The sequence below is a fragment of the Podarcis pityusensis genome, assembly GCF_964106645.2.
Source record: "Podarcis pityusensis genome assembly, chromosome: 7".
NCBI lineage: Eukaryota > Metazoa > Chordata > Lepidosauria > Squamata > Lacertidae > Podarcis > Podarcis pityusensis.
Genome location: NC_138031.1, coordinates 64,359,848 through 64,502,882, shown reverse-complemented (window position 1 = coordinate 64,502,882; position 143,035 = coordinate 64,359,848). Strand labels below are relative to the sequence as shown.

The following is a 143,035-nucleotide window of genomic DNA, read 5'->3' as shown; positions in this document are numbered from 1 at the left end:
TACACCAACCATTATGCATAACCAGCAATGGCAACTCTAACCTTAACAGGTGAGAGTGAACCTCTTTGTAGAAGTACTTCTTCTCTCACTTTCTGTTTAGTGCTACCAGTGCTAGGGGAGGCGACTCTCTGGAAGCACTCAGAGGAGTTACATAGATCCACATAACCCGATGGAAAAGCACTTCCTATTTTCCACTGGTTCCTACGTGAGACCGAAGAATGTAGCCACATGTGAACCAGGGTGTATAATTCCTTGGAAGGAATCAGATTCATTGACTGCTGAGGCATGGGTGGTCTACCATGTAAGGAACACTATAGAGAAATCTATCTCCAACAGAACTCAAGAGTTGTTACTCAGTTTGCTTCGAGCTGTGATTCCATTCTTTTCAGAGCTGGAAAAAATTCTTACTCAGCAGGTTTAGAACAGGGATTTGATGTTTTCTGAAGTTTTTAAAAAAAAAAAATGGCAAAATGTCAGGATACACCCTGCCATTTGAATATGTCAGCAAAGACGCTAATAAGCAACTGATGCTCTGCATTAACAAATACTTCCCCTTGTTTAGTCCTGTGGGAAATGTGAATTGTGAAGACTTTCCCATACACTTGACTTCGATGCTCATGGAAATTTAATGTAATTTTAACGCAAGCTATTGCTTTGTGTACTACCGTATTTTTCGCTCTATAAGACGCACCAGACCACAAGACGCACCTAGTTTTGGGGGGAGGAAAACAAGGAGAAAAAAAAATCTGAATCCCAGAAGCCAGAACAGCAAGAGGGATCGCTGCGGCAGCTTCTGGGATAGCTGCGCAGCCTGCATTCGCTCCATAAGACACACACACATTTCCCCTTACTTTTTAGGAGGGAAAACGTGAGTCTTATAGAGCAAAATATACGGTATATAACTTTGCCTGTACTGCTGCAGGCAAAATAATATACAAGCGCACCCATGCCCAGTCCACACCAGAGATTATGCTACACATTTGAAGAACGTACCATACACTGCACTAACAAAGATACCTTGTCATGATTGCCTCTGCCTGCAAAGGTATTTTTTTCATAATAATGAGGGATGGAACCTTGGCATTTATGAAGCACAAAAAGTGGGTAGTACAATCATACCTTGGGTTCAATATGCTTCAGGTTGAGTGTTTTCAGGTTATGCTCTGCATTACTTCTGGGTTTCGCCGCTCGCACATGCACAGACGCTCAAAATGACATCATGCGCATGCGTGGAAGCGGCGAATCGCGACCTGCGCACGCGCAGACGCGGGTTGTGTTCACTTCAGGATGCGAACAGGGCTCTGGAACGGATCCCGTTCACATCCAGAGGTACCACTGTATAGAAAAAGGATGGGGAAACTCGCAAGTACACATGCAGACATTTAATTAAAACCTAAGTGTATACCTTGCTAGTTATTTGTTCAAAGTGCACCACTGGCCACGGAGAGAGCAGGAGGAGATAACTGGGTGTTTCCTATGTGATCCATAGGTGTCCAACTTTTTAAAATTGGGAGGCACATTTAAACGTACCACAATCACTGCGTAGGCACTATCCAAGGACTCAAGGAAGAGCACACAATAAAACACAAATGTGGTCAGTACTGTTTCTGTCTGATGTACTTGTGTGAACAAAATCATGGTTGATTTGGGCAGGCTACCCCTGCAGGCCACTGTTCAAGGCATTTTCCCTTCTGCCATTCTGTTTCCCACCCTCTCTGAACCCCTGCAACAAAACAAAACAACAAAAACAACAACCCAGACAGAGAATGCTGCACTTGCGTCATGTCTGATAGTTAATGATTTAGGAGCCAGAGAAGTGCTACTTCCTAAATAGTAGCATCCATGTGATCTGCCTACATAATGGTGATGGAAGAAAAGCTGGAGGGAAGGGAAACATAATAAAGACTGATTTGTTTTACTGGCAGAGTTGAAAGATCCTTTATTTCAATCTTGTTGGAAATATACAGTACAGTGTATACTGGGTGACGGGTTGTTCTGGATGGACCATAGAATTCATGTTTTAGGTGCTATCAAGGTGGCTATTGAAAAGGGCTGTGGTATTTTGCATTACCTGGCACGTAAGTAATCCTTCTGCAAGAGCCAGAAGACTGCAGATTTTTGACAAGAGGTGAGATGCTTTCTGGACATAAGGAGAATTGAAATGGTCTTCTTCACTGTGGAGATCTCTGATGGACAAAGCTGAATGCATTGACTTCATGTTCTGTTTTGACAGAGGATACAGTGAGGTACATTAGATTATAATAAAAGAAATGAGAAAACAGGTTGAACATAGAATATCGGCATTGTAAACCTATTAAAAAGCATTATGGAAGCAAAATATATTATGGGGTTTTGATTGCCTACAGCAGGCTTCCTCAACCTCAGCCCTCCAGATGTTTTGAGACTACAATTCCCATCATCCCTGACCACTGGTCCTGCTAGCTAGGGATCATGGGAGTTGTAGGCCAAAAACATCTGGAGGGCCAAAGTTGAGGAAGCCTGGCCTACAGCTATGGATGGGGAGCTTAAAACTTGTGTTTCCTCCTACCCTAAGTTCAATATTTTATTTAAAATAAACACAAGAACAAGAAAAAAATATATAAAGATCTCTGCAATAAGTATTTTTAATATAACAAGCTACTCCAAAATCATTGCCATCTTTTGTCCAACTGCCGCTTACTGTTCATAATTGTATGAACATTTCCAAAAGTACGTTTTGCTTAAAAGTAAATATTCCATGAGCTTAAAAAGACATTCCAGTTTAAATGCATGTTTGTGATTTTTTTTAAAGAGAAAATAGGCTAATATCTCATCCTTCCTTTTTTTTGGCTTTCTTTTAAAATGGAATGTACTTCTTACTACTTCCATTTGGAAAAGGGTGCAGTTTTGACAGAAACTGAAGGCTAAAAGCGCCCAACGTGCACTCAGACAAAAATTCAAAATAGCAATGATAAAGCTCAGGGGTGTTGCCCTTAATGGTATAAAACTGAGCATACCAAAAGAAACCTTCCCAGAATGTGCATGCTCCACTCGATTATTTCTTCTTTCTTTCTCAACTCTTCCCTCTTTAATCCAAGTTCATATCTGAGAATCTGGATCATTTGGGAATGCAGCTGCTCCTAATATGAAGAGAGTGCAAGAACATCAGCTTAGGTTATTTGAATATGCCTGAAAACAAACACTCATAATTTGTCAATCTTCACATTCAGAGTTACTGTTAGGAACCAAACTAGATGTGACCTGGGGGGGGGGGGGGGACCTCTTCCCTCCAGAGGAGAATAAAAGCAGGTTTGTGTTGTACCTGAATTTTCCCTATAGCCAACATCCTTCTATAATGTTTACTCACAACTAAGTCCCATTCTGTAAAGGTTCCTTTCCAATGTTATTTAAACATTTCCTGTTTTCTAGTCCCATTCATTTCATTGCCTTTTGTTGGTGACACTCAGGGAATTAAGTTATAAATAGTCTCTTGACTACTCTAAATTTAGTTTCTGATCCTGGAGTGGGGAAGGCTTTAATTTCCCTGCACTGGAATAATGAGAGGAAATCAGTAATTAACCTTTCTCTTGTGACACTGTGGCCATTCAGACATGTTAAAGGGGGCGATTCATGACTGACCTAGGCAATTAACAGGAAGCAATTAAGTACAACAAACAGATACAAAACTGTTAAGTTAAGGTACAAGAACTCTGAAGAATTTTTTTAATATGCTTTGACCAACTACCCGCATTAACGCTGCAATTGCATTTGATTAAAAAACCCAAAAAGATCAGATCTGGGAAGGAAAACCAAGGACGGTGCAGAAAACACTGGACTGCAATCATAGCTGGATAATAATGGCAACATTAATTGGATCTCTGTGAGTGAACAAAGGATGGTAATTCCATAGGAAAGGGCTGGCGTGGAAGCATCTGTAATTTTGAGCTAAGAGCAAATCAAGACCATCAACATTTTGGAATACCTACTTCTCATATTTGCAGTGTACTTCCACTAGCCCTGACCCTGTAACAGGAACAAGATGGAGCAGGGAATCTTGCCACAGGGAATGGAGTGAGAAAGAGAAAGCATACTTTAAAAGTATGTGCAAACCTTTACAAACACACACACAAAAACTACGTGCTACTCAATGATTTCAAGATAGCCTTGTATACCTTCAGCGTTTGTGGCTCTGTAATTTGTCTGCATTGCTCTTTCCACCTGGCAGACTCCAGCTGCAAGAAGCGGTTCTCCTCTCTGTTCTTTGCCATCTCCTCCTGCAGCCCGCTCGTCTCTGTTCTGAATGCACAGACCTGCTGTTGCATTTGCTCCATCTCGGCCCGCTCCTTCTCAAATTCCGCCTGCAGGAGTTTAATCTGAGCAAGCAGCATATTGTACCTGCAGCCCAGTCCCTCTCTTTCTGCCAGCCTCTCGTCCTTCTGCCTCTGCAGTTCTGCCTCCAAGGACAAGGAACGCTTCTGAGCGTCCTCGCTTTCTCCCCTCAGTTTGTGCAGAGCCGACATGGTGCTGCTGGCTTCACGCTCCAATTTTTGTACGGCGCGATTCAGTTCTTGTATCTCTTGCTCTTTCTTGCGAAGAGTGCAGTCCAGCTCCTTACACTGAGCCATATATTTGACCTTCTCTTCTACCTCTGCCTGGTGCTTTTCTTGAAGAACTCTGTAGTCTGCACTGAGCTTTTCCAACTGCAGCGCCAGAGCTTTCTTCTCAGGCCCAAAGTCCTGGAGATCATCCTTAGTGTTTCCTGAAGCTCCCATCATGCACTTTGGGCACCCCTCTGCCTCTTCCTTCTTCCCTGTGACTTTGCCCATTGCTTCTATGAGATCAGCAGTGTTCTCCTTCATCTTCCTGATGGTGTCAATGAAGTTGTGGTTCATGAAAAAGTCCACCTCCTGCTCTTTAAACCTTTTCTCCAAAGAAACATCACAATGATAAAGGTCCATTACTTGGATCTGTTGCCTCTTTTGGCCTTGCTCTAGTGCCTGGATGATTTTGTTCAAATCCGTATCTCCTTCCTCAAGAAGGAGTTTCTCAATTTCTTTGGTCTTCTCAGAAAATAGACTGCCATACTGAAGACCCAAGATATGGGGCAGGTGCTTCTGCTGGTCCAGTTCTAAGTCCTTAATGACCTTGCTGAAGTCCATATCGCCTTCTTGAAGCAGCAACTGCTTTGGACTAAATTCCAGGGTGTTCCAGAGATTATCTGAAGCTCCATAAGGACTCAAGCAGCAGCTCTTTGTTGAATGGGTTGAGGAAAGAGCTTTGTCGCCTCTGTCCCCTTGTGTAACTTCTTCTGCCACGAAGGAGGACTTCTCTGAATGGAGAGGTGAAGGCTCAGCGTTATGCTCTCCTTCAGACACATTTTCAACCTGTATTAACACAGATCACGTGATAAGCAAATATTTAAATCAAAACGTCACAGGTGAAAAGTAATTTCTATGAGATCTGCTTTCTGTAACAAGCGGACTGATGTACTGTAAACTGTTGTAGAAGCTACTTGCCCTCACACACTCCTTAGTTTCGTCTACCAAGGTATGCAAGCTGGGCAATTGTACAGATTGTTTGTGGTGGACATGATCTAAAGTCCAACAGATTCATACTTAATTTCTTGGCAGTGCCTTAGTACTAAAAGTTGCTTCACACATGTTTTACATATCATAATTTAACCTGGGATGGGGAATGTTTCTTCTCTGGGTGCTTGCTGCCTTGACTTACAACACAGGAAGGTGTTTTGCAGAGTCAGTCTATGAATCCATTTAGCACAGTTTTGTCTACTCCGACTGTCAATGGCTCATCAAGGTTTCAAAGGTACTTCTTTCTGAGCCCTGCTTCCTGACATCCTTTTGCAGGGGGGATTTTAAGTGGGATTGAAACTGAGAATTTCTGAATGCAAATCATCCCTTCTGCTATTAAACTACAGCCACAACCCAATCATGTGTACATGACTCCACCGAAAGCCATAACATTTGATGTGATCATCTGTGGGGTCACATCAGCTATTGCTCACTCGTACTTCCAAGTCATCAAGTGATGAACGTCAATATAGAACCAATTCTCATTTAAATTAGATCAAACTATGATTCTTTATTTTTTATACTGATGAAGCTGATTGATGCATTATGATAGTACGGCCACTTCTCATGGTTGCTTTTTCTATGATCAATTCTACAATATTTATTATGCTATAAATTTTAAAATCTTACATTTTCTGGTATAAGTATGCTATCGTCCACTTTCTCTTCGCTGATACAACACGCTATATTGCTCTTGAGACGTTCTTTTAAATGTCTGTTTGACTGCACCAGAGTGCGAATGTAATCTAGGTTTTCATCCACAGCATTTGGCAAAACCGTGAGCTCAGAGTCCTGGAAATCTTTTGTTGATTCGTTGTGGTGCCCAGTTTCCATCTGTCAACAAGAGGGATTCAAAGCTGGTTCATTGTATCGGAATGAAAATATACTACTACAGTGGTACCTCGGGTTAAGTACTTAATTCGTTCCAGAGGTCCGTTCTTAACCTGAAACTGTTCTTAACCTGAAGCACCACTTTAGCTAATGGGGCCTCCTGCTGCCGCGATTTCTGTTCTCATTCTGAAGCAAAGTTCGTAACCCGAGGTACTACTTCTGGGTTAGCGGAACCTGAAACGTCTGTAACATGAAACGTCTGTAACCTGAAGCGTATGTAACACGAGGTACCACTGTACAACCATATCTTTGCCAGACACAAAGCTCTAAGTCAAAAAATTTAGTCAAACCTCGGTTTTCAAACGTCTCGGCTGCCAAACAATTTGGAAGCTGAACGCTGAAAACCCAGAAGTGAATGCTTCTCTTTTCAAATGCGCTTCAGAAGTCAAACGGCTTCCGCAGCAGCACATTTTTCATTTTCACCATTCACTTTGCCGGCAGCCCTTTGATTTTTGAACGTTCCGGAACAGATTTCGTTTGAAAACCGAGGTTCCACTGTATGTACATCCCGTATTTCTCATTATAAAAGATCATAGAAAGAGTACAGGGCTTGGACCTCCTGGAAATCTGACAGCATTCTTCGAAAAGGGTAGTTAGGCTATCTACTTTTTTGGACTTAAGAATTGACACCACCATCCTTCCCATCTACAGCCCAGCTAAAGGAAGGCGCACCGTATTTCCTTCATCTGATGCTTTTTCAATCGCATTTGAGCCATTCCATTGGACAATTAAGTCTTCATTAGCCGCACACACATCTGTCTTCAGTAAAGAACCTGTGGGCTGTGTGAGAAAACTTGACACAATGGGCGATTCCTTAACAATGCAGTCCAATAAGGACTCTTCCATGATAGGCACATCTGATGTTTCCACCAGTAACTCCTCTGCTTGCATGGCATTTTCGGTTGTGACTTCCTGTGAATCTTCTGGATCAGATTCTTCCCCCGTTCTGTACCATTCCTCCGGCCAACTCTGCATCCTGCACTGTTGCTCTGATTCTCCTTGGTCCAATAATCCCTCGTTGCATTCCTTCCACTCAGTGATAAAAGAGGAATCTTTCATTATAGGGCAAGTTCTTAGCGTGCTCAATGGCGACATTTGTTTCTCTGAAGCATCTTCAAAATCTGCCCGATTAAAACAAAAAACACCGTCAAATTCACTGAGAGAACTGGTGGTACGTTTCAGGTGTGCAGGATTAAAGGTGGTTCTCCTGCTCTCTGTAAGGCAGGTTCTAAAGTGAGACAGCAGTTTGAAATCCTCAATACAGTGATTTAATCCGATTTTGCCTCTCATCTTTTTGGGGGACCCCATTTGTGACATTTTTTATTTAAAAAAAAAATAGTGCTAGGTTGAGCAATGTGGACTAGTAACAAACTACTGAGGCTTTGCAGTGCTAGTGCCTCTTTAATTAGAAGCTTTTTCACAGCTTGTACAATTGTAATTATTTCCTTTCAGGAAAGGATGCAGCATAACTGAATTGTCCTTAAAAGCTAAAGGTACCCCTGCCCGTATGGGCCAGTCTTGACAGACTCTAGGGTTGTGCGCTCATCTCACTCTATAGGCCGGGAGCCAGCGCTGTCCGCAGACACTTCCGGGTCACATGGCCAGCGTTACAAGCTGCATCTGGCGAGCCAGCGCAGCACACGGAACGCCATTTACCTTCCCGCTGGTAAGCGGTCCCTATTTATCTACTTGCACCCGGGGGTGCTTTCGAACTGCTAGGTTGGCAGGCGCTGGGACCGAACGACGGGAGCGCACCCCGCCGCAGGGATTTGAACCGCCGACCATGCGATCGGCAAGTCCTAGGCGCTGAGGTTTTACCCACAGCGCCACCCGCGTCCCGAATTGTCCTTAATTGGCCTTTAACTGCTCTATTTGCTTTCCCTGCCAAAGAAGGATAATTATTGGTTTTCTCTTTGGAGCCAAAACAATTGCTTTTTTTAATTCAACTTTTTATGAGCTAAACTGATGGGCACTTAAGGGGCAATTAAGAGACTACTCTGGAAGACTTCTAAAATATAGGACACTATAGCAGGATCTTGGTTGTGAGGAGATATATTGCCAAGTAAGACGGTGGTATTATTTGGGTTGCCAACAGCAATCTTACATTAAATGCTCAAGCTACTCTTGCCAATAGGAGGACTATCTTAACAGAGCAATGCTTTGCAATCATTTTTGAGACAGTATAGTTCAGCACTGTGGTACATATCAGGAATTTTTACATGACCAAGCCTCACCTCTTGTATTAGCCATGCTAATAATCACTGTCATGTATAAAAGAATATTTCCATAACCAAAAGTGCTCATGTACCTGCTGTGTCGTGTGAAAGAAGGGATCAGGCTAGACATTCAAGAGTTCAAGCACCTATTGCTTCATTTGATATAGCTAAAAAAAGGCACATACCATATGTGAAATCTTCAAACATCAGCTCAGAATGATGGTCTTCTTTGTAGAGTGTGCAGTCAAGTCCACTTTTCCTCACTGAATCCTGCACTTCATTCTGGAATAATTATTTTTTAAAGAGTCATCAATAACCTTTGCAACTGACACGAGGTTTAGGACATCAGGACCTCAACAGCAATAAAATGAGCTGCCCTTGAAAACTGTTCAGAATCTTCCAACTAGTTCATAATGCACTGACCAAATTTTTAAAAAAAAACTTTATTAAATCATACACACGCATATACACTTACATAAAATAGCATAATGCATACATAATAAATATATATAATAAAAAAACAATGGCAGAAGTTGAGAGTAAAGCGGATGTGAAGAGTCACTGAGAGGAAAAATAGCGGCAGTTTTAAACAATGGCAGAGGTTTGGGTAGAGGGAGCAGGGTGTGACACTGAGGGGAGTGTGGAAGCTTGAAACAGAGTTTGAGTACAGCAAGAAAGAAGATGCTGTTCTGCATTATCCTTTCGCTGTCAGCTTCTGAGTTGTACTCGTCTCTGCTATTTCTACTGGTTAAAAGTTATTTGTTTTTCAAACCAAACCAAACCCAGCGTTCCATCCCTGCTTTACTCAAACCTCTGTTGTTGTTTAAAACCACCATTTTCATCTCAGTGAACCTTCACCAGGGGCGAATGAAGGCGTCGTGACACCCAGGGTGGGGCGTCGCTATGTACGACGCATGCGCCGTACGTAGCGACGCCGCAGATGCGCTGTACATAGCAGTTTGCCGACGGCAGCACTCCAGCGCCGTACGGACGGTGCCAGGATCCTCTGTAGTGGCGACAGAGGGTTCCCACCGCCGTCCGTACGGCACTCAAGCGGTGCCAGTGGCAAACCGCTATGTACAGCACATGTGTGGCGTCACTATGTACAGCGCATGCGTGCAATGCCGCACATGCGCTGTACGTAACGGTTTGCCGCCGGTGCTGGGATCCTCTGCTCGCAGCTGCAGTCGCGAATGGAGGGTCCTCCACATGTGACGGCACGATGGCTGCTCGTGCCCCCGCGGGGTGCCTTCTTGTCACCCCCGCAGACATGGCACCCAGGGTGCACCACCCCCTGTTGCAACGCCACTGGCCTTCACCCCGCTTTACTCAAACTTGAGACCTGCTCAGTTGGTTTTCGTACATGTGCCCCCCCCCGTCTCCTCTCCTCATAGACTTCTAGCATATCAAGGGCAATAATGGTGGCTACAGCCCAAACAACTACATTCCTAAGCTGCCAAGAGAGAGTACAAGTGATGATTCAAAGAGCATATACTTGGGAGATCTCTGAAGCTGTGCTGCAGCTTTCTAGGTCCAAATAAATGTTGCTGGTGGAAACAGGGTTTACTGCTTCACTCATGATAGTTAAAGACTCCCAGGTGCAAAAAGAAATCCTCCTCTGATGTGCCAATTCCTAAAGAAACATAAGATTATTTTCAGTACCTTAGACACGGTTAAAGCATCACACGCAGCCTAAAACCTATGCATGTCTACTAAGGCATAAAACAAAGCAGAGGCGATTTTACGATTGCACAACGGTTCATTCGCACTGGGCTGCGCCACCACAACAATGCAGGACAGGCAGAAGTAATTAGAAATCAACCAAAGCAAAGGTCTAAATGCCAAGTTGCTCACAGTTTTCCGGATCCATGGAGATCGCCCCAGGTTTCCCCCAGAGGAGGCTGCAACTTGCTTCCTCGATGCCCCGATCTCCTCTGAAGGGGCTGTTGACAGTTTCTTGTTCGTAAAAGCGCACGTGGCCAAAGGCGCGCCTACGTCACAAAGAATCTTAAGCCCCCGCAGCCGCTCCATTTGCAAAGAGGAGCGCGCAGTTTTAAGAATAAACACCGCATTTCTCTCGCCGGGCATAATGTATGCAAGCGCAACCCGATCCTCCTTATGCTTCCTTGGAAGTCCTTAAGTTAGGCTCCCACCCCCCATGTGTAAAGTGTGCAAACGGACCTACTGAATTCCGAGAAAACGTGGAAAGGATCAAGTTGTCAGTTCCGGAAAAATAACGAAGCATGGGATCCCTTGCCAGTCCCTGCGCTCAGACGAGCCGCCTAGGATCGACACAGGGCTTTGGGTGCCGAGAAAGGGTAGAGACCGACCATAGCGGAATAATAAGAACATAAAGCGAGCCTGTTGGATCAATGGCGCATCTAAGTCCAACACTCTGGTCTCATAGTGGCCAAGTGGATGCCTGCGGCAAACCTGCAAGCAGTCGGCCAGCAGTCTAAGGTTGTTGTTGTTCCGCCTTTCATCAAAAGATTTCAGGGCGGTTGCAATCCCAACCCCATTTACCCGGGAGTAAGCCCCACTAAATTCGCCCTGGCTGACGGATTCCGAGCAGACACGGGCAGAAAAATTCTTGAGTTCAGAAAACAAATTAAAAGATTCAACCCGGAGCCGGACTGGGTCTTATCAGAGCGCGCATCTTCCTAACTCCGGGTGCGTTTGCTGCATCGAAGCGCATCTTGCGCAAATGGTTCAGGGGCTATGCGATGCGCGCGTCCGCCCGGCTCTCCATCCACCCCTCTCCGCGCCGAAGCGAAACTCCTTCCCTCCCTCCGTTGCTCCGGCGCCGGCTCCGATCCTCTTCGCGATCCTCCCCTTCCCCTCAATTGGGCAGGCGCCGGCAGCGACGGGCGCCCGGATTGGCGCGAGGGAGAAGGGGAGGAGGAGAAAGAGGGCTGGGCTGAGCCCTGCGGAGCCGGGCAGCGTGTCGGCGGAAGGAAAGGTAGGCCTGGGCAGCAGGAAACGGGCGGCGGGGTGGGAAGAAACAGCCGCTAGGGCGCCGGGGGAAAGGGAGAGGAGGCCTGGCCAAACGGGAGACGCAAAACCGGAGCGGGGCTTGGCGTGGACCTTTGTCCGAAAGCAGCGCTCCCCGCAAGAGGCCTGGGCAGCGAGTGCGCTTTTGCGCTTCTTCCCTTGCTGGTTGCTGCGGGCGCCGCGTTGGGGACCCCGGAGCAGAGCCTACAGGGGTTAGGCGCGTACAGTTTCGGACCTGGTTAAAAGGCAGGCTGCCTCCTATAGTTTGTGCTACCTCCTGAGTAGCCGGAGGTGAAGTCTAGCCTGGCGCGATCTTCTGTAGGATGTACACGCAGGATGTTGCTCTGTTGAGACGTATAATTTCCACGCTTCGTGCGAGTCCCAGGCGGGGTTGTAGTCAAGTGTGCCGTGTAAAATCATCTGGAATAGTTGTTGCACTCCTGATTCTGTGCTCTATAGACTTAGTTGAACAGCGTTTCTCAAACTTGGGTTCCTAGCTGTTGTTGGACTACAATTCCAATCATCCCTAACCAGCGGTCAGGGATGGTGGGTAAGGGTTCTAATCTTCAGCCTACCAAACCCTGGAGATGGGTATTTGACTGGTTTAAAAGGGTTATGGTCAAATAATGGTCAAGTTCCTTAATGGCACCAACTCCAGATGACCTGTTTATACTGATTTGCTTGCGCAAATATTATTCCGAGTTATGGAGTTTTTGTTCTGGCTTCTTAACAGTTCTGCAACGATGAGCGTTCATTCTAATTTTCTTGTGGAGTATTTACACGTCTTCCCATTGATAATTGGTTCATCTCAGACTTCCAAGTGTGATTTCACCATCCTTTTCCTAATCTCAGAAAATATTGTTTTTGTTTTTAAGGGATTGGACGGAGCCCTTCAATCCGCTTTAATTGTTCAAGCCTAAATTCCCAGTATGTGCTTGAATCCTTCCTTCCAGAACAAGAACAATTGTTTTTATTTCATTTATTTACTATTTCATCATTCTTATAACCAACCCTTCCTCCCATAGGGAGATGTCTTACAACAATAATAAAAAAGCTAACAATTCTAAAATCGTAATAAAACAGCCTTAACACAACCATCGGGCAACAATCAGTTATGGAATATTGTAACAGGGTGAGCCTACTACATGGATGAGTACAGCATGCACACACCCCACACACTCGCAATATATAATGTGCGAAACGTCTTATTGTACCATATATATTTTACAGGAAGTGGATCAGGGTTGTGTGCATTGGAGATCTTCTACTAGCCGCAATGAATTACAGGGTGAAAATTATGAGCAAAATAGTTCCAGGGCAATTTGACGATGCGGAATCTTCAGACAGGTAATGGAACAATAGAATTGTCGAAAGTGATTTTCAGATGGTGTGAAAGAACAGAGCTCCACAGAGTCATCTTTCCGGAGAGGCTGTTTGAAGTATGGGGAGAAAAAGAGAGTAGCAATGTGATGTTGACACAGAAGAGCAGCAGAATATTTGGGGATATTTTTTCCTTCCTTTTCCTAACCTGTCATAGGTTGGGCCCAGTTTCCATAATGTACCACATTATGAAATGTGATTTTGTCAAGAGTATGTTTCTGGTATGGACTTGCTGGGCTGGCTTCAGTTATAGGCAGTTTTTACAAAAGCTGCCATATCTTGTTTACAGTATCCAAGGCCTAATAATCAGTCGTGCTTGTACTTTTGTTCCCAGTTCCTCTTGCTGGATTTCTCATGCATCTCCATTCATACAGAGAGGGGTATCTATGATCCGATAATGTTATTTATAAGACTTTCAGCTAATTTACTTATCAATAAGGAAGATGCACAGAAAGTTAGACCGGTGTGGATAATTAGCTGAAATATGTAACTGCCACCAATTCTGTCCTTCCCAGTAGTCAAGTGCCAAGCTAGATAACTTCACAGTAACACTTTCTTTTAAAATGCAGATCAAATGAAAGGAAGGGAGGGGATGGAATCCAACAACCAAAGAAACACTGAATCTTATTACAGTAAAAATAAAAAGTTTCAAAGCTGTATTTCTCTCTTTTTTTGTCTACGATATCTGTAATAATAATATACAGGATAAATCTATTTTGTTTCTGCCTACTTGCAAACTAAATTGAGTTACAGTAAAAGTTCAGAACTAATACACCCTACTTCAAAATTTCATCGGTTTCAACACCACCAATAGCCTTCTTCAGAAATGGCTCGTGCACATACAGCATGCAGAAGAGGCTGTTGGGTCATGCTGCCTGCCCCTGACACCCATGTGCTCAGTGTGGGTGTCTGCAAAAGAAAAGCATGGACACATTGCTGCAAGACTGAGAACCCTCTTCATGTAGGGTTCCCAATCATGTGAAAGCATATTCACATAGTAGATGTGCCTAAGCTCACCTTTTACAGATGTGGGCGTTGGAGGCATGGACATAAGAAGCTGCCACATACTGAACAGGATCATTCGTTCCTCTAGCGCAGTATTTCCTGCACTGAACAGCAACAGCTCTACAGGGTTTTAAACTGGGACGTTTTCTGTAGATGCCTGGGATTGAACCGCAAAGTGGATGCTGTACCACTGAGCCTTACAGTCCTTGCAGAGGCATTCCCCCACAGTCTTCCAGGGGCAGGGTTTGCTGAGCATGAACCTTGGAAAGGCTTGCAAGTCACCTTGATACTTGATTCTTGTACACAAGAGGGGCAAGGGGGAATCTCCCAGGTGTGACACTCAGCCTCAAGGAAGCTTGGAAGGTAGTCAGTGAACTTACCTGGGACGGCTAACAGCAAAGCAGCAATTAATCTGTGCTCCAAGGTACTATTTCAGTATAATCATAATAATATTGATGATGATGATGATGACAACAACAACAGGGAGCTAGTTGTACTGTGTTGCTGGCTTTGCGCAACTTGATGAGTTTATCATTATTTCACTAAATACATTCTTTTAAAATATATACGTTAGTGAACGCACACAGGCTTCAAAAGCAGCTGAAGAGGAGAAGGCAATCTTTATAACGCAGCAGCCACGTTTGTGTGAGGAAGCAGACGAGGGTGAATTGGATGAGAGTGGCGAGGAGGAGGACGACAGCGATTGGGACTGGGACGATGCCATGGGGAAGCTCACGAAGCGAAATCCGTTGTCTGCAGGAAGAAACCCTCAGGTATGTTGTTCAAGGAATGTGTGGCTTGAGGGTTCCAGCTTGTTGTTGCTCTTAAGTGAGTTTTTAGACGGCCTCAGGTTTAGATCCTAGCTACACCTGGAGGGATGATAGGAATTGTAGTCCAACAACCTTTGGAGGGAAGCAGGTTTCCTGCCCCTGGACTGGACAACCTCCAAGGTCCTTTTTAACCCCATTTTCTGTAACTCTGTAATGAGGGATCTGGAGTGAGTTGCAGCATTGCACGCTCCCTCTTCCTCTGGTGCAAATATACCCCTCACTCCTAGGCATAACCATGGTTAAAGTGTTTATCAGAGCTTGACTTCACATGTTGATTGGGCTTTTGTACCCAGGTGGATGGTCTGCAAAATTTGCATGAGAAAGGATGGGTTGTGCAAGCATGATGTCCGGATTGTATAGCTCTGGTTATGAGATCGGGAGTACGATTGTGTGACAGGGTTTCTTTTTTTGTGTTTTTGTTTCAGGCCAATAAGCAAATTCCTAGCTGCAATGCGGCCAAAATGTCCACTCCTACAGATAAGGCCCTAAGAAAGTTTGAGAATAAAATCAATCTAGGTAAGAGCAGTCATTCTCGTTTTCTAGAAATAGGTATTTGTTAAGGACCGTGCCGAATAGCCTTATTTGCTGGGTTGAAGTTGGTGAATCCACGTGTGTCACACTCCCTAATGTAACTCATCAGTATGAGTTTAAGAACTGCAGACAGGCACACACAGCCTGAAAATGTGTTTCTCAGGCTCTGTGCTCCTGCCTACCTACACCTTTGAGGTCACCCCCCCCCCAGCTCATGCAAGGGGGCACAGGACTTGATCAGCTGTAGGGCTGGCCGATGTATCTCGGTGGGGAGGAAGAAACAGTCGAGATGCATTCCAGAAAGTCAGAAATATATCAGCATATCATGGTATTTAGCTGCTGATATATCATGATGCTGAAAACCAGCCCTGCTTGAAAAGACTATACAGTGGTACCTCGGGTTACATACGCTTCAGGTTATATACGCATCAGGTTACAGACTCCGCTAACCCAGAAATAGTACCTCGGGTTAAGAACTTTGCTTCAGGATGAGAACAGAAATCATGCTTCAGGATGAGAACAGAAATCATGAGGGAGGCCCCATTAGCTAAAGTGGTGCTTCAGGTTAAGAACAGTTTCAGGTTAAGAATGGACCTCCGGAATGAATTAAGTTCTTAACCCGAGGTACCACTGTACCGTAATGGTAGCCATTGGGTGGCCGCGGTGGGGGGGATTAACTTGATATTTTTCTTTTTAAGCTATTCTTTTTTAATCATATTATCTGTGTAGCATGTTGCACACTATGGCTGTCACAGGACAAGGATTCTGTGGCCCTCCAGATGTTGCTTGACTACAACTGCCGTCATCCCTGATGATTGGTTACGCTGGATAGGGTAGATCAGTGTTGTGAGTCCAACAACATTGGGAGAGCTACAAGTTCTCTCATTCTGATACAGCCCATTCTCCTCTGTCTGCACGACAGCAGGTATCACTGAACCCTCCTCCATTTGCAGGTCCTGCATCCCACAGCACACCCTTAGTTACTTCTGGAGCAAACCTTAAGTTCCTTTGGCCACAGGGAGAGAGAAGGAAGTTATTCGTACCAGATTTCATCTTCCACACCCCAGTATATTCATGCCTATGTGAGAGCAGTGTGTCAGGGAACTGCCATCGGAAGGAAGGGAAGTGAAAGGGCTCACACAGGTTGGGAGAGACTCAGCAGCTGAAGAGGGAACCAGTAGGGGGAGAGGAGCTGAGCTGAGGGAAAGGGAGCTGGAGGGATGGCTCAGAGACACTTCCAGCGAAAACAGTGGGGAGGTTTCAGGACCTCCTGTAGGGACACCCACTCCTCGCCGGAAACTGTCACGCAGAGAGTCCAGAAGACGTGTTTCCGTTAAGGAGCTTTTATGTTGGAAGCGATTCCGAAAGCAACCACTGTCGGAATCTGCCAGCGACTGACGGAGCCATGTTTAAGGGGCTCCGTTATAGACAGAGGTTTGCAAACTTGATCAAACTCTGAGGGACTTGGATTTTACACACAAGCAGCTCATCGTCCCATCACAGCATTCCGACAGTCTCCGTGAGCAGCTTGTGCAGGAGAAGGCATCATGAGCAACCCAGCCGGAACCGGAGAAGCAGGAGCTGGAGCGGGTCCAAGCCTGGAAGAAAGGTACCGGGTGTTGGAGGTCCAGCTAGCGCTGCAGACGGCGAGGCTTGAGGAGAGGAGGGCTCAGGATGCAGACAAAAAGGGGAAAGACACCCAGCTCGCCAGAAAGGTACCAGGATTGGTGCAGAAGTTTGGGGGGGAGCCCAAAGACTATCATGGCTTTCGGACAGAGATGCAATATGCCCTCAATCTGCAGTTTGATGAATTCCCTGACGAGGAATCACGAGTGGCTTTCGTGATTGGGCATCTTGAAAAGGGGGCGAGAGACTGGGTTAGACCCCTGATGGCAGCGAATAGTGACGTCCTAAAGGACACGATGAAGTTCTTTCGCGCCATGGATCTGATGTTTTCCAGCGATATTGAACAGGGAGTGGTGCGCAGACAGTTAATGGCTTGCAAACAGGGGAGCCGATCTGTCCGTGAGTACTGGACTGAGTTCACCATGTTGATCCATAAATTGGGGTGGGATCTATCGGCGGAACCCATTCAAATGCTCTTTGAAGAAGGGCTTTCTTCGGCTGTGAAAGACGAACTTTCCCGGGCGCCCAGGGCGGAGTCTATGGACCAGCTGACCAAATCAGCGCTGACCATAGGAGCGCGCCAGGAGGCGAGAGCATTGGAGAGGCGGGAAGGGAAGGGGGAACGTTGGAAGGAGTTCCGCATTCCAGACATTCCAGAGCCAACTTTCCCGCCGGCAGAGCCGATGGAAATCGGAACAGCGTGCGCGCGCGCAGTTTCAAAGCCCAGTGAGGGGGGAAAGAAGGAGGGAAAAGGCGCCCGGAAATGCTATCTCTGCCAACAGCCAGGTCACTTTGCCAGAGTCTGCCCCCAGAGGAAGGAATGGCAAGGGATGGTAGGAGCTGTGGAGGGAAGAGAGGAAGAAATACCGGAGCAAGTAAAAGCCAACGCCTGGCTGCCACCGTCGGGGCACAGCAGCCAGGCCAAAGAGCAGTGAAAGTGCCCACGCCAGAACCTCCTAAACCCGCCCTAGTGATAGAAGTGGCGCTAGAGTTGCCAAACGGACACCCTCTAAAGATAAAGGCGCTGTTGGACTCAGGCAGCTCCTGCAATTTCATGAGCAAAGAGTTTGCAGCTGAACACCAGATACAGACGATCCCTTTAAGCAACCCCCTGCAGGTGACCACGATCGATGGCAGGGAGCTGTTGGGAGGAGAAGTCAGCTTGCAGACCGTCCCAATGATAATGAAGGTGGCAAGGCACACCGAACTGATAGCGTTTAATGTGGCCACCTTGGGAGGAGCTCCCATTATATTGGGGATGAGCTGGCTAGCGTTACATGATCCGCTGGTGGGCTGGCATCAGAGAGTGGTTTCTTTTGGTTCAGCACATTGCTTAGAACACTGCAAAGAGGGAAAGGGTTTGGCAGGGGACCAAGCCACCCTAGCAGGGACTGAAGTAACGGAGAACGTGAAGGTACCACGACAATACGCAGATCTCCGCGACGTCTTCAGCGAAAGGGAAGCTGACCAACTACCTCCGCATAGACCCTTTGACTGTCAAATCAATTTACTCCCTGGGGCTCAGCTCCCTGTAGGCAAGCTGTACGCCATGTCAGACAGAGAGATGCAGGAGCTAAGAGAGTTCATTGACAAGAACCTGAAGAGAGGGTTCATCAGAGAGTCCAGGGCGGTGGGGGGCAGCCCAGTGTTTTTTGTGGATAAAAAAAACACGAACAAGCCGAGGCTGGTGTGTGACTTCAGGGCCTTAAATGCAGTGTCAGAACCAGTGGCTTTCCCTATGCCCAGGATTGACGACATTTTGACAAGGGTGCGGAAGGGAAAGATTTTCACAAAGCTGGACCTAAGGGGGGCGTACAACCTGATACGAATAAGGAAGGGGGATGAATGGAAAACCACCATGTTCACCCCTTTAGGGGCATTTGAATATTTAGTTATGCCCTTCGGCCTACAAGCAGGCTCCGCATGCTTTCAATCGTTTATGAACCACGTCCTGGGGCCTTTGCTTTACAAGAATTGTGTGGCCTTCTTAGACGACGTGTTGGTGTATTCTGAGAATGAGGAGCAGCATGTGAGAGACGTCAGAGAAGTGTTGAGCAGGCTGCAAGCCAACCAGCTGTGGGTGAAACTGGAGAAGTGTCAGTTTCATACCAAGGAGGTGGAATTCCTGGGGTATCGCCTGTCAGACAAGGGATTGGCCATGGATCCCGGCAAGGTCCAGGCGGTGCTGGAATGGAAAACACCCAAAACAAGGAAGGATGTGCAGAGGTTCCTAGGATTTGGGAACTTCTATCGTAAGTTCATCCGAAACTTTGCCCACCTGACGGCGCCCATTACGGACTGTCTCAGCAGTAAGAAGAAGTTCGTTTGGACTGAGGAGGCGGAGCGAGCATTTGAGGAACTAAAAAGGGCCTTCGCCTCGGAACAACAACTCCTGCATGTGGATTTACAAAAACCGATGAGAGTGGAAACTGACGCATCAGACAGAGCGATTGGGGCGGTGCTTCTGCAGCCAGGGAAGGAGGAGTCAGAGTGGAGACCGTGTGCCTTTTTTTCGCGAAAGCTGAACAAATCCGAGAGGAACTACACGGTGTATGACCGAGAACTACTAGCCATTCATGAGGCGTTCCGGAGATGGAGGCACCTGCTAATTGGCGCACAACATAAGGTGCAAGTGTGCACTGACCACAAGAACCTAGAGTATTGGAGGACGGCACGAGTGCTCAACCAACGGCAAGTGAGATGGGCCCAGGAGTTCTCCAAATTTAACTTTGAGATTTGTTACGTGCCAGGCCCAGAGAACATTAGGGCGGACGCTCTCTCACGCAAACCTGAATATTTGGAGGGGGAGGGAGCACCCGAAGAGAGACATGTCATTCCAGAGGACCGCTGGGTGTGTGGGGCCGCATTGGTGGGACAAAGAGAACTGGTAGAGGAAACAGAGAATGATGAATACGCCCAGAATAAGCTCAGAGGCCTTAGGGGTGAGGGAGAGGAACCAGGGGGTTTCGAGGAAAGAAATGGAGCTTTGTATTACAAAGGGGCACTGTATATCCCTGAAGGAGACTTAAGGGGGAGGGTACTCAAGCAGTTGCACGACAGCCCCACGGCGGGGCATTTTGGACAACACAAAACCATGTGGTTGGTCACCAGGGAATTTTGGTGGCCTAAGGTGAGGGAAGATGTACGGGAGTATGTAAGAGGGTGTGAGCAATGCCAGCGAGCCAAAGGGGAGAGGCGGGCACCGGCGGGGCTATTAGAACCCTTACCAACCCCAGAACGACCTTGGGAGGCAGTGTCGATAGATTTTATGACTGATCTGCCGAAGTCCAAGGGGAAAACAGCCATCATGGTGGTGGTAGACCTACTAACAAAGATGTGCCACTTTGTAGCCTGCTCGCATGCAGTCACGGCGGAAGAGACAGCGAAGTTATTTGTAGAACACATTTTTAGGTTGCACGGGGTGCCATTGAGGGTGGTCTCAGACCGAGGAAAACAATTTACTTCCAGGTTCTGGAGGAAGCTCATGAGCTTACTGCAGGTGGAGGTCAACTTTTCGACTGCCCGGCACCCTGAAACCAACGGGCAGGCGGAAAGAGCAAACGGTGTCCTCCAGCAATACCTGAGGTGTTATGTCAATGACAGAGAGAATGACTGGGTAGAAAAGTTGGCGCTGGCGGAATTTGCCTACAACAATGCCGAGAATGTGTCCACAGGGATGAGCCCCTTCTTGGCTAATTATGGGTGTCATCCCAGGGCTTTCCCAGGGGGAGAAGGGGAGAGATGGAACGTCCCGGCAGCCGAGCATTTTGTAGAAGAAATGGAAGCAATCCATCGTCAGCTCCAACTCAACTTAGAAAGGGCGAAGGAAGAATACAAGAGGCAGGCAGACAAGAACCGAAGGGAAGGTGAAACCATAAGGGTGGGAGATAGGGTGTGGCTGTCAACCCAAGGGTTGCCGTTCAAAGGAGGTTGTAAGAAATTAAGACCCAGGAGATTGGGTCCCTTCGAGGTCATTCAACAGGTCAACCCAGTGGCTTTCAGGCTCCGGTTACCCAACCACATGAAACTGCACCCAGTATTTCACAGGTCGTTACTGTCACCGTATGAGGGGGGACGAGAAGGGATGGCCACTCGGGGACCGGTCATAGAAGAAAGGGAATGCAGCAGCCATGTGGCAGAAATCCTCGACGCCAGGTGGAAGGGGGATCAGGTGGAGTATTTGGTAGCGTGGGAAGGAGAACCGGAGTCAGAAAACACTTGGGTAATGGCAGAAGATATCAATGACGAGGTATTGATAGAAACGTTCCATCAAAGGTTCCCAAGGAAACCTCAGCCTGTGGAGAGGTTCCGGAGGGAATACTTTGGGACCACCGATGAGGAGGAGGAGTTGGAAGGATTCTCGGACTCGGAAGGGGAAGGGGAGATGGACTCTGAGGAGGAGGAGTACTTCGAGACCAGGAACCGCAACAGGTGGAGAGAAGTGTTCGAGACATCGGAAGATGAAGGAAGTTCATTCCGGGGTTTTGCCTCCTCACCGCCCGTAGAGGAGGGGGCGAGAGGGGATGAAGGGGGCCCTGGAGGGGAGGTGGATGTCAGGGAACTGCCATCGGAAGGAAGGGAAGTGAAAGGGCTCACACAGGTTGGGAGAGACTCAGCAGCTGAAGAGGGAACCAGTAGGGGGAGAGGAGCTGAGCTGAGGGAAAGGGAGCTGGAGGGATGGCTCAGAGACACTTCCAGCGAAAACAGTGGGGAGGTTTCAGGACCTCCTGTAGGGACACCCACTCCTCGCCGGAAACTGTCACGCAGAGAGTCCAGAAGACGTGTTTCCGTTAAGGAGCTTTTATGTTGGAAGCGATTCCGAAAGCAACCACTGTCGGAATCTGCCAGCGACTGACGGAGCCATGTTTAAGGGGCTCCGTTACAGACAGAGGTTTGCAAACTTGATCAAACTCTGAGGGACTTGGATTTTACACACAAGCAGCTCATCGTCCCATCACACAGTGTAATAGACTTCTCTTTTCTGTGCCATTGTCTGAAACCTTAGGAAGGTGTTGGAGGAGTCTCTGAGAGTCTGGCCTAGTTCTCTGTATTGTTCACTTCCTGCTGAAATAGCAGGCCTGAAACTACAGTGGTACCTCTGGTTACGTACTTAATTTGTTCTGGAGATCCGTTCTTAACCTGAAACTGTTCTTAACCTGAGGTACCACTTTCGCTAATGGGGCCTTCTGCTGCCACCACACTGCTGGCACACAATTTCTGTTCTCATCTTGAGGTAAAGTTCTTAACCCGAGGTACTACTTCTGGGTTAGTGGAGTCTGTAACCTGAAGCGTTTGTAACCCGAGGTACCACTGTACTTGTGTTTAAATGATTTTTGGACTACAAAGAAGCCAAACGTAGTACCTTTGTTGTGTGTAATGGCTTTATTTTAGAGACATTTCAAAAAGGACATTTTTCTTGATGTGTCATGGATAAGGAGCGTGACGCATTTTCAGGCTGCAGAGTCAGAAACTAGTTTTAAATTGAGACGTGCGGGTAGGCGAAAGAGGAATGTATTGGTGTTAATTTCCTTATATGTGTGTGTTTTCCCCTCTTCAAGACAGGCTACACTTTGCTGACTCTGTTATAAATAAAGTTACTGAGAAGTCCAGGCAGAGAGACGCAGAAATGTAAGTAGTGAGGATGACACATTTGTATTTCAGTATTATCCAAATGAGGTGTAGTGGATCATGAAATTCCTTTGTTTCCACTAGGTACCGGGTGAAAGACAAGTCAGACCGAGCAACAGTGGAACAAGTAAGTCACGCAGAGTATCAGACAGTTGCAAAAAAAATCCCCATTTAAATAAAAATCAAGAGTCCTCACCTTTTTAAAAAAGCAAACTGACGTAATAAAATGATTAAACCACATTTACTCAGAAGTAAGTCCTGAAGAATTCTGTAGTGGGTGTCCATATCTAAATAGATTTTAGTGTGCTAAAATCCACTTTTGCTTAATCTTGGTATTTATCCATTTTAATCAACCATTTTTACTGTGATTTATTGTTCTAATTCTTGGCTTGGACCAACCTAACACTTAGCTCCTAAAAAACCCCAATGCTCTTAGCTCTCTTTGTGTTTTTATTATTTTATATAATCTCTTATATGCAAGAATTTAGACGGGACCAATAAATGCAAGAGAAAAGTTTCTGGGCAGCAGTTCCAAGTAATGCCATTTCATAAGGCTGTTTTGTTGCTTTCCTGAGGTTCTGGATCCAAGGACTAGAATGATTCTGTTCAAGATGCTAACCAGAGGTGTCATATCGGAGATCAATGGCTGCATCAGCACAGGAAAAGAGGTTGGTTTCACTGCAAAAAGAGCCAGCTATAATAATCTGTTTAAAACCATTAGACTAAAAAGAGGGTCCCAATTAAACACACAACACATTTTCAAAATATAAATAAAAACCAAATTAGTTCAAATTCAAGCGGCAGACAATTATACAGTATAAGCATGCAAAGACAATGGAGAGGTTGTACACGACACTAAACAATGTTTTAGTGTTACGATGGTGAGCTGCAGTTGTGTGATTACTTCCTTCTACCCTCAATCAATGCTGTGAGAAGATTAGAAGCTGAATCCTGGTCATTGTAACACAGAACATAATGTAATCCAGCCTGTGAATTCTGAGCTTTAACAATAATTACCTTTTGGGAGTCAGGTCCAACTTGCAAGCTGCCAGTTAGAAGTCCCTGCGCTAGATGATTGATCTTATTTACCGTATTTTTCCGTGTATAAGACTAGGTTTCCCCCCCTAAAAAATAATGTCAAAAATTAGGGGGTGTCTTATACACGGGACCATCTCCCCCCATTTTCTTAAATCTGAGTCTTATAGACGGAAAAATACGGTAATAAGTGGGCTTGGTATGTGCACCAGTGTAGTAGAACAGGATTCATTTTGTGAGAACTTTACATCCATCTTTATTATTTTCATGAAAGGAATCTTGTTCTGCGTGCTTCATGCAAATTGTGTGCATCATTGGCGCCATGGTTTGCACACACATGCAGAAGTATGCAGGTATACCGCCACCTGCCTCTTCTGTTCATGATCCAAGTGTTTGGGGACTGAAAATGTAAACAGAAATGTGGTTCTACGCAGGTGCCTTCTGGAATAGGGCTGCACAGGTACGGTGGAACCTCGTGTTATGCACCGTCCTCCTCCCTTCGGGTTACGAGCTCCGCTAACCTGGAAGTAGATGCTCCAGGTTGCGAACTTTGCCCCGTGATGCGAGCGCAAGTTGTGTGGCGGCGGCAGCAGGAGGCGCCATTAGCGAAAGCGTGCCTCATGTTAAGAACGGTTTCGGCTTAAGAACAGACCTCTGGAACGAATTAAGTTCGTAACTGGAGGTACCACTGTATTGGCCTATTAGTTTCTTGGGCTGCCTTTAGCTTGGTGGATTAAGCAGACTTTTGTAGTATAGGATCTCCTTGGATTGTAATCTTAAAACTATGGGGGTTTTTTTAGCAACAGGGTCCTTATCTTTGAATAAAGATCAGATGATACATTTTTGTTTTGCCTATTTGCAATTTGCTAGGCTAATGTATATCATGCCAACACAGCAAACGGAGAGAACAGAGCCATAAAGATTTATAAAACGTCTATACTGATGTTTAAAGATCGGGATAAGTATGTGAGTGGAGAGTTCAGGTGAGTCTGAGATTTTAATTTTTACCCCCAGCACACTTACGTGTGCCGGGTTACTTAACGTTTTCCATAACAATAATTTCCATGCTGGGTTTTTTTAGAATTACATTTGCCTGTTGTTTTTTCCTCAAGGTTTCGCCATGGCTACTGTAAAGGAAACCCAAGAAAAATGGTCAAGACGTGGGCAGAAAAAGAAATGAGGAATTTAACAAGGTGACCTTTTTCAAACATTTTGGCCAAGACTTTGTTCCCACACGCCAGCTCTCATCAGCCTGGTGCCCTCCAACTGTTCCAGCCTACAACAGCCATCAGGCACAGAGAGTTGTAGTCCAGAACACCTTTGCAAAGGCTGCTATGCTCCATTTTGTAGTGGATCAAATGAACATTTTAATGGGCTCCCTTGGGAAATTAAAATAGAATCCTAGGGTTTGAAGAGACGAGAATTTTGCTAACCCTAGTCCCTTTTCCCATAGATGAACATTCCCGTTTCCCTGCAAGTCATGCTTACCTTTCTGACAGATAAATGGAGTATTTTTTGTGCTATAACTATTAATGGGCCTTTTTTAAAAAAAACTTAGAACATTTTAGTAAGTGTTACAAGTGTTTTTTAAAAAACCCTTCATGCCAGATAATATCATGGGGGGGGGGCTTTTTTTTTGTAGGTTACATACAGCCCAAATTCCATGCCCAGAACCTATTATGCTCAGAAGTCACGTTCTCGTTATGAGTTTTATTGGAAAAAATGACATGTAAGTATACTCAGAAACTTTGTTCGTGTTTGTGTATTTTTTTATATAAAGAAATCACTTTATTAGCAATTCAGTCCTGTATCTAGTCAGAAGCAAATCCATAGCTCTGTTAGTGAGTTTTCTCATCTATCTATCTATCTATCTATCTATCTATCTCAAAAAAATGCTCTTGTATTGTCCTGTAGTTCAGACAGGGTCATCTCATCATTGCTTGGGAGGGGGGGGAGCCTAAATAATGAAAATCTGAAAGCAAACGGGGAGAAAAATAATATAATTTGTTAGATGCGAATAACTGATACAATTCGTTAGATGTGAATATAGTGGTACCTTGGTTTTCTAATGTAATCCGTTCTGGAAGACCATTCAAGTTCTGAAATGTTCAAAAACCGAGGCGCAAAGGGTGGTCTGCAAATTTAATAAATATGAGAAAAAGAACATATGCACTCAGCAACTTCTGAGGCGTGTTAGAAAACTGAAGCGTTTACTTCCGGGTTTACGGCATTCGAAAACCAAAACGTTTGTCAAAAGAGACGTTTGAAAACCGAGGTACATACTTGATTAGCTTAGCCCACCCATTAGAAATTACATTAGTATAAGCAAATACAAATGACACATGCGCAAAGGAAATGAGAGAGATGTCTACTGAAATAAAACAAATAGTGATAATAATAGTAACTGTAATAGATAGAAGACGCCCATAGAAGGAAAAAAAGGAAAGAAGAAAAAAATAAGGTAAGGGAGGGGAATAGGTGTGTGTGTGTGTGCATATGTGTATAATGCAGTGGAGAGTTATTCAGAGGTCAGGTACAGTGGTAAAAAGGTAAAGGTAAAGGTACCCCTGCCCATACGGGCCAGTTGTGTCCGACTCTAGGGTTGTGCGCCCATCTCACTTAAGAGGCCGGGGGCCAGCGCTGTCCGGAGACACTTCCGGGTCACGTGGCCAGCGTGACGAAGCTGCTCTGGCGAGCCAGCACCAGCGCAGCACACGGAAACGCCGTTTACATTCCCGCTATACAGCGGTACCTATTTATCTACTTGCACTTAGGGGTGCTTTCGAACTGCTAGGTGGGCAGGAGCTGGGACTGAAGGACGGGAGCTCACTCCGCTGCGGGGATTCGAACCGCCGATCATATGATCAGCAAGTCCTAGGCACTGAGGTTTTACCCACAGCGCCACCTGCGTCCTATTCAGGTACAGTGGTACCTCGGGTTAAGTACTTAATTCGTTCCGGAGGTCTGTTCTTAACCTGAAACTGTTCTTAACCTGAAGCACCACTTTAGCTAATGGGGCCTCCCACTGCTGGCACCATGCTGCTGGAGCCCGATTTCTGTTCTTATCCTGAAGCAAAATTCTTAACCTGAAGCACTATTTCTGGGTTAGCGGAGTGTGTAACCTGAAGTGTATGTAACCTGAAGTGTATGTAACCTGAAGTGTATGTAACCTGAGGTACCACTGTATTTGAAAATAGGTTACAAGGGGAGGTGTTGTCTTTGACCCTTTCTTCCAATAGCTTATGCCTCCGAATATCAGTCTCTGAGAATTGCAATTGGGGAGAGTGCTGTAACACTCTGGTCCTGCTTATGAGCTTCCCATGGACATCTGGTTGACCATTGTGGGAAATGGGACGTTGCACTCGATGGGCCTTTGGCCTGACTCAGCAGAACTCACATTCTGTTAGCCAAAATGGGTATGGTATTGGAGAAGAAGGAGGACAACTGTTGATTATATTCTGTTTTTTTCCCCTCTCCCTCTCTCCTTTTCCTTTTGATCCAAGGCCTGCTCCATTGTTGAAAAACGCCCAGTTGTCGGAATCCAAAGCTCGGGAGTTGTATCTGCAAGTCATACAATACATGAGAAGAATGTACCAAGATGCCAAGCTCGTTCATGCAGATCTCAGTGAATTTAACATGCTGTATGTCTTAAAGAAGCTGAACGTTGATACCTCTTTCATCCGTATATGTTACCTTGCACAACTCTGCCCTGGAGCTAGGGTGTTGTCCTCCTGGCTCCACAGCCTGTGAATGTGACAGATGATTTGTGTCATTGTTACACCAGAGCTCTTTAAAAATTGCTGCAGTTTCCAAGAAACAAAATGAAAAATGAAAAGCTGAATTTATCCTACAAAATGAGGTCAATTGTAAATGAGCTTCTATTCTCCTTTTTTCCTAAAACCATTTTGGGGGTTCAGTGAAGGTTGGCTATCTTTCTGCAGTATAAAAATAAATATGTAGAGTAAGAGATGCAATTGGACTTAGATCAAGCATCTTTTGCCATCCTAAGATTCAGGTGTTTGACATGCTCCTTCGGCTCTGTTTCCAAGGTTTCCCTAAAGTTAAAACCTTGGTCAAGTATCTTTTATAAGTCTATACCCAGCTTTTCATGGATCTTAAAGACACCTCTGGCATCTGCGCTTAGATTCTCCTGCTTTGGCTTATGGCGAGAAATAAGAAATGAGATTAGGAAAATAGCTAAAATGCATTGATCAGCCTTGTATCTTCTGATCTGCCCTCTGCTTTCAAGTAGAAAAAAATAATAAAATAATAATAATTAAATTCATTTTTATTTCAGTAAACAAAACAACCGTAGGGCATACAGTGGACTTATTTCACAGAAATGACTTGTGCTTTACATTAGCTGAAATTCTAATGACCTCCCTCTTTCACCCTAAGTGGTAGAATGTTCCATAAAAAGTCCCTAGTAAACTTTCAGAAACAGCAGTACTAACAATAGCATCATGTTGCTTATTCCCACTTCTCCAGGTATCACAGTGGTGAGGTATACATCATAGATGTGTCCCAGTCGGTGGAACACGACCACCCACATGCTTTAGAATTCCTGAGGAAAGACTGCTCTAACATCAATGGTGAGTTCCAGCCAAGAAACATCAAATTCCTGGATATCTTGAATATTTTTGTGTGCATGATTTAATCCCCTGTCACGTGACAGATTTGCATGCATGGATCTGATCCCGATTGCTCATACATACAGTTTTGAATGGGCACTGGTATAGATTTTCCTGCAAATTAAAATTATTATTGAGTTATCTCGAATGATATTTCGCTCGGATATGCTTTGAAGATTGGTTGCTTCAACATCAACTGTCCAGGATAACTCTTGAGGACTCCACCAAATAACAGAGTTATTCTAGTAATTTTTTTATTTTACAAGAGTTCAGATATTCCACACTGCATTTGGTTTGCATAGGTGCGAATATCTTATGTCGCCTTTGGTCCTTTCTGGCAGATTTTTTCCGGAAGTACAATGTTGCGGTGATGACGGTGAGAGAACTCTTTGAATTCGTTACAGATCCATCTATTACAAACGAGAACATGGATGCTTACCTTGAAAAGGTAAAGCTTTAGAGATTTTGCCTCTATGGGAAAGCATTAAGAGGGAAGATATTGGTTCAACTCTCTTACAATTCTCTTTTTATAAATGAAAGCTGATTTAGCTATTGTGTATAGCAACGATGTTGTTTTTGCAAAGGTTTCTGCATCCTGCTATAGATACGAAAGTATGATACACATACACTGCTGATGAAATATAAAGGGAGAAAAGAAAGTGTGTCTGTTTCGGTCCTTTCCCACAAACTTACAACGTCTGCATTATTGGTCTAGTACTCTACACTAATTCTCAAAGTTAACCTTCCCCAAACTGGTGCCCTCCTGTTGTTTTGGATTACAGATCAAATTATCCCTGACCTGGCTGGGGACGGTTGGAGCTATATAAGGTTGAAGACTTAACCACTCAATTCAGTTAGTTGCTTATTTGTGCTGTATTCCTCTACTCATATGGCATATGGAGTGGCTTTACAACATAAAATGCACAACAGAAGTACAACATGTACATTAAAAATGCTAATAATAAGTAAAGTTAAAAAAACACAAATGTAATATGAAGACAGCAATAGTCAAACCTTTAAAGGATTATAAGTCTCTAAAAAAAAAGAATAGAGCAACGAAAAGAAGGCACAGAGAATAATGTGTTTCCACAGGACATGTATTAAGACGTCCAAAGCTGATTTTAAAGCATGAGAAGTTCTGTATCGGATGTGAGAGTTGTTAAGGTAACCAGAACCTGGACAATTTAGAGCTTTGAAGGGCAAAATTAGCAGTTTTAATTGAGCCCAGACAAAACAAGCATCCAGTGAATTTGAGAAAGAATAAAGAGTTTACATGCTCTGGACAAAGGTCTGGCCTGCATATTTTGGACCAATTCAAATTTCCCATCTGTTTTTAAAGGCAGTCCCTTGTAGAAAGCCTATTCTGGGACAGGGACAGCCCCTCTGGGAGTGGTAGCGGTGACTGAAATAGGAAGAGCTATTTCTTAGGGCTACATAGAGAGCATTTAGGTCTTGGTGGGCTTTAAGTCACTGTTAAAAGTCTTGCATTATATCCTATAGGCAATGGAAATATCGTGTGAGAGGACAGAGGAGGAAAGGTCCAATCAGGATAATGTGGACGAAGAGGTAAGCCAGAGCCTGGATTTCCCCACGTCTTCTGTATCTGTTGTGTCTCTTCTGTGAAATGTTCATCAGTACTTTGACAATGTTCTGCAGTATCTTTATTATAAATGTTTTTACAGTATCTAAATGTCCGTGAGATTATTGGCCTTGCAGTCTTTCTCTTTCGACACTTGAGTGTTTCCACCTGTTCCCAAGTGGCCCCTCATGTGGACTACACGATGGCAGTGTTCCCGCATCATGCCAAACCATGGTTTCTCATGTTGTTGTCTGTATGGCAAAGTGGTTAACACTAACCATGGTTGGTTTCACAAAAGCCAGCATTAACCACAGGTTGGGTCGTCAAAACGAACCATACTTTGTGTTACTCACAGTTCTGGATCCAGATAACACTACAAGCTGTCATTAACTGGAGGTGAAAGCTTCTGAACTCCTCCAGGAGAAGGAGAAGGAATAGGGCACACGAGACCAGGGTTTGCTGCAGCTTGTGGTAAACCATGGCTTAGCATGATGTGGGAATATGGCCAGTGTAGGAACACAGTGATCACAGATAAGGTTTCTAATCCTGCCAGCTGTTAAATATGTTGACATAATTACAACAATTGCTACTGGCCAAATCTAGGCCATCTGATTTCCATGTTGTTTGTCCACGTAAACATATACCTGAGAACCAAACTAGACATCATGTCAGAGGTCCACGATCTTTCGTGTCCTAGTCATATACCCTTTATTAAAACATTGACATTGCAGAACTGCATGAATGTTTGTGGTTATTTCGCCTTGTTAGGTGTTCAAGAAAGCATATATCCCAAGAACTCTGACTGAAGTTAAGAACTACGAAAGGGATGTTGACATAATGATGAAGCTGAAGGAGGAAGAGACAGCCTTAAATGTGCAGCAAGATAATGTAAGTATCCTTGGACTATGTGGAATTTGAGGTTGCACATACTGACCAGAATACCACGGTACACTGTAACGATGGTAGCAAGTGTGTAATAAAACTGTTGCTAAAGGAAACCTCTCATTCTTTTCTTCCTCTATTTATAGTACTACAATTATAGCCTCAGTTGGTCTCAGAAATGGTAGATTATTACTATAAAAGGGATGGTCATGATGTAAATACTGGGACAGGATACCTAAGGGACAGCCTCATACTATAGATCCCTGCCTTGTAATTGCTGCTCAGATAAGGCATTGCTGAGAGTAGTGTGTGCCCCAGAGTTATGTTTAGTTTGTACTAGAAACGGGGGCTTTTAGCATTCCCGCTGCAGCCCTCTGGAATAAGTTACCAATTGAAATCGGACAAGCGCCTTGCATTTTTACCTTCAGACATCTACTGCAAACGTGTGTTTTTTTGTCTATGAAAGCATTCCCTGAAGGGGTGACACAATCATTCTATCAAACATTATTTGTTTCTCTTGTAAAAAGGTTTTTCGTTGTTTGTAGAAATTGCTTTAGTTTTCGTAAAGACTTGGTGATTTTTGTGTCTGTTTTATCTCATTTGGACACTGCTTCAATGGCTTGAGGCTATGAATCAGTTTATAAATCTGTATGCCTGCATGCATGAATAAATGCCTGTATTCACAGAACAGCAGGGTGTTAATGGGCACACTGAGTACTTGATGCAGTGATCAGTGCTTTGTGTCAACTGAGCCAATGTAATGTAATGGGTAGGCTGAGGGACATAGACTGGAGACACCCAGCTTCATATTGCTGCTTCCCCAAAAGGCTCATTGAGAAGGATTACCAGGATAATATATATGAAGCCTTTGGACATTTGAAACGTGCTATATAAATGCAAACGTTTATTCTAAGTTTCTTATATTTATTTCCGATGCAGATTCTCTACCAGACTGTGACAGGGTTAAAGAAGGATTTATCAGGTGTCCAGAAGGTAAGTCTGAGATTGTATTCTTCCGTGTGTAAAAATCACTTTGTCTGAAGCTTCTCACAAGATTGAATTTGCATTGTATGTATGTATTGGGTAAATATGGAAATATGGAATGTTTTGTTTCTATTAGCTGAAATATCCTAGTCTATGGAATCATAAGCTCGTGTCAAACATCATACCAAACAATACACAATCAGCAGATGATGGCTTAGATCTGTTTGTCTGCCTTCATTTTCCCAACCCTTGGCTTCATAAATCCATACTTTCCTCTCCATGGTGCAGCAACCTCTGGAGGTAGGGCTGTGGTTTGTGATTTGTCACAAATGAGTGACACTGACTAGCAGTGGTTTACAAACCCATTTCAAGCCGTAGTTTGTAAATTCAGACATCTTTCCAAACCATAGCAAACCTCCCTTTCCCCATGAATTGGCATGCCATTATAGAACTGGAAGAAGCCTTGTGGGTTATCTAGCCTCTTCCTCTGTAAAAAGCAGGATTCCCTAGTTTGATATTGGAATTGTTCTTCCAAATCTCCAGCTTTTCCTGAGCAGGTTGTACCCTATAGGACGCACTTTTTCCCCTCCAAAAATGAAGGGGAAATCTGTGTGCGTCCTATGGGGCGAATACAGGCTTTCGCTGAAGCTTGGAGAGCGAGAGGGGTCGGTGCGCACCAACCCCTCTCGCTCTCCAGGCTTCAGGAAGCTATCAGCAAGCCTGGGGAGCCCGCGGGAGTTCCCGCAGAGCTTCCTAGGCTGCGGATAGCAGCCTGCCGCCCGGCGCGCCCTGAAGCAGAGCGTCCCGCGCGCCGGGCAGACATCGGCCAGCCCCACAAGCTCGGGGGACAGCGGGGAGGCGGAGCACCACCATACCGCTGTTCCCCGACCTGGTTTGGTTTCCCCGACCTGGTTTGGGGGGGGAATAAAGGGATTTCCCCCCCCTTTATTCCCCCCCCCAAAAAAATAGGTGCGTCCTATGGGACGGAGCGTCCTATGGGACGAGAAATACAGTAATCTCCGAGTTTAGAAATGGTTGCCTAGTTTCCATCCTAAGGCTGCTTTGCTGTCACTAGAATCAAATTGCATATTGTCTTTACAGTGGTCTTTTAGCTGCTAGAACAGTTCTTCTTGTGATGATATACAATACCTAGTTTGCTTGTTCATGTTCATTACTTGATTACTTTATGCTTGATGACTTCACAGGGAAAAAAATCATTGTGTTTCAGGCAATGTGAGCGGATACAAAAACTTGGCTGTGAGGGTAGATTTGTGATGGTTCATTGTTGCTCCATGTGTTCAACCAGCTGTTGAGGCAAGAATAAGCAACCTGAGGCTCTCCAGATGTTGTTGGACTCCCAGTTCCCATCAGCCCTGACCATTGGCCATGATGGCTGGGGCTTATGGGAATCGTAGCCCAACAAGCCCTGGAGGGACACAGATTCTTCATTCCTGGCTTAAGAGTTAGTTTAGAGCAGGGTTTCCCAATATTGGGTCTCCAGCTAGTTTTGAAATACAACTCCCATCAATCCTAGCTTGCAGCTGGAGACCCAAACTTGGGAAACCCTGGCTTAGAGTACCCTTCCCCAATGTAATACTCTCCAGATATTTTAGATTACAATTCCCATCAGCCCCTGATAGCATGGCTAGGGATAATGAGCGTTTCGGTCCAAAATATCTGGAGGGCTCCAGGTCATTATTGCTGTGTGTGTGTGTGTGTGTGTGTGTGTGTGTGTGCATATATATATATATATATATTCTCTGAGGGAAAAGTACAGCAATTGTATAAATAGGTACAATACGTGAAGAAAGAGAGAGTTCAGCAACATACATCGACTCCTTTGTGAACTTACAAAAACAATTAGATTTAAGTGAGAACGAAGAAGAATTCTCTAGAATTGTAGTGCGTCCAGCGTTATTTCCTATGGAGCTTTTCTTGACACTTTGAAGTCCAGAACTAGAACGACACAATTATGTTGTCTGCCGTTTAGGTGCCTGCTCTCCTTGAAAACAGAGAGGAGGCAGAATCTGATTCAGAGGACAATGATAGTTCTGACCATTCAGAGTTGGGCTGCAAAGAGCAGGAAGAAGAATCTGTCCATCCTAAAGATCGACCTGCTGAAACCAGCGTGGATAAAAAGGTTAGTTGTTCAGATGCATCCTCCGTGGTGGAGTGTGTGCTTTGTGTGTGCTAAAGATTTCAGGTTCAGTCTTTAGGATCTGTACCTAGGGCGAGGGAGAAACCTTGTCTAAATGCCTGGAGAGCCATTGCTGAGACAATACTGGGCTGGATGGGGCCAGTGGCATTAAAAACCCAATTACGCAGCATTAAAACATAAACATTCATAAATAAAACCTGTACTATTCTATGAGTCCACTTGGTCACTTAGGCCTATTATTCACAATACTCTCTTTTTCCAGGAACGGAAGAAGATAGCCAAAGAGGCTCAGAGAGAGAAGAGGAAAAACAAGACTCCAAAGCACGTGAAGAAACGGAAAGAGAAGACTGCAAAGATGAAAAAGGGGAAATAAATCATGGCTGCCATTTCTAATGGGCAGCTTTAGCCATTCGTGATTTAATGGGTTGCTGTTTCAATATTAAAATACACCCCCTGGGCCATTTATTGTGGTGGCCACCAAAGGAACAATGTGAAAGGGACATACTGTTACCAGTCACCAAGATTTGCTTGTGTACCCATGCATATAGTCTATAGCTCACACCAGGAATGTCTTCTTGGTGGATAAATAAAAACAAATGGAATCCTTTTAAGGCAGTTGGCCAGTCCAGAGAAATTTACGCAAGTTGTATTTTGCAGTTTAGTAGTGTGAACAGCCAGAGCGATGCCAGATTCTTTTTTCATGCTCCAAAGCAGATGCACATGCATATGTAAATAATAATAATGTGTATAGGGAGAAATATGCATACTCACGAATTAAAACTATCCGTTACATTGGAACAGCTGCAGTTTGTCTCGTGCACAGCGATGAAAATTGTCTACCCTTTCATCATAATCCACAGTATTGATGGTATGCTGGAAGAGGGTAGGGAAGGAAAACAGCCAGGCTTGGAAAGGTGGTTGATCATCCTCATTCTTGGCTGTGTCTGGATTTGTGTTGGTCTAGAATGGGATGGACTCTGGGAAGGAACAGCAGTGCTTATTGCAGTACCTTGTTCCTGTCGTTCATCAGCAAGTGAAGGGTTAGAGATCCTCCTCCTGCCTGATGGGAGAAAACCAGCAGAGCTCTACTAACTGGACAGCTAAATTAAATCCTCGCCTTCTCTTTTGGAAATGTGTCATTTAATTCTCGATTGGCTTGCGACACTTCAGTGACCTTATTCGGACATAACAGTAAGCCAAATTATAGCTTACAGTAGCATAAGCAAATAAGGTGTGCTGATGCAATGAGAAAATCATGACATCTTCCATGCTCCTGCTGCACTACCAGGAAGTAAGCCATGGTTTGGCTTAGTGTTACATAGGAACTTTTGGTTTGTTTGAGAAAAAAACATGAGTTCAGGCTTGAATATAATGTTATGGCAAACCATGGCTTCGCTTCTGATAGCATGGCAGCTGTACAGGAGGCCAAATGGCCAGCATTTTCTGACTTGATCATTCATGGTGAAGCATTTGTGCTAATCTGGTTTAGCATTATGTACAAACTGGACCAGTGATACTTGCTTTTGTGATTAATTCTTCTGTGATAAATTTTTGTTCCTTCGGCTTCCTGGTTGTTAGAAGTACAGCCGTGCCTTGGTTTTCAAACACCTTGGGAGTCAAACATATTGACTCCCGAATGATCGAAAGCCGGAAGTGGTTGTTCTGGCTTTTGAAAGTTCTTTGGAACCCGAATGTCCAACACGACTTCCGCGGCTTCCAATCGGAAGCTGTGCCTTGGTTCCCGAACGTTTTGGAAGTTGAACAGACTTCTGGAATGGATTCCATTCGACTTCCAAGGTACCACTGTACTTGTTCAAATGGTAAAACTTGGAAGAGGAGCATTTTCCATCTTCAATGAGAGTGGATACTTGCAGACTGAAGATCTGTGATACGTAAGAGCAATAATCTATTTGGATCCCGTTGTGCAAGTGTTACCATTTGTTTTCAAAATATTTGAAATCAGAGTTCAGGGAACAAGCACTGCTATGTTGTTTGGGGCACAATTCTGCAGATGTGCCTACAGTGTTTAGGCTAAACAAATGCAATGCAAACTATAACTTCAGTGGTATATTTATCTGGTTTGGCCTTTTAAGGAGCCAGAGTGCTCAAACAGCTGCACACAGTAATGTTTTATATACTGTACCTTACCGATGGTGCCCTTCTGTTTTAAAATAAACCTGAAAATATTCTCTGTATGGATACTGAGTCTATAATTAGAGGGCTAAATAAATTCATGGGCTAACAGTTGCACTGTGGATTCCAATAACAAATTCAATCCCAATAAATGTTCATTTTTATAAAAAAAACAACCCTCTTTCTTTTGCTGTAAAATATGGATAACACTGCAGTTGTGAAGTCAAACAAAATAATTGCTTCTGAGATGAGGGCTGAGCCCAATAACATTAGTTTACGCCACTTTTAAAATAAAAAATTGCAGAACAGATAGCCTAAAAACCTTTGAATAATGCAAGTACCATCATGGACTAGATTGTTCACATATTCCAGAACAGTTGCAGTGTTTTCAATGAGACTGTCCTGAAGTAAAATGGATTGTGTCACAGTCTACACTTTCGTGCATATTTGGTGTGATATTCCAATTCATAGGTGCCAGAAGCAAACTTTCAGTCATTTCCCAACAGTAAAAGAAGCTTATCCTTTTTAATGTAGCATTCATTCATCAAAATACTGCATCATCACCAGCTTCTGCACACAAAACTAGCTTTGCTGGCTTTTGAATAAAAATCTAGCGTTTGCTTTAATGCTTAATTGGAAGCAAGGTGTTCACACATGTGTCAGTGGTCTTAAATCAGTATTTCTCAAACCTGGAGATATACACACACATACTATTTTAGTCTTGGGTGTACTGAGCCTTTTCAGAGAAATGTGCCTCTGTATGATGTACAGCTGACAACTGGTATGCAATTCACCTGCAATCAGCAGAGACTTGCCTTCTGGGCCAGTAATAAATGGTGACAGGACTGTTTATTGCCCTTCTAAATCAGGTTTTTGGAGGAAAAGCACTATTAATTGCAGAGAGCGGAGATAAAAATGTCAGGAGCATCTCTCACTCGGTTCTTTTGAATACTTGCAGAACTGTGTGTAGATAAACAAAGCTCAGGTCATGTTCCTGGTATCCACCGGTTCCATCTTCTAACGTGTGTTTTGCGGAGTGCCATTGATCCTATATACAGTGGTACCTCTGGTTACAGATGCTTCAGGTTACAGAATCCGCTAACCCAGAAATAGCACCTCGGGTTAAGAACTTTGCTTCAGGATGAGAACAGAAATTGTGCGGCGGCGGCAGGAGGCCCCATTAGCTAAAGTGGTACCTCAGGTTAAGAACAGTTTCAGGTTAAGAATGGTCCTCCAGAACGAATTAAGTTCTTAACCCGAGGTACCACTGTACTTCCACGTTGCTAAGCCTCACTTCATTCGATGGGATGTGCACACTTAATTGTACACAGCGTTGCAACCAGTTTGCATCATTTGAATGTTCAGCCCACTCTTAGAATTAAACTCTTATGTTTTTATTCACTCTTCCTCTCCCTCTTCACCTCAGCAACCACAACATTTTAACAATGTACCTGATTGCCATAGGCTACAGGGAATGCATTGCAGAGGAGTACAGTGGTACCTCAGGTTAAGAACTTAATTCGTTCTGGAGGTCCGTTCTTAACCTGAAACTCTTCTTAACCTGAGGTACCACTTTAGCTAATGGGGCCTCGCGCTGCCGCTGCTCAATTTCTGTTCCCATCCTGAGGTAAAGTTCTTAACCTGAGGTACTATTTCTGGGTTAGCAGAGTCTGTAACTTAGGTACCACTATATATGGAATGTCCTCTAGATAAGTAGGGCTGGTGGAAGAGGAATAGTTCTCTCTATCCTTCTTCAGGAAAACTGCCTGATTTGTATGTTGGCCTTGGAGGGAGACTGGCATGGAAATACTGTGGGCAAAGAAAAGGGGGGTATCTGAAGAAGTGTGCTTGCACACGAAAGCTCATACCAAGAACTAACTTAGTTGGTCTTTAAGGTGCTACTGGAAGGAATTTTTTTGTTTTGAAAAGGGGGGTGGTTTGCTGCTTTTTCTCTGCCAGCCTGCTTTGCGTTTCCGCACTGGCAGAGGAGAAACATAAAGTTTCCTCAGCTCCCGGCACAGAAACCAAGCCTGCTGCTGCTGCAAGAGGAGGGGCAGAGCGATCTGTTCCTTTGCTGCAGCCAAGCACAAAAACTGGGCTAGCGAATGAGGGGGAAAATGACCCACCCCTCCAAGCCATGCTTGGGAGAAGACATTTTAATTCTCAGCTATACTTTTCACAGCCTCTAGAGGGAGCCTCAACTTCAACCTCATAGGACAAAAAGGACTAGAAATAGATACGTACTGAGATTCGTAAGTTTTTTGAAAATATATATATAAAAAGGTACCAAATGAGGGCATAAAAGATGGTTACTTTTAATGTAAATAACATTTGACGTGGCACGTCCTTTGTAGAAAGAAAGGAAAAGAATATGTAACCATTTGCCCCACCGTAATTAATAGGGCTTACTCCATAGTGTGTTTTAAGATTTCAGGCTTAGTATTTTATTTTATTTTTTAAAATTGGCCTTCTATCCTGTACTTGGAGTCTCCACAACACCCTCCCAAGGGACCCAAGCTGCAACATCTGCTGTGAAACTTTGGTTCCTACTTGGAAGAGTCTACATGGCAATATTTAATGGGAAAGACTACAATTGTCTTGATTACAGTTTCCTTATTAATTAGTACAGTATCCGCTACTACTAATCGAACGGCAGGATTCAATAGCTATTTTATTCGGCCTTCGCCCCGAATTGTTGCCTCTACTTGTGAGAGCCCTGAGGTACCATAACAAGATGGCGGCTGTGTTGCTTCATGCTCTGCATCTTCGCTAATCCCCTTGCCTGCATTTCTTTGCTCTCTTGATGTGGCTGACATGATTCTCTATTGTTTACTGGGTAGGCCGGACTTTAAATCAGACAAAAGTTTCAACACCTTCCTTCTGGCATTAGAGTCTGGGGTCCTGCGACAGCTATCCTCTTGTGTCACGTGGCCCAGCTCCAAAACGGTTGAAGGCAACTTTAAAAACTTAGGCCAGTTCACGTATTTCTCCATGTTGCCAGTGCAGCACCATGCAAGCAACAGTGTGCCCACCAGTGCCTACAAAAAGGTCTCACTAAATAGCCCCTTGGTCACTCACAACATATGAGAGACTGTTTGCTTTTTCTGCTCGGTTCCTGTTTGTGTGGTTCAACATTGAACATGGCCCCGTAAACAGGCCCACATTTCAATGGATGCCAGAATTCAGCACCCACCACCCTGTCTTGTTTGGAATGAGGAGAGGTTCTCTGCGACTCTGGCTGGCTGGCTGGGGATGCTTGCACAGTTTTGTGGCCCTCTCTTTCCGCTCTTATGTGGCAGCCGCTTGGTGTTATTCCATATCCCCACAGCAGCCATTTTATGTTATAGCATATCCTTGCACCAGTCCATTTGGGACTGGTGTCCTCAAAATCCCTAATGCGCCCATTGCCCAGAAAGGTTGGTGACCCCCTGGATATTGTAAACCAATTACTTTATACTTTCCAAATGAATGTATTAGGATGTGCCACTTGAAACTGGTTACCTGGTTTCTGGAAGGCTGCATTTTAATACCCATAGACTGATTTAAAGCCACCTTTTACTTATAGAGGAAGCAGGCATGAGAAGCAAAGCAATACTCCAAAATAAGCAGAGTTGCAATGGTACTGATACCTGTTGGATATTTCATATATATATATAATGTGTTAATTCCTCATCCTTTTTTGTTTTTTGTTTAGCCTAAGACATTGCAAGGCTCACACCATCCCATGACAGTTGGCAACTAACTGCAGAGATTATAAAAACCGGACAAAAAGTAAGTTATTTGTTGGCATATGAAAAAGCTGTTGCCCCACGGCAATGACAGCACATGCTTTGGCTGAGTTATTTTTTCCATTGATCTATGCATATGTGATGAACATCTGTTTGCTCCTCTCATTCTCTCTCCCAGGTCTTCTGTCTTCTCCTTTCTCTCTCTCTCAGGTCTTCTGTCCTGTTTCTTTTGGTTTATGAAAAGGGCTGGTCTTAAGAAGACCTGACTTTTGTGGTTTAAATAACAGTAAAGAATAGAAATGAATACTGATGAATGTCAGGATAGGTTAATATTTTCAGACGATACCACTCTCTATGCTGGAGGAAGAGAATAAAAATGAAAGTGTGAGCAGATCATTGGTTCATTTCTAAAATTAGTGATGTTGGAGCAATTTGAGAAGCTGCAACCTCTGAGCTATATGTGCCTCTCCCAAGCCTGAGGAAATGTTGTGATATTTTTGCTCCCAGCATGGCTCTTGTGCCTACAACATTTGTATGGGTGGCATAGCTTCAGCAGGTAGATTTATCTCTTTGCTTTCAACTATATATTTTGAGAATTGGTTTGTCTGCCCATCTGTACTCTATGAGTTTAGACGCCTATTGGAATATCATCACCAAACTCAGCACGATGGTTCCTGAGGTAGGGGCAGTAATCTTCAATGGCATTTGGACACAGGCTGTCATTTCAAATCAAGATGGTGAATCAAAACATGACTTTGATGTGACAGATCCAAACTCACAAACTGCATTATCCATTTAAAAATCACAATATTTGTTGGTTTCTACAAATTCCCAGCCAGCACTGGGCACTCGCCGCTAGTATCTCTAGGACAAGAAAACTTTCACCTACCTAATTTCTCTTCTCAGGGAAAACTGCTCAATTTGTGTTTGTTGTGCTCAGGGGCCCAGCCAGGAAAAGGTGGCAACTCTCACCAGAGGACACATACCCTTTATGACTTCCTTTCTTCATTCAACTTCTGCCAAACACAATACAAAGTCCAGGTTTAGTAGACTGGAGATAAGACTGCTTCATTTGTTTGTCATCTCTTTCTTTATGGCTGCTGCACCTTTAATGGCAGCCAGGCGCACAGAAACATAGCAGATGGCACCTCTACATTTCTGTTTGTTAGACCTGCTGTTGAACCCCAAGGAGCAGAGAGGGTGCCAAAGATGACAGCCCTAACCCTGTGTTGTGGGGGGGGGGGATGTGTGTGGGGATCCAGGTTGCAGTCCTCTACTCACTTGACCTGGGACTGCAAGACCCACGGCCAATGCAGTGGGGCTTAAAAGGGACCCCTGACCATTAGGTCCAGTCATGACCGACTCTGGGGTTGCGGCGCACATCTCGCTTTATTGGCCGAGGGAGCCAGCGTACAGCTTCCAGGTCATGTGGCCAGCATGACTAAGCCGCTTCTGGCGAACCAGAGCAGCGCACGGAAACACCGTTTACCTTCCCGCCGGAGCGGTACCTATTTATCTACTTGCACTTTGACGTGCTTTTGAACTGCTAGGTTGGCAGGAGCAGGGACCGAGCAACGGGAGCTCATCCCGTTGCGGGGATTCGAACTGCCGACCTTCTAATTGGCAAGCCCTAGGCTCTGTGGTTTAACCCACAGCGTCACCCACGTCCCTTATTTATTTATTTACTTACCTACCTATGAAATGATCGGCAAGTCCTAGGCTCTGTGGTTTAACCTACAGCGCCACCCACATCCCTTGCAGTGGGGCTTAGAAGCATATAAATACAGTGTTAGGCTGCGATCCTGTACACCACAGATGGGAAATATTTTTCAGCCCAAGGGTTGTATTTCCTTTCCAAGGGCCACATGCCAGGGGTGAGCATAGTCAGAGGCAAAGGTGGACAGAACAACAAATGCAAAATTGACCTTTGTACAATACACTAGTTTCTACACCATGTTTAGCCAACATGGTGCCTTCCAGATGTTTTGGGCTACAACTCCAACCATCTCTGACTATTGGCCATGCTGGCTGAGGCTGATGGGATGTGTAGGCCTCAAAATCTGGAAGGCTACCATGTTGTCTTCCTCTGTTCTACATACACTCAAATGCCCCGCTCTGTCTACCACTCAGACAGAGAGCCCTGGATCCCCACTGTATACCTTATATGGGAGTAAGACCCACTGAACTTGGTGTAACTGACTTCTGAGTAGATATTCATAGGATTGCATTATTAGTGGGGAGTCATTGTTAAGTTGAGGGTTTTTTTCTTCTTCTTCAGACGGAGCTCACTGGAGCTCAGCTCTGGCACCTCTCAGGTGGGAGTCAGTGCCACTTTAGGAGAACAAGGGAGAAATTCATGGTGAGCCCTCACACCTCTTTTTCTAGAAAAATAGCACTGGTTAAGCTGTTCAGTAATTTCCCTCCTCATATTTCTTTCAAAGGAATACAGTGGTACCTCAGGTTACAGACACTTCAGATTACAGACACTTCAGCTAACCCAGAAATAGTACCTTGAGTTAAGAACTTTACTTCAGGATGAGAACAGAAATCGTGCGGCGGCAGTGGGAGGCCCCATTAGCTAAAGTGGTACCTCAGGTTAAGAACAGTTTCAGGTTAAGAATGGATCTCCGGAACGAATTAAGTTCTTAACCCAAGGTACCACTGTACTCTGGTGGAACACTGAGATTGTCTAATAAACAGTTCCCTCAATCTGAGAAACTGAAGAATCATCACATTCCTTACACGATAGGCAAGAGAGGAAGTTGGAACTGAATCAGAGGAATTAGATCTCTTGTCTCAACTAGCAGGCGTATCTGCCGAGATAGTAAGATTATGTGTACCTCCCTCCTCTTATTCTCACATGGAGTGGACTCTGTAGCCGCAAGTGTAGAAAAAGTGGACTTGTAAAAAAAGAGAGAGAGAGATGCTTCACCTTTGCCACACTCCCTTTGTGATTAAACAACATCTAGCTATATCCTGTTTGGCTGTGTGTGTATGAAAACCTTGTCTTTGCTCAGCTCCATTCTGAAAGTTAGAAATGGAGGCTAAGGTGTTTTCCTCTTTAGCTGACATAGCACACTCAGGATTACACAAGAGCAAACAGTAGAGACTAGCCTGCTCTGGCAAGTGAAGTAGTGCTCCAACAAGCCGCAGTCTGCCCTTAGTGGCCTCCACATTTCTGCCTTCTTACCTGCTTTCAATCCAGGAGGTGGCACTGGTTATCAGCTTCCTCCTTCTAAGTCTCAGCCTTTGCCACTATAGAACTCAGTAGAGAGGACTGGGCAAAACTAGCATTAGACAGCTTTGCCTGTCATCGGCTCTGGCTGCACCTACAATTGGCCCCTCCGTTTTGTGCCCTACCAGTCTCAATACGTAAAAGCATACTGGTAACTAATTGGGACTAAGTCATCCTGAGTATGAACTCTTCCTGAAGGACGTAAGCGCTTTGCTGGATCAGCCCAGGGTCCAGTATTGGTTCGCAATACCCCCAGCAACCAGTAGACTGTAGGTGGTCCACTGGAACCAGCGAGTATTCCGAAATGTTTTCTGACTCCCTCAGATCTGGGTGTGAGCTACGATCTTGGACTGCTTTCCAGATCTTCGTGTTCCCAGCAGGTTGTTAGTTTCTTCAGACAGGCACAGGCAAGTCTGAGGGAGGGAAATGTATTCCTATATAAAGTGAAACCTATTTTTCCACCAACGCTTTGGTGTAGCTCCGTACTTGGGTGATATGAACTGAACATTTTCATAATTTGCAAAGGTGGCTTTACACTAATCTGGCAAATTTCATCCCAAATATATAACCATAAGTGGAAGAATTCCACCTAGGAATTCTATTCAAACAAATTTTTACTCAGAGTAGACTCATTAAAATTAACTAGTCCATTCATGTTACAGTATTAGGTGACTACAACCCCCAGGATGGAAGCATCTACTGGAATGTATTTGGGATCCAACTGTTCAGTGTTTTGAGATTTGCCAAGACCTGTCAGTTCTACAAAGAATACACAAACACACACACTCCATTTGTTGTGAAAAGATACCTGACAGTCTCTGTTCATTTATTCATTGACTTTTTCTGATTGCAACGGAAGGAGCTGGTGCAATACAGCTCTTAATAGGGATGGATGGATCTGCCAAAGTTTGTTTCTCCGAGTTTCTGGTTTCCCCTGCCTTGAATTCAGTCCTCTGCAGTTTCACAACAATTTGTGATAATAATAAAAACCCTTATCAAAACTTGACAGCGTTTTAGTGCAGATGTCTATTATACACTTTTTTTTTTTTGCATGCAGTTTTGACTAACGCATGCGTTTTTGTAAGCAATGTTGCATAATACAATGCATTATTATTATTAATATTTGTGTTGCTGGATTCCATCTCCCAGCCACCATGGCCAATGAACAAGGATGATGGGATCTGTAGTTCAACAGGCATCTGCAAAGCCATAGGCTCCTCCTCCTTGTTTTATAGTCACCATCCCAGGCTTAGAGAGGCTGTTTCAAACTCCTGGGTTGCAAAAGTCACCATAACGTGAGCTTGCAGGAATATCATGTTAGTAATAGGTTTCCCCTCTGCAATGCTTTAGCCACATACTCATCAGAATAACCCCAAACTGTGCAGAGCTCCAGGCCTAGGCGTGCCCCAGCTATGTTAATTGCTGAAATGAAAGTTGCCGCCTAACTGCTTTTGGGCAACACTGGATGAGCAGGTAAGGCAGCCTGAGCACCCGTGGAAGGTGTATCCCACACCACACTCCTTATGTGGCTTGCAAAGACTTTGATTTATGAAAAGCACTCAAATGCACCATAGCTAGGTTTGGAAACCACTGTGTACTTATGAAGTTATTGCACATAACAATATATGCCGCCCAATAACAAAATTATCTGAGTGACTTAACCATAAAAGAATACACAAATATATATCAAGCAGAAAATAAGTACAGTGGTACCTTGGAAGTGGAACGGAATCCATTCCGGAAGTCTGGGTTTCAAAACATTTGGAAACCAAGGTGCGGCCTCCTGCAGCCAATTGGAAGCCACACAAGTTGCGTTGGACGTTCGGGTTCCAAAAAAACGTTCACAAACCGGAACACTTCCGGGGTTGCGACATTCGGGAGCCAAAATGTTCGACTCGCAAGGCGTTCAGGATCCAAGGTATGACTGTATAGCAAGAACAAAACCTTTCAACAACAGCAATAAATAGATTGAACAGGTCTTCGATTTAAAACTAAGGTTTAAGGAGGTTTGGGGAAAATATAAAGGTCTGTGCATAGCACCCAAAGACTGCCAAGTGGGTTCTTCCTTAGGGCAGATTATTCCACAGATGGGGTGCCACTTCTGGGAATATTTTTATTCCCCAGACATTTTCTGCACCTTAGACGTATGTAAAGAACTGAGTTACTAAACAGTTAGTCCGTATTCTTAATGCAGATTATTATGTTGCCACCAAATATAGCTAACATGCTTGTTTTTCTGATTTAAATGTATAGAACTGTAAAAATAACATTTCTAAAAAGTAAGCCATTTTACTTGTTTCTATAAAATGCTAGCAGGCCTGTTTCCATACCTATGTTTCTAACAAGTGCACCTACCAGGCATCTGGATTTGGCTTCCATTCCCTACTGGTGACAAAAGCACATGCTGTTTGACGTGCAACATGTCAAGCAGTCCTAGGAGAGAGATTTGAACAACCACCATTCTTGATGTTTGCTACATGAACATGTTGTCCCCATAAATAAAGTTTATAGTTCTCCATAAGTAATAAACAAGCCTATTATAGCAGGAAATCTACACATTAGGTTTTTTATCACACATCTAAATGGATGCCTGTTCATTTCTTGACAGGGGAGCCAAATGACAGCAAAAGCTGTTTCCTTGAGAGTGCAGCAACAGCTAGCTTTTGTGTGCTTGTTTGTAAAGTGGTTGAGGCCGACACAATAAGACCTTAATCTGTGTTGGGGAAAATTGGTGACTGCAGTAAATATGGGCGTGTGGGATGCTACTCCCACATTGACACAGAGCCCAGTAAGTGAGGCAGGCGTAGGAAACAGCACCAAGGTCTTTTGCAAGCCCAAATGCATCAAATTTTAAAAAGTGTCATTTGTCAAGAATGAAGTATGGGCACAATCAGTGTTTGTCATTGTTCTAAAACAACTGGAGCAAACTAGGAAGTTAGTTCTGCACAAGTCACATTATGCTAAATAGATTGCAGCAACCCGTTTTGTCAAAAGCTGGGTGCTGCTATCAAAAGGCTGCTGTGAGATTAGTGTATGCTGTTGCACGCTACCCCAATCTTTGAGATGTCGGCGTGATGTTACAGGGGTTCTAGGTGTGCTTATCCAGTTTTCGTGTTTCCTCTTGGAAAATGAGGAGACTGTGGTGTTGCTATGATAGCTGGTTTATTTACACAGATATACAACCTGAGCCCACGATGGAGGTGTTCACAGCATTAGCACTCCAAGAGCATCCTGCTTCTCCCATAGCTGCAGCCCTGGATTTTTATTCTTATTTTTTTAATCAGCCATAGCTCTGACCCTCTCTCTAGCTTGTGCGTCTTACAGACTGTCAGCTTTACAAAATTGCAACCTTCCCCCCCATCCCATCCCAGCTCACGGTTCACAGGATTTTATGGAGAAGTCATGTCTGTTAGTGCGATAAGAGTGCTTTAAAAATATGGTGTGGATTAGGCCTAGGATTCCCAGGATTCTTTGGAAGACGTCTTTGTGCTTTAAATATGTGTTGGATGTTTGTTAAAATTATGTTATGGAGCAGCCCTAAGAGGAGAGCTTAGAAGAAACTAAAGGCAGAGAGTAAAAGGGTGTGTTCTGTCACCTTAATGACTAATAGATCTGCAATGCAGTCCTGGACATGTCTACTCAGAAGTAAGTCCAGTTGTCTTTAGTGGGGCTTACCGGCAGGTGGTCTAGATAAAGTGGACTCTAGCATCTGAAAACTTAAGCCATAATAAATATTTTAGTCTTTAAAGTGGCACAAAACTCTTGTCTTTTTACCAGCTATCTATTTGTATAGCTAATTGCTCCTTTCAGTCTGTGAAAACTGTGTCTAGGTCTAGGTCCGGTCATGCTCTGATTCCCCAACCCCTATTTTTCATTTTGACAGCAGAAACTGATCCCCAATTCACCCCATGAAACATCACCCTAAATTTCAGGTTTCTGAGTAGCCACCGTGTCTTGATTTGAGACTGTTAACTAGAATGGGCTATGGTTTTAATCTCATTCTCAGGCTCTCCTGTGTTTATGTAGGAAAGGTCACAGAGAGCAGGTAGTGCCGAGGCAGAAGAGATTAAGCAGACTACTTCATGGGTGCATCAAAGGAATCCCTAACACATCTTTCTGTTTGCAGACTGACATATATATTACTCATTTGGATTACAGCTACTCCCACTATTGACCAGAGAAAACCTGGGTCTTTAAACACATTTTTCAAAGAATGGAACCAATTGCAAACACTTCATTTTCAAAAAAATATAAGTTCTCTGTACTATTATGTCTGGTGGTCAATATGCAAGAGTGCCCATGGGACTGTTCTTTTGGTCCTTTTGCATGAGCACAGAATATTAAGATCAATGGTTTGATTTTATTGTCGACCATTTAAAAAACTGCTCTCTCCCATCTTTCTTCCCTCCGAACCCTGCTGGGTGCTCTGCTCACAATATGTGTTGTCAGGTATGATTGCTGCCAGGGGCCCCTCCATTAAATCATCTGAATGTGAGTTGGTTATGAGATCCTCACCTCACCAACCTGAAATACCGAGTGCCTGAGCCAAGTGCCTTGGGAAGATTTCGTTTGAAAGATGAGATGTGATAGCATCAGCAAGCAGGCACCTACTGGTGCCACCTTTCCCCAGCCTCTTACCAGTACCAGTGTTTGCAGGTGCTGAACAGAACACACAAAATGACACTGTGAGGGTTGCAATTTCCCCGCTTGGGCCTGCCCTTTTGCTTTTAGCAACAGCTCGACACACCCACAATTAGCAGGTGAAACTCTCCCCACCACTTATCTCCATGCTACCAACAACTTTGCTCGGATATTCAGTCTATGCATGTAGGTCTCCCACTAAAGGCACAACTAAAGGCTTAGGACCTAGGTATTTGCTAGGCTGCCACCACCTACTCCCCTTTACATCAGCCTCATCCTTGAGATAAAGGGAAGACTCCCTCTTAGCTGTGTTGCATTTGCGGATGGTGGTGACACGCGAGATGGAATTCTCTGCAATGGCACTCCAGTTGTGTAACACCTTCACTGATTTGGTTGACGCCAACACTGATGGGTTTTAACTGTCTGAAAAAGCTACTGTCATTTACTGAGGCTTTTGGCTAAGTTGACTGGAGGAGATGTTTTGTTGCTCTCTGGCGCTGCGATGCAACTTTGATTTATTGTTGTCACTGTGGTTTGAGTTTATTTTTAAAAGATTGCTTTTTTATTAATGCATTATATTGCACTCCACTCTCAGATTAATTTTAATGAAGAGTGGGTTATAAATCACCCCCCCAAAAAAACGAAACTTTAGCAACCTTGTTTATTGGACAGACACAATCCAGGGTCTGGGGAATAGTTAAGAATGAGCACATTGAGGATGAGCAGAGGAAATGGGAGCAATGCTCTTCATATAACAACCAGGAAGCATTGAAGCAAGACAAAGGGGGAGCATGGGAGTGTACGTACTTTGCATGCAAAACGTCCTGGGTTCTATCTTGCCATATCTTGTTAAAAGGACTGGATAGGGAAGGTGATTTGATGTGGAAAAAACACTGCCTGAAACCCTGGAGAGTAGACAATATTGAATTACATGGCCTAACAGAGCAATCCAGACCCCTGATCTGTTGTGCCAAAGGGATTTGGATGGAGAGGAGGTGCCTCTGCTCAGTTTTCTCCAGCCCCACAAGCCTTTGGTGGCAGGGGAGCTCTACCATAGGTAGGGAAGCCCTGACACCAAGGAGCACCCCAATGAGCCTGCCCTAACCGTGGGGAGAAACTACTGCCAGTGGCATTCTTGCTGTCAGTTCAGGCACCAAAGGACTTGCTGGATCCTTGACAGATCCTGATGCTGTCCTACAATGACAGTGAGTCTGTTCCATGTCTCCTCACTGTGTCAGCCTGGGAGTTAGTGCAGCAACAGGGCATTTTTTCCTGTCCCTCCACAGTCTGCCTTGACCTGTACAAGTGCAGGGGCTCTAGGTGTGGCAAGGCCTGCTGTGCTCCATCAAGCTCCACCACTGCCAGCCAGGGGTTGGGGTTGCACCCTAATAGCTTGACCTGTTGGAATCCAGCTTCCTATGATGTAAAAGCAGAGTTCCCAAACTGTGATCCACAGAGGCAGAGCCATCAAACGTCTCCCTGCGATGCAGCTATTAAGGATACAGGAGTACCTTGTGGTCAAAAAAGTTGGCACATCTCTATGGAATGCAGGGATCATCTGCCTTGCCTCTGCTTCAGGCTGAGCATCAACACATACTATAACTTGGAAACCTGCAAGATGAGTCGGAGTGACTATTCAGACACCCTCAGGGAGAAGGAAGATGAAAGGTACAAGTGAACAAGCACCGATTGGTTTAATTTTACATTTACCTACCCCATACTTTCCCGAGCAATTCCTCTCACTTTAAATTACATGAAAGAATGAACAGTATACAAGGTCACAATATACAAGGTCCTTTATTAAATCCTTAATTTTATATCCTGCTCGCCCAGTATCTCACCAACATAAACAGACTTTTTGTTGTTAGCATCCATCTATCTCAAGAGCAAAAGGAGTGCCCTCCCAGGGGGCAAGTCAAACCACTGTATTAGCAGCACCAAAGTGACTTCCCAGGGGCGCAAACCTGGGCAATGTGTATGGAGGTCTTGGCCTGCCCAGGAGACAAGACTCCTCTCTTGACCTCACTGATGTGGTCCAAAGGAAAGCAGAGCTATATGTTTGGCCCTGGCTTGGCTACAGGAGTTGCTGGAAGAAGGCATACAAGGCACTCTGGATTTATGTAGGTTTTACTCTTTAGCCTTTTCTTCTTCAGAAGATAGCAGGCCACTCGTGGGGTGTGGCTGCTCTCACATGCTGACTGAACTCAGAAAGCACCTCTGGAAAGTCAGTGTGAATCCAGGTGTGGAATTTCAGTGTGAAATTCATCTAAGTGACTGAGGAACCCTTAACCCTGTTCCAGCAAAATTCCCTGATGGCCAAACCTCACCAGACATGGAAGATCCACGATTAGATCTTCAGTGATGTTGTTTTTCATTTACTTAATTTAAAGCCGCTTAAAGGGACTTCAGTTTTGACTGAAGAAGTGGCTCTGAGGAGTACTTAACCCATTTCCCTGATGTAAATTACACTCCCAAAAATCATGATTTGCTCTGAAATAGAGGGGGGAATGCAGGTACCTATACCATGTCTGTATCCCCACCCCATTTTTAAAATAGCTATTTCAGAGTGGGAGGTTTTGATATGGCAAATTGCAAAGGGCATCGCTGATCTGATCAAAATCCAGCACAGCTGCTTTAAAATGGGCAAGAAAACTCCCAAATACCTGATCATCTTGTGTGGTTGGCCCTTAAGCCTTTCATGGCACATCTGTGCCCCAGAGAGGGCCAAAGGGCAGTGGGAAAGAAAAGCAGCTGTACCAACTGCAGCTGCTGTACTACCGGTGTTGAATCTGAGGCTAGGGTGGGGCCTGCTGCTTAATTTCCAAAACCAGAGGTGCTGATGGGAGAAGAAGGCTCAAGTCTTCCTGGAATGAAGGATGTCTGCTAGCGTAGCTATTCTTTTTCAGTGTGGAATGGCTGCTGTGTTTACACAGTAGTGCTGGAAAAGAAGCCACATGTGCTCAGGTATATTTCGCTTTTTAAATCATTATATACATGCTTTAGAGCTGAGCTCAGACCCGAAAAACAGGATGGGGGCAAGCCAGTCAGGACTTCGCAAGCAGGTGATTTTATCCTTAAGGCTCTGTTACTAAGACCCTTTTGATTTTCATGGAGATCCCCACTAGAGAAGCAGAAATAGATACCTTCTTTTTGATGCAACACTTAAGTACAGTCGACCTGTCTATGTTGGCTTCCTATGAGCAGATGCACACCATACATTTAAACTGTATTCAAAGTGCATTACTCCCCCCTTCCCCCAATAATCCTGGGAACTATAGTCCCCCCCCTTCACAAAACTACTATTTGCAGTGCCCTCAACAAGTTACAGATCCCAGGATTCTTTGGATAAAGTCACACCCTTTAAATGTGTGTTGAATATGCTTTAAATGTAGAGCATGCATCTGCCTGAAATGAGAGGCAAATCATTTATTGATCATGCACATCCATGTTTACTCTGTCTGTGCTCCTGAGTCACATGTGCTTGCACATTTCTGAGTAATGCAGTTGATGGAATATAGGACAAAGCTGGACCCATAGGGCATAAACTGTATTTGCACTTATTATTTAGAGGTTCTGTTGCTCACAGAGAGTCATGCTGTCATCAAGGGCAAATGTTTGTTTTATGATGTCAGCACAGATAAAATGACATATGCTGATCTAAGTGTCTGCTGAATCTAGTCTGTCTGAAGCTCATGAATTTTTTATTTTTTTAAAAATGATATTTATTAAGCATTTTAAAGTTACAGAAAAGACAAAGAGACAAAGAAGGAAAAAAAACAAGGGAAAAGCAAACAGCAGTCGAACAATATAAATCAATAAAAAAACAAAACAAAGACAAAACACATCAAAATCCAAAAAACAAAAGTAAACCACAAACATTTAAAAACAGATCCAATATTCCCAAATCCTTAACTGTCATTGCCTTATTTCATCGACCTCCTCACACCTCCCTTTTTTGTATTCCAGTTATTAATTATAACAGCAAATCCTTCCCATTTTTCATAATATTCTGTCATTAAATTACCTTAATCTATTTTAACCTTATCTTACTATAAAAGACCCTAGAATTTAAAACTTAAATCTTATTTATACCAATTTCTCATAACCATAACATATTCTTGCTTAGTTCTTTTTAACATTTCTGCTAAAGCCAAATAGTTTCGTTCCAACATTTTTCTAATACTCATTAATTTTACAAAACAATCCTAAATAATTTTTTTTTTTAAACTTTCTTCCAATCTTCATCCAACGTCTCTTCCTCCTGGTCCCGGGTTTTGTCAGTCCTTTCTGTCCCATCCATCTAGTTCATTAACCTGGTAATCTTATGTCCAAGGCCCTTAAGTCTCTTCCATGTCCCTTCCGCAGATCTTCTTCATATTTATACCTGTACTTTACTTTGTCTCCTGGTCCTTTCACTCGTGGAAACTGTCTGAAGCTCATGAATGAACGTTCCTGGTTCTGTTACTCTCTGCTAAACCAAACAGGAAATAATAAAAATAATAATTAATAAACTTTTATTTGTATCCTGCCCTCCCCGGTTGAAACCAGGCTCAGGACGGCTAACATCAAATATATAGCATTAGTATAATAATTGTATGGCCAGGATCTGTGTTTGGACCAGACAACAGGTGATGGATGAGGGATGTATTTCTGAACAGTTCCCACAAGTGCAGATCATGCTGAGCTGCAACCAAATTTATTTTAACTGCTGGTGCTGAAAAGGGTGACTATATAGTGTGCATACAGTCATATCTTAAAGAAAGGACTCAGTGAAGTCCCCCTCACCCCAGTGGAGCTAACCTGGCTTCTTAATGCCTACACAATTATTTGGCAGACATAATTATCAATGTTATGAGCACTGACAGAATGAATATGTATCCAGCCTTCTGCCATCCTTCAGGCGGAGTTGTCTGAAAGATAACTTCTCAAAGTACTGCTTGCACCTTTATGCAATTTAATGGTTTGGGTACATCGTCGTTATAACATTAGCAACAACAACAACAATTGAAAGGCTATGTGCATACTATACTGGCTGAAAATGCACCTAAGGTGTTATTTTTCTTACCGTAATTTGGATCGAGGCTGGTTTGGGGGGAAATGCATCAAAGCACAGTATCTGATAAAGAAATTACAGGATAGATGTGGGTTGTAGCGTTGTGTGTACCCTGCTTCCCAAACAAGCAGTGGCGATGTGATGGCTGCAGAGTAAACAAGACTGTGCATTCGACTTCCATTTTTGAACAATGTAAAAAAACCAGCCTGCTTTTGGGGAATGAGTTGAGGTCATCAAAGCTTCATGCATCATGGCGTCAAAGGTCTCTGGCCAATGAGTACAATACACAGCTGGTTTCTGCCCCAAAGATGTGGAACTGGTTTTTCACAAGCTCAGTCCTGAGGAGAAGATGACATGTTACACCTTGGGTTACATACACTTCAGGTTACAGACTCCACTAACCCAGAAATGTACCTCGGGTTAAGAACTTTACTTCAGGATGAGAACAGAAATTGTGCAGCAGCAGCGCAGCGGCAGTGGGAGGCCCCATTAGCTAAAGTGGTGCTTTGGGTTAAGAACTGTTTCAGGTTAAGAACGGACCTCTGGAACGAATTAAGCTCTTAACCCGAGGTACCACTGTATGAGCAAATGTAATGAGTGCAACCCTCACAGAAGCGCCACTGCTGCAAAGTATGTAGCATGTACGCACCTTTGTCATGATGGCGACACCCTGCCTCAAACCTTCAGGGGGAAGCAATTTTTATTTTATTTTGGTGATCTCCTATTTAGCCTAATCCCATAAATTTACCCTCCACATTTTTGCTGGAGCCTTGGTGTCACTGTAAATCATGCCTCTCCCATTCTGCTTGTACCTTTATTAGCTTTTTCACACCTTCCACTTTTAATTGCAGAGGCTGATCTCCAAGGCATTTGGGGATCCACTCACAACTCCACCCTGCTTAATTGTTTGGTGTTATCTCATTTCTTCCTTTTCATTTGTGTTCCCCAAAATTGGTGGGGATTTTTTTTTTAGGGGGGGAGGGGTGGGGTGTCTGGAGCTGGTTGTGTCTTTCCTTTTAACAACGACAACAAAGATGTTTTCATCTTTATACTTTTTCCCAAGCTTTTTTATTTGACTTTTCTCCATGTCCCTTTGGTTAACACAGTACACTGGCACCTCAGGCTAAGTACTTAATTCGTTCCGGAGGTCCGTACTTAACCTGAAACTGTTCTTAACCTAAAGCACCACTTTAGCTAATGGAGCCTCCTCCTCCTGCTGCTGCTGCTGCTGCTGCGCCACCGGATCACAGTTTCTGTTCTCATCCTGAAGCAAAGTACTTAACCCAAGATAATATTTCTGGGTTAGCGGAGTCTGTAACCTGAAACATATGTAACCTGAGATACCACTGTATTTCGGTAAACTTTACAGATTTGTGCCGGGATCCCTATGGGTGGAGAACCTTTTCCAGTGGAAGGGACACATTCCTTCAGAGCAGTCTTCTATGAGTGGTGGTGGGGCCAGAGGCAAAAGTGAGCAGAGCAATATCTTGTTAATTTTTACCTTTGGAAAGTAGGTTAGTTTCTTCACACTCGCAACATCCCTCTCTGTCTTCCATCTAAGCAAGCAGGGTTCAAGTACACATTCCTACCAGGCAAAAGCACTCGGGGGAGGGGTCCATGCAAAGTGTTGGGTGTGGCTTTGGTGGGCAGGTGGCCTGGGGAGACTCCTGACTCCTGGGTAGGGATGGGAAAATAAATCAACTTGGTTTTCTCTGTTTCTCATCTTTCCAGTCTTAAGCTTCTGGGTTTTTTTAAGTGCTCATGAAAATTCAATATCATTTCAGTGTGGATTTCTCATGGTAGACACGTTTGTATACAATGTTACACAATACGCACGTGTTTGCAAAGCAATTTTCCATAACAGAATTAATTTTTGTACAGTGTATCCACTAATACAGAGCTTTCCATATTTTTCATGTCGGTGACACACTTTTTAGTCATGCATCATTTCGCGACACCGTAATGCAGTTTTACTAGCAAACCAGAGGTTAAACTAACCCCTTTCCAGTGCCGTAGCGTGGGTTGTCAGCACCCGGGGCAAGGCAAGTAATTTGCGCCCCCTAACCCGTGGATTTTAGCACTCGAGCCAGGTAGGGGCAGAGAGCTGCGAGTGCGAGCGCGCCCCCCCCAGATGTTGCGCCCGGTGCGGTCGGCCCCCCCTGCACCCCCCACGCTACACCACTGCCCCTTTCCAGCCCCAAGAGGAACGCGGGGAGCGTTTGTGCGACACACCTACACACTGCAGCCGACACACTAATGTGTCATGACACACAGTTGAGAAAGCTCTGCACTAATATATGCATTTATACGCAAACTTTACACTAGCATATACATTTTTTTGTACACATTACTTGGCTAGAGAACTACACTGCAAATTTCAGAGATGTGCAAATTTCAAAGGATGCATGTATTTCATTCTGTGTGCAACTTGTTTCAGGAAGTGCAAATTAGGTAAGTTCACCTTTAAATGTGAACTGAATCGGATTTCTTCCCCATCCTTATTCCTGAGTGTCAGATAGGAAGTCCTGGAGGGCCTGAGGTCCACCCCCACCCCGGTTTACCTCTCACTCTCAATCTACCTCTTGTGTTGTTGTTTTTCACCCTTGTTTGGGCGTAGCTTCATGGACTTCTTGGATGCTCTTCAAGGCTCCTTTGGATCTGAAAGCTCAAGTTTGGGCTGTACTAGGATTCCATTTCTGGCTTAGTTGGTTCAAACTCCCTGCTGTTTTATCAATACAAAAAGGCACACCCAATGTCTAATTAAAACTGGAGCAATGCCATAGATCAATTGGTAGACCAGTGTTACTTAAGACCAGGTGTTATCTCACACTTCTTTGTAGCTGCGCATCTCTTTGATCTTAAAATGAAACCCTTTGGGCAATGGCAGCAACAAATTTAGAGAGTATTCACACTTTCAACCAGAACAACAAGAAGGATAGTGAAACTATGGGCAGTGTGCTGCGTAGGATATATGTTTAAGTGTTTGTGTCTTGGGCATGATTTCTTAGCTGAAGAGAGTTAAGGCCTGTGAGAGGCAAGAAAGGAAGAAAAAACAGGAGCATTGACACTCCTTGGGGTAGGACCCACAGCTTGAGTATTAAAATGGGTGTGACTCATCCAAGTCTTTTTGTTCCAGAAGAAGCCACACCTCTTGGAAAAAAGTTCTGAGTGCCAGACAGAAAATTGCCTGTGCGAAAGATACCAAGTTCATGTTTGAACAAGCAGCTTTGTGGATTTCTGCCAGTCGAACGAACACACACACACACACACACACACACACAAACACACAGTGATTTTGTTGTTTGATTAATGTGAATGGGTCAATTGCTCTGTTTCTGCTAGTGGCCAGACCGCAAGTGACACCCAGGAGGAGGCGACAGAGTCTTGGACAACATTAATATTTCTTAATGACTGTTGTTTTCTGAAGAGGCAATTCACCCGTAAGGGTGGAGCAGAGACCCAGTAGATGAGTGATGGGAAACAGTAGTTAATAACAGAGAGAGAGAGAGAGAGAGAGAGAGAGGGAGGGAGGGAGGGACGGAATTGTGAGTTGGCAGAAAGAGAAGCATATTGAGCTACAGGGCCTCTCATTGGGGATCTGTTGCCTGTTTGCCTCCATATGCACTGGCTCGGTACTTGTAAATAAAATACAAATATGTCCAAAGTCACTAGTGTATTTTTGGGCACTCTGCAAACAGAGGCAGTCCAAAATGGGAATGCAAACAACACTGAGAGAGAAAACGACATTGTCACAAACTGATCCCACTTTACTGAAGACATAGATAGGCTGTTGTCTTGATGCCCTGCTTCTGAGCTTTCCAGAGGCATCTGCCTGGCGGCTGTCAGAAACAGAATGCTGAACCTGATGGATGTTTGGTTCAATTCAGCAAGTCTTTTCTTAACTTCTTATGAAACAAGTCATGGGCGCTGTTCGTAGGAGCCAACTCCTAGGGGCCGAGTTCCGTTCACCCCCCAAAAAAATATTTGACACTCCCCCCCCCAGTTGCTGGGCATTGCCATTCAAATTGTGTGCATGTGCCATGTCTTGTGATCAGTTGTGCAGGGTGGAGCTTTTATTCAAGTTGGCACCCCAGCACTGTTTAATTTTCCAGTGGCGACCTGGAATCGGAAGATCCCAACTTTGGAAAGCAGTACTCAAAGTAGAGTAATCCAGATTTTCCTCTTTGTAAAAGCAATCATTTCTACACATCTATCCACTAACAACTTGGTTAGCCTGCGATAGGTCCATACCTTCCCATACATACACACTTCGCTTTAATTAAAAGCTACACAAAGAAGGCGTGTACACATGCCTTTGATGTTAATGAAGATAAGGATTTAGGCCTGGCAATCCTTGGATATTCTTAGGGAAGCCTCTCACTATGGCTCCAGCATGAGTAAAAACCTCTTAGGCAGGACTGATTCACAATTCTTCTTATTCACTAGGAACACTTTTTCGCAGTATTGCATGCATCTTCTCCAAACCTACTGATCTTCCCGAATGGAAAGCACCATTCTGCACACACACACACACACACACACACACACACACACCCTGTTGTGTTGGCACCATCTCTGCAGTCTCTGATCCACATAGGTGTTGCAAGAGGTGGTGCATAGATGGGAAAATTCCACCCCCTAGACAAGAATTGCCAGGAATCCAGTACAGGCAGGAAGAAAGAAGAGTGAAATGAAACTGTCAGCTAAAAAGCATCTAGAGAGCCTATGCATGCACGAAATGGCCAAACTAAGCACCAAGTGGTAGATCTGTGATCAGATTATTTTTCTTTCTTTTCTTTAAAGTATTTGCAGAGCCTGCTAGCTTGGACAGTGGAAGGGAGTTAACCATTTCCTTAGGTCACTGCCTTGCTCCATCGGGGCCACTCCAAGACACCACTTTTTTTGCACCACTGGAGAAAGCCACACAGCTACCTATGGCAGCAGTATATTCTTGCGTGTCTATTTATTATTAGATTTTAGATTTTACATCACAGAAATTCATCCTTTGTTAAACAATTTAGTAAATATATCTGAGGGTTAGAACTTGCCCAGAAATGGAACTGGACTCAGGGTGCGTTGGGTCACACCATACCAAGAGAATAGCTGCAGAATGGTGCACTCTCTCCTTAAGTGGGCTTTTTTGCACCCAGAAGTGCTAAACTACTATCGCCCTGTGACAATCATCTCTTCATTGGGCAAGATGCTGGCAGTCTAGCTTTAAGCACGCTTGGAGGAAAGTGCTTATCTGAAGTCTAGACCTAATCAAGTCTGGCTTGAGGCCCAGTCATGGCACTGAAAGCGCTTTGGTCATCCTGGCTGATGACATGTGTTGGGAAAAGATGGCGGGAGAGTGACTTTGCTCATTCTCCTAGACATCTCAGTGGCTTTCAATACATGGTTCTGCTCCTGCCTCCATTTACGGAAGAGGTAGTTATGGCTTGTCTAAGAACAGAAAGTAAGGTCCTGACAGAAAGATTTTTGAATGGGGGACTTTCTAGTTCAAAGCTTATAAAGCTACAGTCCTGTGCACCCATACTTAGGAGAAAGCCTGAGTGAACACAGTGGGTCTTAACTTCCAAATAAGCATGCTTAGGATTGCACCAACTATTACTGCCAGTACAGGTAATGTTTATAATAAAGGAGGGTTTCAGAAAGCCCCCTTCAAAGGGAAGGAAGAAAGCATAGCTTCAGTGGAAGGAGAAGTTACTTCAAGCTTCTCCTTCCACTGCCAGAAGCTGGAACTGAAGCACTCCCTCCTAATCGGTCAGATCCGCAAACAGTATTTATGGTAATATCCCACAGCCTCCTTCAAACACACAGCCACATGGCCAAGTGATGGCTCCAACTCCCCTAATTTCCTTTGTTTTGTAGATTTTTATGAGGTAGACCACAGCTTATCTTGTCTAATTCTGAGTAGGCTATGGCCTGTACCACAGTGATTTAATAAGCATTTATCGCAATGTTTCTAAATGGTTTTTTTTCCCCACTGACTGTGACAGAGTCCAGCATTTATAATGCAGGGAATTGTTCAAGAAAATGTCAAGGACAGCAAGTAATTAAGCCTGCTATTTCACTGTCAGAAAAGCCTTGTGTGAGGCAAGTAACATGATCCACTCTTGTCTATTGTCTGTGGTGCCAGCTGCGCTGCCTTACTCCACCTGAAGCAAAACTGCTTAGGCATTTCAAGTTTTTCGGCTGAGCTGTCCATCAGGTCTGACAAGACTGAAACTTCATTCACCACACCCTCTGTGAGAAACATTCTGGGCGCTTCATGGAAGCAGGCATGCAGTCCAATAAAGGTTTTTGAAATGCTCTTTGTCTTGTGCGAAATAACTCATAACTGAAGACATCCTGTGCAAAGTACTTAGAATAGTTCTGTCAAGGATGACGTATTTGGGAAGGAGCTATAGACAGAACTACCTCGCTGAACATGCTCAAGATGTAGAAGGACTGGATGAAGTCTTAATTTGCTCGCTTATCTGACTTGGATCCTGACACCCAAATTTCTTCCACGGGGGTCTCAGAAAGACTTATTCTGAGGTGGTCTGCCATACTGGGCGAGGAAGATCAGCATTGTTTAGTAAAGTTGTTAGGCCTTTCTCACCACCATGAGAACATTGCCATGCACACGCCTTCTGCTCTGTCAACCTGACAAATGACAAGTTATTTCAGCTGTATCTGCTAGAACAAAAACACGGGTAATGAAATTGCAGGATTCTTCTTTTTTTTAAAAAAAACACACTTTTGACTCCCGCTGACTTCAGTGGGAGAGAGTACCTCCGTAAGTCTCCTCCATTGAAATTCAGTGTTGTGTTTAACAGGGTTGTATTGAAAATATGATTTACTATTTTTCAGTCCCAAGGACATTATGTAATTGCGGCACCACCACTGAAAGGGCCTTCTCTGTGGTGGCCACCTTTCTAGTCTAATCTAGTCTAACCAATGAACCTAGAATAGGACAGGTATATAGAAGAGGGGGCAAGAGGTAGTCATGGAACTGGTGGAAGGTCTTCATGAAAATAGAGCAATGCTATTTGTCCAATTTCCCCTCTTAAAAATGAGTGTGAGGCAGGAACATTGCACATTTCCCCATCCATTGTGCTTTCTCAATGCTCCCCTTCTTCCAGCGGCAAATGTATGAACTAATGAACAGAATGGAAGCACATATGAAGGCAGTTAGTGACTGAAAGGATGCTCAACTTTACAGAGGACAATCCTCTATCTTAAGGGTCATCCCGTCCAATTTAAAGAACCATAAGAAGGGAAAACGGAGACCTCGAAGATGTCTGTCAACAACCAGCATATGGCACTGTCGATCAGCTGTTCGACAATGGAATTTGCTGCCAAGGAGTGTGGTGGAGTCTCCTTCTTTGGAGGTCTTTAAGCAGAGGCTTGACAACCATATGTCAGGAGTGCTCGGATGGTGTTTCCTGCTTGGCAGGGGGTTGGACTCGATGGCCCTTGTGGTCTCTTCCAACTCTATAATTCTATGATTCTAGGTACCCAGGTCACCTAGTTACAGTGATCCACATGGTAGTGAGATGTACTGTATTTTTATTTGAATTTTAGTTATTTGTTCTACAAGTGCATCTATCCATATAAATCTGTGCATGCAAATTTTATTTAAATTTGTGTAATGCATTGCCTCTTTTTGGAGCGAAAAGTTAAACCTTCCCTTATCCAGCTCCACGTCCTAACTGAATCCTCCCTCTCCCAGTGTCTGCCATTAATGTCTATGGGTTAATGGATCAACTACATTATATCTACTTTAGCTCGTAGTCTTAACATTTAAATTACATAATCAGCATTCACACACTTTATCAGCCATTTTAGCTAACTTGTTTCACCACTGACACTCTGATTTCTTTGTACTCTTACTGATACTCCTACTTGAAAATGTAATTAGTCAGATGCAAGTGATGCTACATGGTATTCATAGTGGGCAATTAGCTCACTGATTAAAAGATGTTATTATCATTTCATTTACATATCAAATTACTGTAGAGGCATTTCACATCTACAGATGCAAAAGCGGCATTTGGAATTTAATTTCTAAAATGAGACTTGTCTATTCTCAAACTCAAATTAGAAGTGATCCCTATTCTCAAATTCAAGTTAGAAGTAATCCCTTCTCATTTTGACTACGGTAATTTCAGATGTTTGAGTGAGGCAGGCTGAAGTCTGTCACAGGAAAGCAGTTTGCACCTGCTTTCTGCATTTTAAATTGCAGCACCAGTCTGATCCTTACACCTATTTTCAAGGAGCCCAGGAAGAATGCCAAATAGCCAGATTCCTTTGGCTCTTCACTCTGATGCACCTTAACTACTACCTTTCTAGTCAGTGTCACACAATTTAAAACAATCATTAAAATATTAATGCAATAGCAATAGTGCTTAAATTTTAGCACAGTTTTAAAAACTGACTTTAAAAACCCCACACTGATGAAATTGTGTCCATAGGCAAAATGGTTAATGTCTCACTAGGGTGGACAGAACATAGGATGGAACACGCACACAGAATTGCTATGCTGGTTGAAATGTGAAGTCAGCTGCAATTCTGTATGTAGCTTAATCGTGGAAGAGTTAGGACTGGGCAGCATTCAAAGCTCAGTCTGGAAGAACCCTTGTTTGTAAACACCAGCTGAACCTCTCCAGTCATTTTACCTCTCTTGTGAAGCAAGGCCTCTTGAACATTGCGCTTTAGTAATTCAGCTTTCTAATACGGTCCTTGCCTAAGGGGTCAAGGGAGGTAACACCAGCAGAAAACAAAACAAAATAAACCACACACAACAAAGGCACTTACCCAATTAAATGAACATTATTCACTTAGAATTAAGCTGATGATTTGGATGCCAGTATAAAGAGAAAAGTTTAACGGCTCTTCCACAAAGGTTCAAAAATCTGACAGTCTTCTCAGGAAAGGGAATCTGTTACAATATTATCGGCAACCACAGAGAATGACTTTTTTTGAGCCTGTTCGGCTTTAACTTGGTGTGCTCAGACTTACTTGGCCTTAAAGGTCTTTAAGAGATCTTTAATAGTTGATATAAGAAAATGTGTCCATTGGTTCATAGGAAGTAATTGTTTTTCGAATGATTGTACTGTGATTTTGCTACTATTAAAAATTAAACAAACTTTAAGGCATAAATATGGACATACTAAAGGGGGTGGGAGGGATGTGGGTGGTGCTGTGGGTTAAACCACAGAGGCTAGGACTTGTTGATCAGAAGGTTGGCAGTTCGAATCCCCGTGACGGGGTGAGCTCCCATTGCTCGGTCACTGCTCCTGCCAACCTAGCAGTTCGCACGTCAAAGTGCAAGTAGATAAATAGGTACCGCTTTGGCGGGAAAGTAAACGGCATTTCCGTGCGCTGCTCTGGTTCGCCAGAAGCGGCTTAGTCATGCTGGCCACATGACCCGAAAGCTGTACACCGGCTCCCTTGGCCAATAAAGTAAGATGAGCACCGCAACCCCAGAGTCGTCCGCGACTGGACCTAATGATCAGGGGTCCCTTTACCTTTAAAGGGGGTAGGGTATCCCTGGTCAAGCATACCATTTTAAAACAAATCACACACTCCATATATATACCCCCGACACAACCTGGTAATCTGCATTATTTCATCTAGAATAACCAGGGCTGGTTCACGACCCTTAGCTGCCTGATCCGGAATAGTAAATGGTATTTGGTCAAGGTCAAGGTACATATTCCCCTCCTTTGGAAGGAAGGACTGGATAGACATGTAATAAATAAAGTATTGGGGTAGGGGCCAGTTAAGCCCCACCCCACACAATTGATCACATGACGTGGCACATGTACATCATTTGAATGGCAATGCTCATCAACTTTGTGATGTGATATAATGAAAAGATGTTCAAAATAACGTTCGTAAAAAGCTTTTCTCTTGGGAATTATAGGAACAGAACTACCTAAAATGTATAGAAACATATTCATGTATGTGACCACAGTGGCAAGAATGTTACTTGCCCCAAATTGGAAAGAAAAAGAAGTCCCAGCAAAGGAAGAACAGATACGAAAACCTATGGAATACACAGAAATGGCAAAACTTGCCGGAAGAATAATAAATCAGGGTAACAAACTTTTTATAAAAGAATGGAAATGGTTTATTGAACATTTACAGATAAATTGTAAACAGATAAAAACATTGGCAGGATTATTGCAATAACCTGCAGCTTCATAAGAAGATGAATAAATGAACAAATAAAGTTAATTTGGATATGCAGAAGATATGAAAAATTTCAAGAACCGCAGAAAGCGGGGAAAGGAAGTCAAGTTTTGAAATGTCAAAAGGATTGTAAAATCGGTGAAACGTATAAATTCGAAAAGGATAAATAAAATTTAAAAAAACTTTGTGGGGGGGGCGGTCCCCTCGAACATTCGGCCCCTAGGAGTTGGCTTCCTACGCCGACCGGTCGGGAAAGAAGGAGGTTTTCTCCCACGGAGCTGCCAGGCGCAGCCCAGCCCCTCCGCGCGCTTTCCCCAGGCTCCTCGCCGCCCAGGGTGGGGCCAGCCGGGCCTCGACGCTTTCCTTTCCCCCTGCGCGCTAAGGACGCCTGAGCGAGGCGGGCGTCGGCTCCCTCGCCTCTGGGTTGGGCCCAGGTAAAGGCGGAGAGAGAGAGATGTCAGGAGGGAGGGCGGCCCGACACGCAGCACTCTTATGAGTGTCCCACAGTCACCGGGCGAGGGCTGGGGGGGGGGTGGAGGGCGGCGGCGGCTCCACGCCCAGGCTTGCAAGTTGAGCAAAGCATTCCCCAAGGTGCGGCTTGGCCTCTCCGGTGCCAGCAGGGAGGGGACTGGCCGGTCTCCTCCTCTTCCCCAGTCCCCGCCCGCCGCCACCATCTCCAGTACCGCCGCGCCTTCGGCTGCCTCCTCACCTGGACGCCGCCGCGGCTGCTCAGCACCACCACCACCTGCCTCTCTCTCTTTTTCTTTCTTTCTGTTTTCCTTTAAAAGTTCCTACCTTGCTCTTCATTCGACCCCTCCCTTCCCCTTCAGATCCCCTTCCCCTCTTTAACGCCCACCCCCGGCCTTTGACCTCCATTTTGCCTCGCCACCTTTGCACGCTTTCTCTTTTTTTGGACTCTGTCGCTTTTGGGGTTGCCTGCCTGGTTCTAACTCCTTGAGGACTTGCGCCTTGCGAAGGCCGCTTGCTGCCGGGCGTTGGAGGGAGGGGAAGAAAGCGCACGAGAGCGAGCGAGCCAGAGGGGAGCAGCCTTTCGCCCGCCAGAGAAGTTCATGCTTTTGCTCTCATCTGTGGGTTTCCTTTTCTGATTCTGAGGCACCCAAGTCTGAGCCAGCCCAGCCGCCAAGATGAGCATCAACGGATCCCACCCCAGGATCAACACGGTGGGGAGGATGGTCAGAACCGACTCCGGGCCGGATATGCGCTATGATATTAACAACCATGCGATGCTGAGCGGCGGCGGAGGTGGAGGAGGAGGAGGAGGAGGAGGGGGAAGCAGCCATACCCACACTCATAAGATGTATTACATCCAGAAAAACTACGGGGACATGAGCTCGGAAGGCTACACGTAAGTGCAACCAGTCTAGAGATCTTCCATCCTGATCTTCGTATTTTCCAGTTGGAAACAGACGCACGCGTTAAGGCGCGCATTTGTAGCTCGCTGTTGCTAACCCGAAGCGGTTTATGGAATGGTTCCCACCCTTGATTGTAATCAAAGCTCTCTGAATGTGAATAATAAATCCATTCATTCATTTGATGCCGCCCCTCCCCATTTTCCACATTGCACTAAATTTATCGGTGGAGAAGATAGTGGTTGCATTTGGAGTATTTCCTCCGGGGCCTCTTTAAAAAGAAAAGTGAGCGCGCGGCGAAGTTGAGAACTTTTTGTTGCTGGTTCTCTGCAGGTTCTGTGTTTTGAAGTCTGGCTCAGTTACTGTTTGTTGTTGGATTTTAGAGCGGGGGGGAGGGGAGAGAAGGGGCTGATGAGAACTCCTTGCAAGTGGGGGGTAGGGAGGAGGAATGCTCGGGGGTTTCCACCAGTTACCTCAGCCCCATTGAAAATGTAAAGTTTCATGGCGGCTCTTGTCCTTATCTCTTACATGCCTTTGACTGATAACCTCCTGGATGAGTTCCAGCTAAGTTTTCCCAGATAAGGATTCTTTGCAGTAAAAGAGACTTCCTTTGTGAGTGGGAGTTGCCAAAAATCGAGGCTGAGAACGTCTTCATCCTTATCCAGTTCTTTAAAGTGATACAACTGCTGAACGATAATTAAATGTCACTAGCTTTCCCATGAGAAAGACTTTCAATTTATTGCCCCGAGAAAGAAAAATGTGTTATGTTTTCCTGTTCAGAAGGCACTGCTGTTTACAAGATAACATGCACCTGTGAACCACTTCACACATTACATTTCCTATGAAGCTTTTAAGTGCACCCAAAAGGTATGCCACAAATGTTTTCCAAACAAACGTATCAGATTTATCAGGGAGCAGTGACTGACCTCAGCGTCTTGTGAATTGTGCAGTCCTTCACATGTGTAGTTCAGTAAACATGCATGTAGTGGGAAGCTGTAGACATTTGTGACTCGACGGTGCTCATACATGCAGGTTGTGGTATTTCTAACGTGGAAGTGCATTCTGTAGAAGGAAAAAATTGACATAGGAAACATTCCTTTGTCTTGCTTTATTATTTACATTTGATTGGTTTTCTTTGAACTGTGGCTCATAATGTGGTTTCAATGGTGTGGTTCAGCTGTGGAAGAGGTGGACTAACTGTGATGGGAGTGCTCTTCTGAGCATTGCTCTTTTTACTGAGTCTGATACCGTCCCACACATTTTACTTGCAGATTAGAAGTTACCAACTTCTGAGGAATGTGTTTTGCAGTTCAAGTTCGCAGAAATTTCTTCCTCCTTTTCTTTTAACAAAGGCCAACTGCTTTGCTTAATGAGTTTCAGCAGGTTTTTTTTTTACTATCTGGGTTGTAGTTTGTTAGACAGCTCAGAAAGGACTTTTCCTCTGCACCATGGACACCTCCAGATCCGTGTTTTACTACTGAATTGTTGCTCTTGACACAATCATCAGGCACTACTCATGGATTGATCCTACTTTATTAGTTGTTTGGGAGTGCTTGCTCAAATGCTTCCACTTCAATGCTCTCAGCAGGAGCTAAATTGCCACAAAAGGTGGGGGGAGGACTCCCTTTGCTATGCAAAATTAGGGGATTTCAGCAGAAAGTTACTGAAGAAGTACTAGAAATGAAGCAGGATGACCAAGGCAAAACTTTTCCAGGTACAAATCCGGGTTGCATATAGCTGCTCTGATTAGCATCATGAGCTCAAATCATCATGAATGTGCAGTAAAAATGACACCTGGAAGCTATTCCAGTAATGGTGCCACATTGGTGTGTGGTGTTCTAGGAATGTAAAAATTCCCAGAGGAATGTAGATAAGCTGCTATAGGAAACGAAGGACAAGTTGATCTGTCGGCATGAATGATAAAAATACAAGTTCACAGTCCACCTTGCAACGCAGCTGTTTACTTTTTTGGAACTTGGGCTGCACTTTCTGTGTGGGCGTGTATCCACAGGCAGCTGGTAAAACAGCGTGCTTGTTTTCAAGTCCCCCTAATGTGTTCTGTGTTTGAAGAATCATTCCATTCTCATCCCCACCCTGCCCCATAACCCTTGGCACTTTATTTCTTCTGCTTTGTTTATATTGCTTCTCCCCCCCCCCCATCCTCCCGAGAAACTGGGTGTAGGCAGCTTAGCAGGGCAGCTTCATATATATATATTACCTATTTATTTGCAGTATTTACCGTATATACCACCCAATGACAAAAAAGTTCTCTGCAAGGCTTATAAGCAAAATTAAAACAGTAACATACAATAAAGCAAAGTGACAACAAATCCAAAACAGACTATAGCAGCAGAGGATAACATCAGTACAAGTGATCTGAAAAGGACTAAAATTATATTTCAGATTGAAAAGCCTGGGAAAATAAATTATTCACCTGATGCTGAAAAGACCATAATGGAAATTTTACATACATTGTTCATGTGCAATATATCGAGTTTGAACCACGTCATACATCAGAACAGTTGCAGTAGTGTATTTTTGCGTGGAAGCAAATCGAATCAGCATTTGTGGGTCTTGTAAAAACTCCAGCAGAAGTGTTGTCTCAGTGGTATGCACTCAGAATATATTTGCTTAAGGCTAGAAACCTAAACTCTTCTTCAAGTTGGGATACATAACCTAATTCATCCTAAATTGTTAATCCCCGTTTTACAGATGGGGAATGGAGGTTGAAAGAGATCTGCCTTAAAAGTACTCACTGAGTGAGTTAAACGTATTGAGTGAGGATAAATGGGGTTAAGTTCCCAGTCTATTGAATCATGCCTTTCTCTTGATAACAGCAGCATCTAGTGGGAGATGTGCCCGTGTGAATGAAATCTCACAAATGAACACATGGGTAGAGCTTTCATATGTTACATCACCACAAACACAATGTTCTTCAGTGGAATCAGTTCATATATTAAGTACATAAGGTATGTGCACCAGTTCTAGCGGTACAGTTCTGGAGCATTCTGGGCCCAGTTCTTCCCTTCTAGAAAGTAAGCCTTAATGACCTTGGAAAACGTGAGGATTCCCTATATATATGGACATTCAGCCACCCCCCCAACCGGCTAGCTCAGCAACAGCTATGCAGAGGCAAGATAGTATTTAGCATATGCAGTACAATCTGTGATCATGGGCAGGCACTCTTGCGGATGTGGAAAATGGCAGCAATGCAGCAGGTTAAATATTTTGCCAGGCTGATTAATTTCACCTGTTGGATTTTTACTTGTCATGTAGCTGTTAAGTGCACAGGAGCCCTGAAGGAATTAAACCTGGCAACCTTACACAGGATTCCAGGAACTTTTCCTCTCCATTGGAATTAATACCATGATGCTTATATGGGTGTTGAAAAGTTCAGGGCTCTATAAGTATAGGTTGACTTTAGCAGCCATGTTTCTTCATCTCATTATTACTCTTCCTTTTGTGTAGGACTGAATAACTGAAGGTGCTCTGAGCTGTTCCATCATTTTTTCCAGTGTGCTGCTGTTGCAGATCAACTCCTTTGTGCTTGTGTGGCTGAACAGGGCCACCATACAAGCCTGTTGATAAATAAGACTTCAGTCCTAACTCCACATACCGTGGAATAAGCTCTGTTGAATCCAATAGAACTTGCTTCTGAATTGACATGGTTAGGACTGCAGCCTAACTGAAGGTATGCAACAGATGTTCCTGGTTCATTATGACCCTAGTTTGAATCCCTGTATAAAAAATGCTGTACAAGTAGATATGCTAAACTATTTATATAATTTTGTACTTTTTCTGTTGCACAACTGGAGGCTAAGTTTAGGGCTGGTTTCCACAAATTTAGTATCTTGCAGAGCTTTATTACAGAAAGTTGAGTTACTTGTGAGTATAATTTGGTGCCTAAATTAATAAAGGAATGCTGGCTCCGTATTGTTTCAAAAGGAGCTGCCCGCTTGTTTGTTAATCAGTGATTTACTAGTTAGAACTGCACATAGTATTGCAAGTTTCGCAATGTCTTGTTTTCTTGTATTTCACAGGTTAAACCTTATCTGGGCCCAAATTGGAGTCTGATTACATGGCAGATTTACACCCTTGTCAGCCCAGCAAAAGCTGCCAGCAATTTAATTACTATCCTATGTAACCTCAGAAGAATGTTTCAAGATAGACCTTGCTTTTGTCTTTAGTGACAGCATAGCTTATCCATGAATTCATCCCATGAGTTCCCTTGCTGAAATTAGTTCAGATTAGATTAGTAAACCTGGTACCAGAGGAAGTGCAGTAGGCAATAGAAGGCTGTAAAAACAGTAACTCCTATCCTTCCGACAACTAGTGATTTTCCTGAAAAGCATGCAGCATTTCAGAGGGGCCCTTGTTAAGCACAGAATTCAGTGCATTTTTTCTTTATTTCTCTTTGTTCCCTTTTTGCCTGCAAAAACTTCGGAAACCTTGCACACTTCTCGGATATGAGTCTTGAGGATCAGGCGTTTAGCCCATTTATTATTTTTTTATGAACTGCATTCAAACAGAAATACTGCTCTCTCTGTGTGTGTGAGTGAGAGAGAAATATGGAAATTTAAATGCAAAAGTGACGATACTTCCATCTGAGTTTCAGCATAGTTACCTTTGGGGCGGAGTCTCTGTCCTGCCGAGGCTTATTCTGTCGCCCTTTGTTCATTTTATTAACTAGTACCTTGCTCAGGTAGCATTGCCAGCCTCTCCCTGCCCTGAGGGCTTGAGCAAGCTGTCTCTGTAATGTTCCCAGCTTCTGTAACCCTGGGAACTGAGGAAGAGGGTGGTTTCTGTGGAACCTCAATTGACAGGGAATTACACTGCTGCCCTCAATTGCCAGCCTGTTTCTGCAATTCAGTTAAAAAAAAATTTTTATAACACCCTTAGCACTGTTTTAAACCAGCAATCCCTTTGAATTGTGTACACTGCAGAGCACAATAGTTAAAGCTACTCCCAGTAGGTTTGAGAGAAACCAAAGGTCTTTATATACCTCTTACGCAGGCATAGGCAATCTCGGCCCTCCAGATGTTTTGGGACTACAACTCCCACCATCCCTGACCGCTGGTCCTGTTAGCTAGGGCTGATGGGAGTTGTAGTCCCAAAACATCTGGAGGGCCGAGTTTGCCTATGCCTGCTCTAGTGGTGTTGGCTTCTGTAACTACAGGGTGGTGCTTGCCTCCTGTCGACACACAGTCTTTGCAAGTATTTACTCGACGAACATCCGCAGCACTATGCTATTTGTACAGGTGTGTGTTGACGGGGGGCAGGCGGTCCACATATTTATTTTGCTCAGATCTTTAGCCAGTTTGATGTAGGATCCACAACAGTGATGCTGAATGAGATTAAAATGATGGTGCACCATGTGGTAGAGCAGTGTGGGTTCCCAAATTGTGGTCCATGGATCATTGATGGGTCACAAGCCTCATTGAGGAAGTCTGTGGCACGTCCTCATTCAATGTCCGTATTGTTTTTTAATTGTATTTCCCCCTCTGCTCTGCAACATCTTCCGTTTCTTAATGTTGCATGCGTTTTAATGGTGTTAAAATTAGAATTCTATGAAATGCGAATTGCAATACAATAAAATGCAAGGAGCAATAAAAAGACAATTTTAAAAAATGTACAGCATCTGGCACAGCACATTACATTTGTGACACACACCATTGTAATAATTAAGAGGTCCACTAAGACCATCAACAATTTCCAGGCCTACGTTGGGGGGGAAACCTTGGGAACCACTGTGATAGAGCATTGAATAATTATGATGATAAAACATGTCTGCTGAAAATATTATGATTCTGTACTTAGTACAGTACTTAAAAAATAAATAAATCCTGCCCTGCCCCATGTAGTTCAGAGTACTCACCTATTTTCTCTTAACTACAACCCTGCAAGGTAAGCTAAGAGATTGTAACTGGCCTAATGTCACCTATTGATTTTGCTGGCTGTGTGGAAATTTGAACCTGGGTCTCTCGAGTCCAAACTCTTAACCACTACATCCCTCTCACAGCTTCTCCTCCTCACCACCCCAGACCCCCATTTAGGCTTGAAAACATCTGTCTACTGCTACCAGCAGAAGGTTATTTTCAAGCCTAATTCCAGCATGTAGCTTCTTGATCTCTTTACCTGGTGCTTTTATAACAGGATGGCCATCTTCAGCCAGGGGATTTTCTCCATCATGCTGTTTGGAGGTACAGAGGTTTATAGAATAATTTGCATGCGTTGTCTTAGAAATCCTACCAGTGACATATACCGAGGTCAAGGTTATTAAGTAGCTTGCATCAGGTTACCTAGAGAGTTCGTGGCAATATTTACCTGGGGATTTCCTGCCTCACAATTCGCACTCCCAGTCACCATGTTACCACTATTCAATACCCCACCCCCCAGTAACTGTTTCCTTTAAAGTTGGTCTGCATAAGGTTTCCAAGTGTATGGTACCTGCATTGATACTTAACAATCATAACAGCCGCTTCAGAATCTGCTATAGCAAATGTCCTTCCGATGTAACTTGCACAGGCAAGTCGGAATAGCAGACTGAACAGTCATGCAAAGACCAGAATTGCAGCTTAATTTTTTTAAAAAGAAATTGGGATCTTCCTATGTCTCCGTTTTCAGAGCCCTGCCCTGTGTGAATAAATACACCAAGTCTCTTCTTTGCTAATAAAGGAAGGCTGCCACCCCATCACGATATCCCAAGTTGTGTGTTAGGAGTGTCCTGTATATGCCGTGACTAATGAAATGATCACACGATAAAAAGCAGAGAGCAGAATCTGCTTGCCAAGTACTCTTCAATTGTACATAGCTAATTATTGCAGGTGGGTTAGCTCAAGAGAGGGAGAGAGAAATGATAATAATAAAATAAACCCACTAGAAGCAAAGAGCTGCAACACAGTGAATCTTTAGTCATGAGGAACTACAAGAGGGATAAGCCTTTCATTAGAAAAATGGGCGAGACCTCTTTGCCACAGACTCTGGGAGAGCTGCCCATGAAGCATTGTCAAAAAGTTGGGTGTGCTGAGGCAGCATGCTTGATGCCCAGATATTGTGTCATCAACTGTGATGATTCTCTTTTAAGTCAAATGATATGGGGTACACAGCCCTAAAGGAGTGAAGCCAATGTGTCATAGTGGAAAGGCTGCAACACAAAGAAGTCCTGTGTTTAAATCCCTATTCGGGCCCAGATTTTTAGTCTGCTACTCTCTTAACCATGGCAAATGGATCAGAAGTAGGTTGTGGGCTTGTATAATCCTCCTTTTAATCACCATTCAGTATTACTTACGCACTGTTGCTAACCATGGCGAACACTTAAAAAGGTTGTTTCTTGATCAAGGTCTTGCATGCCGACTTTAACTCTCATTTCAAGAATCGGTTGAAAGAATTGGGAACCATAGTTAGCGATGGTTTGCATGTAATGCTGAACCATGGTTAAGGAGAACAAAGCAAGGGGAATTAATGCTGGAGAGTGACTATGCTAGGAAAGTGCAGGGAACTACAGTGGGGGATAACGTCACTGGATAATCCCTGGGAAGATTAAATGTTTTGTTTTGCTGTTACGATTCTCCAAAGCTAAGAAGGGGCAGTGTTTTGTGTGACCTCAGGCTGTTGTTAGCATTTTAAAAAGGAAGTAAAGTTCTTTACGATTGCAGAGACAGGTTTGCCTTATTTATTTATTTATTGGAGCAATTTATTAATTGCTTCATTTTTTAAAAACAATGTATAAAAGGTATAAAATTTGTAATTATCCAAATAGCCTCCAACCTATTAAAAAAAACCAAGCAAACAGGCTGCTTGGCACATTCCTGGGTTAGTTTTGAAAGGGACAGACATTGGATCCGTCTTATTTGTGCCATTTAACCTTTTAAAAGTTTAAGAAACAAAACCAGTGGAAACCTAATCATAGCAGCATTCTGCAGCTGATGTGGAATGGGTGTGTGAACTCTTTCAAAATAGTGATTACTAATGGTGTAGATTTACACTTGATTTTCATTTCTGTGCAAGTTGCATTCAACCACAGTTGTAAATGCCAACAAATTTTTATACAGGGGTTTAATCTTTTCGGTGGGGGAGTATCCAATCTTGTTGGCAGTGAAGTTCACAGTTGTGTATGTTTAAGGTCGCTTTGGGATTTAAAAAAGGATAAGAAGAATGTGATGGATCATGGCTGTGTGAACAATTGATAACTGGGACTCTTTCAGAACATCTCCACCAGTAGATAATTTTTAATCAGATGTGTCTGACAGGTACTTTAGAAGAGAATCTTGGCAGACCTTAGAGCAGGCATAGGCAAACTCCGGCCCTCCAGATGTTTGGGACTACAGTTCCCATCATCCCTGACCACTGGTCCTGTTAGCTAGGGTTGATGGAAATTGTAGTCCCAAACACCTGGAGGGCTGAGTTTTCCTGTGCCTGCCTTAGAGAGCCCCGCAGTGGGACAGAGCACATTGTATGATACACTTGACAGTGAGGAGTCCTGTCCTCAGTGATCCATGGCATTTCCCCCAGCGCTTTCTATTCATTTTGAAATTAGAGCATCTCCTGAAATGTTCTGTACCTCTGATCTCATATATTTACCCACCTTAAGACCGTGGTAATACGTTGCATCAATATACAGAAAAATTAATGCACATAATAACTGCTTAACTCCCTTTTTCTCTACGCCTCGTAGGCTACATTATTTCTTTAAGGGTTACCATGTGTAATTAATGTCAGAAGTTACTGTTGCCTGCATTATCTCCAAGTGATGCATCAGTGACTGTACAAAGTCCTTCAATGATTTAATCATGGCATACTGTATTCCCCCTCCCCGCCTTTGCATCTGACTTCTTTTATCCAGGGTGCCTTTCATTGTAATCCCATGCTTGTTCAGACACGTTGGTTGGGAGGTGAAAATAGAAAGCACAGTTCCTTTTTTCACATGGGAGAATTGCTTAATTATTTAAATATGAGCAATAAGAAGTTGCAACTAATTCTTGTTATGCACGTGCACACACACACACACACGTAGCTTATCTAAAAGCAACACTTAAAAGTAGTTTTTAACCATTCCTAAAATTTAATAGTAGTCAAGAGTTTTGCTTGTGGGGCCCCACCTGAGTACTACTTCCCTGAGGTTTCTTCCTAGGGTGGTGTAGAGTTGTCTGCCCACCCCACCCACATCCAAGGAAGGGTGTGTGTCTGGGTAGGGCTCATAGGCAGCCATTTAAGAGTTTACAATCTAAATAATAATAATAATTAGGGCCAGCTAGTGATCAGCCTTTGTGTGAAAGCGTAAAAAATGAGAGGAGTCCTATTCCCATTTACCTCAAACTCAAACGGACTCCACTCAGGGTGGAGCAACTGTATCACATCTGTGCATACCTGGGCATGCATTCTCACATGCGCACACTTTGCTCTGACCTTTCCATACAAGTTGGACAACTTCTGTACATACAGCTGAATGAATTGGGCTATGCACACTCATGTTAGCTGCCTCATGCAGTAAGCCCAAAGCACTTTGCTGAGCTAGGCCCAAGTACGGAGCAAAAAACAGTCCTTTTTTGGGTGATATTCTTTCTCTGTGACACTTGGGGTGCATGGACTGTTTACAAAGGGGGACATGAAAAATCTGACAGGTGGCTGTTGCTGAAAGTATGCAAAAGTTGTTGATTTGCAAACAAAAAATGACACCTAGCAGTTCAAAAACGCATGCAGGGAGAATGGTAGGAAATGAATATTTTCATTATTTCAGCAGAAATGTTTCATTTACTCTCTCTTCCCCCCACAGTGCAGGATATTGTTGGCTCCTCTGTTCATTCAAGGAGGGGACGTACACAAAATGAATCGAAAGCTTCCTTTGCCTTCTTCCAGTCCCTTACCTGAATTCTGGGCCAACAAACGCCAGTCTCTTATCTGAGTGCTGGATCAACAAATATAGGTGGTCCTTCCTATAATGCCCTTGCTCTGAGCTGGAGGGAACACAATTTCCTCAACAATAACTGTGAGCAATCTACTCGCAAAGCCTCCTGTCACCCCTTGATTGAGTTCTACCTACCCTTTAGGAGGCATGCCTATAAACTTCACTTTATGGCTCACAGTGGCATCAAGGTGCATTATGGATGCTGGTAGAGTTTACGTTTTCATGGGAGAAAATAGGTGGCTGCTTCTACTTCTTTGGGGGTTCACAGACTGCTTTGGGGGTCCACCTCTCTGCTTTTTCTCTTCTGCCTACTTCAAGGGCTTTGTCTAAAGTGGGAGGATGGGCATGAGAAGCATATAGACTGGAGAAGGCATCAACAGGAACTCTGCGTACACGAGGTCACATAGGTGCCATGTTTCTCCTTAGAAGTCTTCTCCATTTGGCCTGGAAGGCGGACTTGACAGAGCCATGCCCACCTGTGCTTCACCTGGCATCTTACAATGCCATGCATGGAACAGGTGAAGCCACGACACCCAGTTCCAAAAGAAGAATCTGGAAGATTTAGGAACCCTGCTTGAATATGTCGTTTCTGAGTTTGGTTCCTTTTTCTGGCATCCTGCACGGCAGCAATGCAGCAATGTTAGAAAAAATAGTACGCAATTCACGTAAGCAACACCTTGTTAATATCACCTTTTTAGCAGAAACTGTTAGCGTTTTAGCAGAAATTTGGTGTTTACAATAAAAATATTGGCAAATGCTTCAGTTTTCACAACACTCTGCTCTTTATTGTTGAACTCTTTAACATGTTGTCTATCCTTAACATTTGAGACTTCGAAGCACATACGTTTCAGTAATCCTTGAGTGCTAGCCAGGTGCAAAAAATGGCACCCAGACTTTTTGAGGTGCTCGCAAATGGAGAATCTTTAGGCGCAAAATGCTAATTTCGAAGTCTGAGTGCAAGTGTCAAACCTAGCAGTTGCTCAAACATCACCTATTCACCTTTCCCCAACCTTATTTATGGTGCCCCATGATATTCTTGTAAAGAAGCTGGTAAAATGCGGTCTTGACTATGCTACCACTCAGTGGATTTGTAACTGGCTGACTGACCGAACCCAAAGGGTGCTCATCAATGGTTCCTCTTCATCCTGGAGAAGACTGACTAGTGGGGTGCCACAGGGTTCTGTCTTGGGCCCGGTCTTATTCAACATCTTTCTCAACGACTTGGATGATGGACTCAAGGGCATCCTGATCAAATTTGCAGATGACACCAAACTGGGAGGGGTGGCTAACACCCCAGAGGACAGGATCACACTTCAAAACGACCTTGACAGATTAGAGAACTGGGCCAAAACAAACAAGATGAATTTTAACAGGGAGAAATGTAAAGTATTGCACTTGGGCAAAAAAAAAATGAGAGGCACAAATACAAGATGGGTGACACCTGGCTTGAGAGCAGTACATGTGAAAAGGATCTAGGAGTCTTGGTTGACCACAAACTTGACATGAGCCAACAGTGTGACGCGGCAGCTAAAAAAGCCAATGCAATTCTGGGCTGCATCAATAGGAGTATAGCATCTAGATCAAGGGAAGTAATAGTGCCACTGTATTCTGCTCTGGTCAGACCTCACCTGGAGTACTGTGTCCAGTTCTGGGCACCACAGTTCAAGAAGGACACTGACAAACTGGAACGTGTCCAGAGGAGGGCAACTAAAATGGTCAAAGGCCTGGAAACGATGCCTTATGAGGAGCGGCTAAGGGAGCTGGGCATGTTTAGCCTGGAGAAGAGGAGGTTAAGGGGTGATATGATAGCCATGTTCAAATATATAAAAGGATGTCACATAGAGGAGGGAGAAAGGTTGTTTTCTGCTGCTCCAGAGAAGCGGACATGGAGCAATGGATCCAAACTACAAGAAAGAAGATTCCACCTAAACATTAGGAAGAACTTCCTGACAGTAAGAACTGTTCGACAGTGGAATTTGCTGCCAAGGAGTGTGGTGGAGTCTCCTTCTTTGGAGGTCTTTAAGCAGAGGCTTGACAACCATATGTCAGGAGTGCTCTGATGGTGTTTCCTGCTTGGCAGGGGGTTGGACTCGATGGCCCTTGTGGTCTCTTCCAATTCTATGATTCTATGTCCATACTTGATTTTACAATCTATGCTGGCTAGTTTTGGAAACAACCAGTGCACACTCACACACCCAACAGACTCATAGTGGCTTTGGAATTGCAGTCATACCTTGGTTCTCAAAAGGAATCCGTTCCAGAAGTCTGTTCGACTTCCAAAAATGTTCCTGCACTCAATCGGAAGCTGCGTCGGACACTCAGCTTCCAAAAATGTTTGCAAACCAGAACACTCATTTCCAAGTTTGCGGCGTTCGGGAGGCAAAAAGTTTGAGTCTTAAGACGTTCGAGAACCAAGGTACAAATGTACAATAATGGCTAACTGTGGCAACAGAAATAAGCTGCTGTGAACTTCAAATAAATGTACTCCTCCCCTTTTCTCTCTTCCAGCTGAGAGGAGATCAGAAGCTTTCACTTGTGTATTTGATTAGCTGCAGTTTAGTGTTTCATCCAAACCGTAAAAGTCCGTCATTCAAAACTATGGTTTGTTGAAACTTGGCAGCTTTGTTGTCCAAGATGTGAATTGACGTGTTTCAGCAAACCAGATTTTCTCCGGATTTGAACATTATGACAAATTGTGTTTAATAAAAAATGCAAGTGGAAGCTTCTATCGCTTCATGGTTGTACCAGAGGAGGAAGGGGGGGAGGCCTGTGCTAGCCTGGGGCTCTCGAATGTTTTTTCCTGTAGTTTATTACTATGTCTGAAAGCAAGCAGTACCACTGGCATCTGTGACAGTAGCTTAGAACACAGTTCTTTTCATATGATTCACCCCCCTTTTTTATGTAGTGACTTTGCTGTATCAGTTCTCTGTGTCGCGGGTTTCATTTGCGCACACCCATGTGTGCTTAAATCTGGAACTTGCCACATGAGAGAAATCTATTGAAAAATACCCCCACAGCAACATAGTAAATGCTAGAGTTCCACTGGTAACTGAAATGGTCATCCCGCTGAAATGGTCACAGTGCAAAACTGATGTAGAAGAGCCAGGCCTTGGGAAAAGTGACTATAAACATATTTCCAAGTTCAAGACTGAATCACATATGCACGTGTAACAGCACGTGAAAATGATTTTGGGTTGCACTCAATGCTAGTTGTAGTCAGAGTCAGGGTGGATTTGATTTAAATCACGATTTAAGTCACTAGTCAGTAAGACTTGATTTAAATCACTAGTCAGTAAGACTTGATTTAAATCAATTTATTTTACAGAAAGACTCATTCTTGCTGGTATAATCTTAATAATTACAACCAGATGAATGTTTCATTTTTGAAATTTTCAGAGTAGTTTTTACAGTTATATCAAAAATTACTGATTTGGTTATACTATTAGAAATACATTGACAGATAATTATGAAATTATTGTGAGGTTTAATAAGTTAACTGTTTATATTTGGACAACTTTTCTGTTGTACTTTATTGGAAGGAGAAAAATAATCATTTCCTTAATAATTTAATAATAATTTAAACAATGTATTTAACTAAAACAATAACATTGTAGCATATGTATCAATGTTTGTTAACTGATGTGGTTAAATGTTTTTTTTTTAAAAAAACAGACTGAGTTTTAGTACACATGAAAAACTTAAAACAAATCCTTATTTCCTGATGAATAGCCTTTGGACTATAATGTAACTTAAATAGAAAACTATCTTTAGAAATATTTTTGCTCCAAAAGCATTTTATTTTAAAATCCGATTTAAATCAAAAAATCCAATTTAAATCAAAACTGATTTAAACTTCTTTTTAAAATTTGATTTTTTATTTTTTTTAGAAAATCAATGATTTTTATCCACCCTGGTTAGAGTAGACCTGTTGAAATTAATGAACATGCCTCACTTAATTTCTGTTTCTTTTTTCCTACTCCTTTACTTCGTTCGATCATACATAAGAGCCTACTTTAAATTTGGAGGGGTAGCCCTTGCTGTCATACGAAGAAAGTCATTTAGAGGCTGCAAAGTTTGGCAGATATTAAAAGTATTGTGCATTTGAACTGCAGTGGCTGTTTTGCATATCCAGTTGTCACTTGATGTTTAATTCATTGCTTTATGAACTTGCATGTAAATCCATAATCGCATTGAAGTCACTAGGTGAGCAATACACATGCTGACTGTAATAATTCACTCGTTAAATTATTATTATTGTTATTGTTGTTACGAGAGAGCTCTTGAATCTGAGTGCACAGGATAGAATTTAGCTTACGCTGCAGAAAATAATCAGTACAAGGGAATGTACTTAGCCAGCTGGATTAAGCTTGGAAGTTTGTTGGTTTACTAAAGTATCTGTTTTAATAGAGGTGCTTCGATTTGGGAAATGCCTGAGCTTGTTGGGAGAGCTCTGATGCCACCAGCGAGGTGTGGCTCCTAGTTTGCAGCACCTCACCCATAGACAACTAGTGCAGGCTTGCACCTGTGGCTGAACGCAGCATGACCAAACACTTGCAAAGCAGCCTCTCTCACACAGCTATCCTTTGTGTATATTATATATAAAGTGGCCTTTGAAGCAGAACACCTCTTCCTTTAACAGGGAGGTTGTTTCAAAATGCACTTTGTGCTGCCCCTAAAATAAGTAGGCAAGGGACTTTAATCTCTGCTCATCGGTTGATGACCAAAGATGAAATCCTGTTGTCTAGGCTTTGTGATCCTGTTCGCTGCTGGGGACAGAGGAGTGAAGGAGTAAACCCTATCCTTCCACCCATCAGCTGACAGAACCAGTGACATCAGCTGGTGGGTGTTTGGGGGAAATGGCCTGGTGGGCTACATTCAACAAGCCAGAGGTTTCCCAACCTGGTAGCATACATTTTTAAAAACAAGTTATCCAAAGCTAGTAGTATCTTCTCTACTGTACTGGTACATTTTACCTACATAAAAGGAGATTTTCTAAGCAGACTACATTACTAAGCTGTTCCTGTTAGAAGCACGATTTCCAGAATGTATTTTTCTGCCTTGAAAGTAATAGAATAATAGAATTGAAGAGATATTTAGTCCCACTCCCTGCAGCAGTGCTGGATTCTCTTGCCCAGCGTGGGGCTCAAACACATGAACCTGAGATTAAGAGTCTCCTGCTCTATTGACGGAGCTATCCCAGCTCAGTCTTCCAGTTGACAATACAGAATTCCAAAAGATGGTTCTCTTGGACTGTTACCACAATGGAATCATTGTGTCTGAAAAGACAGATTAAGTCTTGGGTACGGAATTCCTCTGATTATACTGAATGTGTTTTGAGCTCAAATGGAAAGAACCACATTATTGGGTTCCAAACAGGCTTTCTGAATCCACTCTGATCCCTTCTCCTTGGACGTATATAATCCCAAGCTCCCAAACTGTTTCTGAATATCTTGTTCAGGATAGGATCAGTTTACTTGGGAATACTGTTCTGGATAAAACTTCAGTAGTGGCAGAAGTTTACATTATGTATTGGCTTTCTTCTTTCTTATTACAAAACCTTGTCATGCCTGGGCCCTTAGGCGCTGTTACATAAAAGCTGGTTGGCAATACCCTCACCAAGATGCCACATACATGAATCTGGAATAGTATCTTGTTTTGTAGATTGGTTGAGAAAGCAAGGTCTGTATTCTCTGTCTGGTTAAATATCCATAACAGGTTCAGAAAATCAGGTACAGGTTTCAGCTTGAGCATTTATTATCATCATATCATCACCACCATCAGTGCTCTTAATGCTTTGTAGTGTAATGTAAGTGAACCCCTGTCCCAAGATTCTTTTAGCCTAAATTTAGACAGTTCAGAGAGGAGGTAACAGAGGAGTTGGCCAAGGATAACAAGGGATGGGTATAAAACCAAATACAGTGGTGTGTGCTTTGGCTTCATTTGAAATGAGATCTTGGTTCAGATTTCACAGAAGAAGGAGGGATTTGAAGGAAGACAGCTGGTGTCATATATAATTCTGTAGGAATTTACAGAATGATGGGTTAGAAGGGAGAATGGACTGAGCAGTTTTGCACTTGAGTATTCCGGCTGTCCTGGTCTTCCTGTGTGTTTCTAGGCTAGACTAAGAATGTCTGTTTCATACACCATTCATCCTTGTGTTTGTTTCATTGGCAGAATGGTAACCACAAGCCAGTATTTATTTATTTTTTACTTAGCTCACATTCCCACCGTGGTTTTTATGAGGCTGCAGACTCAGCATTGTAACTCTTTTGTGTGACACACACAGACACAAAGGAGGGGCAAGTGTATCAAGGAGAATCTCTGTGAAGCCGCACAGGTTACAACACTTTAATTTGAATAAGGTGTGCTGCTTGCCTTGGGAAATGCATTTAAAATCCATGATTAATTACATCTGTGTGATTAATTCTCGGCCTCTCTTTCTCCTTCCCTTAGCCACAATGGAACCGGCACAATGTCCAGGCGTCAAAACACCATTCAAGACCTCCTGCAAAATTGCTCCGATTGCCTCATGCGTGCCGAACTCATAGTGCAGCCTGTAAGTCTTGTTCCATTGCTGAACCTATATGAATGCTAACCTGGGAGATGCTGTTTCCCCATTCTGAATGAGCAAGCGAGAATGCAGACCTCAGAAAAAAGTGCTGTGGAACAGTTTCTTACAGAGGTTGCCTGCTTTTTAAGACTTGTGTGCACTTCTGGTTTTTTTTAATAAGTTCTGTGGGTGCCAGTCCCTCTAGTCACTTCTTTCCCTGCTCCCCCGGATCAGCTGCACTCTCGTGAGATGGAAAAAGAGAGCAAGTGCACACAAACGTAGTTTCATTTTTCCAAGGTAGAATTCAGTAGAATTAACCAGAGTAGAAAGAGTGTCGTCCTCCAGTTCAAGGAGAAAAAGTATGATCTTATGATCAAAGGAGTAGTTGGGGGTCGGGGAGCTCAGGGGCTTTGTAGGCACCAAGAAGATGCTTCAAGGGTTCCGTTGCACCCATGTTGGTGACCCCTGGGTTTATTAGGAAGGAAGGAAGAGAGGTTCTGTGGCTTAGTGGTGCAGCACCTGCTCTGCAAACTCAAAGGTTCTAGGTCAGCCTTTCTCAACCTGTGGGTCCCCAGATGTTGCTGAACTACAACTCCCATCACCCCTAGCTAGCAAGGCCAGAGCTCAGGGATGATGGGAGTTGTAGTCCAACAACATCTGGGGACCCATAGGTTGAGAACCGCTGTTCTAGGTTCAATCCTTGGTCTCTCCAGTTACGAGGGATTAGCTAGCAGGAGATGTAGAAGACTTTGGCTAAAGACCCTTGAGAGCTGATACATATCAGATTAGGCAGTGCTGTACTAGATGGACAAACAGTATGGTTTGGTGTAAGGCAGCTTCCTGTACAAAACATACCTAACTGTCCAAATATGAGAGAGAGAGAGAGAGAGAGAGAGAGAGAGAGAGAGAGAGAAGGCAGCATGACTATAATAGCATGTACATTTATTTACACCCTCCCCCAGTTCATCCCAAGAAAGAGCATATTAATGCCTACTGGTTCCTGTATACACACACATCTGTTTAATAAACAGAATCACAGCTCCATGTTGAGGTCTGCCTTCTTACTTGCTCTTCTGCTGCTGGTGCCCTGCCTCTTCTTTTTCAGGATTCACTGTTTTCACAGCTAGGTTTCTAGGACAGCTTTCTAGGTTGCTTGCAGAAACGCCTATTAAGAAAACGCCCTCTCAGCTGGTAGAACATAATCTCAGAAACAATTCTAGGAGGAATGAAGTGGCCATCCAAGTGGCCAATTACCAGGGAATAAGGTTGGGATTGACTTGGTATATAAAACATAGCCCAGTCTTGCAGGTGACTGTTCAGGGGGAATGATTGCCACTTGTCCATCTGGCCAGTTGCTCTCTACTTGGATAGGCCTCAATTCTCCAAGGAGGTCATATCCAGCTCTGCCTTAGCCAAGCTGCTTTTGAGCGGCTATTACCACTGGCCTGAAAGTGAGACCTTATTTAACAGAGCCTTGCTATGAAACCTGCAAGTGCAATTTGTTCATTCTCCTTCCTAGCCTCAGATGTTGCTAGGCCTTTAACAAATGGCGTTTCCCTACAGTGCTACCATCCTGGTGTTGAAAGGAAGGCAGGAATGAACCAAGAGTTAATGGGCAAAAGCTCCCAAGCACCTGAGTGGCTCACACAGGACAGCTTCCCAGGAGATTGTACCCAGCAGATCCTTCTTTAGACCACGCTTGTCACTTGTTTCTGTACCTGGTGTAGTTTAGGTGTAATGATAATGATAATGGATAACAGCAACGATAAATAATACGCCACATATATTTCAAATATTAGCTGTTTCATGGGTTTCAGTGCATTACCGACAGAAAACTTGCAGCATTAAAAAAATCTGGAGTTTAGAACATCCTACACACGTTTCCTCCTACTATCACATTATTTTTGTGGTGGTGGTGGGGCTTTTGAACCAAATATGGTGATTTTTTGTTTGTTTCCTTTCACTTAGGAGCTGAAGTATGGGGATGGTATCCAGATTAGCAGGAACCGAGAGCTGGAGGAGTGCTTTGCTCAGGCAAATGAGCACATGGACATCCTCGATGGGCTGATCAGAGAGATGAGGCAAATGGGGCAGCCCTGTGAGCTGTACCAGAAAAGGTACCACATTCTGTTTTTGTCTCCTGGCTTTCCCCCACAGACTTCTAGTTATTATATGTGGGCTTGCCTCAGTTTACACTTAGCATAGTACAGGCGCTTGACTCTGCCTCGTATTGAATCAATGAATAGATGCCCATGAATTATACGAGGAGGTTTGTACCAGGTATGTGCTCTTGTGGAGTCAAGTGCTCCGTTTCGTCAGACGTACCAAATGGTAAGCCATTCAGTACTACAGTAAATAGTGGTGCTGCATACCTGTATTGGGAAATTTTCAATGTTTGATGTTTTATTGTGCTTTTTATGTTCTGGAAGCCTCCCAGAGTAGCTGGGGAAACCCAGCCAGATGGGCGAGGTATAAATAATAAAATTCTCCTCCTCCTCCTCCTCCTCCTCCTCCTCCTCCTCCTCCAGGACTCTTTCTCATCTAATGAGACTGTGTACCTTGAATTTTTAATACTATTTCATTCTGTGGAACACAAAGCATGGATTTCCCCCTTCCATTCTTATTGTTTTCAAGCCAGGAATGCCACCTTCATTGCACTTATTTATTTGTCTTTAAAAAGTCCAAAACCAAAACAAAACTGCAGTGAACAATCTTAGTGGATCAGGCATCTAGTGCATTATCCCCATATTCCACCACTGCTATTACTGGATGTTACCTAGTAAGTTTATAGTGCTGGGGGGAAATGGAGGACTTTATCCCATATTTTTCATTACAGGCTTATGGTGGCTCAGAGCCTGCAAATGTATTCCCCCTCCTCCTCTGCTCCATCTCTTTCGTCTTATAGCCCCTTGACGTTGTTCTCCATCGTTATCCTTTCAGATTGCTTCAGCTTCAAGAGCAGATGCGCGCCCTCTACAAAGCGATCAGTGTACCTCGTGCCCGTAGGGCTAGTTCCAAAGGTGGTGCGTTTACCTCCCAGAGTGGATCGGGATGGGATGAATACACCAGGCGTTGCACCACAGAATGTCTGAACTGGATGAGGCAGCAGAAGGTAAAGCATGCTTCGTGTTCTGGCTTTTGTTGAGAAAATGGAACTGCATTTTTCTCCCCTCCAACACCACACCAGCCAGTTCTTGTCCTGACAATTCAGGGAGTGGCAGGGGTGTCTCCCTGGTTTCCCGTCGCCGACGTTACTGTGGCTTGCTGGGAAGGGTGAGGTGGGGAGATTGGTGCAGTGTAGACGCAGTGACAGAGTCAATTCAGTGCTCCTGCCAAGGTGTCCCTCCCGGTAAGCCACAGCGACAGGACTGCTGAGAGGCAGTCCCCTTCCCATTGTCTGCTCCTGGGCACGGCACTTTGCAGCCTCAAAATAAAATATCAGCAGGAGTTAAGGGAAAGTAAGCCAGCCCCTTTCTCTTGAGTCTGTGTTGTTTTAGAACCTTCTGGACGCACCTACTGCAAGCTCATAACATTCACCCAAGCACGGCAAAGATTAACTCTATGTACACAGTGCATTGCTACAGTCATCCTATTTCTGCATAAAGGAAAGGGGTGGGGAAAAATAATGGTTCAGACAATAACTGAAGAAGAAAAAAAGAATACGGAGGACAGAAAAAGAAACGAATGAAAGATCTCATGTGGCTGGCAAATTAGAAAATGGAAATGAAAACAAGAGACCTGCAGATATGGCAATAAGGCATTTGCTAAAGGGGCTTGCAGTTGATTTTTATGGAGTGGCTTCTTTAAGATGACTGTTTGAATGGCCGCGTAATTTCCCTACCTGTTCTGCAAGGGAACAGGCACCCCTCCTATAGCAGCCGCTGCCGCCTAGGAAGCCCTTGCAGCATTTCAGCTGTGCCAGAGTCCAACTATGGTCACCGTTTACCTACCATAAATGTGAAATGCTCTTTCCAAACAAAGCAACGTCACCTGCATGGGGCAGGAAGCAGGAGAGGATGACACACACAATCACACTATTGCTACATACTCTGCAGGTACAGAAGGGGAGGGGGGGCCCCCTTTTAAGTCCCTCCCCAAATACCTGCCGTGTTGTCAGCCCGATGTGAATAGGCTTCCTTACCTAGTTGCCTTCCAACTTTCTTATCTTACCTTGACCTTCTCTGGCTTTGCATTCTGTCTGCAGAGCCCAAGTTACAGCATGCCAAAGAAATGTGATACGTAGGGAAGCCCTGCCGGTAGCTTTTGTTTTACTTCCCTGTCGTTTTGGAGATAGGAAAGCCGTGGGCTTCGGACCTGGGCTGGGTTTCTCTGGTGGGGCCGGGAGCTGGAAATGAGTCACTTTTTTTGTTCACACGCATTGACAAATGTTCATTCTTGCTGCTGCTTTGATGGCTTTGGCTCACAGCAAGCTGAAAAAAAGAAGGAATAAAGTTCTTTTTTTCAGATGGCCGACAGCCTAAAATGGCTTCGCTTGCTGGAGCCATTCCAGCTTCGCTTAAGCACAGGTGTGGCTCAGGGTGGTGTCTGTGGTAGCGTTATTGCTGTGCTGAATCATAATTAGTTCTTTTAAAAAAACCAGCAGCTGATACCTGATTTTGAAGGTAGAAGAGAAATATCCTACACCATTCAAATGGGCAGAGCATTTTCTGAAACACAGCTCAGCTCTCCCAAGTGACTTTCTTGCCCAAGGCTGTTTAGTGTCTCCCTTCCTCAGTCCACTGTCTGCAAAATGGGAATCTGAAAGAGTTGGCATATGAAAGAATGGGATAGGGCACACGTCTTAATACTGTATTTTTCGCTCTATAACATGCACATAGTTTTTAGAGGAGGAAAACAAGAAAAAAAACATTCTAAACGAAACAGTGGATGTATGATTTTTGTGGTTCATGCTGTGGCCACAGACATGTGATCTGACAGTGAGTTTGGAGTAGCCCAATGCAAAAATCCTGAGGATCCATGTGGATCCATGCTTTGTAACCATGATTTTGCACCACTGCGGCCCCAGGCAACAGTGGGTGCATGATTTTTTTGGTGCAAGATGTAGCCATGGACATGCTATGTGATCTGATGGTGAATTTGGGGTGACCCAGTGCAAAAATCCTGAGGATCCATGTGGATTCGTGCTTTGTAACCACGTTTTAAGTGGGGAGGGAAGGAAAAGCACTCAAGGGACAAGGAGCGTGCATGGGGTGTGTGGAGAAGGATGCTGCTAATAATGCAGAAGAGGGGTTTAAGGGGAGAAGGCTCCTCTCCTCTACCGCTTTGCTCCTTTAAAGCAAGCAGGCTCTGCTTTTCTTCCTCCTCCCCGCTCATCCCCGGCTTAGCGAGCTGAAAAACTTTGCTGCTATGTAGCGAGCTGAGTGGGGAGGAGAGAGGGACAGAGAGCCTGCTTGCTTTAAAGGAACCAACTGGACAGGAGCCGCTTACTCCTTAAAAGAAGGAGCTTTGCTCCTTTAAAGAAGCAGGTTCTCTGTCCCTCTCTCCTCCCCACTCAGTGGCTCTTCTCCCGCTTTGCTGTTTCAAAGTGAGCCAGGGAGGAGGAAAGGAAGGGGAACCATGGATCTTCTGCTCAAGACTGCAGCAGATCCCCACCACCACCTGTAGGCATTCCCTCCATAACACGCACAGACATTTCCCCTTACTTTCTAGGAGGAAAAAAGTGAGTTATGGTGCAAAAAATACGGTACTTCACATGTTATCAGTACTTACATATTGGCTGGTCATCTTAATTTTCACATGTTAAAAGCAATGGTAACACATGCTAGCAAGGACTCTGTGTGTGTGTGTGTGTGTGTGTGTGTGTAGCAAGAGCTAGTTTCAAGTTCCAATTATTACAGACTTTCTCAACTTTACCATTTAGAAAATATGAAAGTTTTTTTGTCATGGTGTGCGTGGAGCTGAGGGCTGCAGAGCAACAAGACATGGTGCACAAATTTAATAGTATTTAGGTGATTGCTTCACTAACGTGGCTGGAAAGGGTGGCTGGGTGGAAATTAATCTTCCCTGTAAAAAGGTGGCATGGTAACTTGGCTCCTGCTGGTCTATAGCTACCTGTAGATGCCTTCTGAAGTTCTTTGGTGCCTGTTCTACTGTGGCACCTAAGGTAGTTTTATTCTGTTACCTTCTCCCCTGCTTTGCAGAGCAGAAAGGGACATTGGGGAAGGCTTTAGTCTTTTCCGATTTGCACGACTCCTGTGAAATAGTAACCCCAAGCAACTCTGTCCCAAGCAAGGATAACCACCTGGTAGCTGCCGAACCATGTCTTCCTTGCAAAGCAGCTCTATATACCTTTGCTTGTGCACCATTGTTTTAATTTTGCTTCACATTGGCACCTATATAAATAAACCACTAAAGAAGATGCACATTCTTCCTTTCAGTCTGAAATGGAGTTAGTAAAATGGGGATTTGATGCGGCAGCTATTGAGCAACAAATTGCCGACCACAGGAGATTCCATAATTCCATTGGAGACTATCGCTGGCACTTGGACAAAGTCAAAACCGACCTGGTAAGATACTGATTCTGCTTCCTTGATTTTTTGCATCACTGCCTGTTTTAAATTGCTAACTGGCGGTTTCACATCTGGTGAAATATTTGAAAGAGCCCTGTTTTAGCACTGCTGTGTTTTGCTTATTCAGAAGTATTGGTGCATGAAAGAGCATTCTCCCCCCCCCCCCAAACACACTTTGTGTGGTTGTAAATGAGTCTAACTTGGGGTCAGCAGCAATGTATCTAGGGGCCTCCATTACACATTTTGGTATTCTATCAAAATATTTAAGTATCTACACCCACTCCTTTCTACACTCTTTCTGCCTCTGTTATCTTATGGACACTTCCTGGGTTGGGGACCCTGTTGTTCTCCAGATGTTGTTGAAATTCAGCTCGCATTGGCTCCAACCAGCATGGCCAGTAGTGAGGGAAGATGGAAGATGGAGTCCTTCAACACCTGGAGTGTCGCAGGTTCCCCATCCCTGATCTAAAGCATCCTGTGTTTCCCATTCAGGTTGGCGTCAAGCCCCAACACGGCCTCCTTTGCCGCTTCTGCTTGTCCTTTGGTTGCCAGCATTCCCTTGCCCCTTCTTGCTGAGGCATGTGGCCTTTGATTGTGGCTATTTGTGATATAAAGAGGCTCCCTAGGAAACTGACTTTACAAATTATTCCATCTTAAATTTTGTTTCTGCAGAGGCCCCCTTGGTAAATGGGTCAAATTTGTAAGCTGTAGAAGATCTTTATTCTTTTTATTCTTTTGTCCGCAGCGTGAGAAGGCTGCTGTTCATCAGCTGGAGGAGGAATATGAATATCTTCTGGTAAGCTAAAGAACAACTGAATTTCCGAAGGCCTTGTTATGTGTGCTTTGCCTTCTTAGCAGTGGAGCATCCTATGAGTCAGGGAAGACAACTATGGATCCCACAAGGATGAAAAGTGCAGGTTCAGCCCAGTCATGGTGGAACTTGACTGTTCTTAGTTTTTATTTCAACAATTAATCCTTAATAATAAAGTTGCATCTAGAAACTTGTGGGCAATACTTGCTGAAGTATCTCTGCATGGCAACTTACCCTTGTCCATTACAGTCGTACCTTGGAAGTTGAACGGAATCTGTTCTGGAAGTCCATTCGACTTCCAAAATGTTCGGAAACCAAAGTGCGGCTTCTAATTGGCTGCAGGAAGCTCCTGCAGCCAATCAGAAGCTGCCTCAGACGTTCGACTCCCAAAAGAATGTTGGAAAACCAGAACACTCAATTCCGGGTTTCAACCGTTCAGGAGCCGATTTGTAAGGGAGCCAAGTCATTTGAGATCCAAGGTACAACTGCATTTGCATTTTAAAAAAATGTTGTCATGAAGCAGAATACAGATTTCCCCTCTTTCTTTTTTTTAAAGTGCAAAGTATCCCCAGCCCAAATGGGGGCAAAAGAGTGTTGGGTGTGTAGCCATTTGCTTTCCAGAGCTCTGACTTGATCCCTCTGTTTTGTTCCACAGTTTTGTTTGCACAATAAGCTTTGATCCTTAAGTCTGAAGCTCATTACTTTGATGTTTTGTAGAGATTCTCCTTTGAAAGAATGGATCAGTTGCGCCAGCTGCAAAACATCATCCAGGCCACTAGCAGAGAAATCATGTGGATCAATGACTGTGAGGAGGAGGAGCTTCTCTACGACTGGAGTGACAGGAACACCGATATTGCCCGGAAGCAGGAGGCCTTCTCTGTAAGTTACACTAAGACATCTTTGTTCCGACCGGCTTTCCCAGCTGGATCATTACCATAAATGTAATAAATAAAATAAAATTTATCATGAGTGCCTACCTTGTTACAGTTTCAGTCTTTTTTAAAAATTATATTTTCTGGCCTGGGGTTTGAACTGTTTTTAATTATCTTCGGTGTAATTCTCCTTGAGACAGTTGTTCAGAAGGCAATTAATGAATCAGTGATGATGATAATACTTTGTGTGGTAGGAAAAAGTTACGAAGGATCTTTTGGGTGCTTGATTCAGTAAGGCTGTTCTTGCTAATATATAGCACAAATTAAGCCTGGAAGGTTTGCAGGCCTATAAACATGCCACAATATAAATACGCTTGATTGTATTAGTCCCATTGAAATTAATGGGATTGACTAGTTTAGCTTCACTCAGTTACAAAGCCACTAATCTTACTATATGCTGGTGATACGACCTTATATGCATTGAACTTTTAGTGTCATTATTATTTTAAGGTTGGCCTTAATGCTTGTTCCTTTTCTGTTTAAAGAAACGCATGAGCCAACTGGAAGTTAAGGAAAAAGAACTCAACAAACTGAAGCAAGAATGTGACCAACTGGTGGTCAACCAGCATCCTGCCTCAGACAAAATCGAGGTATATCTTAAACTTCCTACGATCTTGCTCTGCTCTTTTTTTCTGGAGGGTGAGATACAAAGGTTCCACAGAAGTGAAAGGTACTGCAAATCAGATCTTGAACCTTGAACCCTGACCAATTTTTGGTTGATCAACAAGAGTCAGTGTTAGAAACAATGTAGGACGACCTGCATGCTGATCAAAGACTGGTTGCTCTGGTTGTGTGAGTGACCGTTTTATAACCCTGGTTTACAACTGCGCTTAGTGATGGGCCTCTTTTGGTGTTTGAAGTGGAGGGCCAAGTTTTCCTGTAAGTTTTCCTTTAAGCAAGTCCAGTTCCTTTAAGCCAAGTCCTGTTTATCGCCTCTTCCTCCCTCCAAAGCTGTTTTAGGAAGTTTTGAGAGGTGTCGTTGCTAGCTAGGTAAAAGAAATGAATGAATGGAGGATGAACTGTGATTTATTTACTCTTTAAATGTATAGGCCTACATGGATACACTGCAAACTCAGTGGAGCTGGATTCTCCAGATCACCAAGTGCATTGATGTTCATCTCAAGGAGAATGCAGCATACTTTCAGGTGTGTGCAGTCATAACGGATATTAGAAGTTGAATCCCAAGCAACAGCATTTAAACTCTGTTTGGTTGTATATTTTTTTTGGGGGGGGAGAGGATTCACAAACATGCAATATCTTGCACTCCAACTATTAGTAAGTAAGGAACGTCACATTGTGAGTTTAGCTTGTAGAAAGGAAAGCTTGCTAAATAAATCATCTGAAATTGGATTGAAGGTAATAGGCTGTCTTTAGTTTAGTTTCCTTCATTTATTCTTCATATATCCATGCTCTTGAAAGGGGATTGTATTCATATGTTCAAGTGCTGCATTTCCTATTAATGTCTGTTAGTCCAGTGTAGATTTTACGAGTTCAGCATTACTAATCGCTTAAAAGTCTGTTGGATCCTACAATACTATACTGAAATCTCATTCAGGGCCCACTGTTATCATTCTGTACAAAATGTACACTTCACACCTTTAATTTATTTTACAGCATTTGTGTTCTGGCTTTTTCTCCAAGGAGTTTAAGGCAACATAGAGGGTTCTCCCCACTTCATTTTATCCCCACAACAACCCTGTGAGTTAAGTTAGACTAAGAGAATGTGACTGGCCCAAAGTCACCCAGTGACCTTCATGACTGAGTAGGGATTTGAGTCCTGGTCTCTCAAGTGCTAGTACGACACTCTAACCACTATGCCCCACTAGTGTGATTAGATAAAGACAATCATATGTCTATTTGCTTTTTATGCATAGTTTTTTGAGGAAGCCCAGTCAACTGAGAGCTATTTGAAGAATCTACAGGATTCCATCAGAAAGAAGTTCATTTGTGATAAGAATATGTCCCTGCAAGTTCTGTTGGAGCAGATCAAAGAGTTGGAGGTATGGATGCCACTTCGTTTTGAGATCCCACAGCTTCTTTCAACTTCAGCAGGACTAAGCCCATAAGGGCAGATGTCCTTATATATGAAAGATACTGTGTTTGAAAGACAGATGACATGAAAGGTCATTGTGGCTGTTTGAAGCCATTGGGTGAGGAAAATGAGGTGTTAAGGCGAAGGTCTGGGGAAAATTGCAATTTCCAGGCTTTCTTGTCACATTGATGCGATTGAAAATGAGCAGCCGCTTCTTTGGTCTACTTCACCGAGTATATTATACTTCATATATTTGGGCCTGCTGCAGCATTTTATGTACTCAAGCAGAACTTCAGATGGATTTTTTAGTTTTCTTTTCCTCTGTTATTGATTGCAGAATTTTAGAGTTTATAACTCTTAAGATTTGATAGAACTCTAAAATATAAGCTCTGATTTTCTCAGAATGTTACCACTGAAGTCTACCAAGATATTTGTCTTAAATTTGAAGATAATCTGGATTTGACCGATAGCAAATGCAGGTCTGTGTTAGTGAATGTGGTTCCTTGTTTATAAGTATTTTTTGCCATGACAAACTTTCTCTGTCTTTCTAGAGTGAGCGAGAGAAAATTTTGGAATACAAGAGACAAGTGCAAAATTTGGTGAATAAGTCTAAGAAGATTGTCCAGCTAAAGCCACGGAACCCTGATTACAAGAGCAATAAGCCAATCATTCTCAAGGCTCTGTGTGACTACAAACAAGATCTGGTAAGAATCATGCTATTGATTAATTACTCAATCGTTGATCGGATATATTTTAGATTTATTGGCAATCCCATCCCAAGCACCTGAGGCAGGCTACTGTGTAGCTTCAGCTAAAATCTGCTTAAAATGGACCAAATGTATTGGATGATAAATAATCTGTTCTAGTTTCTTTTTTACTGCAGCTGCTAAGCAGGTGCTCAGGTAGAAATGTCTTCAAATGTTTCCAAAGATGCATTTGAACTCCATTCAGATCTATTGCTTGGTATAGCCCTCGTAGGACTATGCCATTCCTGAAGGTTGGGGAAACTGCATGCTTGAATGAAGTATGATGTATTCTAAGCGCTACAGAGAACACCCTGTGATTGACCCATCAAATGGTAGATTACGGTGTTCTGCATCACACCGCTGAGCACAGAGGGCAACCCCAGCATATTGCAGTAGTTTAGCCTAACAATTTTTACATGAGGTTATTTTATGCATGTTAATAGGAATGCATGCCAACCTCAGTCCCGTACATCTAGGTATCCAAGCCTTTTTTATATGTGTATTCAGACCTATGACTAAAAGTTGTCTAGTCCTAGGGAGGATTCCAACTAATTACAGCAACTGAAAACTACATCATAAGTATTTACATTGTCCCAGTGTGTTAATGCCTACAATTGTTTTTTCCTTCCTTTTCCATAGAAAACCATGCGCAAAGGAGACGAGTGCATTTTGAAAGACAACAGCGAACGTAGCAAGTGGCATGTGACTGGGCCAGGAGGAGTCGATATGCTGGTGCCATCTGTCAGTCTCATTATCCCTCCCCCTAATCCATTAGCTGTGGATCTGGCGACTAAGTGAGTTATTCATAAAACCTGAAGCCATATTGCTTGAAAAAAAGTGTGAGTTCTTCCCTGGCTCTGTATGTTGTGTATCTTTGATTGGGTCAGAAAAGAGCCCAGTTGCGTATAACAGTGTGACTGGGTGGACTCTGTGCACCCATCTATATATTATTTAAGGAACTCAAGGCCAGCGAGCAAAAATTTAATTTTGTGTTTTGAGTGGGAAGTGCTGACTGTGAGCAAGTCTGTAGGGAAAGGGGAACCTCTAGGTGTTGTGGGACTCCAACTCCCATCATCCAGGAGCGTTTGCCATGTTGGGTGATGGGAATGAGTGTTCAAGAACAGCTGGAGGACCAGACGTTCTCCATCCCTGCTATAGAAGGTCAGTCTCCATTGTGTTGCAACAAGAAACCTTTCTAGAGGGTGGGCTTTCCCCACCCCTCAAGAGCCCATTTTGCAGCCTATCTCCCAGATTCTAAGCAAAGCTAATTCTGACTGGAAACAAAATTTTTGGTTTCATTTAATTCAGATTCATTTTAATTTGTGGTTATTCAGTACAGGCTAAATACGAATCGGGTTCTTTCATATTTATTTATGTATTCTTTTGGGTTAAATGAGGTCACAGCATTAGTTGAATGTATCCAATATGGTATCCAACACACTTTAGCCCTGCAGCACCTAGTTTAGGAATCACTGCACAAGGAGCAAACTTATAGCTCTCAATGTGCCGCATCGAAAAAAGTCCACATTTATATTGAAAACATTTGCATTTTCGTATTTGGGGTTTTGAGCCCTTATCTGCTCAGGACGCTCGTCTTCTGGTTGACTAGGAGACACTGATGTTGCTTTTCGAACCTGAGTTAACACATTCATTGCCGTTTAGGATTGAACAATACTATGAGGCCATTATGGCTCTCTGGAATCAACTCTACATCAACATGAAAAGCCTGGTGTCTTGGCATTACTGCATGATTGACATTGAGAAGATAAAGGCTCTGACTATTGCTAAGGTGGGTGTTGAAATGACTTCTATAAAGTTTGACCAGGAGCTGTCATAGTCTTCGCAAATGTGCACTTTTCCTAACTTTTGAGCACATATATAAGAAGACTTGGGTATATGCGTTCTAGACTTTACAGGGGCTGTCTGCCTTTTCTCAAGCCTTGTTTGTACTGATAACGTGACTGGCAATTCTGCAGTCAACTCTTGCTTTTGCTGACCAAGACTCTCCCTGTTTTCTTTTATTGGCTCATTCCATTGCACGCAACCTTAGGCTCTTCATTCTAACGTAAACCTCTACGGTTAGCTCATTTTGTCATTGTTAATCCTACAAATATAAATAACTCTCCAGAATGCCCCTCTTCTGTAGTCATCATTCCGGAGGATTGCATCAGCTTTCTTTGGCTGTTTTTCCTTAAATTGTTTCTGCCTGTTCATTTCAGCTGAAGACCATGCGCAGAGAAGATTACCAGAGAGTAATAGCTGACCTGGAGATTCATTATCAAGAATTCATCAGGAACAGCCAGGGCTCGGAGATGTTTGCAGATGAGGATAAGAGGAAAATCCAGACTCAGTTCTCCGATGCTCAGAAGCACTACCAAACATTGGTCATCCAGCTGCCAGGCCAACACCAGCAGCGTCCGCAGCAACCAAATCAAGGTCAGAAACCGCACCGTCTGTTGCAGGGTGTAGTCGTGCTTCACCTTGGAAGCCTGCACAACTTGCGACCCACTGAGCCAAATGCAGCCCACCAAGCATGCATGCAGTTCACCAAGGTTGCAGTCAATTGTGTGTCCCTCTTCCATGTCTGGGACTGCAGAAATACAGGAATGTCAAATACATGCTGGGCCAACAGGTACTTGGTGAACTGCATTCAGCCTGACACATAGTAACTTGACAGACAATTAGTCCATGGTGCCTGAGTTTGCTTGTTGTCCTCTTCCCTCCTCACCGCTTCTTCCTTTTGTGTCATGCCTTTTAGACTGAGGGCCGGGTTGCCTTGTTCATTACTGAGTTTATGTAAGCTGCTCTGGGAGGTTCAAATCTAGCTCAGTATGGTCTGTGCTGACTGGCAGGAACCTTAAGGTTTCTGAGACTGTTCTCCTCCAGCCTTACCTGGAGATGCCAGCGACTGAACCTGGGTTCTTTTGTACACAAAGCATGTGATTCACCACTGAACCATAGCCCTTCCCCATAGCTTCCTCATAGGTAGGCCTCCGCTTCACTAAAAGGCTCAATGGGTACACTTAACCAAATAATAGCACACTTGAAGTCTGTGTGTAGGTAATTGGGTGCTGACCACTATAGTCAAGCACATTTTTAATCACCTAGAACAACCTGTGGGTCCCCAGATGTTGTTGAACTACAACTCCCATCACCTCTAGCTAGCAAGGCCAGAGCTCAGGGATGATGGGAGTTGTAGTCCAACAACATCTGGGGACCCACAGGTTGAGAACTGCTGATCTGGAACATGGGTAGGCAAACTAAGGCCTGGGGGCCAGATCCGGCCCAGTCGCCTTCTAAATCTGGCCCACGGATGGTCCGGGAATCAGCGTGTTTTTACATGAGTAGAATGTGTCCTTATATTTAAAATGCATCTCTGGGTTATTTGTGGGCCATAGGAATTTGTTCATTACCCCCCAAAAATATAGTCCACCCCCCCAAGGTCTGAGGGACAGTGGACTGGCCCCCTGCTGAAAAAGTTTGCTGACCCTGATCTAGAACCTCACCTGGCACACGCCCAATCGCTTGCATGTTCTTTTGCCAGGTGATGGGGCAGGAGAAATGAAGGCAGACTTATTTAGCAGTGCATACAAGTTGTTCCCTATCCACAGTGCATTGTTTGCCATGACGTCACACCACCTCGCTTCACAGGGGTTAATTTTCCAAAAACCAAAAACTGACCCACTGGTTGTTTTCCCTTTTTTTCTTTTCTTTTTTTTTAAACCAGTCGTGACAACTGAAGTCACTCACCTGGGCTCATCCCAGCAAGTCCAGAATCAGAAGCAGGAGCTAGAGAAGCATGAAGCCTGGATGCTTATGGAACTCCAGAAGCTTCGTCGCCAGATCGAGAACTGTGAGCTCCGCATGGCGCAGAGAACCATCCTTCAGCCAGACCAAGGGGCCTCCCAGAATTTGTCCGTCAGAATCAATGAATTAGAGGTACGTGTTGATTTGCACTGGACAGGCATAGCATGATTGTGTGTGGTTCAGACTGAATGAAGCCCAACTATCCTGAATCCTCTTGATTCCGTCTTTCTCTACTCTTCATATTCTTAAGAAGCACCAGCAGTGCCAAGATGAATTGATACCACTAGTATAATAACACTGGTGGCATTTGTGGCCAATCTGTTGTGCAGTGAGGTCATGAGAGGATGTCTATCTACGCTAGAGCAAGTATTATAGCAGCTACTAGGAGAGAGACAATAGCTCAGTGGTAGAGAGCCATGGATCAGCTAATACATGACACGAGAGATCTGCCTGAGACCTGGAGGGCAGTTGCCCGTCACTAGAAAATACTGAGATAGATGGACAGAACATTATCACAATAAAACACCCATCAACTCCACTTGTTTATAAGCAGCACAGCACATTTAATATCAGTCAGGGCCACCACTGAGCAGACCCTGCCTCTGTCAGTCCCAACAACTCTTTCTGGCAGACTTTTAAAAAATATGCATTTTATCTCATACAATCAGAATGTCTTAGCTTGCAAAGATGGCCATCTTTCACAGCTGGTGGATCTGGTCCCTGCACAGTATGTGTGTGCAGAGAGCTTGGAAGGATCGTAGAAAGTTTTGGGGGATTTGTACTAGAAGTTGCTTATTATGGGATTGCATACCAAAGAGAAAAGTGTCTGAACATCTCTTTCAGTCCTTTTATTTTCTTAACATTAGCTGAAATACATGGTCTGTGGGCAAGATAGATGATATGTCAATTGCAGGTTGTTAATGTGATCTTAAGAAGGGTGTTAGAGTAAATAACATCTCTCTCTCTCTCTCTCTCTCTCTCTCTCTCTCTCTCAGGGTATACAAAACGATTCTCAGGCAATAGCGGTCGCTCTCAATGGGCAGAAAGATTATCTCCCCAGGTTTAGAGGCTCTGAAAAGTATCTCTATTTGCAGTCTGAAATAAGTACCTTGTTTCAGAAACTGGAAAATATTAATGGGGTCTCTGCTGGTTATTTGGACAGGTAAGGAAACAGACAAGCAGTCCTATGGTTATCCATATTATAGGTGCGCTTTGTTGTTATTCTTTAGTGATTAGTGCTTTTATTTAATCAACTGCATGTTTTAAGGATTTAAATCCAACATACACCCGTAACTATTAATATTTTAAACTAAGGTAACTCTAACCAAGGAGGTCCAACTTCTTCAGCAAAATAAGCTGTACAAAGCAGCATCATTTATGCAGATGCCTAGTTTTCTATACTGTTGTTGACATCCATCCATCTCGAGAGATGATGGGAAAGTGTGCCATTGGGGTGAAGTCAAACTGTAACAACGCCTGCTGTAGTTGTGGAGACTGATAGGAGAGGGACATGTTTTATTGCAGTTGGGGCAGATGAAGGCGTCCAGTTTCGTTTTCTATACATATTCCTCAGTTTGCATGTGGAACAGTTTGTGTGTGGGCTCAAATTTCCTTAGAATCGACTGGCGACCAAAACCAACTTCATAGAGCAATGCTATGCCTATTACTCAGAATTAAGTTCTGCTGTGTCCAGTGGCACTTACTCCCAAGCAATGAGGGGTGGAGAGAAAAGAGACTGAAAGCAAACGATCTTTTCCCAACCCTGCATATGACTTTCTGACGGCATTGTTTTGCTACAGCTTGAATGCGCTGAGGTCCCTGCTCCAGGCAATTCTCCAAACAGAAGATGTGATCCGAGTGTTCGAAGTCAGACTTACAGAAGAGGATACTCTTTCTTTGGACCCAGATAAAGTGGAAGCTTATCGAGCCTGCCTGAAGGTAAGAGAGAGGGTTTTATGTATATATCGGAGATTGAGCCATTAATTGGTTACTTAAAGACTTTGTGCTGTTTTTAAACATAGGGGGGGAAAGCTTAATGTTATAATATATTTGTATATTACGATTCATAATTTGGTCTTGCTTCCATAAATTAACACATTCTATTTCCTATGAAAAAATAATCCAGTTTATGATTGTTTGCGTTCTCTAAATATTGCCAGATATGTTAAGTTTGATCATATGCAACCTATTCTGCCCTTTCTTGCAGCTGTCTGGATTATGCTGTGGTTGTGTTTACTTTCTGGAGAGATCTGGGATACTGAAGATAGATTATTCTGTTGCTTATTTTTTTCCAGAAAATGAAAGGAGACCTTAGTATGAAGAAGTCGCTGCTTAGTACCTTGGAGGCAGAGCTACAGAGGGCTCACCAGGTCCACTCGCAGTCTTGCCAGTCGTATCCTCTCCACGATTTAGATCTTGGAAAGTTCACTGAAAAAGTCGGGCACCTCACAGACCGTTGGCAAAGGGTGGATAAGCAGATTGATGACAGGTTTGTTTGTGATTTCTAAAGAGTAAACTTCAAATCAGGTGTTCAGTAAGCTGTAGACCTTGTGCACACATTGATGCATCTGGCAAAAAACCACACATTTAAAACTTGACTTTCTAGTTCCTGTAATAGTTAAAGGCACCAAGGAGGTCAGCTGAGCCTTGAGAGTGGTTTGCCTTTTTGCTGCTCTAGACTCATAACTCTGTAGCTTTGGGGCTGTGCCAGCTCTTTAGCCATAGTTAAGGAAGTCCAGGATAACATTAGGTATGGTTTGTCAACCAGCTACAGACCTTGGTTGACAAGCAACTTTTAAGAAGAAGAAGACGAAGAAGAGTTTGGATTTGATATCCCGCCTTTCACTCCCTTTAAGGAGTCTCAAAGCGGCTAACATTCTCCTTTCCCTTCCTCCCCCACAACAAACACTCTGTGAGGTGAGTGGGGCTGAGAGACTTCAAAGAAGTGTGACTAGCCCAAGGTTACCCAGCAGCTGCATGTGGAGGAGCGGAGACGCGAACTCGGTTCTCCAGATTAGAAGACTACCGCTCTTAACCACTACACCACACCATACTTAATAAGCCAAAGTTAAGCTGCTGGGCTGAGTTCATACATAACACCAAGTCATTTCTAGACTGAACTGATAAGTGTTTGACTTGAGATCGTAGTAGCTGAAAACGTCCTTCCCTAGGAAACTACAGCTACTTCTATGAAGATTCCAGTTTATATGTTATGTTTAGAATGGAATGTCACACAGAATGTTGGAGGAGGTAACACTTCCCTGACCTTCCAGCAACTGAGTTGCCACTGTTTACGGGAAAGGAGAGGGGTTGAGGTAGAATGCAGGTCAGTGTGGAGCAAACACACTGACAGGAGCGCTGGATTGGCTCTGCCAGTGTGTTTGCACAACTCTGACCTCCCTGCAACTTCACCCTTCACATTCTCCCTCCCGGTAAGCAGCAGCAATTCAGCTGGTGGGAGGTCAGCTGAGTGCCATTGCTTCACCGCGCTATCCACTACTGACTGGTGGCTTTTAAAGCAGAAGGCTTTTATGTTGGCATATGTCAATCTATATTGCAACTGTTGCATGGTATGCAGATTTTGCAGATATTGCATGATGCGTGCATTAACTTGGAGCTTTTTGAAGTAGCAAAGTGGATCTCTTTCTGTTCTTAGGAGGCCATATGCTTTGTGTAGTGGTCCTAGGATTAATTCTGCTTGCAAAGACCTCTATCTCACATCTGGAAGATTGCTTTCAATCATAGTGGGCAGCACTGGGCTGCATAGACTAGTGATGTGAATTAGTTTAAGGCAGCTTCATGTGTTGCTACTTTGTCTTACAGGAGCTGGGATTTAGAAAAACAGGTGAAGCAGCTGAAAACCTATCGGGATCTTTACCAGGCTCTGAATAAATGGATTTGTGATGCCAGGCGCCGGCAGGAAACTATTGAAGCCATGAAGTTGGGAGATGTTAGCACTGTCATGAGATATCTGCAGGAGCAAAAGGTATTGTCTTGCACTCAGTGTTGCAAAGTGTTTCCCCTAAGTAATTTGGCTGATGTGAAACCAACTTAGATTCGGCGAAGTATTAGGAGTTTGTGTCAGAATCCCTGCTAATGTAATAATGATTAAGGGTGCAAGTTATGAGCTTGATGTCCTGATTTCAAATCCCACCTCAGCTAAGCTTGCTTTATACATCTTTGTCACCACAATTGTCTTTTGGGATCACCATGAGAGATATAGTATCATCAGTGGAGTGATTGACAAGTGTTGCCGTTCTCCTGAACCAAAAGACTTGACGGCTAGAAATCTGATAAAATTAATATTGTGGGGTTGTTGTTTTTTGCAGAACTTACATGCTGAAATAACAAGCAAGCGAGACAGAGTGGAAGATGTGATGAAGAATGCAGAGGTGTGCTCAGCTGCAATCAAGGTACTGTTATTTTTGAACATTCCCCTAAGAATATATCTTTTCCTACAAGAGCTTAATCCTGCAAGGCTCCCTTCTCTCTTCTTAATCCTAGACTAAATCCTTCTCACTCTTCACACACTCACATTTCTCAGCACAATAGGCTCAGTTCCTGGGCAAACCAAAGTTTACAAGATACAGACCCACTGACAGCCTCTGTATTTCTGCAAGTGTATCCATGATAGTCTGGCTGGTCCAAAACTTCCAGGGCAAATTTGGAAAAGCACAAATGCTGACAACAAGCTGAGGTGGCTACGCCAAGGGAAAGAAAATACACGCAGGATTATCTTGTGATTTTATTTTTATTTTTGTGTTTCTAGTAGTTCTGTTCAGATTGCAGTACTGAGCATACTTCTAGAAAGCATTTGAAAAAGAAAAAATCAGTGGGTCTTATTCCCAAATCATTCTGTCATACCCCTGTCTGGGTTAATCATGGGGCTGATTTTTGGAAGTTTAAGACATGTCATTTAAACCCCATTGATCTGCTTGTACAATCAATCCTTTTTTGTTGCCTTTCATTCAAAGAGTTTTTAATGCAAGTTGTGGAAAAAAGTTTCTCTACCTTACTTCCAGCATGTCTGGTTTTAAATGCATTTCTTATTCTTTTTAGCAACTACTCTCTCTTCTGACCCTCTACCATACTGATTCTTAAAATCAGGATTTGGGGTTTTATTTATTATCTGTCTGTCTAAAACACACTATTCATTACAAATGCAGTTCCAGAGCAGCTTGCAATTTTAATACATCACACAGAGACTAAAAACAAGGGAGGTATTTACGACCAGCCAGCTAAAATAAACATCAACACTGGCACCAAAATTCCACCAGAAACCTGGGCAGATAACCAGGTCTTCAGCTGGTGTCAAAAGGTTGAAAGAGTAGGTTATTGCCTTCCTGCAGTTCTGAAAATCCAGGTCAGGAGGCATACGGTGGCTGTCTTTACAAAATGAATTGTGTTTTCTTCTCTTCTGCAGGATTATGAACTGCAGGCTGCAGCTTATTGCTCAGGACTGGAGACTTTGCTGAACATCCCCATTAAGCGCAGCATGGTCCAGTCTCCTTCAGGGCTAATTCTGAAAGAGGTAAATGATAATAAAGTGCACTTTCATGATAATTGGTAATGTTCTTGCTTGGTGAAACCAAGTCAGGAGGCGTGCACACAGTTCTGAAGGAAATCTATGGTGTTGTAGCACTGGGCAGGAAGCTGTTTGCTAAACCACACGAGAGACTGGTGTTCCAGAAAAGCACGGGGTGGTGTTTTGGAATGCAGATTGGGGAATTGCATACTTGGTATATATATGACATGTCAGAACCCCTCTGCGATCAAAAGCTGGTGTGTTCTAGCCTAATTTCCCTCCTTGCTGGCTGTTTTTCTGCAGGCAGGGTGGTTTAGGGTGGTGGTTGTTTTTCAAACACAGAGAAGAAGTTAAGCATGACACACTCCCCCCTAGGCTTATACAGTGGTACCTCGGGTTACATACGCTTCAGGTTACAGACTCCGCTAACCCAGAAATAGTACCTCGGGTTAAGAAGATTTGCTTCAGAATGAGAATAGAAATCGTGCTCCCGCGGCGCGGCAGTGGTGCTTCAGGTTAAGAACAGTTTCAGGTTAAGAATAGACCTCCGGAATGAATTAAGTACTTAACCCAAGGTACTACTGTAGTCTAAAGTGGTAAAATCTAGAAAGGGCTGCACCACAGGACGTTCCACTATTTGTAGATCAGCTCTAAATCCATTTCAACTCATTTATACTTATGTCAGGGACATGGGTGGCACTGTAGTGTAAACCACTGAGCCTAGGGCTTGCTGATCGGAAGGTCGGCGGTTCGAATCCCTGTGACAGAGTGAGCTTCCGTTGCTCGGTCCCAGCTCCTGCCAACCTAGCAGTTCGAAAGCACGTCAAAGTGCAAGTAGATAAATAGGTACCGCTCCGGCGGGAAGGTAAATGGCGTTTCCGTGCACTGCTCTGGTTTCACCAGAAGCGGCTTAGTCATGCTGGCCACATGACCAGGAAAAACTGCCTGCGGACAAACGTTGGCTCCCTCGGCCAGTAAAGCGAGATGAGCGCTGCAACCCCAGAGTTGTTTGCAACCTGGACTTAACTGTCAGGGTCATTTGCCTTTACCTTTATACTTAAGTCAGAGTCAATCTAGGATCAGGCTGGCATTTTATTTTAAAATAATAACAACACAAAACCCCAAGCCTGTTGATGCAGACGAAACATAGCGTTTGGGATAGGTTGACAATAGATTGCTTTTCCCTCCCTCTCCATGCAGGCTGCTGAGATCCAGTCTCGTTACATTGAACTTCTTACAAAATCAGGAGACTATTACAAGTTTTTGAGTGAAATGTTAAAGAGCTTGGAAGATTTAAAGGTAATATCCCTCTTCATTTATGTATTGTGAATTGTCAGGTTCCTGGGTGCTTTGTAAATATTTTCGATGCTGTTAATAAGTCCTTCATGCAATAATAAATAACATTCTAAGGCTACACTTCTACAATGGAAACCAAATTTTCTTGCTATACACGGTTCAGCTTTATTAGTCTTAAATTTGAGGCGTGCGTTCAGCAGACTCATACAATACAGCTTTTTGTGGACTAGACCAGTTTAGACTGCAGATAGAGCTGATTCCTTGTTTGAATACTGCTTCCCGTAAAACAAATGCCGCTCCCTGCACATTTAAAAATGGGCATATTAGGAAGATTTTAGAGTAGCTTTCCTGGATATGTTAGTTGTTTAGGTGCATGAGGCTTTTTTCCCCCATGAGGCATCCTTCAAGCAAGTGATGGGCTCATCTGCAGTTTGAAGTTGTAATAGCTTAGAATGAGCTGCTATCAGATGATTTGTTGCCTGTGTAGATTGATTCCTAGTTATTCCTGTTATAGTAGATGCAGGGTGGATAAAAAAAAATTGATTTTTTTTTTTAAATGACAAAAATCGGATTTTTAAAAATTTTAATCAGATTTTTTTATTTAAATTGGATTTTTAAGATAAAATGCTTTTGAGGAAAAAATCTTTCTAAATACAATTTTCTATTTAAGTTACATTATACGCCAAAGGCTGTTCATCAGGAAATAAGGATTTGTTTTAAGTTTTCCATGAAACCTTCATCTGGTTGTAAATATTAAGATTATACCAGCAAGAATGAGTCTTTCTGTAAAAAAAGGATTTAAATCAAGTCTTACTGACTAGTGATTTAAAGCAAGTCTTACTGACTAGTGATTTAAATCAATTTGATTTAAATCAAATCCACCCTGAGTAGATGAGATTTTTCATTTTAGCTTCAGTCGTCACTCCCTCAAGTTCAGGACCCCTGAATTTGGTTTTGCCACCAGCTTTACATAGGGCATAACCTGAATTTAAGCATGGCTTTGGATGCCCAGTCTTGGGCACTGAACACATGAAGCAATAAAAACAGGAAACTGAGAATGCACAGAATAATGTTCAGTTGCCGTTAAGGAACCAGTTTTCCTTCACATATTGAGATCAGCGTGCAGGGCATCCAAGAGGGAGAATAGTATTTAGTGACTGCTGTGAGCATTAGCGTCTTCCCCTCTTTTTCCTTTTTGTATAAAGTAGCCTGTTTGTGGACACCTGGTTTCTGTACAGTTGTTTTCTATTTGGTCCAATATTGGTTCAGACATGATATGTGATCAACGAGTTTCTTTATTTCAAGAAACATTTTATATCATGCCTTTAAAAATGTTTTCCTAGGCTAACAGATGTGTGAAAACCAGAAAAATGAACCCCAGAGCTCTGGTTTAAGTCTGCTTTCAGAGCTTGACATAGAGTAGCATATATTCCTCCAGATCCAATGTTTTCTGGTGCACTAGGACTTTTGCACTGAAAACCATGAAATATTAAAAAGGCCTCATTGAGAATGTTAAGAGTCTTGTCCATTATGGTTAACAAGAGAATGTGAAGTTTTTAAAAAAAAATTAAATAAAACAACCAAACAGCAAAAAAGGCATTTTATTAAAATTAGCTGTGGAGTGGTGATTTTTTTGGGGTGTGTGTGTGAATGAGTAGCATGCTGTTGGTCAAAAATGGTTGCGATAGGTAATTTTTATCTTTCATGCTTTCTGAATCTGCAGATGAAGAGCACCAAAATAGAACTATTGGAAGAAGAGCTGAGACTAGCCAGAGATGCCAATTCCGATAACAGCAATAAGCACAAATTCCTGGAGCAAAACCTACAGAAGTACCAGTTGGAAATTTCCCAGCTGAAGGCCAAACTGATGGGTTTGGAAGAGATGAAGAGGCAAGCAGAGTTGGATGGTGGCTCTGCCAAACAAAACTTGGACAAGTGCTATGCTCAAATAAAAGATCTGAATGACAGAATAACAAGGCTGACTTATGAGATTGAAGATGAGAAGAGGAAAAGGAAGCTATTGGAGGACAGATATGACCAGCAGAAGACTGACTTTGACCAACTGCAGAAGACAAGGCAGAATGAGAAAGAAAGCCTTGGTTGGCAAAAGATAGAATCTGAGAAAGTCATCAAGGAGAAGGAGTACGAGATAGAAAGGTTAAGGGTGCTTCTCCAGGACGAGGGGAATCGGAAGAGAGAATATGAGAATGAGCTGGCTAAGGTAAGAAACCAGTTTAATGAGGAGATGAGTAATATAAAGAACAAGTATGAAACCGAGATTAACATTAAGAAGACCACCATCCACCAGATAGCATCCCAGAAAGAAGATGATGCCAAAAACCTCCGAGCCCAGATCGATAAGCTGCAGAGAGAGAACAGAGATCTGAAGGATGAGATCATCAGGCTCAATGACAGCATTTTGGATGCTACAGAGCAGCGGAGGAGAGCAGAAGAAAATATTCTTCAGCAGAAGGCTTGCGGCTCGGAGGTGGCTCAGCAGAAGCAGCAAATCGAGCTGGAGCTGAAACAGATCATTCATCTGCGCAACGAAGACAACGCGAGGTACAAGCAAGCGCTTGAAGATGCTGCTTTGACCATCCAGGACAAAACCAAGGAGCTTGAAAGAGTAAAGATTCAGCTGCAGGAAGAGGCTAAAAGCCGGTGGGAACTTGAGAATGAATTGGCTAAGGTAAGGAACAGTTATGACGAGGAAATTATTAGTTTAAAGAACAAGTATGAGACTGAGATAAATATCACAAAGACCACAATAAATCAGGTGACACTGCAGAAGGAAGAGGAATCCAGTAATTACCGAGCACAGCTCGACAATGTCGTGAGAGAAAATAGGAGCTTATGTGAGGAAATTAGGAGACTGAAGAACACTATAAGTCAGACATCGGAGAACCTTAGACAAGTGGAAGAAAATGCTCACCAGCAAAAAGCCATTGGCTCTGAGATCTCGCAAAAGAAGCAGCAGCTTGAGATTGAGTTAAAACAGACTGTCCAGAAATACTCTGAGGAGACCATGCGTTACAAGCAGTCTCTTGACGATGCTGGGAGGACAATTAAGGACAAAAACAAAGAGATTGAAAAGCTGAGAAAGTTGCTAGAAGCAGAAACAAACCAGAGGAAATCTATGGAGGAGGAGAATATCCGACTGCAAAGAGTGCAGTACGATTTGGAGAAAGTAAACATCAATGCCACAGAGACCATCAGCAGGTTGAAAGTCCAAGAGCAGGAACTGGGACGGCTAAAAAGCGAATACGAGAGGCTTGCCCAGGACAAAAAAGGGAAAGATCAAGAAAGCACAAGGCTGCAGGGCACAATGAAAGAGCTGCAACAGCAGAAACGCAAGCTGGAGGAGGAGCTTAGTAGGCAGGCTAGAGCCATAGGAGAAGAAACTGCCAAGAGGAAGGAAGTGGAAGCAGAGTTAGAATCTATGAGGAGGTCTTACAGAGAGCAATCTGTCAAGATCACAAACCTTACTCAGCAGATAGAGGAGGTCTCGATGGTCAAGAAAAGGAGTGAAGATGACTTGAAGCACCAGAGAGAGGTGCTAGATGGTCAGATGAGGGAAAAGCAGAGATACTTGGAGGAGATAAGGAAGTACACTTCAGAGATCGAAACCTTGCGCCGCCAGGTGGTCCAAGAGCAAGAGAATCTAAAGCAAGCTCACATGCGCAACGAGCACTTGCAAAAGGCTATTGAGGACAAGAGCAAAAGCCTCAATGAGTGCAAAATAGAAATCGAAAGGCTTCAGTCTCTTACCGAGAACCTTACAAAAGAACACTTGATGTTAGAGGAAGAGCTGCGTAATGTGAGATTGGAGTATGATGATCTAAGAAGGGGCAGAAGTGAAGTGGATGAGGAAAAAAATGCCACAATTATTGAACTTAAGAGTCAACTACAGACAAGCAGCAAGCATACCCTGGAACTTCAGGGTCTGATAAATGGTTTACAGAAAGAAAGGGACAATTTGAGACAGGAAATTGAGAAATTCCAAAAGCAGGCTATGGAGGTATTCACAAATATTTGATCACAACTTTACTGTCCCTCAAATAATTCAACACCAAATGCATTTCCAACCAATCATTGGACCCTAAATTTATGTATATTGATTTTAATTGATTCCTTTTTAAATTTGATATAAAAATTCCAACTGGCTTCTAAGTGCAGGTCTCTTACAGGCATTTGATTGGCCACTGTGAGAACAGAATGCTGGACTAGATTGGCCATTGGCCTGATCCTGCAGGCTATTCTTATGTTCTTAGCTGTAGGCCCAGATTTGGGTCGCTTCTAGACTAGTGCAAAGGAGATATAAATCTTACCTAGCATCTGCTTTTGTTACCTTTGGTGCTTAAAAAAATCTTTGGGTGATATTTCATTCCAATAGAATTTAGCATTTTTCCTATGGAAAATTGGTCAGCTCTTCATCATCCTTAGGAAGGAGCAGGACTTTGAAGACCAGGCCATATTTCCAAAACCTGTTCTTACAGAAGCTACCCCCTGAAGTTCGGTTACTCTTGACAGCTCAACCCCCAAAGAGGGGTATACAATATGTTATTCATGAAGTTGCATATTGGAGCTTATCCTTATCTCCTTTGCTCTTCTCATTCTTTATTTTGCTGTAGGGTAGTATATGTATATACATAAATACATACATGTATACCTTAAAAAGTGTACATATGCAAAAGTGTATACATAGTTATTTGTATATTTGGTATACATGTTATTGCTGCTTATGTACCTGTATATTGTCTAAAATGCACATTATACATAATTATATATGTGTGTTTGTATGTGTGCATGCTATACATGTCACTGCTTTCATTTCTTTCTTAAAAAAAGAAAGAAATCTATGAGTCACAATCCTGCACAGAGAAGAGCATACTTAAGCCTATTGACATTGCCTCAAGTGTGCTTTCTTCTGTGTTGGAGTCTGCCCATTTTGCCTAGTAGCTTGGGCTCATAATTTTCACGTAAAATGATAGTTAGGTTTCCCTGTCTTCGTTTACTAGGAGCAACCTATCAGGCATTGCTACAGTTCAGCCTCAATTCATATCAATTCACTCATTGAAATGAATGTTTGCTGAACTATATTGGTTTGCTAGTGCAAGATTGGTCCAAAAGCAGTATTTTCCTCAGTGGGGTATCGGTTTGCTCTCATTGTGTCCCCCCCCCAAAACACCTGTAATTCACACGCACATTATTATCTATGTACTTTTATTCACTCAGATTCATCACATAAGATACGTGATGGAACTTTATCCATTAGTATAGTTGTAGTCTCAAAATGAGTGCTTTCTTGAAAGAAGAATCAGATTGTGGAATTAAATAATCAGATTTTTTTTTTTTTTGTTAATGTGGGTAAATTGGCTCCAGGTAAGACCAGTCTGGATTTGATGTCGTGATACATATGTTTTGTAAACAGAGCAAGATGAAGGTCCCCTTTCAGTAGACACAAGATTTTATCAGAGGCAGTACTGAAGTGCAGGCATCCCAAATTACTTAGCTTCTGCTAGACTGCTGTCAAAATTAAGACTGTATGTCGTATATATGTACAGGTGGGAAAGGGAAAATATTAAGCACTGACAGTACAATCCACCCCAAGCTAAGTATTTTTAATTCCTGTTGATTTCAAAGGGAAGAGATAGGATTGTGCTGTATGCACAAGGCTGCAGTCCTATGCACGCTTGCCTGGGGGTAATCCCCATTTAATTCTGTGGGTCTTACTTCTGAGTAGACTTGTATAGGACTGCGCTGTTAAACACATGCTTAATCTTTCCACTGAAACTGGCAGGACCCCAATGTGCTGGGTCATGCCCCAGACTCTCTTGTTAGAATTATTTTTAGCCCATTTCTATCAGTGTGCTATCCTGTATTAATAAAACAAATCCACAGCTGTATCCAAAACATCAGATTTATTACTCAGGGCCACAGTTACCCAGTACCCCTTGCAGGATAGGCTGAAATATAGGGAATATAGGATGTTAAGAAGAGGCACTAATTTTCTCCTTGTTTATTTCTTTCTTTAAAAAAACCCATAGACATCCCATAGGATCCAAGAATCCAAATCCCAGTATACTCATATTATGCAGGAACGAGAAGCGCTGCTGATAAAAATTAATGCCTTGGAACAAGACAAAGCAAGGTTGCTGAGGTTGGAGGAAGAGCTGAATCGGGCCAAAGGTACACTGGAGTCAGAATCCCGCTTGAAAATGCGGCTGGAGAATGAGAAGCAGCAAATCCTGAACGACTTAAATCAGTGGAAGAGCCAGTATTCCCGGAAGGAAGAGACAATCAGGAAGATTGAGTCCGAGCGAGATAAGAGCGAGAGGGAGAAGAGTGCCTTGCTGATAGAAATTGAGAGGCTGCAGGCAGAGATGAAGAGAATCGAAGAAAGGTACCGCAGCCGCTTGGAAGAGACAAGCAGAAAGAGCCAGTCGGAGATGGAGGCTGAGCGCCTGAGGCTGCAAAGGGAAATTGAGAAACTGAAGCAGCGCCCATATGTGGCCAACAGAGTCACCCAGACAGAAGATGACTTTGCCATCGACCCTTCCAAATTACTCTTCAATGGCCTGCGGAAAAAAATAACTGCTGTCCAGCTGTACGAATGCCAGCTGATAGACAAGTCCACCCTGGATAAGCTGCTGAGGGGCCAGAAGTCCGTGGAGGAAGTTGCTGCTGATCTCGAACCCTATCTCAGAGGAGCTGGGGCTATAGCCGGGGCTTCTCTTAGCCCTAAGGACAAGTATTCCCTGGTGGAGGCTAAACGGAAGCAGCTTCTCAGCCCAGAGAACACCGTCTTCCTTTTGGAAGCCCAGGCAGCCACCGGAGGTGTGATTGACCCCCACCGCAACGAACTTCTCAGCGTGGACAGTGCAGTTGCTAGAGATCTGATAGATTTTGATGACCGGGAGCAAATCTACACCGCTGAAAAGGCTATCACCGGATTTAAAGATCCCTTCTCAGGGAAAACCGTGCCTGTGGCACAAGCCATCGGTAAACAGCTTATCGACAGGGAGACCGGGATACGTCTCCTTGAAGCTCAGTTGGCTGCGGGAGGAATCGTTGACCCCATCAACAGTGTGTTCTTGCCGAAAGACATCGCTTTAGCTCGTGGGCTGATTGATCGAGACCTGGTCAGATCCTTGAACCAACCTCAGAGTTTAAATAACTTAATTGACCCGATCACCAAGAAGGCCATAAGTTACACGAAGCTGAGGGCGAAATGCAGAATCGAACCACACACTGGTTTGCTCCTCCTTCCCGTGCAGAAGAGAAGCATGTCATTCCAAGGCATCAGGAAGCCCATTGACATTTCTGAGTTAGTAGACTCTGGCATCATTCGGGAGTCGACGGCAAATGATCTGGAAAGTGGAGTAATCACGGTTGAAGAAGTCAGCGACCGAATCAAAGATTTCCTCCAGGGCTCCAGCTGCATAGCTGGCATTTATAACGAGGCCACCAGAGAGAAGCTTGGCATTTACCAGGCCATGAAAATAGGTTTGGTTAGACCAGGAACAGCTCTTGAGCTTCTGGAAGCCCAGGCAGCCACTGGATTTGTTGTGGACCCTGTGAACAATTCACGACACACGGTGGAAGAAGCTTACAAAAGAGGCCTAGTTGGAATAGAATTTAAAGAAAAACTCCTGTCTGCTGAAAGAGCAGTCACTGGGTACAAAGATCCAGAAACAGGAAACATCATCTCCTTGTTCCAAGCAATGAACAAGGAACTCATTGAGAGAGGCCACGGGATTCGTTTGTTGGAGGCCCAGATAGCCACTGGTGGGATCATCGACCCGAAGGAAAGTCATCGGTTGCCAGTCGGCACGGCATACCAACGTGGCTACTTCGACAAAGAGCTGAATAACATTCTCTCTGATCCCAGTGACGATACCAAAGGCTTTTTTGACCCCAACACAGAAGAAAACCTGACCTACTTGCAGTTGAAAGAAAGGTGCATAGTCGATGAAGGAAGTGGGCTCTGTCTCCTGCCCCTGAGAGAGAAGAAGAAAGTGGTGCAGACTTCGCAAAAAAACACCCTCAGGAAGCGCAGGGTCGTCATCGTAGATCCAGACACAAATAAGGAAATGTCCGTCCAGGAAGCGTACAATAAAGGCCTCATAGACTATGACACTTACCTGGAGCTTTCTGACCAGGAATGCGAATGGGAAGAAATCACTATAACAGGTTCAGATGGGAGCACAAGAGTAGTGCTTGTTGACAGGAAAACGGGCCACCAGTATGACATCCAGGACGCCATTGACAAAGGCCTTGTGGACAAGAAATTTTTTGAGCAATACCGTTCCGGGTCATTAAGCCTCACTCAGTTTGCAGACATGATTGCTTGCAGGAATGGCGGTGATGAAGTTTTCAGACACGAGTCCACTCGTTCTCCTACGGTACTGAGTATCAAGAGTTCATCTATCAAGCTAAAGAGCAGTTCGGGCTCCGGCTCCTTTTCTGAGTCCCTCGAGGAAACGAGTCCAATCGCAGCCATATTTGACACAGAAAATTTGGAGAAGATCTCCATTTCAGAAGCCGTGCAACGGGGCATTGTTGACAGCATTACTGCCCAGCGTTTGCTGGAAGCCCAAGCTTGCACGGGAGGCATAATATGCCCCGTCACAGGACAGCGGCTTTCCCTTCAGGAAGCAGTCGCCCAAGGCCTCATTGACCATGAGATGTCGACACGGCTGAAGCCAGCTCATAAAGCCTTCATAGGGTTTGAAGGCATCAAGGGCCGAAACAGAATGTCAGCCGCAGAGGCTGTGAAGGAAAAGTGGCTTCCTTACGAGGCTGGCCAGCGCTTCCTTGAGTTTCAGTTTATCACCGGAGGTCTCATTGACCCTGAAGTTCGTGGGAGAATAAGTACCGAAGAAGCCATTCGAAAAGGGCTGATTGATGGCCGGACAGCCCAGAGGTTACAAGACACCAGCAACTATGCGAAGATTTTGACCTGTCCCAAAACAAAGCTGAAAATCTCCTTCAGAGATGCAATGAATCGTTCGATGGTGGAAGATATAACTGGGCTTCGGTTACTGGAAGCTTCTTCGGTTTCATCCAAAGGCATCTCCAGCCCATACAATGTCTCTTCGGCACCAGGCTCGCGCAGTGGATCACGCAGTGGATCCCGCTCAGGCTCGCGCAGTGGATCCAGGAGAGGAAGCTTTGATGCAAACACGAATGCCTCGTATTCTTATTCCTATACAACCGTCAGCAGCAGCAGCTCGCTTGGGCGCTAGTCATTAGCTAGCTAGCCTATCTGAATTTAGCACTGGAAGCATCTGCTGGGATCTGTATTCCTTCTTTGTTTTAACAAACAGAAAGAACTGGTTGTTGGTGATATTAGCACTTGCTTAGGTGAAATAGTTAAGCTGCAGAATAGAAGCCAAACCCAAATGCCTATAAAATAAATCTTTCTGGATGGGATGCTGTGCTTCTCCATACATGTATATATATATACAACTCACATGCATGTGTGCATGCTTTCTAAATGTCTTGGGTGCAGACTTCTCATAGTAAATGGAGGAGGCAAGTTCTCTCTGATGTTGGTGTGCATCTTTCCTCATGTATTTAGCATTTGCTTTTGTTCCCTTCAAATAGTCATGCATGGCCACAAACTATTATCCCAGGCTTCATATTGGTTTTTTTTTTATCAGTGTTGATGTTTTTAAAGCCACTTTTTTATCAATGTGGATGTTGCACTGCACAACGGTGATGGTCTGAAAATCCTCTCCAACAAATGTTATACCCAATTGTGCTATGCTATATTCTCATTTGGTCACACTGCTTTTATTAGGGCAGATTTATTAGAATGTGCTTTTTCTTTTCCTGTGGCCAAACATTTCTATTCATTTTTTGCTTGCTTGTAACCCGGGTAACACCATGCAGGCCCATCTGTGTAACATTTACTATTCTGGCAATAAAAAAAATAATTAACCACCTTTGATTCCTTTGTGGTAAATATCTTGACATTAAGTGTTTGTTTTGCGTGCATTCTTGGCAGTGGCTAAACTAGCTGCAGTAGTTGACTGCATATTGAGTACTGCAGATTGGAGGTTCCCTTAGTCTCACATTTAACGGCTGCTTCAGATCTCAGCTGTAAATATCTGTGGTTGTCAAGGAGGCTAGGCGTTAGACATGCACTTTAAATTCATGGTGGGAATATGATCACTATAAACCATGGAAGTGGATGGGAAGCCATTGGCAAGTACATTCCAAATTGCTTCTGGTTTCCTATCGGAAGTAACTGGTGAGCAGTTTTCTAGATCTACACCTCCATTGCTAAATGCTGAAGTACAGATGTGGAAAACTGCATCCATCCATTTAAAACTTACTTGATCATAGGAACATAGGAAGCTGCCTTATATCAGACCAGAGCATTTGTTCTATCTGACCCAATACTGACTGCTCTGACTGGCTGAAGTGTCTTTTCCATCACCAGAGTCTTAGGCAGAGGTCTTCTCCATTACCTGCCATCTGATACTTCAAAAACAAGGGATTTGAATCTAGGACCTGCTACATCATGTGCTCTACACCTGAGTTATGGTGTCTCTACTTTTAGCTCTCTTCCTTGGCAAACCATCAGTGAGATTAGCATGGGAACAAATTACTTTTCTCTCTAAAAAGCAAGATATGGGTGGCTTATATCGTAGCCACCATTTAAAGCATCCTATATGCAAGAACTACTCAAAAAACAGTGTTGCTGGAAAGAGCAGGGGAACAAAGCACAGGAACCCTTGTTAGCTTGGCTGTTTTATAGTGGTTCCTTATCTATACCTGATAGGGATACACCTGTGATTTGGGGACACATCACACTTCGACAATACGCAAATTAGAGAAGGATGCATATAGTAGAAAAGAGGGGAAATGACACTTGCCATTTTTACTTACAAATTATCATAATCTCATGTTGCAGTGTTCCAACACATGTCAGCAGAATTTTCCAACTGAATGTTCTATAAATAGGCAACCCCTTTACTAATCCAGGCTGAGAGGGTGGGTGCCATAGTCTTTTACCTCTCACAGTCCAGAAACACCTGGAGGACCACTGTATCCAGGGGAGCCTAGTGGAATAGCCAATTTTGGAACAGCCAAATTGCAGAATAGCCTTGAAATCCTGGATGAAGAAGCAGAAATTAACAGGGTCATCCTTGCTGCTACCTGGTTTCTGAGTGCGAAGTGAAAGAATATTCAGCCATTTATTTACATTAGTAAAGTATGGCATATACAATCATCCTTGGCTCCTTTGGTAGGGTGGGATATAAATGAAATAAATAAAACACAGTTACCTTAATTTTATCCTCGCAACAGCCTTGGAGGTTTGGTATGGAATGCCATCAGGCATTCGGTTTATTACCTCATTGAGAACTAACCTTTATTCTTGGCCACAATACGCCTTTGTGTAGAAACTGTTGCACCTCTATCCAGACTACATACCCCAAGACAGACCTGCTACGTATCAGCCAGTATACAAATATACAAAGGATGCTTTGGGAAACAATGGCTCAGCTGCCTGCAAAAAACAGCTGTGGTTAGGTCTGGTTGCTTTATTCTAAAGTGGATGCAGAGTTTCACAGAAGGTGAACATAATGGGGAAATGGAGTAGCACACTTAGACTTTTGCCTCGTAAACTCTGGAATCTTACCAGGTCCAGGGAGGCCTGAACCTAGTTTTCTCCATTCACTTTTCTGCCCATTTCCTCCTAGATAGCAAAAGCATATCTCACAAAGTTCCATGAGTTGAAATAGATGATTTAAATGGTTAAGTAAAAAGCTCTGGGGTCCTTAGCATTGTCTCCATCAGCCCCTTTAGCTCCAGGATGCCCAGTAAATCCCATTAGTTCAGTCAATCAACACAGGGTTTGCCCTGTTTGCAGAGTAACTGCATTTATTTTTTCCCAAATATTAACCCATTGCAGCATGTCAGTGGTGCCTGTTCAGATGGCAATAATATGAGAACTGCACTGTTCTGCACTGTTTAAGAGTCTAAACTCGTTATAAGGGTATGCCTTATACTCTGCTAATGTGTGTGTGTGCACATCATTTGTCGACTTCAGTATCAAGTGATAACTTGCATGTGTGGATACAATGACATAGAGGTTTCATATCACATTGCCTTTAACAAGTTGTTTTTAAAGTGGAGTTGGTTCATATATTCAGCTGCTCATGACCAAGAGTAGAGATATCAAGTGAGATGCATGCATGCATTTAGCCAAAGGGCTGCATTGTCTCATGGGGACCACATGCCAGTGGTGGCTGGGCAAGAACTGAGCAGAGCCACAGATACAGGAGTCTCTTCATTTAGTGGGCTACATTCCAGCCAAGCAAACAACAAGAGGTTTCTTGAGTGCACACAACACATCTCTTCGTCCAGACACGCGAGGTCCATTATCACAGTTCAAGAACACATTCCAGCCACGCAGCATTCAAGGAGGTTGTGGAATAGGACCAGCAAGAGTCTGCGGACTGCACAACTACACAAGCAGGCTGCATACACTTTCAAGTGCCTTGTGCCGCCTGAATGAAAAAGAGAAGGGACGGACTGCAACGACACCGGTGGGAATCCAAAAGCATCTTTCTAGTTGTTGCCATCAAGGGTGAAGGGGTCCTCTTGATTATTCACTGGAAGTTATGCCCACACATTCAAACTGCAGCAGCAGGGCTGTGCCTACAGCACCATCATCACAGCCTTCCTGCGTACAGCTCCATGCACAGAGGCCTCCCTCAATAGCCTACTTCAGACAACACATGGAGATATCGGAGGGCAGGACAGCGAGGTCTAGCTCCCCATTCATGCACTGACTAAACTCAAGACTTTAAGGTTTTCTGCACTAAGCCCTAGCAAACTTGGTCCCTACACAGACTCTCAAGGCTGCTGCTCTATCGTCACCCTAGTAGTTGTGTAATGCATCACTACAAGAATGCAGAGCTGTGTCCCACTTTCCCATCTAGCCATTTAAGCATCACTCAAGACTTGAAAGTGCTATCGTCTCATTGAGCGGGAATCAATTGGGCTAACACTGAGTATAAAACGGCAGTAGATCACCCACTGAGGGCTGCCAGCTGCATGCCAAGAAAACAGAGGTGTTGACTTGAATAAAATATGTAGGGGGCAGGTAAGCCCCGCCCCACATAATCACATGACATGACATACACACATTATTTGAATGGCAGTACCCATCAGCGGGGGGCGGCTGCTGGTTCCCTCAAATGTTTTATTAGTTCCTATGCAAGAAAATGGGACGTGGGTGGCACTGTGGGTTAAACCACAGAGCCTAGGACTTGCCGATCAGAAGGTCAGTGGTTCGAATCCCCGCGACGGGGTGAGCTCCCATTGCTCGGTCCCAGCTCCTGCCAACCTAGCAGTTTGAAAGCACGTAGATAAATAGGTACTGCTCCGGCAGGAAGGTAAACAGCGTTTCCATGCGCTGCTCCGGTTCACCAGAAGTGGCTTAGTCATGCTGGCCACATGACCCAGAAACTGTACGCCGGCTCCCTCGGCCAATAAAGCAAGATGAGCGCCACAACCCCAGATCAGGGTCCTTTATGCAAGAAAATAGTCTCTTGAGATCTTCCAACTCAGGGGCGAATTGCTTGCTATTAGTTGCCACCACAGCCCTAAAACTATGGAGGCCTAGGCGATGGTTGGGAAACCAAGGGAAGGGTGTATCCCGTCGTTGCCTTTGGGAACAGAGAAGCAGATTTCGACAGGGCAGACCCTCCAAGTGTCCCTCTTTTCCAGGGACAGTCCGGAATTTACAGAAGCTTCCCCGGTTTCTGATTTGAACGTCCTGCTTTTCCTTAGTACGTCCTTGTTTTCACTGGAGAAATGTCCATACCACTGGAGGGTATGGAGTTATCCCACCCCTGAGCCATCTGAAGGCAGCCCTGGATAGGGAAAGTTTACTTTTTTATATATTCTGTTTTTATATATGTTGGAAGCTGCCCAGAGTGGCTGGGGCAATCCAGTCAGGTTGGCAGGGGATAAAGAGGAAAACAGCAGCAGCAGCAGCAGCAGCAACGGAATAGGACACCCCTATTTTCACCGGAGAAATGTTGGAGGGCATGGAGTTATCCGACCCCCTGAGCCATCTGAAGGCAGCCCTGGATAGGAAAGTTTTTGTAATGTTTACTTTTTTATTATGTTTTTATATATGTTGGAAGCCACCCAAAGTGGGCAGAGGACAACGAGTAAAACAGCAGCAGCAGCAGCAACAACGGAATAATAGGACACCCCTATTTTCATGAGAGAAAAGTTGAAGGGTATGGCTTTCCTCTCTTCCCAAGTAGGCTTCATGGTCCCCAGCCACGTATGCAAAGCAGGAGGAGAGGCTTTCTTTGTGCAAAGAAAGGGGCTGACAGCAGCTCCGCGGTGCCATCCCAGTTGGACTTCGGGGCCGAGTAAACAACGCTCATTCCGCTTCGACGCCATAGCGGGCGCCGTCGAGCCCTGCCGTCACTGGAGCCCCGCTGACCTTTCCAACTGCGCGCCCTGGAGAAATGGCCCAGCGGCTCCTGTGCGCGCCTCTCCTCAGCCGAGGCCTCCGGAGTCCGAGAGCAGCCGCGGGGACCCCCGCCGTCGTTATGCAGGCGAGCTCGGCCAGCTCGAGTGCCGGAGAGCCGCCCGGAGAAGGTTAGTAGTTCTCCGGTTTTGGCGAGCGAAGACGAAGAGCCCTTTGGAAAGCACGGGGGCGCGCGTAACTTTTTCGTTTCGGCCCAAAAGCGAGCCTCCTCGGCGCCGTGGTGGGCCGGGCTAGGTTTTTTATTCTGCAGCCGCGCGGCGACGCCTGCAGGTCAAGCTCCAGCGCTGCAGAAAGGAAAGGAAAATATGCCAAGCAGAAATTCAGCAGGTCGAGTCCCCCAATCCCCACCCCCCATCAGCTGCTGGCTTGGCAGAAGTCCTTCTGATTTTCGACTTGTATGCAGCACAAGGCTGTGGTTTTTAAATGCATCTATTTATTTGAATATATATACACACACCCCTTAACCTTACAGTCACTGTTGGTGTACAGAAACAAAGCAAATTAAACTTAATGGAAACTGGACCAGATTAAAATTCCAACAAGAGAAGAAAGCAACATCAGAAATACGAGCAGTGCAAGATGGGAACACTCATCAAAGTCGTTGTTGTTGCATATTTGTTTTTTTTTTTTTAATAATATTTATTCCAAATTTAAAGTTACAAAAAAGAAAAAGAAAACCATACAAAATACAAAGAAAACTTCAACCATAACAGAGCAAAAGATAAACAAGTAAAAAACAACAACAATAAAATAGAATAAAAAAGAAAACTTAACACAAAATATAAAGATACATTAAGTTAAGATAAAAGAAAAGCAGATTAAACCTTTACATAACCTTTTCCCTTTACTTATTTCCATGACCTCCTCTCACCTCCCAATTTTGTATTCTAATTCAGATCGTGTTTCCAGCAAATCCTTCTAACCTTATTTTCACTTACGTATTTTAAAATTAAAATAATGTAATTAAACCTCCTCTATTTCATCAATTTCATCAACTCAATTTTGCTTATTCCATTATATCATATCTACCAGAATGACATAATATTCTTTTTCCAACCTCCTTCTAACATTCTTTTATATTGCAATACTTTTGAAGATATATTTTGAATTTTTTCCAATCTTCTTCCATCGACCCTTCTCCCTGGTCTCGAATTCTGCCGGTCATCTCAGCCAGTTCCATATAGTCCATCACTTTCATCTGCCATTCTTCTCGGGTAGGCAATTCTTGTGTCTTCCAGTACTTCCCGATGAGTATTCTTGCTGCTGTTGTAGCATGTTGTTGCATATTTGTTTATACCCCATCTTTTTCTCTGACGGAGACTCCAGGTGGCTTGCTGATATAATACCTGCTGCAAACATCAGGGGAACCACTCATTAAAAACAATTAAACATTAATAGGATTAAAACTATCTAGCTACCTAGTTATAGGATCAATTAAAAGTAAATTCATCCACCCGCCACCTAAGGATGTGCAATGTTTGTTGTTGTCCGAAATAATGGTGTCAAGTAGTAGGATGGACCTCAGTGGGCAGGGAGCTCCATGGGTGTGGAGCCACCACAGAAATGGCCCTTCCCTGTGCCCCATGTGTTGGATCTCCTCCAACACAGGGACGATTAGGAGTGCCTCATTTGCTGACCTCAGTTCGATATGGGAAATGGTGCTCTTTCAAGTGCTTGGAATTAGGTGCAGTACTGCCAGGAAAAAAGATGGCACCCTTTATCACTGTCATGAATAACTAAGGACACAATCCTAGCCCTAGATTGGCAGAGATGAGGGAATTAGGATGTGGCAGACCTCCTGTTCAGCTAAGAGGTTCCCATGCTCAGGCCATGTAGTGAGTTTGTGGCTCTTTGGGGATCTGAACCAAGGAGCCTTCTGGTATGAAAATCCACATTAGGGTTAGAATGTTAAGTTTGGACCCTTGCCCAGCTATAAAGCTCATTGGGTGACCAAAGATTTTTGCCCGTAACCTTGAGGCCTAGAAGCATGAAATGTGAAAGCCAACATTCTCATGGCTTCATCAAAAATTGGGTCACTTTCCCCTTCCTTTTTAAAAATATGAAACGAGGTAAACTAGACTAGGTATAGACATCCTAGAGCTGACTGTGCCTCCTTGCAGACTGTATAGGCAGTCCAATAAAAGATGGCGCACATTGCCAATACATGGTGGATGTAATTTCACAGAATGCAAAGTGGCTTTAATTGTGCTTTGATTAAGCATGCTCTCGTGGGCAGTGAGAAGGAACTTGTTCAGAGACTGAAGTCCTTCACGTTTGAGTAGGCCGAGTAAACAGCTGTGATACACATAGACTTTGATCCATCAAGCCACCTTGTGCCTACATTTAAATGAAAGGCATTTCAGGAGTAACTAAGCATTACTAAAGACCCTTCATACTGTAGCCTCCTGGTTTTTGAAAAAATATTTTATTTTCTGGTGGTCTTTCTTACCAATTCATGTGGTAGTAGTACCTATTGCGCATGCTGAGACCAATTATAATCCGGCTCGTGAGCGTTATGTTATTTATGCGGCTGAACATCAGCAGAGAAATATGCCATTAAAAACTTGCTTACCCTGGCTGTTTAAAACAAGACAATGAAATGAATTTAGTTATGCAACTTGCAGTGTTACAAATTATGTTTGTAGGCATGAAAATAACAACTGGTTTTAAAATACTCATCACATGAATTAATTCTCTTTGTTCTTTAAAGGAGAAAGAAGTGTCTCATAATTAGGGTTGCCATATTTCAAAAAGTAAAATTCCTGACACCCGCAAAGTTGTTGAGGTTTCTGGGGGGAAACCATCCCCCAAAATAGTGGTTTTAAGCTTTTGGAGCTGTTTCTGTTGCTTTTTTCATCGTGTTGCCATACATCTGGGTTTTCCCTGACATTATTTTGCTGATTCTGCAAAATTCCCCTCTGACACCATTTCTATACTCGAAAACCAGGACATGTTGGGAATTTTCCTGACATATGGCAAGTCTACTCATAATTAGCTAAGGTCAGTAATGTAAGAGCAAGTTCTGTCTTCCTTAGGGTTACTGATATTGGGAGATGACTCATTCAAAAACTGAACATCTATTTTCCATTTTAATAATTTATAATAACTCCAATGTTAGTTAATTTGTATTGTGGATATTTCAGTAAAAACAAGGGGTTGTAGTACATGCATTCAAAGCAGGCCTAGCTCAGGGAGAACTTTCCACCTGAGTTCTTGGATTCTCCTGAGAGTTGGGGAGGGACTTTGGGGAAGGTGTGGGACAGGGGAATGGAAAATATGAGTTAATTGCCTCTAGCTAATTTCCCCGAATTTTCTCCCCAAGGGGAGGAAGCAACAAAGAATTTGTTATTTGCATAAGTAGCACTGTGGGTTAAACCACAGAGACTAGGACTTGCTGATCAGAAGGTCGCCGGTTTGAATCCCCGTGACGGGGTGAGCTCCCGTTGCTCGGTCCCTGCTCCTGCCCACCTAGCAGTTCGAAAGCATGTCAAAGTGCAAGTAGATAAATAGGTACCACTCCGGCGGGAAGGTAAACGGCGTTTCCATGCGCTGCTCTGGTTTGCCAGAAGCAGCTTAGTCATGCTGGCCACATGACCCAGAAGCTGTACGCCGGCTCCCTCGGCCAATAAAGCGAGATGAGCGCCGCAACCCCAGAGTCGGCTATGACTGGACCTAATGGTCAAGGGTCTCTTTACCTTTACTATACTTTGGATGGAAACCAGCTTTTGAATGTTATGAAACACTTGTTTGGAGAGCCATTGCCCAAGATTTGTAATCATAGAATGATAGAATTGTAGCGTTGGAAGGGACCCCAAGGATCATCTAGTCCAACCCCGTTCAATGCAGGAATCTCTGCTAAAGCACCCATGACAGATGGCCATCCAGCTTCTGCTTAAAAGCCTCCAAGGAAGGAGAGTTCACAGCCTCCTGAGGGAGACCGTTCCACTGTTGAACAGCTCTTACAATGGAGAACCATTGTGGTCCATTAGACAGAGATTTCTATCTGGAGTACTAAATTAAAATAACTCCGCTGCCTCATGTACTGGAAACGAAATGCATGGCTTATTTGAGCTGTTTCTGGTCCTTTGTGAGATGCAAATTCCTTTAAAGTGGGATTTGTGCTCCCCCCACCCTTGTTTGTGAGATGCTCAGGCTGTTCATGTTGGAAGCCTGCACATCTTGCTGCAGGAGGCATGCGCCCAAGTTCCACTTTGGACATCAAAAAGAGGTGTGAAAGTGAGACCGGTTGCTTTGCCTTCAGTGTAATTAAGGCAACATTGCTCAGCTCCCAAAATTTTGGAGTTCGTGGGCTGAAAAAAAAAGATTCATAGCATGAAAAGTGAGGAATTTGGAATCTGGGCGCTAATAGTTTGGGTCAAGAACAAAGTTTTAAAATTATTCCTCTAAAACATTTTTCAACCTAAGACATTCCTTCTCAGTTCAGTTATTTCTTGCTGTGCTTCAGCCCATGTTTAAAATAAAAAAATCCAGCTGTTCATTATTATTAATTTCCAGGAAATGCCCAGTGTCTTAATTTTATTCTTTGTATCCAAGCCTGATGATGAACTGCCTCACACACTGTCTCTGGCTATTGTCTTTTTTTAAGGGAGTGGACAGGGAACGACAAGCCGCAAACAGATTGAATCCAGCCCATAGTGTTAGTTGTGTTCATGATGACATTGTAAACGTGATACAGTATTAGCTTTACCTAGTAACTGTTTCACGTGTCAACCCCTTCAGCCAGTCTTCCAAAATGTAGTTTACTATATTAATGGGTGACTCTAAAAAGGAAAAGAAAGAATTAATAACCACACACCAGGGTTTCTATTTGACCTGTTCTGTTTTCTCAGGAAGAAGGAATGTAATTACTGAAATCCGAGGGACCATAATGACAATTGGAATCAACAGGCCAGAAGCCAGGAATGCTGTGAACCAGGAGACTGCAGGATTGCTGGTGGAGGCTTTCAGATCGTTTGAAGAGAACGGCACGTTGACTGTGGCTGTGCTTCATGGGTTGGGTGAGGCCTTTATACTGTATTCGTGGGCCATTCCTGAGCCTATGCAATGGCCATTGAGGGCCATTGGCAATGCAAGAGAACTGTCCTTTCCCCCTGCCCAGAAACTGGGTGTAACCGGGTGTGAGGTGACAGGTAAAGAGTGTCTTTAGCAAGGTGTGCTGGGAAGAAGTAGGGGGAGAACACAAAGGCGGAGATCCATCTTGGGGCAGGCTGGCTGAAGGCGGGCTGGGAAAGATGCCTGGCTCTCTCCAGTGCTGCACTGCTGTGGGGAAACAAGTGCCTCTTGAGATGACCATGCTGTAGGATCTGGACTCCCTTCCTCCAAACTCAGATGTAAATATGTGAATAAATCATATTTCTTAAAGCTACAGCAACCTCTGCCGCCTCTTCAATTCTCCAGAGGAGCAGAGACCCTGGAATCCCATGAATGGCTCTGCAGGGATTGGGGTGGCCTGTAACAATACTCTTCAGTCATGCTCTCATTCGAAACCCAGCCCCTCTCCATCCAGTGTCCAGTGTTTTGCATATACAGTAAGCCCACAACTTCCACACATTTAATTTGTGAACTTTCAGCTTTAGGCACATAGCAAAAGAAATAAATAAATGAAAAGTGGGCAGGGTTCTGGGGAAAATAACCTTGGCAATCCCACCAGCCATTGAACCCAATGGGCTTTGACTAGACGTGGCTTTGACTTTTAGCACAATCCAAGGAACATAACCCCTGCACAAATTGTGGGCCTACTGTACACTTAAAACTGAATTTTGAATAGACACAAGAGCAAACTGATGCAAAAGGTATGAAGGGTGTGTGTGTGTGTCATAAAAGCCTTAAAATAAGTTATGTGCCGTGGCTCGGGATACTTGCGTCAGCAACCAGAACTCATACATGCCTACAAAATGACTTGTATGTGCCTCACTTCAGGTAAGGCTCACGTTGAAGTTTCAGGCTTCCTTTTGCTCTGTGTCAAGGATGGTGCCAGGTATGTAATAGTTAGGGATTGTGTTTCCACTTCATAGTAAACTATGGTTCGTGATTTACGGCGAACGTGTAGACTACTCCCACTTCGTTTTTCCCTGGTAGTGAGTAGGAGCAACCATGATCCTTGGCTTAGCGTTCCATCTGAGCTGCAGGTTGTGGTTTGTTTCACTTCAAGGAAACCATGGTTGATAAGCATGGAACAAACCTTGGCTTCTGATTATGGCTTGTTTGGAGAGAAACAAACCATGATCCCCAGTTTGGATGCAGCACTAAGCCAAGCATTGTGGTTTGTAGCTCCCACTTGCTTTAGTGGAGGGGAGTGAAGTGGGAGCAGTCTGCGTGTTCATGGTTTAACCATGGCTCCCCGTGATGTGCGAACACAACCATGATGTCATCTCATTCATAACATGAACCCTGATTGGCTAGAATCACATTGTGAAGGATAAGTTAAGTTTTTAACCAAGGAAAACAGAGCTGGCAATGGCAACGGCCACAAACAGGCACCAAAAAAAAGAAAGAATGTTCTTAATGGGAGCAGTGGTTGTTTGCAGTGAGGCTTAAATTTTTCCAGGCCTTCTGAAAGCAGTTCTTTGAACCACAAAACTGAAATGGGCAATCCAGTCGGCACAACCTTTAGAAAATTGGCCATTGTGATATGTGATAATGAATCACGCATTTAAATAAGCGAGTGATAGTTGCAGCTATCAGCATGACAACATAACAAGCTTTCAGAGAAAAGCAAAACAGAGCCCGGGTTTTCTCTTCCTCATCTCTCCTTCCTCAGTAGATGGTCTACTTAACAATTCTGCTCTATAATTACAATATTTACTTTGCTGAGATAAAGTAAAACAGTATTTAGTGGAATCAGAAGCAGCTGCATTATTGGTAGTCTTGAGGGGAAAGGATAGAGATTACAGCTGGAAACTTTAAAACAAGAAAGATTTATGTATATTTATGTTTTTTTAAGGGCTTTGTCCCCCAAGGATGTGTATACATAAGGTTATTTTTAGACCATCAATTTGATTGAGAAAATTATAGTGTTGGGACTTGAGCCGAGAACAGTGGTCCCATCTGTTAAGCTCATATCTGGGTGATGCCTGCTTTGTGGCCTTTAATGTGCTGGGCTCAGCAAGTGAGTGATTCCCCTCCTCCCCTCACTGTACAGTTGCAGATCTTAAAGTAAATACTGTGGGCACTCGTGCTTTGGTTTTCATCATGGTGGTACAGTCAACAGCAGCTCTTTCTTCTGCTTCCAATGCACACAAGAAGTCATGGTTCCCCCGCCACACAAGAAAAAGGCTTGAATTAGCTGCCTATGCGGTAGAGGAAGAGTAGGGAGACACGGTTTTGCTGATGACGTGGAGGATGTGCTGGCTGGTATACATGCCATCAGGAACACTTTGAATGAAATTCTTGGCTGTGGTTAAAATGCTTCTTCGGGGGCAGGGGGGGAATGATGTGCCCTTCTTAGGTTTTTGTACTGGAAGTTATTAAAATGCCATTCTAAAAGGGAGTGAATTTGATACACTTACGTCCCCCCACCCCAATTTCAGGTTTTGCCTGTTCTAATTTAAGATTCAGGATGAAAAGCAATTTTGATTATTTTAATTCTGTGCTTTGTGCTTTGTATACTGTAACTTTGTATACTGTGAACTGCCCTGAGACCTACGGGTATAGGGCGGTATACAACTTTAATAAAGAAGAAGAAGAAGAAGAAGAAGAAGAAGAAGAAGAAGAAGAGGCAGCAGCAGCAGCAGCAGCTGGTTGATTTGGCCTGCAAAGTTTAATTTAGTTGATCACAAGCTGCAGACCAGCCAGCAAAAAAGGGCAAAAGCAATTTTAGACTGCATTAACAGGCACATTGTGTCCAAATTATGAGAAGTAATAGTTCCACTCTATACTGCATTTGGTCAGACTGCATCTGATGCTGGTGGCGCTATGGTTTAAACCACTGAGCCTCTTGGGCTTGCCAATTGGAAGGTCAGCAGTTCAAATCCCCGCGATGGAGGTCGTTGCTCTGCCCCTAGCAGTTTGAAAGCACGCCGATGCAAGCAGATAAATAGGTACTACTGCGGCAGGAAGGTAAACGCCGTTTCCATGCGCTCTGGTTTCCATCACAGTGTCCTGTTGCACCAGAAGCGGTTTAGTCATGCTGGCCACATGACCCAGAAAGCTGTCTGTGGACAAACACCGGCTCCCTCGGCCTGAAAGCGAGATGAGCGCTGGAACCCTATAGTTGCCTTTGACTGGACTTAGCCATCCAGGGGTCCTTACCCTTTTTATTTGATCAGACTGCATCTGGAGTATTGTATCCAATTATGGACACCATGTTTTAAGGAGGACATCACCAAACTGGAGTGCACCCATTGGGGCTCAACCAGGATAATCAGAGTTCATCAGAAACATAGTCCCATGAGAGACTGTTGAAAAAGCACCATGGGTGGTATTCATCTAAATGTTACTCAGAGGAGACCCATTGAAATTAATGGACATGATTATTTCAGGAGGTCTGTTCTGACTAAAACTTAGTTTTACCACCCAGTGTGTTTAGCCTAGGGAAGATTAGAGTAAGTGGGGGATGTAATAGTGGTCTTCAAACAGCTGAAGAGCTAACATGCAGAAGATGGAGTGGCCTTATTTTCTGTGGTTCCATAAAGCAGGTCTAGAACCAATGGGGAAATTGCAGGGAATCAGCTTTTGCCTAAGCATTAGCAGAAACTTCCTGATGGTAGGAGCTGTTAGACCGTGGGAAAGGCTGCCTTGGGCAGTGGTTTGCTCGAGATATGTACATGGAGACTAGATGGGCATATGTCAAGGATGCTGTAGTTTCATCCCACTCTGCAGGTCTTGGATGATCTCAAAGGTTGCTTCCAACTCTGCCATTCCATGAAAATGCCTTTATCCCATTGAAGAGCATCTAGAATGGCTCAAATAACCAAGAGCCTAGCCAAACAATAAAAAAGGCTGAATAGAAACCAAACTTTTTTCTTCATTCCATATTCTAAACTTTTGTGTGTGTCTTCTTCTATGTGTGTGTTTTTTAGGTGGCAATTTTTGTGCTGGTTATGATTTGAAGGAGTTGGCGCATGCCCCAGCCTCTATCAAATTGGAACAAGATGTCACCCAAACGCCTGGCCCCATGGTATGTTCCGGAGGGAAATCCTGACAATTTTCTGAAAAACTGATGCCCTTTTCCATGGTAGTGTTTTGTTTCGCTATGGAAACCACAGCGCTTTTCAGTTAAAAGTTACAGACATTTAAAAAAAGCGGGAGAGAAAAGAGGAATCTTCCCTTCTCAGAAAGTAACTCAAACCAAATGGGATTGTTTTCCCAAAAGAAAAGTTGTAAGTTGTCTGCTCCCAGCAAACGTGGGAACCAAGCACACTGTCCTGTGTTTTATATAATGTGAACTAGGTGTGTGAGTGTGCAGTTGTGGTGCCTATGGAGGCAGAGGTAAATTATGCAGTGTGGATGGGAAAGCCGTGATCCATCCTACATCAGCATTAATTTGCGGTGCTGCTTCTTGCTTGCTCATGAGTCACACAACACATTGTGTTTCCTTCATTATCACTGGGCTCGATAGACAAGACTGAGTAACTCATGACCCTCCACATGTGGTTTGACTACAACTCCCCTGACCATTGGCCACACAGCCTGGGGCTGATGGGAACATCTGGCTTAGCCACTTTGAACTGATTCATCAGGATTATATTCTTAAATGACTTCAGAGAAGATGAAAAAGATGTGGGAAGAGGTGCCATGAAGTATGGGTTTCTGTTAGTTTTGAAATACGTTCAAAAGCCCTGTCATGATAAGGGTTGCTTACCCAAATTCTAGTAGTGATGTATGGAAGTGAGAGCTGGACCATAAAGAAGGCTGATCGCCAAAGAATTGATGCTTTTGAATTATGGTGCTGGAGGAGACTCTTGAGAGTCCCATGGACTGCAAGAAGATCAAACCTCTCCATTCTTAAGGAAATCAGCCCTGAGTGCTCACTGGAAGGACAGATCCTGAAGCTGAGACTCCAATACTTTGGCCACCTCATGAGAAAAGAAGACTCCCTGGAAAAGACCCTGATGTTGGGAAAGATTGAGGGCACAAGGAGAAGGGGACGACAGAGGACGAGATGGTTGGATAGTGTGCTCGAAGCTACCAGCATGAGTTTGACCAAACTGCGGGAGGCAGTGGAAGACAGGAGTGCCTGGCGTGCTCTGGTTCATGGGGTCACGAAGAGTCGGACACGACTAAACGACTAAACAACAACACCAACACCCAAATTCTGGGTGGGCAGTGGTTGCGGCCTGGCACGGCTCCCCCGGGATGCGGAAAATATTTTCTCCCTCGTGGCTGGCTATTGGGATCCTCCAATTGAATCTGACAAAAATTGAATCTGACAAGGCCAATGATGGCCTTTGTGGGGGGTGGGCCCTAACCCAGGCACAACCCTGTTCGATTATTGGCCTTCAGCCGAAGGCTAATACAGGTTACATGCACAATGCCTGAGCCAAAGCCTACCTACACCTGTAATCCGAATGGACAGTATAGGATGCTAACTTCCAGAGATGCCTCAGAAGTCCATTTGGGTGTTTATTTAGCTGAATGTGTGAAGGGGCTGTGGGGGTCATTGTGTGTGTCTCTTTGTTCCTCTGAAGCTGGATTTTAACTGAATGTGAACAAATGTTCTCCTCCCAGTGGTTGGGAACACCATGTGAATATGGTTTCCAGTTACAGGAAGGACTGTAACCACTTCCACCCGAATGGTTACAAGCCCCTGTCAGACCTTCCCCCTCAACATGGGAAGAAGGGCAGCATACACAACTCCTCCACACAATCAACAAATGCCTGAATATATTTTTTGGTTTCTGGAGACTTGGACATAAAGGGCTGCCCTCAGTAATCCTAGATGTCTGTATCCTAGATCCTCAGTAAGCCTCTTGCTTAAGGGACGGGCAAAACTCAATCAACTTCTTTTTCCTTGGTAACGCCCTGTAATTTCCAGCTAACCTGGGCACACTTCGCACGTTAGTTTTGACTATATGCTCTGCATCACCATGAATGTTATTAATGCATTGTCTCTGGATCAATACTGATTGGAATATATTCTAGTCCTATTGAATAATAGTTCTAACACAATTCCAATACCTGTTACAGGGTCCTTCGCGGATGAAGTTTTCTAAGCCAGTGATTGCTGCAGTAAGTGGATATGCAGTGGCTGGTGGGCTTGAGCTGTCCCTCTTAGCTGACTTGCGTGTGGTAGAAGAAAGCGCTATCTTCGGAGTGTTCTGTAGGCGTTTCGGTATGTTTCGTGAATTGCATGGAGTTTGGTTTTGAATGGGTATAAAAAGGTGCGTGTGCCCTGTATCTTCATAGTCAGTACAGCACATGGCCTCTGATTAGTTGATCAAGCTGCTAATTAAGGCTTACAGCGCTGACCTAAAACAGGATAGGCTATAAAAGTATAAAATATCAAAAGAGATATTTTTTTTACATGAACAGTCTACTATACCTGCTCAAAAGACTTGTGAGCAGATCTGCATAGCTGACTTACTGAGTATATGTAATAAATACACAGTAGGGCCAGTTTGGCTCAGTGGAGAGATCAAAGCCATTTCGTCTTCAAATTGAATATATTTTTGCAGCGCACGTCGTGTTCATTAATTTCAATGTGTTTACTCTGAGCAGAACTTTGCTGAGTGCCCCCCCCCCATGGATTCATGGAGATTTAGGGAGGAATGCAGTGTTGCCCTGATGGTTCCATCAGGGAAAGCATTTTGCCTTGCCAGATGGAACGATGTCTCCTCTCCACCACCAACCCACACGCTGTTCCGGGGTTTATCGTAGCCCCTCCAGAGCCAATTTCAGAGAAGGTGGGGAGTGGGGTTAGAGGAAAGTCCCATTGCACAAGTGGAAGCCCTTGCCCAGGGCTTCCACTGATGGGTCTCATTAGTTGGAAGTGGAAGCCCTTGCTTCCACTTATTAGGGTCTTATTAGTTCATAGAACTGTAGAGTTGGAAGGGACCACAAGGATCATCTAGTCTAGTCCAATTCCCTGCAATGTAAGGATCTTTTGCCCAACGTGAGGCTGAACCCCACAACCCTGACTTTAAAAGTCTCATGCTGTACTGACTGAGCAACCCCCAGGACAGTTGAATCCTGCCCTTACTCTCTGGCCACTATTCTCTGGCATTTCAGACAAATTGCTGACTTCAGTTGTTTCCTTGCTCACTACACTCATTTTGCACTAGCTAAAGTCAGCCAAGGGTACAAAACATCCAAAAAGGGAACCACCGCAGACCAGGAAGAGATGGAAATTCAACAGGTGCGGGAGACAGGTTCATTGACGCCAATGTTATTAAGCCCAACATATTTCAAGCAAATCAGTTTTAAAAGAATCAGAAATTGCTTTCATCTCTTGTAACTTCCTTATGTACTCAAAAGGAGCTACTAACTCCTATTGGGGTAATGTATCTTTTTGTCGCCTGGTAAAGAGGCATTTGCTCAAATTGCACTGGGATCAATACAACTGGTATCAGTACATTTGACTCCTGCGCTTGTTGGATTTTCAGAGTGTTGGAAGTAGCCGTGTTGTTTGCACATCACAGTAAGCCGGAAGCTGCGCAAGGGCTGATTGTGCCCTGCTCTTGCTGCGGAGAAATAATCCTTGGCATCGCATGATGTCTGCTCAAACAGATAATGATTGATAAGCCAAGTGCAAACCTTGGCTTAGGGTGGTTTGCTAGGAGTGAATCAAACCACGGTGCTTGGCTTGCACATGACCCTAAGCTCAAATATCACAATTTGCTTCTCCCCAGGGAGGAATGAAGTGGATGTTGTTGGCTTGTGCACAGTAAACCATGGTTTATGGCTTACTGTGACTGTGAACATAGCCAGAGTCTCTGTAGGACACATCTCATTGCTTACCTTTTGGCCATGTGTTTCATGATAAGAAGGCTGTTGGATGGTAAATGAGGATTATACATGCCTTTATCCCAGATTACGGGAGTATAATGTGTTAAAGGTAAAGGTAAAGGGACCCCTGACCATTAGGTCCAGTCATGGCCAACTCTGGGGTTGCAGCGCTCATCTCGCTTTATTGGCCGAGGGAGCCAGCGTACAGATTCCGGGTCATGTGGCCAGCATGACTAAGCCGCTTCTGGCGAACCAGAGCACCGCACGGAAACGCCATTTACCTTCGCGCCGGAGCGGTACCTATTTATCTACTTGCACTTTGACGTGCTTTCGAACTGCTAGGTTGGCAGGAGCAGGGACCGAGCAACGGGAGCTCGCCCCGTTCGAACTGCCGACCTTCTGATCAGCAAGTCCTAGGCTCAATGGTTTAACCCACAGCGCCACCCACGTCCCTGTATAATGTGTTAGGGCTGCCGTATTTTGAAGAGCAAAAAAAGAGGACACATTTGCTGACTTTTACATTTGATGACTCTCATTTTGCATACCCATGGAAAAAATGAACATGTCCTTGAAAAAGAGGACACATGGCAACCCTAGTTTCAGAGACATTAACATTCCAGTTTGCTTAAAACAAGGTTATTTGAGTGAGGTTCCCCCCCTTTAACTATTGTTGGCTGGGTTTTTTTTTAGGTGTTCCGCTGATAGATGGTGGCACTGTTAGACTACCAAAGCTAATTGGCCTTTCACGTGCGCTGGATCTCATTCTCACTGGGCGGCCTGTTGGTGCGCAGGAAGCATTTCAGCTTGGACTGGCTAATCGAATAGTTCCCAGTGGCCAAGGTAGGTGTCTTACGCAGCATGTCATTATTAACTGGGTTCAAAACCAGTCAAAGTCTCACAACATAATCTACCTCACAGAGTTTGTTGTGAGGATAAACTAGGGAGTGGGAGAATCACGTGTACCTTCTTGGAGAAAAAGTGTGGTATAAATCAAGTAAATAAATAAGATTGGACAAATCCAATGTATTATTGGGTTGCTAGAGCCCTGCGCGTTTCAGTTTCATTCAACCTGAATGGAATTAAATGCACCGAGTGCATTTAATTCCAGCCTTTGTTGTGCTGAATCATGTTTTTAGATGGGGAGATGACTTTTGGTTAGGATTGGACCAATAGGCTGGTGCAGCACAAAGGTCTAATCCAGGCACCCCTAAACGTGGCTCTCCAGCTGTTTTGGGACTACAATTCTCTCTCTCTTTTTTTTTTATAAGATATTTATTAAGATTTTTTAAAATATTACAATAAAAATGAAAAAAAATAACAAAAATACAAAATAAAAATGGTTAAAAACACACAGATTTTCCATTACTTATTTTCCTTTAGCTTGTTTCCCGGACCTCCTCATACCTCCCTTTTTTGTATTCCACTTCAATCTGTTGGTTCAGCAAATCCTTACCCTCTTTAATTATCCTAATCCTTGATCTTAAAAATAATAGCATTAGATTTTTACCTATTTATAACCCTTTTTTCATATTCCCTTAGAGCATTACAGCTGGAAACTACTTAATTTCTATCCAACATCATTCTAACATTCATTAATTTTACAATATTTCTGTAGATAATCTTTGAATTTCTTCCACTCTTCTTCCACCGACTCTTCTCCCTGGTCTCGGATTCTGCCAGTCATTTCTGCCAGTTCCATATAGTCCATCAGCTTCATCTGTCATTCTTCCAAAGGGGACTACAATTCTCATCATCCCTGACCACTGGTCCTGTTAGCTAGGGATGATGGGAGTTGTAGTTCCAAAACAGCTGGAGGGCTGAGTTTGGGGATACTTGGTCTAATCTGTTGCAGGGCCCTGTTGGCATCTGCTGTAGTGAAGCATCTGCTGGTGCGCACCACGAGTTTTGGACTACAGTTCGCCTCAGCCCCAGCCAGCATGACCAATGGAAGTTGTAGTCCGAAGTGTTCAGAGGGTGCCGGGTTTGCAAAGGCTGCTTTAGATAAGTTCTTACTGGCCATAGACTAGCAGGCAAAAAGCAGTTTGGAAGCCTAGCTTTCCAGCATTTTTTCCCCTTTTCCCCATGGGATGGGTGGGAGAGGCTAGGCAGGATGCCTCCCCCCCTTCTCAGAGCCGCGTAGAACACATATGTTGCATGTGAACGTATAGCATCCTTTCTGTAGCCAGCAACTGGCAGCTCTTTGCGAACTTTCATTCCATTCAGAAGGCAGAACCCTGATTTCTGTTTAATTTAGAGCGCGGGTTTGACAACATGGAAATACATTTCTTCCAATAACAAGGGTGTGTCCCATCACGAAAACACATTCCTGCTGCTAACCTTTGACCACTGAGGGGGAACTACCTCCGTTAAGGTAAATGCACACAGCAGTTCTTCTCTTGACTAGACTCCGGAGGTTTCCTGCAGAAGGAAAAAGGAAGACCCTTCTGAATCAGGCTTTACCTCATTCCGAATTGGCATGGAAGCTGGCTTAAAAAAATGACCAGCAACAGCTGCTTTGATTCAACTTAAGCTGGTGGGGCTGCTGTTCTCCTCCCCACCCCATCACCGACTTGTTAACAAAACGATGACAGCATGTACGTATCTGAATGCAAAACAGGCTTTGGAAATTGCTGGTGGGGCGAGGCATCCGTATTGTAGCAGAGTTTTAGAAAGGAAATAAGCCAGGAGTCAACTAGCCATAACAAAAAAGGTACAGATTCAGATGTTTCCCTCTCTCTCTTTTTAAAGCTTTCTGTGCATGCGGGTGTGTTAAAATTTAGATTATTTTGATCGTGGAAGTGTAATGGTGGGGTGGGGTGAGGGAGATCATTAATAACACAGTAGGTTATTCAATCCCTCCTGAAGCTGCCGCCATTCTTCAGGTCCAAGAAGTGACTAACGTCTCCACAGACTTTCTGCCCATGTGCTCTGTGCGTCCTGATATCCGGATTCCTTTTAAAAAATATGGCTGTTTTGGTTGGCATCTGGAGATGTATCTTTTGAGACAAACATGAATGAAACCCTGTTTTGTTTACCGCCAGCCAGGGATGTCCAAGTGGGAGCCCCCTGTGGACCAGATCCACCCCCCCAAAAAAATTTACCTGTCTCCCTCTAGCAGCCCTTCCAAACCTAATTGGAGATGTCTTTTCATACTGTTTCACTTGTGAGAAACATAGCAAATGTTTTCAAGTACAAGAAACTGAGTGTGAGGTTTACCTGGGGCTGGGATGGGAGCAAGTCCTGCTGAACTCAGCAGGAATTCATTTTGATCAGACAAGCATAGACATGCACTAAATGTGGCATCTCTGGATTTTATAAATATATGTATGTTTGAAATATACTCGGAGTCGAGTGTGAATTTCATGCTCTTTATTCAGCTCATAGTAGTAATGAATGAAGCTTTCCCCAAAACGTCTAGCTATATATACATTATTTACACAATAGGCCCCACGTGATTGGTTAATTGCGGGCTGCTCCTGTAAGCCAATCAGGTTGCAGATTCACCTCCTCCAGAAGCCTGATTGGTTGCTCCTGCAGGCCAATCAGGTTGCTGATTCACTTCATCCAGGAGCCTGATTGGCTGCTCCTGCAGGCCAATCAGGTCGCTGATTCACTTCCACCTGGAGCTGGATTGGGTGGCTCCTGCGGACCAATCAGACTGCTGCATTATGGATCCTATTGTTCTAGGATTCAGCTCAGTATATAACAATGTTAAATATAATAATAATAATAATAATAATAATAATAATAATAATGTAATAGTAAGTAAAACACACACCATATATAACTGGAAATTGCTTTACTGCTTAGGAGCAACAGTTGCAGGGGCGTTGGGCATCCGTCTGTCTCGAGAGACAATGGGATGTGTCTCTGGGGGTGAAGTCAAACTGCTGCATTAGCAGCAACGAAGTGACCTCTCTGGGATGCAAGCCTGGGCAGTGTGTATGGAGATCCTGGGCTTCCCAGATGACAAGACACCCACACCCACACCCCCGGCTGTGCTCATGTGGTCCAAAGCAGAACAGAGCAATACGTTTGGCACCAACTTGGCTGAAGGAATTGCTGGACGGAGCCGTACAAGGCGCCATCCAATTGTCTTAGGGAGTCCGCTCTGGATTTGGGTTGGGTTTACTCCGTAGCCTTTTCTTTTCCCCAAGGTGTCCCACAAGGCAAGGCAGCAGAGGTTTAGGATCAGAGTTTCCCTTCTCCTAGATGGGCTACTTTCCCAGGTTGACGAGCCCCATTTGCCCCTCACTTCCCTCTATGGCACACGCAGAAACTGCCTTCTTGACCATTGGACCCACTATTGGTCTTGTCTGCTCAAATCACCAGAGCCTGTCTTTGCATGCAGGGAAAGCCCCTAACTCACCAAGCATTTGAGACCCATCAGCTACCCTCACCTGGTTTAGCCGGCTTCACAAACAATTGTTGGCATGCAGAATGGCTGCCAAGAAAATAGAAGTCTGCCAGCTCCTTTCTAAAGCCATAGGATAGGGAACATGTTGAACTTCAGCTTCTGTAAGCTCCAGCCGGCATGGAAGATGGTCAGGGATGATGGAAGTTGCTGTTGAACAACTGGAAGGCCATAGGACTTTGTACTTTGCCATGGTGGGCCTTCCAAAGTCTGCTTCCTGGAATCACCAGGAAGCAAAATTAGAGCTTTGTTCAGGCTTTAAATTTATTAAATGTCATATCCTGTGATTACTCCTATTCTCTGTCTTTATAATTGTGGTATGCGTGTAGTGAAAATCAAAACACTTTTTTTTTAATAAACTCAAAGCCACATGTAAAAAGCCACATGTTCTTAGTGACAGAATTTGTATGTACAGTTCTTGATTACAACATAGACCAAGAACAGACTTGCACTTCTGTGCTTCTTATTAATTAATTATTTTAAATGAAATAAAAAATAGCATAGGCGACAGCTTGCACCTAAGCATGTACCCTGAATGCCCCTATTTCCTAAGGTGAATTCTTATTTCTCGTTGCTTTGTCCATGGCAAAGCCCATATTTTTGTATTTGGGGAGGCTTTTGAGAATTTGCTCTAAATAATATTTGCACATTGACCTAAGTTGCTATTCCAGCTCCCAAAAGTTAAATACCCCCGAGGTTTGGGGGTGGGTGAACAGATGCTCTGTGCCTGGACACAGAGTCACTAAGCAGGGGTACAACTTGACATTGTACACACTGTAGCTGGTTGTGCTTTTGAACTTGCTAAGTGTAACCATATTTTGGGAGAATTTTTAATAAAATGCATTTTTTTTTTTTTTTTTTTTTTGCTTTTTAAAAGTCATCTGAGTCCCAGGCTGTGGTTGTTAACTTAATTCTTTTTTGGTTGTCTAAAGACAGTGTGGTACTTCCTCTCTAGCCCTTTGTAGACATTGCCAAAATAAGTGTAGAAAAGCGAACCACAAGGGCCTGCGCAGTCCGGGGACCAGTGTGTCTAAGTTCTGCTACCCCCCACTTGTGTTCTCATCCCTCTCCAACTTGCAAAAGGCTGTCTTCGGAAATAGGGAGGCCCCAGTATTTGTGGAGGCTTCCTGTGTGTTCTAGAATCCTGGAAAATCCAGGTTCTAGAACCCCAGGGGTGTTCCAGAAGTACAGGAGGGCCCCCCCACACTTCAAAAGGTCACCCTCCTCATGATAATAGTGAAGTTTGGGGGGGGGGCAGAGCTGGTACTCTTGTCCTCACTGTGCCTGAATAGGGTTTTAGTCTGCCCCACAATTCCTTACTCATCAAGATAGATACTAAATGTTACAGAATGTATTTCAGCTATTCCATAATAAGTATAACTTTATCAATTAGATGATGCTTAAGTTTTGTTTTTTGTTTTTTGTTTTTGTTTTTTTAAAAGAATCCTTAAATTTGGGGTTGTTTTCCAGTTTGTTATAAAGGAAAGTGTTGTGGCCATTTTATTAGCGCACTGAATCAGAAATTAGAGCACAGCAGCTCAATTACAGAACTTAAACAAAGCTCTGTACAATTCGTTGGAGAAGAAGAGCCTTCCGTAATGCGTAATAATAGTTCCAGTAAACAAATTCTTTTATTTTGTATTGCTTGTCCATGGCAAATCACTGTCTCTAGTTTGGTGACGGCATGTGGTGAGACAAAAAGGGTAAATATATGAGAGCCCCTGTTTTTGTTTGGGGGCATGTCTGTTGTTTTAGCTGCATTTTATTGTTTTGTTGGTGAAGCAGCAGCAGCAGGTTCCCGTGAGATCTCACGAGATCTCATCAAAATCTTGCATAGTATCTTGTTGGGATGTGGCACTGCTGCTTTGCAGGTGCTGCTGTGCAGACCAGGTAAAGAGGTGGCAGTAGCAGAATGGCACCTTCATGTTTCGTTGATGCACTGCCCCTGGCTGTAGGGCCGTCTTCTCTGCCTGTCCTTCTTTCCCTTCCCTTTCATGTCCTTTGCCCTTTGCCCACTATCTTGTTTTAGGTGGTAAAGATTCCATACCTTTTATACAGTACAGTGGTACCTTAGGTTACATACGCTTCAGGTTACATATGCTTCAGGTTACAGACTCAGCTAACCCAGAAATAGTGCTTCAGGTTAAGAACTTTGCTTCAGGATGAGAACAGAAATCGTGCTCTGGCGGCGCGACGGCAGCAGGAGGCCCCATTAGCTAAAGTGGTGCTTCAGGTTAAGAATAGTTTCAGGTTAAGAACGGACCTCCAGAATGAATTACGTACTTAACCTGAGGTACCACTGTATATAATTCCTACATTGTGCCTAGCACCTGTTTAAGCACATATTATTTCTTTTTAGAAGAGGCCAGGGGTGTTCTAACAACTGAACCTTATTAGGAATTACTTAATTAGAAGGTAACAGTGGAGAAATTTCCCGTTTTTAAGATGGTTTCCCATCACTCCTTATCCTCTCATGCAGCTGCCAGTGGACAAGTGGACACATTCAGTTCACATCAGGTAATGGCCAGGCCTACGAGACCTAGTTTGTGCACTGCACATGAGAACGCAACATTCGCCTCAAAACACACTCCCATAATCCTTTGTGACGCACGGGGTCCCATGGCAGATGTCTAGAGATTCAATGATAGACGTTGACACAGAAAATATTTCTCAGGCACTTGATCGCACAGAAGGAGGAGATGAGGGGTGAGTTCTAACTCTAACTTTAACAGTAAAAGGGTAAGGAGTACAGAACCCTCTCCCCAAGCGCTTCTCAGCCAAGTACAGAAAAAGATAATAACTTCAATTGGGTGGAAAGCACTAGAGGAGATGGCTCTGGAGAAGTAAAAAATTGTTATCAGCTCCCCAACCCATGCCCTGCCTTCTTGGTTAAAATCAGACCACCACCTCACGCCCGTCTTTCTGCATGTTTGAGCCAGTTCTATATTTAAATACACAGTACTACTGCTATCTAGCTTGACACTTAGCTTTTGGCGCATATGTGTACATTTCTATATTGGGATGTATTGGAAGTACAAATAAAGTTACACTGGGTTAAGCGTGGACATGGATATTCAAACAAAGTTGTGATTATGTGCAGAATTGTAAGTATGAGGTTTTTGTGTGTGTGTTTTTAAATCGCTTTCAAATGTTTATATAAACAAACAATATTGGTTTCTTAGTGATGTTGTTATTGAATTAATCAGTGTTTATTCACCACAGCCATTGCTCTCTCTCTCTCTCAAAGATTTTGATCTGGGAGATCCGTGCGATATTTTTGGAAAAATATTTCTGGGCAAAGAAAAGGAGTGGTTGCTAGTTGTGTGAATTAGCAAGGTGTTGCTGTTTCTCATTAAATGCCCACAGCTTGATGTCTTCCATTAAAATATGCATTCACTTGAAAAAGAAAGAAAGAAAATAGGGCAAAGACATCAATTTTTATTTTTAGATGGCTCTTCCCATGCTCTTCCATAGATGCAGAGTTCTTGGCCCTGCCAGTATTGCCCAGAGATGGTATTTTCTTCCTAGGCTCTCCTTCTTCTCAGCTATCACAGGATCAGTTGATCTGTATTTCACAGCCTTGTTTATTGTGACCACAGGCTTTCCAGCAGATTATCAGAGAGACATTGATCCTCTTAACACCACTATGCATTGCTGTTGGTCTTCTTCTCTGGACTGAGGTCACAGTATGGAGCAGAGGGGTGGGACCTGTTTCTTGCAGTTTGGAATCTTCATCTTTGAAATGTGTTTACTTGTCTTCAGCCCGTTTTGTTTTGCAATGTGTTCAGCAAATGTTCTTGCAGAAAGATATGCAGGCAGCTGTGAAACAGAAAGTCTTGTGCTGAAGTTCCTGGCATCTGTTGTGTCTTCCTCGGTAGCAGAATACTCTCTTCTAAGCCAAGAATTCATCCCTCCCTTTTACTCTTTGCAATTGATTCCTATTACATTGAGGGTGTTTAGAGACTGGCATTATCTTGAGGAAATGAAAGGTTCCAGGTTATGGAAATGTAAAGGCAGTTTATATATAAAAATATAGCGCTAGTACTTAGAGGCTTGACTTGAAGGCATTACATGAAATGTAGAACATGTGCGAATTCATTTTAATGAGTTGTCTGGAAAGAATGAAGATGATACATACATCATAAAAGTCCATCTAACTTACTGAAAAGCATAACACGTATAGAGCAGGAAATTAGTGATCTAATGGGTGAGCTTTGACTCACTGTTTTGGAATTACTGGATTAATACATAGGAATCACTGCACCAATAAAGTGGTACAAAGCAGAGTGAGAATGAAGAGTAGACAGGAAATAATAATTGAAGCAAAGTCTCAATGGGATTAGAGATGGCAATAAAAATTTCTATGATCAAGGACTTCCACTCCACCAGGACTTCCTGCTCATGGAAGTTGCCGCTGTGATTTTTGCATGAAGATTATGCTTTTCCTCTCGTAAGTTAAGCAACAAATCAGGGTCAGTTGATCATGATAGTGTTCCCATAACTTGTTGAAGTTCACCTACCTTCTGAATTAAAATGAGAACCTCTTTTTGCTCTTACCCCTCAAAGAGGTTTGCTTTTAGAGTCTGGGAGAATTATTCACTCTCTCATGAGAAGCCGGCTTGCTGTATTTCTGCAGAAGCATATAAGTATAGAAGATTCCCCCCCTCCCTTTTCTTCCTGACCTTATACTGTACTCAACACTAATGTCTCATAACAAATGTAACTGATCTGTAGAAAAGACTGTACAACTTGAAAAAAGAGACAAAGCGTGTACTTTTGTAAAGCAAGAAAATATTTTTAATAATAATAATAATAATAATAATAATAATAATAATAAATATAGAAGATTTGAAAGGAGGCAAACCTAGAGCTGGGACTTAGATTAAGAAAATGCAATTCCTCCGCTTTGGAAATGACCTTAAGGTCCATAAATAACCACACTTTGGAAGTCCTGGGCCCCAAGGACGTTAGATTGGCTTCAACAAGGGCCAGGGCCTTTTCAGCTCTGGCCTCGGCCTGGTAGAATGCCCTACCGCAGGAGATCAGGGCCCTGCAGGATTTGACATCTTTCCGCAGGGCCTTCAAGATGGAGCTGTTCCACCTGGCCTTTGGGCTGGACTCAGTTCAAACCCCCTCTCGTTTGTTTTTTTGATGGAACCCCTTATATGGGATTTGTATATAAATTTCCCCTCAGCTCTTTTTGCTGGCCCATGTAGGACCAGCATGGATAGTTGGCCCTGGTGAATATTTGCCGTTTTCTCCCCTTATGACTTTGATCTATTTGTTGTTTAGTCATTTAGTCGTGTCCGACTCTGTTTAGTTTTATTGGATTGTTATGGCTTTATTTTATGATTGCATGTTGAATCGAGCACTCCTTGGAGCAGAATTGCAAGTAAATTTTTATTAAGTTAATAGTGCTGCCAGGAGACCCACACCCCAGGCACTTGTGGACACCCACATAAGAAATCTGCAATGGGTGATGCACCCTTCCAGAAAGGCAGCTGCCATTGCCAACCCCCCCCCCCAAAAAAAACCCTGTACCATTCAGTTTTTCAAAATTTTATCTTGCAGATTTCCCAATTGTTTGGAGAGTGGCAGAAAAAGTATAATATGGATCATAAGTGCCAACTCCCTTGGTTCCCAAGCACCCACAAAACTCCCCATGAAGGGACCAGGCACCCACAAATTTCAGTGTCTGGGCAATGCACACTGCATGGCACCCATGGCCCTGGGCAACTATTGTCCCGGGGCCAAGCTGACACTCCTGATAGCGATCATACTGCAAGGGAAGCAATGAAAGCAATGGATTCACACAGGAGGAGGGGAAAGTGGAGCGTTGCACCAAAGGCATTGCTCAGCAGCAGTTGTTGTTGTTGTTTAGTCATTTAGTCATGTCCGACTCTTCGTGACCCCATGGACCAGAGCACGCCAGGCACTCCTGTCTTCCACTGCCTCCCGCAGTTTGGTCAAACTCATGCTGGTAGTTTCGAGAACACTGCCCAACCATCTTGTCCTCTGTCGTCCCCTTCTCCTTGTGCCCTCCATTTTTCCCAACATCAGGGTCTTTTCCAGGGAGTCTTCTCTTCTCATGAGGTGGCCAAAGTATTGGAGCCTCAGCTTCAGGATCTGTCCTTCCAGTGAGCACTCAGGGCTGATTTCCTTAAGAATGGATAGGTTTGATCTTCTTGCAGTCCATGGGACTCTCAAGAGTCTCCTCCAGCACCATAATTCAAAAGCATCAATTCTTCGGTGATCAGCCTTCTTTATGGTCCAGCTCTCACTTCTATACATCACTACTGGGAAAACCATGGCTTTAACTATACGGACCTTTGTTGGCAAGGTGATGTCTCTGCTTTTTGATCTATAGGCTATCACTAAAATGAGGCTGCATTTTAAGCTGCATTTTAAACTGTATTCTAACTTATATTTTAATCAACTGCTTTTGGGGGTGGGGCTGTTTGTTTTTAATGTTTTTACTGTATTTATATTCAGTGTTAGCCACCCTGAGCCCGGTCTTGGCCGGGGAGGGCGAGGTATAAATAAAAAAATATTATTATTGTGGCCCACTTTCCCTAATTTTAATATATGGTTGTGTTTCCCTTTTCTTTCTTCCAGCCCTCCAGCATGCCATTGAATTAGCAGAACAAATTTCAGCATTTCCCCAGCAGTGCATGCGCACAGACAGAAATTCTGCTTACTATAGTGCGTTTGATGCCTCTTCCTTCACAGAAGCCATGCAGTTTGAGTTTGACACTGGAGTAAAGGTGGTATTAGAAGAATCTGTTCCTGGTGCTAATAAGTTCAGCTTGGGGCACGGGCGTGGTGGGGCAAAGTTGTAGCAGTTGCCTATAATGGCTCTTCGCTTTGAACGCCCACTTTATAATAGAAATAAATCTATGTTGCACTTGCAAAATAAGAAAAGCCACATGCAGTATATATGCATATCCCACTGAAATGCAGCCTTTAAAAATGTTTTATAGAAAATCCACACTTGAACTAATGCTAATGTGGGCTATATTTTTCAAAAATGTAAATGTAGCTAAGAATTGCCAGCTATTTGTATATTTAAGGCCTAAACTGGTCACAGAATCTCTGCAATTCTTACCCAGAAGTAAGTCCCATTGAACTCAATAGGATTTATTCTGAGCAGACAAATATAGGACTGCTCTATTAGTGTTTTTACATGTGCCCATGACAGTATGCGTTAATTATTGCTTCTGAGCGCGTGCACACACACACACACACACACAAACACACACACACACACATATATATATATATATAGTTCTCTCATTTTCATCAAAAATGTTTCTTCCTATAAATACTTACATTTGTTGTTGACAAATTACTACTGATCCCTAACAAATATTGGTCACTAATGTGTATCTGAAATCCTAAGGAAATAGGTTCCAAAATAGTCAGTAAATGAAGCTGCAATCCTGTACTTAGTTGCCTGGTAGTTAAGTTCCAATGTTACTTTTTCCTGAGAACATCTGTATTGCGCTGGAAGTCTCTTTAGTTTAATAGTCCGAAGGTGGGCACTGCTGTTCTCGTATGTAAGCTCATCGTCTTCAAACACCGTAGCTTCTGCGTTTGCTCCTCTAGGGAGGTGCTTCCCCTTGGTAAATTAAAGTGGTTGAAGAGCGTGCAAACACAGGGCCTTGATATGTGCACTTGGGTGCACCACAGTGCTGTACATGCCAACAAGTGTGCTTTTTAAAGATTCAAGTATCTGTTATGTGGGCCAGGAATGAGTTATACAACTTTAATTACCTAGGACTCAGCTATACAGCTGCAAAGATAACGTTTTAAGTGTGTTTTAAGTGCATTATATAAATGTGACACTAGATGGCGCAGGTGGGCTTAGAATTAGATGATAGATAGATAGATAGATAGATAGATAGATAGATAGATTAGATTAGATTTATGGTGTGTGTGTGTGTATAAAGCATTTTCACAGCATTTTTAAATATATGTGTAGATTCAGCCCTAGACCCGTCCTACCCAACTTAAAAATTGCCGAAGGTTTCGGCCACTTAAAATATTTTTCTGCCTCTTGTTGGACTTGCAATATTCAATGCTAGATGCTGTATGTTTTTTCATTGTTTTCCTTGATTCTTTTATTTCTTGCAATGTATTATATTGTCTTATTCCATGGGGAAAATTCCATTCTATTGGAATAAGTCCGTTGCAATTATTGAATTACATAGAGTTCAATTGGTAATGTAATAAAATACAACCTAAGAAATAAAAGAAGCAATAAAAATACAATTAAAAATCAAAACGGCCATATAATGTGGGCTTGCTGTGGGTCACCTGAATGAAGTTTGCTGTCCACTGGTGGTCCATGGACCACAGTTTGGGAAACTTTGTCCTGCTCATTAAAGCTGCCAGAGGAAATCTTCGTGATAGGGAACAGAGTTTGGCTATGCATTCAAAAGGCCAGATTGAAATCCTGAGGCAATAACGACACTAGGTGGTCTTGAAAAAGACATTTTTGCAATACAACCCTACATCATTGGGTTCTTATGTAGATGAAATAACTTCAATTATACCACCCTGAGCTCTTTGGAGGGAAGATGAGATTATAAGGTGACAGATAAATTATACATTTAAGTGCAGTGTTTTAGGTTTTTTTTCTCCCTGATAAATGCTTTTATATCTTAAATTCCTCTGGTGATGATTTCATGAGTGTATTTACAGCACATCACTGACAAAGAGGTGACACACCTTCTGAGTACTAGCACAGACAGTACCTTGGCTTTAGGGCAAGAATT

At 43.6% G+C, this 143,035-nt stretch overlaps 4 protein-coding genes and 1 long non-coding RNA gene across 9 annotated transcripts in view; 4 read left to right on the top strand and 1 right to left on the bottom strand.

Annotated features, from left to right (window-relative positions):
• Positions 1-11,338, bottom strand: part of CAGE1 (cancer antigen 1) — a 24,328-nt gene extending 12,990 nt beyond the window's left edge. Inside the window, exons 1-8 of one of the 3 annotated variants that reach the window (XM_081014679.1) lie at positions 11,198-11,338; positions 10,170-10,307; positions 8,860-8,956; positions 7,131-7,579; positions 6,198-6,401; positions 4,152-5,363; positions 2,997-3,119; positions 2,072-2,221 (exon numbers count right to left, since the gene is read on the bottom strand). In XM_081014679.1, coding sequence (XP_080870805.1) covers positions 2,072-2,221; positions 2,997-3,119; positions 4,152-5,363; positions 6,198-6,401; positions 7,131-7,579; positions 8,860-8,956; positions 10,170-10,253 — 2,319 coding nt within the window. In that variant the 5' untranslated portion in view covers positions 10,254-10,307; positions 11,198-11,338. Of the gene's footprint in view, positions 1-2,071; positions 2,222-2,996; positions 3,120-4,151; positions 5,364-6,197; positions 6,402-7,130; positions 7,580-8,859; positions 8,957-10,169; positions 10,308-10,528; positions 11,080-11,197 lie in introns of those variants that run through there. The other 2 variants (XM_081014678.1, XM_081014677.1) reach the window with 2 other exon arrangements.
• Positions 11,339-11,476: 138 nt separating this feature from the next.
• Positions 11,477-36,129, top strand: RIOK1 (RIO kinase 1). The gene is made up of 18 exons (XM_081014852.1): positions 11,477-11,633; positions 12,896-13,012; positions 14,625-14,823; positions 15,306-15,396; positions 22,596-22,665; positions 22,750-22,792; positions 23,241-23,333; positions 24,571-24,683; positions 24,813-24,893; positions 25,343-25,429; positions 27,204-27,341; positions 28,189-28,292; positions 28,673-28,779; positions 29,832-29,897; positions 30,679-30,798; positions 31,732-31,785; positions 33,767-33,916; positions 34,197-36,129. Exons 2-18 carry the CDS (start codon positions 12,942-12,944, stop codon positions 34,305-34,307), a joined length of 1,698 nt encoding a protein of 565 aa, XP_080870978.1. The 5' UTR covers positions 11,477-11,633; positions 12,896-12,941; the 3' UTR covers positions 34,308-36,129.
• Positions 36,130-37,996: 1,867 nt separating this feature from the next.
• On the top strand, positions 37,997-41,168 carry LOC308482134. Its single transcript, XR_013989071.1, has 3 exons — positions 37,997-38,319; positions 39,762-39,838; positions 40,702-41,168. It is a non-coding gene; the product is annotated as an uncharacterized lncRNA (long non-coding RNA).
• A 22,434-nt stretch (positions 41,169-63,602) lies between these two features.
• On the top strand, positions 63,603-112,349 carry DSP (desmoplakin). 3 transcript variants are annotated; one of them, XM_081014570.1, is made up of 24 exons: positions 63,603-64,272; positions 80,634-80,736; positions 82,699-82,847; positions 83,671-83,842; positions 87,129-87,257; positions 88,006-88,056; positions 88,789-88,950; positions 89,489-89,593; positions 90,053-90,148; positions 90,878-91,003; positions 91,587-91,739; positions 92,421-92,575; positions 93,444-93,570; positions 94,001-94,217; positions 95,509-95,720; positions 96,584-96,750; positions 97,388-97,526; positions 97,883-98,076; positions 99,411-99,573; positions 99,917-100,000; positions 101,011-101,118; positions 102,313-102,411; positions 104,132-106,426; positions 108,456-112,349. In XM_081014570.1, exons 1-24 carry the CDS (start codon positions 64,052-64,054, stop codon positions 111,654-111,656), a joined length of 8,628 nt encoding a protein of 2,875 aa, XP_080870696.1. In that variant the 5' UTR covers positions 63,603-64,051; the 3' UTR covers positions 111,657-112,349. The 3 variants fall into 3 exon arrangements, with proteins under 3 accessions (XP_080870696.1, XP_080870698.1, XP_080870697.1); XM_081014572.1 differs by having other exon boundaries at positions 63,604-64,272; positions 104,132-104,629; XM_081014571.1 differs by having other exon boundaries at positions 63,604-64,272; positions 104,132-105,097.
• Positions 112,350-116,288: 3,939 nt separating this feature from the next.
• On the top strand, positions 116,289-142,542 carry LOC308482023 (enoyl-CoA hydratase EchA19-like). The gene is made up of 6 exons (XM_081015008.1): positions 116,289-117,048; positions 121,789-121,956; positions 125,980-126,077; positions 128,087-128,231; positions 130,535-130,684; positions 140,874-142,542. The coding sequence occupies exons 1-6, from the start codon at positions 116,916-116,918 to the stop codon at positions 141,095-141,097; spliced, it is 918 nt and encodes a 305-aa protein (XP_080871134.1). The 5' UTR covers positions 116,289-116,915; the 3' UTR covers positions 141,098-142,542.
• Positions 142,543-143,035: the final 493 nt, after the last annotated feature.

Coding starts and splice junctions, on each gene's coding strand:
- RIOK1 (XM_081014852.1), top strand. CDS start 12,942: ATGAATTACAGGGTGAAAATTATGAGCAAAATAGTTCCAGGGCAATTT. Junction 22,666..22,749: donor AGGCAGAGAGACGCAGAAAT/GTAAGTAGTGAG, acceptor TGTTTCCACTAG/GTACCGGGTGAAAGACAAGT. Junction 28,780..29,831: donor TGGATGCTTACCTTGAAAAG/GTAAAGCTTTAG, acceptor TATATCCTATAG/GCAATGGAAATATCGTGTGA.
- DSP (XM_081014570.1), top strand. CDS start 64,052: ATGAGCATCAACGGATCCCACCCCAGGATCAACACGGTGGGGAGGATG. Junction 83,843..87,128: donor ACTGGATGAGGCAGCAGAAG/GTAAAGCATGCT, acceptor TCTTCCTTTCAG/TCTGAAATGGAGTTAGTAAA. Junction 90,149..90,877: donor AGAATGCAGCATACTTTCAG/GTGTGTGCAGTC, acceptor TTTTATGCATAG/TTTTTTGAGGAAGCCCAGTC.
- LOC308482023 (XM_081015008.1), top strand. CDS start 116,916: ATGGCCCAGCGGCTCCTGTGCGCGCCTCTCCTCAGCCGAGGCCTCCGG. Junction 126,078..128,086: donor CCCAAACGCCTGGCCCCATG/GTATGTTCCGGA, acceptor TACCTGTTACAG/GGTCCTTCGCGGATGAAGTT. Junction 128,232..130,534: donor AGTGTTCTGTAGGCGTTTCG/GTATGTTTCGTG, acceptor GTTTTTTTTTAG/GTGTTCCGCTGATAGATGGT.